This window comes from Gigantopelta aegis, chromosome 15 (genome assembly GCF_016097555.1).
Source record: "Gigantopelta aegis isolate Gae_Host chromosome 15, Gae_host_genome, whole genome shotgun sequence".
NCBI classification, from domain to species: domain Eukaryota; kingdom Metazoa; phylum Mollusca; class Gastropoda; order Neomphalida; family Peltospiridae; genus Gigantopelta; species Gigantopelta aegis.
The window spans coordinates 3847190-3982945 of NC_054713.1; the positions used below are offsets into that span (position 1 = coordinate 3847190).

Genomic DNA, 135756 nt, shown 5'->3' on the forward strand with positions numbered 1-135756 from the left:
CGCATATGTGTACGGGCTCCCATTTTTGTAGGGGGGATGGGGGGGGGGGGGGAAGGCTGATTTTTACCAGAATTACACAAAAGTGCGCGAATCTGGATTACAACATTTATTCATATGAGCATGACTGCTAAACATCCATATAGGGTTGCAAACGAATCGCCACGCATTTGTACTTTGATTACAACTAATATTGTGGGTAGAATTATAAAAATACAAGGTGAAAGGTGCAATTTCACGACCTACTGTTGTACAGCAGGGTGCAGGGCACTGCCGCCCCCACCCTTAGATCCACCACTGACTGCACAAAACATTTGACGTTGAAGCTGGGTCTGGCGAGAATAGTACCAGTCGGAAAAGAAACGCACTGAATCGAATGTGGCTCGATCGGCAAATCTGGCAAAAGACGACAAATACGAAAATGAAATTGCTCTTTCAAAATACTGCTATTTAGCTTTTGGAGTAAGAAAGTTAAAATTTGTTTTGTTTAACGACACTTGTTTGTTTTGTTTAATGGGCTAAACTTGTTGACATTGAAGACTTGTTTGTGGTAATTCTGGGTCATGCAAAAGTAGTGCTTTTTGTGTAAAATGGGCGTACTCCGGCCAGGTTTAGTGGGTGTGTTTGTTTAAACCAACATCCTGGGAGAAAGAGCTGGACAACAGGGGTTGTCGTTTTCGGGGTATGTGTCCCCCAGGCAAGCAAAGGTACATACAAAAATCCATGGGCCTGCTCAGTGGCGGATCCAGAATTTGGGGGGAAGGGGGTGCAATGACATGAGGCGGAATGCCAATGGAACTTTGGGGGAGGTTTGGAGGGGATGGTAAAAAAATTAAAATTAATATATAATAAAATTATAACTGTCGCAGTATTTGGGGGTTGGGGTGGGGGCGGGATCGACCTCTGCTGCTGATATTGATAAAAAAATGTTATAGCCACTAAGGCTATATAGAAACATATAGCGTAATTAATTGTGGTCTGTGGCCAGGATACAGGGACAGGGGCAGGGCTGGAGCAAAACGTCATATTCGGGCAAAAATTATACAAGATATTCAAGCAAAATGTGCTAACCCGAGACCTACCTTCAAAATTAGTTGTAATCCATGTAAGAATGAGTAATAACTCGTTTGTAGCCCTATATAGCTGTTTTACAGTAATGTTAAATATGAATAAATGTTGTTATTCAGATTCGGACATTTTCGTTTAATTCGGACAAAAGCCAGCCTGCCCCCCCCCCCCCCCCCCCCCCCCCCCCCCCCCCCCCCCCCCTTACAAAAGTGGTAGCCCGTACGCCTATGGCCCACTCGTAAAACTAAAAACAGAGACCGCACAACGGTATGTGACGCACAGGACGAAACGTCGTATGTGCTTCACAAATGTAAATAATTAATGTTAAACTTATGCAGCGCAGATCGTGACTGAAATAGTATTTAAAATTGGATATATATATATATATATATATATATATATATATATATATTTAAAGTGTGTTAGTCGTAATTGTGGGGTGTGTACTGCTTTGCACGGTCACGGTGAAGGACACAATTTAGAATTTGGCCAGGGTTGTTTAGATATTTGACAATGAGTATGCGTAAACAATTTTGCTAGTAAGGTTTAAAGAAACAAACTAAAACGCCAACCACTCCCTCAAAACCGTTTGGACCTACCACTATTTTAGAAATACTAGGAAGGAAAATGTTTTATTTGACGACGCACTAAACACATTTTATTTACGGTTATATGGCGTCGGACATATGGTAAAGGACCATACAGATATTGAAAGAGGAAACCCGCTGTCGTGACCTCATGAGCTATATGCACCATCTCACATACAGGGTAGCATATAACACAGTCTTTGATATACCAATCGTGGTGCACTGGCTGGAACGAAAAATAGCCCAATGGGCCCACCGAAGGGGATCGATCCTAGATCGACCGCGCATCAGGCGAGCGCTTTACTACTGGGCTACGTCCCGCCCCCTTACGTTGACATAGACATGATATCGGGGCGGGCCGTAGCTCTTTGGTAAAGCGTTCACTTGATGCGCGGTCGGTTTAGGATCGACATCCATTGGGCTATTTCTCGTTCCAGCCAGTGCACTACAACTGGTATATCAAAGGTCGTGGTATGTGCTATCCTGTCTGTAGGATGGTGCATATAAAAGATCTAATGTAGCAGGTTTCCTCTCTAAGACTATGTCAGAATTACGATATAAATAAAAATGATAAAAGAAAACAAGTGTACAGTATATATGTATTTAAAAATAATTATAAGAAATAATCTCCTTTTACATGTTTCAACTTATCGTCAGAAAGGAACTGCTAAATAACTGCTAAATATCAAATATATTTTTTTTAAAAACCAACATCGCTGCTGCTTCAAAGTGGAGGGGACACATGCCCCCCCCCCCCCCCCCCCTTATCCCCCGCTTCATACGCCAGTGTATATGGACGATCCTTAATGTCGTTATGGCAACGTAAAGAATTTTTGGTTTAATTGTCCTGGGATACTACTCCAGAATCAACACACCTTAACGACCATGACGAAACCACTACAGGATGGTTAACCTATGTATGTCACGAGGTGAGTATCTCTAAGCTAAGGCAGTGTCCTCTAACTAGGTCATGAGGTATCTTCATCCTACCTTTCTGTATTGTCTAGAGTCCTTTTTTGTTTCCCCACGTCAAAATGGAAACGATCAACGATCAATAATGTTAAAACCCATACACAAACATACAGCGGTAATAACTCCTTTAACAATTTTTAAACATTACATTTGAAGAATACACTCTATTTCACCTTTAGCTTATACTGTCTATGGTTATAATTAATTACTATAGAGACTATAGGCGAGATTTTATTTCTTTATTTCCTTGGTGAATGAATGCAGTGTCTTGATTTCCTCCATACGGTATTCATACGTCATGCATCTTAATTTTTCAGGAAGACATTAATCAATAGCATTTGAATAAAAATATATACTCTCCGCCATATATAATTGAGAAAATATGTTTCGCTTGCCCGCTAATGTAAACTGAATTATATAATAATAAATTATAGGGGAGACTTTATTGTCCACTATACTAGTGATTCTACTGATGTAGTGGCGTGTACTTACCTAATGTGATGATGTATATATACACACAGGGTGAGCTAGTTTCTTTCACTCTCCTGCTAGTGGCATAGTAGGGGGAGAGTTTGTTTGCTCCACCAGTCATATATTGGTCTAATATGATAGTGTATATAGCTCTCCGCCACATTGTCAAAATGTCCCAACCCAGACATAAATAATACCAAATTTATTTTCTTTTACAGGATATTTGCAAATTTGTAAGAACGTTATCAACAAACTGCACGTGTTTCCGCTGTACTAACCACAGTTATATGTATAATCAATATTTATTGTTGTATCAGGAGTTAAAGGTTCCTGAAGTTTTTCAGATTGACGAGACTCCTACATTCACGTCAAGAGAAGCAGACTTTGAAGAGACATTAAAACCCCGTACAATCGGAAGAAGAAACATGTCACCAACGATTGAGGTAAGCTTTCTGTTATATCAAATCTGAAAGACATAACCGTTATCCGTAATAAAGACCGTCTCTCTGCACAATTCAGAGTCGAATGGGAATTTGGCAAAATAGTGGTTGATTCCATGAATCTCTATCTAGTGCCTCGACTATAAAAGGACAGCCACTCCCGAGCAAATCCTATACTAGACAACACATCCTTCCTGCACCGCTTAAAGAGGAATGCCACTCCCATACTAGTTTACTAATTCAAAACTAGCCCAGGTCAAAGAAAGAAGGGGATTTGGTGCTAAGAAAGACTGGAAATCATGAGTCGCTATGTAATATATGCCAGAGAACAGTTTCAGTATGTAAGATAACAAGAACACCTTTTGGCTAGTCCGATACATACTACTGATGAACTGATGATACTCATATTATTTTGCCAGCTTACTGACATGGCTGATAATCCAATCCAGAAACAACAGTAGGATAGTCGTTTGGGGAAGACACAAATACTTAAAGGTAACAGTTGTGCCTGGCTAAGACTTAACAAAACACATAAATGAGCTTACATTATGAGAGAGATAGAGAGATAAAGAAATAAATAGTGAGAGAGAGAGAGAGAGAGAGAGAGAGAGAGAGAGAGAGAGAGAGAGAGAGAGAGAGAGAGAGAGAGAGAGAGAGAGTGTGTGTGTGTGTTTTAAATCTGAACGACAAGCCATAAATATGTTTTTTAAATCATCTCGGTATTAGAATGCTTTTACGATGTCGTGACTGCACCTTCCTACTTTACCATGATCAGACATAGTCTCCTTTGATGTAACACACTTTCCTAGTTCTTCCTACCATTCATATTAAATTTGTGGTGCAGCGAACAGGTGTGTTTTTTGTTACTGATAAGACAGGTAGTTTAGATATGGAGTACGAGCAAATTATTTAATATCAACATGTTGAAAAGACATAGACATGACTTTCGATGCACAGACACGTGTCGACATCATCGCCGTAGCCGTTATTGATGAGGAAAAAGATGACATCGGAGTCGTTGGAGAATGGCCTTCCATGTCATATTTTAACTAGATAGAGACGGAGTCGGGTGATGTACGGGTATATACAGATCGAACAGGTGACCAGCAACGAGAAGTTTAACTGATTCTATATTAGTCCATGGGCTAGGTGGGGCCACCGTCTACCCCTGCCACATCTTAACTTCTTTGGTATATTTTTATACCTATGGGTCTAGTAATTCAGAAAAATGATGTTAACAGGAAAACCATTGGTACTCAATAGGTGTACAGGCCATGAGTTTGGCTCCATGCTACAACAACGATATGCGGCTAAATTGGGGGTAGGGGAAACATTATTGTTAATATTAGCACTTTATATTCTTATAATATGCACATATTTGGTATCAATGGAACGGGAATGATCCACTCTACGCTTCGCCATTTGTTATGTAACTAGGGGCCAAAAGGTGGCGCTTTTTCAAGGAAAGTGAAAATTTTAGACTTTTTGCAATACAATCGCCACAGTGTGCATGAAAGGTGAATGAATCAGGTAATCTTAACTTAGAATATATAAAAAAGGAACCTGGAATAACTTTATATTAATCACACCTAACTGTTTTTATCTAATTATTATGTTTGTGCATGGACGATCTCAAGGCGATCCTTTAGATCTATCTAATGGTACAACTCAACTGGAAAGCAGTCTAGATGTCATCGTCACTAGCCGTGTTTGATTCATCAGCTGTGTTCTCATCATCGCTGTATTCCTCATCTTCAAAATCAGTTTCTGTGTCATCCTGATCAGTAGTCTCAAGGATGTCTACAAGTTCTACTGGGGGTACATCCTTCTCACTCCACTTTGGTTCCAGCATCCCATTATCATTTGTCCATCCATGTCCTTCGGTTGGGTCTAGTATGGGTGGTTGTGGGATATAAGAACGTTTCCATACCCCAACGTGGACGTTTACCCGTTTCAGGTGCTCCATCAGGGTGCTTTGGCATGGGGGCATGGAAGCAAAATCAATCTTCCTTGATTGACTCAGTGTCCCATCGTCTTTATACTGAATGCGTGCGTGCATGCGTGTGTGTGTGTGTGTGTTTGGGTGTTTGGATGTGTGGGTATGTGGGTGTGATTGTATTTTTCTAAATTTATTTATTACTATTCTTTTTTTTAAATATATAACATAATTCGGGAACCTACTGAATCACATGACGCATTCATCTGGCAACGCCATTAGTCCGTACGGAAGAATTGCACTTTATTCGCCTTACGATTAACACATGATGTCAGGAAACTTTGAATCGGTGAAAATAATAAAAAAAAAAAAAGATTTTGGAATTTAGCGAATTTTCAAGTTAAAATCACTCCATCTAACAAAAAAGAAAGAAACAAAATGTTTTATTTAACGACACCACTAAAGCACATTGATTAATTAATCATCGGCTATTGGATGTCAAACATTTGGTAATTCTGACACGTAGTCATCAGAGGAAATCTAACAAAGACAAAACATTTCAATATATATTAGTTACCAGTAATTTTAAATAACAAAAGACGTTTTTCATTATCTATTCGCCTTAAATGGCCTTATTTATATTGTTAAATAAAGAACACCCCACCCCACCCAGCCACCCACTTAAAAAACCCAAGAACAATAAAAAAAACACACCAACATTTTTAAATGTTTCAAACAAATAATAAAAATAAAATAAAATAATAAGAGAAAAAAAATGAAAGGAAAAGGGAAAAGAAAGAATACCCGTGGGCCTACAATGTAGTTCAACGTTAAAGCATGTTTACTTTTGGCTGGGCACCTTTTATTTGACCGATATGTTCAATTTAACAGTTTACACAACATCGTTTGACAAGAGCCTGTTCACCTTCAGCAGTGTGTGCTAATGCGCGGCTGAAGGTCAGTATTACAGACAGGTTTTGTATTGATCCGCTGGATCTGTAATGCGATGCTTCTTTCTTTGGTTGTGTTGAAGCGTCTATTTCCAGACACAGTGAACATATATGCCAGTACCCATCCAAGCCAGAAAGAGGACAATAATAGCGTTTATTTTTTAAATCAATGTCAACCTAAAACAATGTTAAATTTGAAGATTGCATGGTATAGGCCTACGATATATTCAAATATATATTAAATGTTCTTCAATTATAATATTATTGACAATTCATTAAAAAGAGAATTTGTAAGGTCTGAATAAAATTTGTGTTTCATGAAAGATGCCCCGCAAAACGATAGGTAGGGAAAGTTAAATATATATATATATATATATATATATATATATATATATATATATATATATATATTGCAAATATTAGTATAACAAGACACACATTGTATATACAGACACTGATATTTTAAGCAATAACATATACTTAAAATGTAATACAATGTTAGTCAAAAACATGTTGTAATGGCAGCAGTCTCTTTAATGCAGATTATTTTGTTTTAAATACCTTTGGTTTTACGGAGCAATACCTTTAAGAGGTAGAGAATGCAGACTAAGAAAGCTAGCCCAATTCACCAACTGATTCAGAGCTCTAGTAGGACAGTGTCATCCTGACTTATTTCACTACTGATGTGTTAAGCATTCATGGGATAAGTTTCATAACATTTCCATCAGGTAAAATTCAAATACGAATAACACAGCAACAATATAGGTAACGTTTTTGAGCTTGTTGTATAAAAATGAAAAATATTATGAATTTTGGCAACTATTATAAATTATCAACAGAAATAATTGTGTTTGCTATCCCACACTGTTAAGTTGATTTTTTTTACCCCCCCCCCCCCCCCCCCCCCCCCCAAATATATTTAGACATCGAAATCATCTTCATACGACAAGCAGAAGGTGATAAACACGTGTTTTGATAATGTACCAAGATATTTTAACCATATGGGTAATAATAATTAATAATTACTGGTGCTTCAAACAGTTGGGTTTTTTTAATTCAATTTTGTTTTATCTTTAAAACGTATTAAAAAAAACAATAACATGTAATTAATGTTTCCATCATATTTGGTTACAGAGATATAGCACTATGTTGATATTCACATTACGTGATAGCCATCTTGAATGCTATATTAATTAATTCTACTGTTTGCTTCAAATAATTACTTCATTGAATTCCTTGTCTTTTAAAAGGTATAAACATGTTTTTATCATATCTTGTTACACACATACAGCACTTTGTGATTTCCAGACCTTTAGTGGCCATCTTGAATATTTTAAATTCCTCAAGGGTAACAACTCCACATCCATCTGAATATCATTATATAAGCCCCAAACATAAATAAATAGCATTAAAAAAAACCCTGTATTGAAGAATTTTGGAATAAGTAAAGCACAAATTGCGTGTCTGCTGCCGAACTAATATGGCTGCCTCGGTGAATCTTATTTCTATGTAATGTTTTTTTTTTTTTTATTCCATTTATGATTTTAATTTTAAACCCATTTTACAGTAATAAATAGTAAACGCAAAAAATAAAATAAAAATGAAAAACAATCAATTGAAACTTTCGGTCTAACAATATTTTATATCAAATCTATTGGGTGTTTCCCATCCCAGCCACGACTGGTATATCAAAGGTCGTCGTATGTCTGCCCAGTCTGTTAGAAAGAGCATATAAAAGACAAGTAGAGGATTTCGTATGAAGACGCGTTTTACGTCCAGTGCTCTAATGGTGTCGTTGATCAAAACAAATTATTTTTCTTTTCTGAATTTTGGATGGATAGGTCCATTTTAAAGTGTGTGTGTGTGTGTGTGTGTGTGTGTGTGTGTGTGTGCGTGTGTGTGTGTGTATTTTGGTGTTTTTTTTGTTTTTTAATGAATTTTAAAAATATATAAATTTCTTTTTTCTGTTTTTTTTTTTTTTTAAAGGGAGTGGGTTGAAGTTAAGTAGTGGTTCCTACGGGACTGAAGCCTGCCTGGGGAGTTTAAAGATGTGTGCTATTCTAACACATTGCAGCTCTTTAGCTTAATCCTTGTCAAGGTTATTTGCTAAAGGTGATTTCTATTTGGCTAAGGTTGCTGCGCCATTTCACTAGAGAGATTTGTGTTGTCTTTGTTGATCGACACAGCGCAAACATAGCTTTCTATGTTTGGAGTAAAAGAACTTGCTTGTCTTCCAGTGTGTTGACATGTTTAATCTGGTTCGGAATTAGAAACATAAGAAAACAGTTTTGTTTGTCTTTTTTGCCCTAAATGTTTGTACTTTCCTGTTCCGGGTCCTCCCAGGAAGAGAGCAGCACTTGGCTCGCTTGCATTACCAAATCTGCTCTTGACCGTGAAGCAGTGCCCTGAATTCGCTAGACGAAAGTACAACAATACAATAATCTTGAGTTTAAGAAATCAAAGCAGAACACAGTGTTGAACAAAACTGATTCTATTAATTATCTGAAGAAAGGTTCTGGACAACAATTTAGCTGATTTAGTTCGAATGACAAATTATGTGCTTTTTCACCAGGAAAAAAGTTGGATATAATCAAGGGACTATACGACTGCTGTGAAATAACACTTCGTAGAATATAAAGGGTATATTCCATTGGAGTATAAGTGAAGTACACTTCATTGCAATCTGCAAAGTGTATTAATATGAATATTGGTAACTGTGCACATCTGCAATCTTTCTAGTAAAGATACGATTCCAGTTAATCGGGCAGTTTTGTGGCTATAATTTATTATTTTTTTAAAAAGGAGTATATAAAAGACATCTTTAATTCCAAAATGACGGTAAGGAACTATGTTTTAGTTTTTCTTAATGTATTGATCTAAGTGCTGGGTATATTTTATTCCATAAAACTGCTTAAAGGCGGATCTATGAAATATTTAGAGGGAGAGGGTGGGGCATTATAACGTTTTGGTTTGCTATACACCGGTCATTCTCGCACCCCCGTCTTATGTTGATATGTCAGGCATTTTGAAGCATATATAATATAACAGATCATCGGATCCATTTTGTTTTTATCTTCTTTAAGTCACCTTCATCAAACCAAGCATCTATACAGTAATTAAGTCCAAAACAAAATAAGTCAGAACTTAGAAGAGTGGGTGGGTGGGGTATATTCCGAGTTTTCAAATCATTGTAATATGTTTTTAAACTAATATATCTTTCTCGATGAATAAAATAACATGTTAATATTACACTTCTGATTTCGATTATCAATGTCTGTGTATACAACACGGTGTCTTTCTTATCGTTCTGTTTATAGTAGCTCAAATAGCATTTTATTTCTTAATATATATTTCTTACAGGGCGTTTAGAGCCAGGGAAATCGAAGATGACATTTGTCCCACCCCCACCTTCCTTTATGTTAAAAGTGTAATGTTTTGGTCCATTGCAGTGCCCCTTTTCTTAATCCGGCGGGACGTAGCCCAGTGGTAAAGCGCCCGCTTGATGCACGGTCTGTCTAGGGTCGGGCCCCGTCGGTGGGCCCACTTGACTATTTATTGCTCCACCCAGTGTACCACGACTGGTATATCAAAGGCCGTGGTATGTGCTATTCTGTCTATGGGATGGTGCATATAAAAGATCCCTTGCTACTAATGGAAAAATGTAGCGGGTTTCCTTTCTTAAACTATATGTCACAATTACTAAACTTTAACTAGTGTAACTAAAAATAAACAGGTAACTTAATGTGTTATTTATATACTACAGGGGTCAACCTATTTGTAATCATCAAAGAAACATACAAAAAAAAAGGCATTTTAGTATTTTTTAGTACTAGTATTTTGTTGTAATGTAAGAACTATTTCCTAAGCTAGACTATATTAAGAATGGAGTGTGATGATGAACTATTGTAACAGTTTGCTGTATATTTATTTGGAAAACCGTTGCTCTTTATTTTGGCTACTGCATCGAGAAATACAGTTATAGATATCACCTTTTGTCTATCGTTATGTAAAGTATGATTTAAAAGTGACATTTAATGCTGCATTGTAGAGTACATTTAATATATTTAAGCATTTAGAACAGATAGTTTAGTTTATATATTTTCGTGAAGTGCAATTTGCGATTTATTTTGTCTAGACTCTTTCTGACGTCAGTGCTGAGAGAGGCAGAGACAGGCAGACATAGATTCCTTATGTTGCGTTGTTTAGTTTTTGTAGAGATTTTCAAACCTATACATTGTTGGAAACTACATAAATAACCAGTCACAAAACAGATGTTGCCATTTGCCCAGATCCTACACTGCAGATAACCATCTTTAAATTCACAAACATAATGTTTTAAGGCCTTAAAAGTGCACTAAATACCAGCGGAACAATTCTTTTGTTATTAACGTTTTGTTATTCACAGAACTCCTGTTTACATTTGTACCCATTACAACTAAAACATATGAATTTATTATATTAATTAATCTTACATTTATCAAACTATATTATAACTTATTAAATCAAAATTTCAGAAATGGATACTCGACAGAGAGACAGAAATTGCAAATTGTAAACTAGGTGTAGGTAAATAGTAAGGAAAATGTATGAATGTAGTAGGTAATCTTGTATAAATGGAGTGCAGAAGCGTGAGTCATTAGTCTTCATGCCAAAAGATAAAAATACCATTTATCAGTTCCCCTAAACACCAGTATAATATCTGAAATATGTAGCTCAACGTAATCGTGGGTGGGCTCGTCATTTTGGCAGTCTATGCTGTACAGATACACGTTTGTACATGCTATGTCATTTTCGTTACATAAGCACCTGCGGCTTAAAAATATGTTTTACACTGGCATCTAATCATCTGCATTAGAACCTCTGGTGCTGAGAGAACATCATTGGTTACTAGTTTGAGGTATCCATCTTTGTCCTAGTGATGTCCATGGTTGCTGTTCATTTGGATGCCATTTGAATATATCCAAAGCTAGCTAAGATGGATATAAGATCCTCTATCAGTGACATGCGAAAGCATCTACAGGGCAGTAACCTGACCTGCTTTAAGGTACATCTGCAGCCAGGTTGCTTTGCCAATACGAGAGCATCTTCCGATGTCTGTTCCTGTGAATTCATGAACTACAAAGCCTTTGCTCGTGGTGCATCAAGAGCCAGCCATAGTGGCGCTACTTTGACTATTCCAGACACCGTAGAAATGATTATATTTCTCAGGAGAAGCTTATAGTTGGCTATGTCTAGCACTGGTACATCTGTGTCTGCTGAAAAGAAAATTAGTTCTCCATCAGGCTGGTTTGGTCTAGATGCCAGGATAACCTGGTGATTAGCCATATATCTAGTTCTTCGCTGAGACAAGGATAAGATTATGTCCAGTATGAAATCAAAGGTTAAACCAACATTAAAAACCCCCCACACCAATCAGCCGCTAAACTAAATATGATATGACCAAGTATTTTGTAGAAAAGACCCTCAAATATAACAAAGACTTAACCCAAATTCTGAAAAAACATGGCTGAGGCCGACACACTGACCAGGGTGTATCTCAGCACACGTAAAGAGAGTTTGATACATTGATCTTATAAACGTAAATGTGGATTTTGGAATCAGAATCTTAAGTCATACAGAATAATTATAAATGCAAATTTTTATTCTCCATACTTTCGAATTCAAAATGGCTGCCTTAAACTGTACCTTCTTCAAATTAGTACCATTGGATCCTTTGGTCCTCAAAAAGTTGGTTTAGCCATCAGAATTTTGACTCTTAATCTATCTTGAAGTAGCTATTTAAAAAAACAAATCCACGATGGCCGCCATATTGACATTTGGGGTAATGACAACATGTTTCCTCCTTGGTCATTCTGTGTAGTTTAAAATATATATAGGTTTATAAATATCTATAAAATTTGAATGCAAGCTAAAATCTGGACATAGTGAACTTAACTAAGATGGAGGGAGGGAGCGAGGGAGAGGGTTGGGGAGACGAGATCTTGGCAGCTGACGATGTCGTTTTATTGCGAAACACACCAGTTACGTAGACTTGCATTTGTATAGACATTTTATATTAGTAAAACGTGTTACAGGATGCGGATACTCGTTTTCCTTCACAATGTGTATGGAGTTTTACTACGGATATTAATTTAGATTTAGCCAAATAACACATACCACAGCATTTAATATATCAGTTGAAAGGCTCTAGCTGTTAAGAGGGATATACTGGTATCTAAAGATAGCTATGCGATTCAGAGCCGAGGAATATTTTAACAAAAGTTAAAAGTTTGTTTTGTTTAACGATACCACTAGAGCACACTAATTAATTAATTATCCGCTATTGGATGTCAACATTTAGTCATTCTGACATTAGAAACAAAGGGTCTTTTGTATGCACTTTCCCACAGACAGGACACCACATACCACGGACTTTGGTATATTGTAACATGTGGGACATTGTTTAGGACGAAAAAAACTTAATCTGAGAACGGGTCTATCAAGGAAATTCCATCCTCTGACGTAAGTACCTCAGGCGAGTGCTCCACGGTCAGTTATATCCAGCTCCCTGAATATCTTAACAAGGGTGTGTCTAGAATTATAAACCCGGCCAACTTGAACACGCCTGGTCCGTGTAATACTATTTCACTATAGTAATCTAAGACATCCCAATACTTACTTTCAAATAGGTCAGTGCTTTGATAAAAAGGACCCACAATTAGCCACATTTTATCCGATCCTGATGTAGGCATAAATACATTTATGGACTTGTTATTTGTAATTTTATTTGTATAACGTTTTCTCTTTGACTGGGACGATCTGTAATAGCATTAACATAACCTCCACCACCCACACCATTACCGCCATCACCAAATTCAACATCATCATCATCATCATCATTAGCACCACCACAACCACCACAATCTTCATCATCATCATAACTTCTACAACTATCACCACCACCACAATCATAACCATCATTATCATTATCATCATCTCATCATCATCATCATCAATATCATTAGCACCACCACCACCACTACCATCATAATTATTATTATTTATGTATGTATTATTTATATATTATTATTATTATTATTATTATTATTATTATTATTTAGGTCCGTAGGAACGATATATGGAGGCGAGGACACAACCTCTATAGGGAGTCACCGCCTCCAGGGGTGGATGGATGTGCACAAGGAATATGTTTACCTTTGTTTATATATAGTAGGACAAAAGACGTACAGTTATTACATAATTATTATGTCTTATTGTTGTGATCTTTATATTATTGTTATTGTGATTATTGTTAGTAGTTGTAACAGTGTTACTGTTATTGTTATTTAGATGACAGACACTGTTTGTCCTCAGTCTGCACCCATGAGTTCCCACCCAAGATATGATTCGCCCCCAAGCCTCTTTCGAGACCTCAAACTCAAGAGAAAGAGGGTCATGGATATCGTAAGTAACGACGGGGAATTGCGCGGCAAATCAACTTGCTGTTCCGACAGCGACCAGAAGAGCGACACAGACAGTGCATACATATCGGATCGATCTAGCAATTTGAGCGACAGCATCAGCACTGACGACCACCCGCTGAAGAAGAGGCCCCTGCGCGAAAACAGCAGCTCTCAGCGGTTTGACCAGTTCACCCATGAGATAAAGAGTTCTGTGAGACACCAGAAAATGACTCCCGGAAACGGCGGGTTTCCCACGGGAGTCGCTTTCTTCGGCTTGCCTCCCGGCTACGTGAACGTGATGCAGACCCACCCGGTCACATTGGACACTTCAGCGGGTTTTTTGCCGGGTGGAATGCGACTGATCCCCGTCATGGGACCAGCCCCGGGCTTGATACAAGGACACATGAGAGGCCCGCCAATGCTGATCGCAGCGCCCCCTGCAGGCTTCGTCTGCAACTCGAAGGGAGCTCCGATGGTGAAGAAGGAGGTGAACCCATTTGATTATCCTAAATGTTATGGACATGGCTACAGTAAGGAAAATGCGCATGTCCAGAGAGGCTCTCCAGATATACTTCAGGTATACAAGGCAAGTGACAAGCTCATGGACAGCTCGGAAAAAACAATTAGGGACCAACAGTTCATTGCGCATTACACGAACGGACAGTTCAACTATATGGGACACGTGGTGAACAAGCATGAAGAGTCGTGCGACAAAACTGCCCAAGCCTTCAGGGACGAGGACTCGGAGACGGACGATAACATGATGATGTGCGCCATATGCAACGACCGATCCACTGGACTCCACTATGGAATAGTAACATGCGAAGGGTAAGTCAACCTTTTGGGGGTTTTCTTTTTCAGGGACCGAGTGTTATAAAACATGTTTGCAAAGGCCAACATCAGTGCAACAGTAACTAAGTCAACATCGCTTTTAGAACTGGTTGGTGTAACGGGTTTGAATCTCAGTGGAAAGCTCAGAGGAGACGTGTCTATAAAAGGCAATATTTATTAACAAATGACAACGTATGATTCCTCAGATGGGAAAAAACTCAATAGTCTTAGCCCTTCAACATTCCAGGTAGCTTTTTCTGTGTGACCAATTCTAGATGACTCCTCACATGATACCAAGCCCAGTAGTCGCTGGCCTTCAGCCTTCCACGAAGTTTATTACGTCTAACCAATTCTAAATGAATCCTCACAAAGAACCAAACTCAGTAGTCTTTGGCCTTCAACCTTCCACGAAGTTTCTTCAGTCAGTAGTCTTTACCGTAGTCCAAACATTTTGTATGACGAAATAAGCTTAACAAACAATGCTGGATGTATTTTTAGTTGATTAGATAATACCTGTCGACAGAGAGGTTAACAGTAAATATAATATATTATTAAATAAATTCAATTTCTGTTCTGTTTAGCTGACAAATATTGTCATCCTAATACATAATAAATTCGTATGTGCAATTTTGTTGGCAAATCTCTTACTCGATTATCTTTAGTTGTTTCTATTAATGCATATCTACATAGGTATAAGAACTTTGGACCTGTTTCACACGGTAACAAGTTTCAGTTTTTGGTGTAGGTTAGGAGGTCACTTTGCAACACATCCATTCGCCGTAACTAGTTGATGTATTTTATGTCAGTAATTTTCATTTGGTATTTAATTACCTTACCGAAAGTGTATTTATTATTTTTATATCTACATGTATATGTAACAAAAACATATTTAACTTCCTAAATACTAATTGTGTTAATTCCTCATTTATTAATTGCAGGTGCAAAGGTTTCTTCAAAAGGACCGTCCAGAACAAACGCGTGTACGCATGTGTTGCAGAGGGAAACTGTATAATTAACAAGGCACAGCGGAATCGATGCCAGTACTGTCGCTTCAAGAAATGTCTGCTTATGGGAATGGTCTTAGCAGGTAAATATTGCTCTGTCATGTATTATTATACACATGTACATGTAATGGTAGTAATATTTAATGTGCTGTTATTTATGATAATGTAAAAAATACTTTATTATTTTTAATAAAAATAAATAATTCACTGGTCTCCTGTGGTATAGTGGTTAAGCCATCGGACATAACGCTGATAGGTACTGGGTTCGCATCCAAGTACCGGCTGCCACCCAGAACGAGTTTAACGACTCAGTGGGTAGGAGTAAGGTCACTACACCGAGTTATCTCTTAGTAACCACTGACTCAATGTCCCGAACAGACAGTCCAGATAGCTAAGGTGTGTGCCCAGCACCTTAATTGGATATAAGCACAACAGAAGAACTGTTATCATTTAGTATAATATAAATAAAAATATATTGTTATTTAGTATAATATAAATAATACACTAATATTTAGAATAAAATAATAAAAAGCTGTTTTATAATATAAGAAAAATATTTATTTAATATAATATCAGTGATAAATAATATCATTTGTCGTCAATCCTCCATACCATCTATCGTTGAGACGATGGCATTTGCCGTTAATAAATGTGTAGCACTTGTCAACGATCAAGAACTCTTTCACAAGTAACAAGAGAGTTCGTAATGTCATGCCTATGTAAATCGCAAACGGATATTGAAAAAAACCCCACCTTATCTTCACCCTACTCCACCAGGGGCCTAGCTTGGAATTTTCAGGTGGTACGCAGACTTTTTCGGCGATGGAATAAAACATAGAGCATACAAACATTTACATCATATATTTTAATAAAACATCATATTTGTAATCTCAGGTGGTACGCAGCTGCGTACCTGCGTATATGGAAGCTAGGCCCCTGACGATTCTTGAATTTGGCAATGACATTTAGAAAAATCGTTTGATGACAAAAATAGCGCTCGCATAGTTAGAGACGATTAGATGTGAAGGAAGCCATCGTTAGAACAACATAGCCCGTCTCTCTTATTGCCAAGTAGGAAATAAATAAATTCTGTTTGTGGTTTGTAAACAAGGGCGTTGTGTGATAGGCCATTGAACTTGTTGATACTGTAAAGAATTAGAATGTTCGATAAATTTTACAGAAGCTTTAAAATAACTACATTTTTATGTTTTAGTGCTTATAATTTAGGGGTTTTTGCGTTTCTTTTTCTCGTTTATTTGTGTTTGTTTGTTGTTTTGGGGTTGTTGTTTTTATTGTTTTGTGCTAAAAAAAACCCAGGAACAGATATTTTATTGATCATAGATTAAGCATTAAGATGTACAGTTATATGCAACCAACTATCACTGTCGATTGTTAGTGCCGTGGAACAGTCAGGCCACCTTTATTACTGGTGAGATAATATGAAGATGCCAGGCAGATACGAGGATGTAGGCCTACACCACACAGACTGCATCCAGAATCGCAGGTGCTTGACAACACAGGAGAAAAAGGAATTGTTACTATTTTGTATAAAACGGACATTCCTACCTTGAATGACCATTGTAACTGATTCTTGGTTACGTTGAGCAATTCTAGCGATTACAATTATATATGAATGGTATTAGTTTGCACAGAATACCAATATAATGTATACCTATATATCCAGTGGATTTCTGAATGGTTTACTCTTTATAGTAGCCCAAATAACATTTTACCTTTTAATAATTCCATAAATAACATTTTACCTTTTAATAATTCCATACTTAGGTAAATCAAACCAAGAACGAGTTATATCAAACATTGGAAACACGTTGGACATACTGATGTTGATAGTCTAAGTAGGAAATTAATACGTAATTGTAATCGTTAAAAAGCTCTGTCTCACCAATCACATGCCAGGAATTTCCTTTTGAGGTGATGAGGATGAAAGGCAAAGGGGAAAGATGAAAAGGACGAATGAAGGTGTGAGCTGACATGAATATCGTAGTTTTAAAATTTTAATTTAACTCTTTTGTTTTAATTTGATTTAATTTTCATTTAATAACCTTATTTGCATTATTTCGATTTCTCAGCGGTACGAGAGGACAGAATGCCAGGGGGACGAAACTCAGGAGCAGTCTACAACATGTACAAGGTAGGATACTCAAAGTGTTTTCATTTGTTAAAAGAGCGTAAAAGACATCCAGTTGAATGACGACAGAACCCAGATTCTATAATTATTTTTATAAGCTCACATAATAGACGTTTTCGTTAGGATTCACTTTCGTGGATTCGTTTAACCAGCGCTCCACAGCTAGTATATCAAAGGTATGTCATATCATATGGCGGTATCCAACATACGATGGAGATTGATTTAAAGATATCTGATTGGCTGCTCCAAGTCCAATGAAATTCACACTTCCGAAATTAATTACTCTGTATGTCTAAGTTAACCGTAAAAATGCAAGCACCTTAAAATGTTTTAGTTGGAAAGAGCTTTTAAATTTATTTTAATGAGAGAGAGAGAGAGAGAGAGAGAGAGAGAGAGAGAGAGAGAGAGAGAGAGAGAGAGAGAGAGAGAGAGAGAGAGAGAGCGCGGAGAGACAGATAGAAAAAGAAAATCGAAAAAAAATCAGACGCAGATATAGACTGAATACGATTAATAAAGATTGAGTCGATACATGGGTGTCTATCCGAGCTTGGTAAAAGTTAATATACAATATAGCTTCAAGCACGTCTGTTCTGTGCAAAAGCGTTGATACATTTACATGACGGGCGTTGATTCGGTGATGAAACAACATCATCAACAACCGTCATCATCATAAACAAAAGAATTGCAACGCAAGATAGTCGGATCGTAAAATGACTGTTATAAGAACTGGCCTAATGATTCTACATCTGTTCGCTCCTCCACAAGCCCATCCTCGTCAGATATCTCCGCTTAAAAACAAGTTACGGAGATTTTGAAGTTCGAAGATGACGTGAAGACAGGTACTGGTATTAGTGTTGTTGTGGATGTCGCCATGGTTACAAGATCACAGTTAGACGAATGATGGTGTCAGTATTGTAGTACCTAGCTGTTTCTGTGGCAACCATCGCTACTTGGCCGAGGACTTGAAACTTACGTAGGTCTGGACGGAAATGTTTAAAAGAAATTGATTTTAAGAATGGGATAGAGCTCTTCAAGGCTTGATCACATGGGGTTGGGTGGTGGGGGTGGTGAAGCAGTTTGTTTATTTGAACGCACCACTCACACAATAACATTATAATTAAACAAAATTCGCAGAGGAAAATAAAAATGCCCTTAATAAACCATTAATGTACATTTCCCACATGATTAAATTCTGAAACAGCTTAAATTATTCTTTATAGCTTAAATTATTCATTATTTTCTTAGCTTTAAAGAATTTTTCATACAGAATAACAAAACAAAAAAAATCCAAAGGGATACACGATTAGAGGATTTTCTTCATCTAGATGAAAAAAGGGGACACATCTTAACTAAACAAAATAACAAATTTCATATTTGTTTGAGTTTCAACTGCCCCCCCCCCCCCCCCCCACCATCCCTTATGCCAATCCGCCAAGTACGGCCATGCATTCATGTTCCACGACCACATCTCTATTCTTGCAGGTGAAGTACAAGAAACACAAGCGACGAGACGTGACGGTCAAGCTGTTCAAACAACGTATGGCGCAGATTAAAGCCGAGCAGCTGCTCCAGTCGATGGACGGACACCGCGATAGACAGAGCGACTGCTCGTCGTGGCATCCGGCTAAGGAATACAACAACTATATTCGCCTGGCATCTCCGTCCAGATCCTGTCAGCCTCCTGGATACCCACCAACACTGACATCAGCCTCCCCTGTCTCCCCTGTCTCCCCTGTCTCCCCAGTCTCCAGCCACGTGGCTCCCCGAATGCAGGTCCTCCAGGAGGTCGTTAGTGAGAATTCACAAGCCGAACTGCTCATCCACGAGTTGATCAAAGCGGATTCCTTGCTCGGGATCGCAGAGTCCTACAGGATCGACGAGATCTCTGGCACGGAGTCGTCCATAGCCCAGGTGCTGTGCAACATCGGCGATGACATAGTCCACCGGCTCGTGCAGTGGATCCGACAGCTGCCGTTCTGCGAGAAGATCCCCACCGACATCCAGTCGAACATCCTGACGAGCAAGTGGCACGAGTTGGTACTACTCATCATGACGTCATACACGGCGCTTCAGGGCGGCGCTCCAAGCTACGAAGAGCTGTACGATCGCAACATCAGGACACTGCAGAACTACCTGAGTAACACGTTCAACAAGGCTTTCAGCGCCGAGCAGCTCCACCTGGAGATGGGGAGCGTCCTCGAGAAGGTAACGCGGATCATGGCCGTCTTCTGCTTGATGAGGCTTTCCCGCCAAGAATACGTCTGCCTGCAGATAATTCTGCTAATGAATCACAGTAAGTCTCAGTGATACCCTTTGTGTCTGTCTGTCTATCTTTTCATCTAAGTCTATCTCTGTTTCTGTCTTTTTCTCTATTGGTTTTTTGTTCTTTTTCTTTTCTTGTTCTTTCTTCTTTTCTTTCTTTTTGATTTTTTTTTTTTTTGGGGGGGGGGGGGAGGGATATTATTATTTTCTTTACTTTGCACTTCCTTTCTTTTTGTTTTTAGCTATCCATTTTGCCTTTAATTTGTTTCTATCTATGCTAGTGTATATCATTATGAGGTATTTTCGTTTAAAAGGACATTTTATAGTTCTGAAATATAACATTACTCAAGACTTTTTCATATGAAATTCTGTATATACCCCCCCCCCCCCCCCCCCAAAAAAAAGAACTCTAAACGAACAAAAACCCACAAAAAACACCACCAACAACAACAACAATAAAACCCTCTCCCTATTAACTTCTAAAAAAAAAAGTAAAAAAAAAATCAAAGTAGAAAAAAGTTCTATATATTTCGCCTTAAAAATATGTTAGGGGTATCGCTAAGCAAACGCTGTTGTTGTTTCCTACAGGTGACATGCAGTGGAACCCAGTTGTCGAGCGAGTTCAGAAGTCTTACATGGCGGTTCTACAGCAGTACGTGAAGACCCACTACCCTCAGGAGCCGAAGAGATACGGAGAACTGCTGCTCAGTCTACATTACATCCAGTCGGCGTCCTCACTTCTGCTGAAGACGAAGATGATCTACATTCCTTTCCTTTTGAATTCTTCAGGTCAACCGACCGAGATGAAAAACTCTAATATAGAATAAAGTACTTAGCGTGCCTTTCACATCGAGCCCTTGTGGTTCACCAATAAAACTCTGACGTTTCGCCAGCTGGTGTGCTCAATTCAAAATGAGGAGTTGTATTTTGAGGTATACACATATTTGTTTTACTCTCTAGTCTCTGACAAAAACAATTATAAAGAGAATACACATTTTGTAGACTATATTCCTTTGTTGCAAGTCATCATCAGATGCATATGACACATATTTGTTTGGCCAATGTTCTTACACATTCATTCTGAGCATTCATTCTGAGCAGAGTCGTTGACAAAGGTTTCTTGTTTCTAGACATTTTTCAATAACAAGAAGAGAATTTAGTTGTTAAACAAAACACTTTTTTACAGTATAAGATGAAGTATTTTTGTACAGTATGTTATATTTGGAGAAGTCGAACTTTTTTGCCCAGAATTTAATCATGATGGACGTTGACACAAAAAACCGAAATTTGTTTTGTTTAATGGCATTACTAGAGAACGCTGACACATACTGCAAACAGAATTTATGTGGACACTTTTGGTGCGAAAATACTCGCTATTGAGAGTATTTATGACAAATGTCTTGGGGTACTAAAAGATACCCCTTCCTTATTTCTCAGTATTTATGATAAATGTCTTGGGGTGCAAAAGGATAATGCCCTTTCCAGTTTCCTTATTTCTCAATATTTGTAACAAAATGTCTTAAGGTGCTAAGGGATACCCCTTCCCTATTTCTCAGTATTTATGACAAACTGTCTTAGGGTATTGAAGAATATCCCTTCCCTATTTCTCAGTATTTATGACAAACTGTCTTAGGGTATTGAAAGATATCCCTTCCCTATTTTTCAGTATTTATGACAAACTGTCTTAGGGTATTATGATAAAATGCCGTAGGTTATTGAAGGATATCCCTTCCCTATTTCTCAGTATTTAGGACAAAATGCCGTAGGGTATTGAAGGATATCCCTTCCTTATTTCTCAGTATTTATGACAAACTGTCTTAGGATATTGAAGGATATCCCTTCCCTATTTCTCAGTATTTATGACAAACTGTCTTAGGGTATTGAAAGATATCCCTTCCCTATTTCTCAGTATTTATGACAAACTGTCTTAGGGTATTGAAGGATATCCCGTCCCTATTTCTCAGTATTTATGACAAACTGTCTTAGGGTATTGAAGGATATCCCGTCCCTATTTCTCAGTATTTATGACAAACTGTTAGAAAATAAAAGGGAAACAAATAAAAACAACATTACCTACAGAGCTTAGAATTAACTACAGAGCTGCATAAAAAACTAAATTAAGTATTAATTTCCTTTAAAACGTAGCACGTTCTGGTTTTAAAAAAGATACAAAAAAATGCGTTCCTCTTATACCACAGTTCTCACGTTTTCCTTTCTCTTTCTCTTTTCCTGTCAACCAAACATGTTTGGAATGTTTATTTGTCAAAGATAAAATAAGCTAATATTAGCTCTTTTTTAATGAATATTGACATATAAACAGTAAGCTATATATAAACAGTAGCAAATAACCCATTAATAAATGTTAAGCATACAAAATTATAGGCACTAATCGTTACTTATTTATTAGTGTATACGTTGTTTAACAAGTAAATTACACATTACTCAAAACTCCCTGCTTGAATTATATATTTTGATAAATCTTTCTGCTTGTCTAGCACCATATTCAGCGACAACGGGTGACGTTAATAGTTCGAGGACGATAGCGTTTCTTGCTATTGCCGAGCGCAAGGATGATTTTAAAGTAGCTCCAGATGCAATAGAAACAGTATCTACTACGGAAAGAAGGACATGTAACTTTAATGATTGTTTAAGGTATTTTATTAATTGAAAACAGCCATTCACACACCGTCATTTGCAGCAGTTGTATTCTGTGTAGTGTGTTTGTCTAAAATGGGCTATTTTGTTCACAAAACCAATTATAAAAAGAAATGACTGCACAATTTGTTTTGATATATTCATGTATTTCAGTAGGCCTATTTTATTTCCACAACATTTTATGTTTATGTATGTATTGAATGTATTGTCACCACTGTGTGAAATAAATGTGTATGAAATGGGTATCCCGTTGTATTTGTTTTATGTCGTGCTTCACTGCATAATTAAATATATGCCATTATAGAGGAAATAATAGAACGTTGTGAAATAAAATTGATCACCACTATAAATATCCACAAGAATTATGACTGCACATGTACTGATATATAACGCAGTTGTCCTCACCATTGATAATTACGGAGCCCCTTTGGGGACATGCTGATTTTTTTTTTCGTGCCCACGAGTTAATATCTCGTGCGCACGAGTTAATTATCTCTTGCCCACGAGTTAATATCTCGTGCGCACGAGTTAATATCTCGAGTTAATTATCTCGTGCGCACGAGTTAACTTTATCGTGTGCGCGCGCAATTAACTCGTGCGCATGAGATATTAACTCGTGCGCACGAAAAAAAAAAAAAATATCAGCATATCCCCAAAGGGGCTCCGTAATATCCGAATAATGTTTACGCCTATACAGTCCCATTCCATTCAGACACGTTTTTAAATGACGCATGGACATACGTATGCCATGCTTTGCTGAAAGAAAGTGCAATATTTCAGCATAAGCCATGCCAAACATAAAATATGCCTGAATAAGATGTTTTGTGAGTCTCCATGTTATTTATTCTAGCCGTATGCGCACGAGTTAATATCTCGTGCGCACGAAATAATTAACTCGTGCCCACGAAATAATTATCTCGTGTGCACGAGATATTAACTCGTGCGCACGAGATAAAAAAAAAATAGCATGTCCCCAAAGGGACTCCGTAGATAATACTGCAAGTGTTACAGTTCTAGATACAAGTGTTACGACTACCAAAGGCGTACTGGCTCCCTTTGTTGTAGGGGGTCAGACTGGCTTTTGCCCGAATTAAATGAAAATAGCCGAATCTGGATAAAACCATTTATTCCTATTAGCATTACTACCAAACAGCTATATAGGGTTGCAAACGAATCACTAAGGATTTTTACATAGAATACAATTTATTTTGAGGTACTAGAATGATGGAAGTACATGGTAAAAAGGTCTCAGGTTAGCACATTTTGCCCGAATATCTGTAGGCCTATAAATTTTGCTCGAATTTTATGTTTTGCTCTAGCACTGGGTGGGGGGGGGGGGGGGGGGGAGTTGACCCCAAGCCCCTGCCCTCTGTTTTATACGCTTATGATGACTACGTGTCACCAACTCGTTCTTGATATGGCTGGAGAGGTCATTAACTCAAAGATGACGGCGATGTCTAGACAGTGTGACGAGACACCAACAGGAAGCCACGTAACACCTACTTCTTGATATTTTACATAGACATTCAAACCGACGTTGGCATTCAGTCTAAGTTATAACACAAATAAGATGATTTCAGCTTTCCAGAAGCAATATGTCTTCTGCTTCACCTTTTGGAATTTACATATTACAATTTGTGAGGTATCTTAGGGCAAGCTCAATGTATGTCAGTTTCAGTATGTCATATTATTCTTGTACAGAAGTTGTTTCATCAGAGTTATAATAGGCAAGGACTCCTGAAAGCTTTCAAAACAGTTCATGGTTGACATGTAGAGGCTATATCAGATCACAATTATTTTCGCTATAGGCTATGTTTCTGTATAGCATTAGTGGCTATAACACTTTTATTAATACCAGTAGGCCCGTGGGGTTTTATGCACCTTTGCCGGCATGGAAACAAAACATCCTAAAAAGGACAGCTCTTCTCCGGAATGTTTTTTTTTTTTTTATCCCACTGCCCCCTTTCCTTTCTCTCCTTTGAATTCTATCTCATTTCTTCCCGATCTAGAAACTCCACCTATCTTCCAACTTCTTTCGCTGTCCACCTCCACTTCCCAGTCATTGTCTTTCCAACCACAACAGGTGCTTGTCTCTTGTGGCTATCTGTGCCACACACCTGCCATTCCCCAATCAGCTTTTAGCTGTGGGCTTAGTCTGACCACTTCGAGGAGTGTTCAGTAGCTACTTCTGGCATTGTTCTCAGGATATTGGTTTAAACAAACACACTCATTAAACCTGGCCAGCGTACACCCATTTTACAGTAATAGTATTACATTTGCATTGGTTGGAATTACCACCAAAAGTCTTCAATGTCAGCAAGTTACACATGTTTGCAAACTACATGCATTTCACTGTCAACTTCAGTCTAATAGTTGCCACTACAAAACTGTCTGCCATGAAATAGTCAAACACCAGACTATTGTGCGGATACATTTCTGGATTTTCGTCGATTATTTGGGAAGTGATCTGTGGCCAATAAGCCAATGTTTGTCTGCACATCCCATTCTGACTGTACATACCTCTTCATGTGTTTTAAATATTTTCTACAGAATTTTCATTGTTTAAATAAAAATAACTGACTACTGGCTCTGCTCATATTGGTTGCCACTTGCGTGGAAAGGTATGCTCGCTTTTTGCAAACACCTGATATCATTAGTTTTAACAGTGAATCATGAGAGCATGCCATTACAACTTTCTAAATATCTATTATTCTGTAGTCTGCGGTCTTCCTAAAAACAGCGTAGGAAGGATGTCTTGTCCAGGGAAATGGCAATCATGGAAACTGTCACAACCTTGCTAAAACACCATCTGAACTAATGCCTTGTGCAATATCATTTTGAAACTCTTATTGTCATTCAGATTTGGTTTGTTGGACAAGGGTATGATGTGGCAGTACCTGGAATGTGAAATGTGCAATGTTACACATAAACAGTATTAGATGGATATGGATCAGGTCCATCTATAAATGAAAATTCCCATATTTGTCAATCAGGTGGTATTGAGTCTACTTGACTAGGGAACAGAATTTGTTTTAAAAATGGATTTTGGAGGAGGCAAATTCTTCTGATCTGTTGAATTCTTCAAGCCTGCTTCAGGTGGATCAATTGTCTTTTACTATATATGCATGAAACTAATAATTTGCTGAATAAGTCAGAGTGTAAGGTATGGTAACTTTGTGATTGGATTCTCTACATTTGTGTTATTTTAGACTACATACAGACATTATGTGAAAATGGAGAAACTCATTTCAGGGCAAATGGGTTTCGCCCCATCATTGATGTGTAATTTCAAATGCCTATTGGAGCACTGGCAAAACAGACTATGAAACAGTGGTGCACATGGAAGGAAATTGGCAAAGACTGGATGGTTGCATGTAAGAAATAAAAATGAATTGCGCGCACAAATTTCGGTACTGTCTTCAGAAGATAGACCAACTCATTAACTGTAAGACCATGTTATATGTGAAACTCATTAATCTACGATGTGACATACTACGTTTTTAAACACAAATGATATGGATTACCGAGATCTCAGATCAGTATGGAGGAACTGTTATTTCAATGTTAATGTTGGCGGCCATCTTGAAAAAATTAAAGCCATCTTAAGATATAAATTAATGGAGGTATTTGTAAGTCATTATGTAGGCTATTACAAACAAAATACAATGCATTTAAAATAACATTTACTAAGTATATCTCGTTTCAGCACACATACATGTGTTCACTATTGAAAAAATATGCCATGTGGCGGCTATATTTAATGATCCTAATTAGTCACTTTTCCCCGGTTACATCAAATTACCTTTTTAATATGTTGTCTAGAATGGTATTGAGAGAACATTACAACAAAAATAAATTGTTGCAAGATTATCAATTCTCAGATCATTTTCGAATTTTAAGGAACTGGTATTTTAATGAGAATGTTGGCGCCCATCTTGAATAATGAAAACCTTAAATTATAAACAAAGAGAGGTATTTCTAAGTGATAAAGAGAGGTGATAAAGCTGGCCGAGGACAGGCAGAAGTACTGCGTCACTCTGTTTAATAGGTGAGTCAGTCTGGCCGAGGACAGGCAGAAGTACTGAGTCTCTCTTCTCTCTCTCTCTCTCTCTCTCTCTCTCTCTCTCTCTCTCTCTCTCTGAGAAGTGAGTCAGTCTGGCCGAGACAGGCAGAAGTACTGTCTCTCTCTCTCTCTCTCTCTCTCTCTCTCTCTCTCTCTCTCTCTCTCTCTCTCTCTCTCTCTCTGAGAAGTGAGTCAGTCTGGCCGAGGACAGGCAGAAGTACTGTCTCTCTCTCTCTCTCTCTCTCTCTCTCTCTCTCTCTCTCTCTCTCTCTCTCTCTCTCTCTCTCTCTCTCCTCTCTCTCTCTCTCTCTCTCTCTCTCTCTCTCTCTCTCTCTCTCTCTCTCTCTCTCTCTCTCTCTCTCTCTCTCTCTCTCTCTCTCAGTCTGGAATCTGGTGATGACGTCATACTTATAAAACGGCTAGAGGGTCCATATATTGGACAAACTTAACAAACTCCCTTCCATCCCATACAACATTTTGTAACGCATCTCGTGATTGCAAATCGCCCGATGATTACGTAATTGATGAACGGCGCTTTTCGTAAATTCGACCGGATCCCATATTGTTTGTGTACTTGCAGGTTTGACGCACTAGAGAAGGAAAAGTTGCGGATTAACTCCCTTCTCCGCCCGATGTTACCGAAACCCATGGCGGATTTGTTACTTCAGCACATGGACGTTCAACCCACGTGGCATCCTAGCGCCACGGTCTGCATCTCCGACATCCGGGGCATTATTGAGGTCTCTGCCAGCAGTTCTCCCGTTCAAACCTTTGACATTATCAACAAGTTGATCGCCTGCTTTGATGACGTCATTGCCGAGTACGATTTGTACAAGATTGAGACCATCGGAGACGCTAATATCATTGTGTCGAGTACGTATTATATATATAGTTTGTTGGGGGGGGGGGGGGGGGGGGGGGGGGGGGGGGGGGGGGGGGGGGCACATTTTTTTTTTTAAGTACAATATAATAATTAATATATATTAATCACTGGCGTAGGAAGCGGGGGGGGGGGGGACATATGCCCCCATCCGACTGTAGCAGCAGCGATGGTTTTTATATATTTATAAATGTATTTATGTGTGCGCGCTCCCCCTCCCCGACACACACACACACACACACACACACACACACACACACACACACACACACACACTTTTAGACACCTTCCTACGCCCGTGCTAATTAGTGTTGGAGATTTCATCATCGTTCATCATTATGACAATCGGTGTGCCCATGAAAACAAACACTAACTCCATATAATTAACATTTCCCCATACAATCGATTATGGGATTTTATAATTGAACACCGTGCATCGGTAGAGCGAACCCGATCAACTTTAGATTATAATCGATTATTGAAACAATACTAATTGCAATTAAACAATTCTGATCGTATTTAAAAGAGCACGGGCATAGAACTAATGGCCCCCGTGACATTCTTGTTAACTATCAGTTAAAATAATAATAATAATAATAATCATAATAATCATAAAATATTCATTCAAATAAAAATTAACATTCCAGAGACAGATCTAAGGGGCGGACCACGAGGCCCCCCCCCCCCCCCTCCTATTTTTTGTTCGCAATGTTTCTTGGTTGCCCTTTGCACGAGTTAATCCATGTCACCTTTTCCCCTTAGCCTTCCCCAATAGTTCCTGGCCCCGCCATGACACAGTGGTGTAGCCGGGGGGGGGGGGGGGGGTCCACAGGGGCCATTAGCTCGAGTCACCTCCAGCCCTCTCCCTTATTGATATTAATTTTGTTTTAAATTAAATTTTATAAAATCATACATACATACATATATATATATATATATATATATATATATATATATATATATATATATATATATATATATATTATATATACAGTGTGGGTTGACACAGCCACAGTCCACCAGCACACAACCCCCATACTCCATCCTAATATCAAAGCATGGCTACGTCAGTGCCTTAGCATTCGTTTTCTTACGCAGGTGTCTCCAAGCACGACAATGTACACGCGTCCGAGATTTGTTCTATGGCACTGGACTTCCTGGAAAAAAACGAGCAGATAACTCTGATTGACCAAACAAAAGCCAGGTTTAAACTGAGGATCGGCATACACACAGGTAACTTTAGTAACGTTTTGTGATCTAGATGTAGCCAAGTGGTAAAGCGCTCGCCTAATGCGTGGTTGGTCTTGGGTCGATCCCCATCGGTGCGCCCATTGGGCTATTTCTCGTTCCATCCAGTGCACCGCGACTGGTGTATCAAAGACCGTGGTATGTGTTATCCTATGTGGGATGGTGCATATACAAGATCCCTTGCTAGTAATGGAAAAGTGTAGCGCGTTTCATCTCTAAGACGATATGTCAAAATTGGTTAATGTTTGACATTCAGTAGCCGATGATTAATCAATCAATGTGCTTTAGTGGTTAACAACAAAAACAACGGTCGTTTCTGTGTCAGCATGTGCAGCTATGAATGGTGTGATGTCAAAACTCAAAAAAACCTTTATCACATAAGTGATATAATACGAGCTAGACTAAAGACAAAGTAAGAAAGACAAATCTGTTATATACCTCATCTATCCATAAGCAATTTTCACCTTTTGGAATTTACATATCACAATTTATGAGGTATTTTAGGACAAGCTCAGTGTATGCCAGATTCACTATGTCATATTATTCTTGTATAGATGTTGTTTCCTCAGAGTTTTAATAGTCAAGGACTCCTGAAAGCTTTCAAAACAATGCATAGTAGACATGTAGAGGCTATATCAGGGCATAGATCACAATTATTTACGCTTTAGGCTATGTTTTATATAGTATTAGTGGCTATAGCACTTTTATTCATAGCAGTAGGCCCGTAGGGGTTTTATGCGCCTTTGTCTGCCTGGGGGCAACATATTCTGAAATGGACATCTCTTTCCAAGATAATGGTTTAAACAAAGACTTCACTAAACCTGGCCGGCGTACACCTGTTTTACAGTAAAAGTTGGCTGGAATTACCACAAAAATAAAAAAGGTGTTTTCTGTGACAAGACGTTACACATGTTTGCAAACTATATTCAGTCCCCTGTTAACTTCAGTCTAATAGTTTCCATTACAAAGCTGTCTGCCATGAACTTTCGTCAACTAAATGGAAAACTAACTGCGATATGTGGTCAATAAGCTGATGTTTGTCTGCATATCCCATTCTGACTGTATATACATGTACTTCTTCATGATTTTAAAACATGTTTTACAGAATTTTCATTGTTTAAATAAAAATAACTGACTGTTAGCTCTGCTCATATTGGGTGTCACTTGTGTTGAAAGGTATGCTCACTTTTTGCAAACACCTGATATCATCATTGTTTTAACAGTGATTCGCGAGAGCATGCCTTCACAACTGTCTAAATATCTATTATTCTGTTATCTGCAGACCTTGTAGGAAGGCTGTCTTGTCCTGGGAAGTGGCAATCATGGGAACTGTCACAATATTTTTTAAACATCACCTGAACTAATGCCTTGAGCGATCTCACTTTTACTGTTATTGTCATTCAAATTTGGCTTGTTGGACAAGGGTATGATGAAGCAGTACCCCAGTAATGTGAAACGTTCAATGTTAGACATAAACAGTATTTGATGGATATGGATCAGGACCATCTATAAACTACAATTCCCATATTTGTCAAGCAAGAGTCTACTTGACTAGGGAACATAATTTGTTTTTAAAAATAATTGGTCTTGGAGGAGGCAAATTCTTCTGATATGTTGAATTATTCGAGTCTGCTTCTCGTGGATTAATTGCCTTTTACTATATATGCATGAAACTAATCATGATCCAGAGTGTAAGGTAGGGTAATTTGGTGATTGGATTCTTCACATTTGTGTTATCGTATGTTACAGATAGACATTATGTGAAAATCGAGAAACCCATTTTAGGGCAAATAGGTTTCGTCCCGTCGTTGATGTGTAATTTCAAATGCCTATCGGAGCACTGGCAAAAGTGACTATGACACAGTGGTGCACTTGGAAGGAAGTTGGCAAAGAATGGATAGTTACGTGTAAGAAATGTAAATGAATTGGGCACACACATTTCAGTTTTGTCTTCAGAAGATAGGCTAATTAACTATGTCATATGTGGAACTCATTAATCAATAATGTGACATACTACTTTACTTATGTTTTTAAACACAAATGATATAGATTACCGATCAAAGGTCAGTATGGAGGAACTGTTCTTTCAATGTTAATGTTGGCGGCCATCTTGAAAAATAAAAGCCATCTTAAGATATAAATTATTGGAAGTCTTTCTAAATCATTATGTAGGTTATTACAGACAAAATGCAATGAATTTAAAACTACATTTACTAAATGTATCTCGTTTCAGTACACTTACATGTGTTTACTACTGAAAAAATATGCCATGTGGTGGCCATATATTCTTATGCAAATTAGTGACTTTCCCCTGCTTACGTCATATTACCTTTTTGATATGTTGTCTAGGATGGTATTAAGAGTACATTACAACAAAAATAAATTGTTGCAAGACTACCAAATATCTGATCATTTTCGAATTTTAAGGAACTGTTATATCAATGAGAATGTTGGCTGCCATCTTAAAAAATGAAAACATTCTTTAATTTAAATAAAGATAGGTCTTTCTATGTAATCACGGAAGTTATTATGGACAAAATAAATCATTTCAAAACATCCTTTACTAAACATATCTTGTACTGGTACACATACACGTGTATACTATTGTAACATATGCCATATGGCGGCCATTTTAATTTATGTAAATTAGTCATTTTCCCAAACAAACATAAATGTACATTTTTTTTTATATGTTGTCTAGGATGGCTTTGAGAGTAAATTACATCAAAAATTATTGATGTTGCTAGATTATCAAGATCTAGGATCACTTTGAAATTTTAAGGAACTGTTATTTCAATGGGAATGTTGGCAGCCATCTTGAAAAATAAAAAATAAACATTTTAAATTATAAATTAAGGGAGGTATTTCTAAGTCATAAAGTATGTTATTACAGACACAATACAATGCAATTAACACACCATTTACTAAATATATTTTGTTTCAGCACACATACGTGTACACCAGTGTCAGAATGACCATATGTTTGATGTCCAATAGCCGATGATAAGATAAAAAATCAATGTGCTCTAGTGGAGTCGTTAAATAAAACAAACATACGTGTATACTGTTGAAAAATATTACTGTCGTAGCCATATTTAATTTATGCAAATTAAGTAACTTTCCACCACATACATCAATGTACATTTTTGATATGTTGTTTAGGATGGCTTTGAGGATCTAATACAACAAAAATAAATTCTGTTGTAATTTCTCCTAGGTTAGGCGTTTTTTAACCTTAGATTGACTGGACTATAATCGCATGGGTTGGATAAGACAGTAACACACACACATACACACACACACACAGACACAGACACACACACTCACACACACACACAGACAGACACACACACACAGACACACACACACACACACTCATCCATTGATCACACGTTTTATTTGCTTCCAGGACCCGTGATGGCGGCCGTGGTTGGAGCTAAAATTCCTAAATACTGCCTCATTGGTGAAACGATCACAGTGGTGACCAAACTGGCGTCTCTAGGAAAAGGTATGACGTTTTGTAAAGACTCGTTAGAAATAACGGTCTGAATTTATAAAGCCTGTTTATGTGGAACACGTGTGTAACAACATAGATTTACGATGCTTAAACACCTGTTTATGTGGAACACGTGTGTAACAACATAGACTTACGATGCTTAAACACCTAGTGTGTAACAACATAGATTTACGATGCTTAAACACCTGCGTTTATGAAAAAACATAGACCGGGAGCTAAGTGAGATTTAATTGTTGCGAGAATTCCAAAAGGTTTGAGGTGGTTGAGGTGTAGAGGGACCCCAATTGACTACAGAAACCCAATTCTTAAGTAAATATAATGCGGGAGTAAATAGGGGGTGCTACTGAAATTACCCCCAAAATGGGATTTAATTGTTGTGAAAGTTCCATCCAAAATTCCTTTGCTACTTATTAGAGGACATCTCACTGAGCACAAATCCACAGGAAAGGCTACTTAAGAAAGACTCTAATTAGTGCTAATTAGGAATTTAATTGTTGTGAAAGTTCCATCCTTGGAACCAAATGTAAAATGTAGAGTATGCTCACCCAATTCAGAATTACCAATTTAAGAAAAAAAATATTGCGGGAAAGTGCACTTAAGAAGAGGTAAAATGCTAGTTAGTGCTAATTAGGGATTTAATTGTGAAAGTTCCATCTTTGAAACCAAATGTAAAATGTAAAGTATGCTCACCTGATTCAGCACTTAGAGGGACACACCCTAGTTACAGCTATTTGTTAACCATTACGGCGTTGTTTTTCGCTATTAAACCCCATTTTTCACAAATAAAATTGAACTTTACTTACATTTTGTTATTTAGAATACACATTTCCATTCACCTGAAGTGCTTTTTGGTAATCCTGATGTATGTAAAACCACGAAATGCATTTTTTGCATTTTTTCACAAGACGTTCTGTCGAGAAAAAAACGTTAAGCAAGCGAGGTCCAATCTATTTTTAGAGGAGATATTTCCATTCAATGTCACAGACGTTGGTATATCACGTGACCGTTATCATTTTGGTTCGGTTTGTTTTCTCGTGCACGGTTCGCGCAATCAACATCCGATTTGTTGTTGTTCATTTGTGAGATTTTTCTTCACAGTTCGTGAACATTTTCAGTAACAATAAAGTTCAGACAAGTAAGTGTCTCAATACAAAACGTTACAAACCCTTAAAACCAATAATTTTGCTAAGTCTTACGATATCTGGAGAGGGGATACAACCATGACAGAACAGTTGGAACATGTCCAGGAGAGGTGAAACGAACGCACCCCAAGTCTGTGAAATTTGTCGTGACGTAGGCATTGTTGTGCTTCGAGCGACATCTACCGGTGACATCAGAATACTAACTTTCAAAATTATTTCAAGCAATTGGGACATGGGGATTCCCATTGTATTTATCGATATAAAACCTGCTTTTTCACTCCATTTGATAAAAACGTGATCTAAGTGTGTTACAGGTTTGTAGATTAACCAAATTATAATTTATTTTCGCTGGATGGAACTAGGGTGTGCGGCTTTAAGAAGAGGTCAAATGCTAATTAGTGCTAATTATGGATTTAATTGTTGTGAAAGTTCCATTCGAAATTCCGTTGCTATTTGGTAGAGGACATCTCACTGAGCCCAAATCCACTACTCATGAAAAAATATTTAATGGGAAAGGCTACTTAAGAAAGACTCTAATTAGTGCTAATTAGGGTTTTTAATGGTTGTGAAAGTTCCATCCTTGGAACCAAATGTGAAATGTAGAGTATGCTCACCCGATTCAGAATTACCAATTTAAGAAAAATATATTCCGGGAAAGACAAGATAATGACTTGTAGCATCAATGTGAAAGGTGGGTTTTTGTTTTTTCTTTAGATCATGGACGTGTAGTATATCAATGGATAGCTTTTGGTGAGTATTGTACAGATAAGCCAATATTATGTATGAATATGGTATACAGAGTCATAAAACATGTTAATAGCCATTTTTAATGAAATATAGTTTTAAAAAGTCTCTATTTTTCCTTCTAAAAACCTATGCGGATTTAGTTTATATTACCCGGTATACAATTTATATATTCCTAAATTATCTCTATTTCTTAGGTAAATTAAAAGAATATACGACATTTTGTATTATAGTGAGCATACTATATTACCTGCCCTTAAATATTATGTGTGCATTTCAACAAAAAGGTTTCACTCAATATTAACAGCATCATCCAATTCATCATCATCAAGGACAAACGTGTGTCTTTGATGATAGAAACATGCCATTTTGCATTTTAGGACATATCTTAGGAAATATTTTTGAAATAGCAACATTGGAGATTTATTCGGTGATTGTTGTGGCAGCCATTTTCAAAATGGTCATTTTGGCTGTCATGGAAGCCAGTGTAGGTGTTAGAATTGAGAGCTGTAACCAACAGTGTTTGAACACAGAAGAAGAAGAGAAGGGTTATGTCCACCATATCTCTTTGGGGAAAGTGACTTACATATTTAATTATGTTGCGAACATCACAGGATTCATATTACACTGGTTAGTACATATGCCCAATGTATACTACTCAAAAGAATTTAAGGGTCAAACATTTATAACCAAATAAGTTTCAGAGTGTATTAGATTGATGATGTAAAGTACACCAAAATGTTTATTTATTGTTCCATATTTACAAAAACCCAGAAATAAACGTCACTGTATACAAGAAAGTCACATGACATGCTGTCAAAGTTGAAGGTTGTCAAACATGGATTTTACACATTAGAACATTCGTTTAATAGTGTGTGAATCCACCCCTGGCGCGAATACACTCGACACATCGTTGCCTCATGCTGTTGATCAGACGTCTGAAGAACTCTTGGGGAATGGCCTGCCACTCTGCCATAAGAAGTTGACCCAGATCATGAAGGTTGGCCGGAGGGGCATGGTTATCCCGAACTCTCCTGCCTAATTCGTCCCAGGCGTGCTCTATTGGGGTCACGTCAGGCGAATATGCTGGCCAATCCATCCTGGCGATACCTTGTTGTCTGAGAAAGTCCGTTACCACCCTGGCGCGGTGGGGTCTGGCATTGTCATCCTGCAGAACTGCCCCGCCGCCAATCTGCTGAAGGCCTGGGAGAACCAACGGCCGGATAATCTCGTTCAGATAGCGGATTCCATTCAGATTGCCATCCACCACATAGAGGGGGGTCCTGTGGTGGATAGAGATGCCGCCCCACACCATGACGCTGCCACCACCGAACCGGTGACGTTGTCTAACGTTAACGTCAGCGAAGCGCTCCCCAGGACGTCTGTAAACACGAACCCGACCGTCGTTGAACTGGAGACTAAACCTGGACTCATCAGTGAACATCACTCGACCCCATTGAACACGTTGCCACCGCAGATGAAGCGTGCACCAGGGCCGTCTGGCCGTTCTGTGACGTGGTAGGAGTGGTGGTCGAACAGCCTGGCGACGGCAGCGTAGATTATTGGCTCTCAGACGATTGCGTATGGTTTGATCAGACACTCGAGTTCCAGTCGCAGTCCGCAGATTGTCACGTAATCGGCGTGCAGTGGTTGTGCGTTGACGTAGAGCCATATTGGTGATGTAGCAGTCCTCTCTATTTGTAGTGCTTCGGGGTCTTCCCGAACGTGGACGATTTCGAACAGAATTCGTTGCTTGGTACCGTTGCCACAGTCGGCCAACGACACTCTGACTGACACCAAGTCTCATAGCAACATTTCTTTGCGTATTGCCATCCTGAAGCCAAGCAATAGCCCTTCCTCGATCTTCGATAGTCAGTTGAAGTCGTACCATTGTCGAATTTGGAGTGTGCACCGTACACGCACGCAAGCTCCAATTATACGGAAATTCAGCATTGGGAACATGGAATACACGTGCAAAGCGTGCAAATGAAGCGCTTTGTGTAAAAGCAAGTTATGGGCACTTAGCAGACCTTTCGCTTTCGCCCTAATTTACGTGCAAATGTAAGCATGTTTTCACCATTAGAACTAGTCGACAGTGTCAATGACAGTGGATTTTAATTCATTTATGGGTTGCTTAGACCCACTTTCGTCAAAATGGAACAATACCATGCGTGACATTATGGTCTAGCTAATATAATTGACATTCAGAAAATAATGTCGAAAATATCGTCTGACCCTTAAATTCTTTTGAGTAGTATACATATTGCAGGCATGAACTTCGTAGGTCATACGAGTCAATGTACCATGAATAATTTTTGAACGGTATGGTTTTGACGAAGATGAGATTATTTCGTGGCTATATTCCACGATAACCATCAGCCAGGGAGTACCACCCCTGAGAGGAATCTTGCTATTATTTCTCTTGTATTCCTGTTTTTGTAACGTTGCCTATTTATCACTCAATGTGTGTAGTGAAAACGGAAGTTCGTATTCTGAATCCCAACCAAATATTCATAATTATCCTGGACCACCCTTTGTATGCCAATGACAAGCGTATTGAATGTATATGTCTATTAAGTCATAGTGAATATCACTTAATTGTGTTTCTTGGATGCCTTCATATGAAGATGGCAGCATTCAAAGTGGTAGCAGATCTATATTATTGATGGCAGTGAATTAGTGGATGTCCTAGTATATATAGGCTGGAGTTGCCTCTTCAGGATCGACAGATTCCTTTCCCAAAAGTCACTAATGTGACTCATCCCCACCCTCCTACAGTAGAAGACATGTATGATTTATACTTCATCAGTCAAAGACTGCTACAATCATAGAGCTGAATCATGAACCCTGTTCCAATTTTGTTTTTCAGTTCTACAGTTGGAAATAAAAGTAATGCTCTTTTTTTAAGCATTTGAAAAGCAAACTTCATTTTGCATACAAGTATTTTATCATTATTGGTTTCTTGAAACAACACAAACTAGGTGACTTTCGGTGCATTTGCAAGATTTGGCGACACTTAATGAATAAAATGTTGATGTATATGCTGAATTTTGGCAGGGTGCTTCGCAATAAAACAACAACAACATGATAACCATTCTTTGCTGTTACTATTGACCAGGAACATGAGGAGAATAATGCTTCTATGAAAGGTGGTAGCAGAGCTGGGGTCATCTATGAAGATTGGTCAAAAGTTGAAATATCTCGGACACCATGAATAGACCAAATACACACAGAAGACATTTCTGAGAAATATCAGATTGGGACATATGGAAAATATATTTAAAGAAAGCAGCAAATAGATGAGGCATTGAAGTCCAAGCTTTCAATGATATGATGAACAGACTTATTAAGATGGGCAATGACAAGTATGGTATATTTATGAAGGAATGGCTTGTTTCTTAGGTCGTTTCGAGATGAATAATCTTTTCTTCAAATGACTTCTAATTTATAATAAATCCAAAGAACAACAGGTTCAGTCTTGAAGGAAGACTGTTCCAGGTTTTATTACATTCCTTGTCAAATACAGACACATTTTGCTTCAAGTGGATAATGCTGTCAGTGAAGGACATTCTAAAATCCAAATATGACTGGCTAGTGGATGTCAAACATTTGGTCATATAATCTAAGAGGAAATCGCTATCAGTTTTCGTTTTGGGTACCAGGCGCGGGGCACTGGCAGAGGCAGGAAAAAACAATCAGAGCTTGGGTTCACCTAGGGGATTCAATCCTTCGACTCAAGCATTTCAGGTGAACGCTGTACTTACTGAGTTAGATCCTGCCCCCAAGGAGAGGTAGAAGTCAGTGTGGACAATTCTACTGTAGGCCATTAATACATGTCAAAAATTACATTTATGTCGCTGCAGTTGAAATATTTCAAGGCTTTTCTATTATGCAGAGACATGTCAGTGTTACACAAGCAGATCCTGGTGGTACAGGGGGTGTAACCACTTTTATGACATACTAGTATTTGCTGTATTGTGACAGGCTGCATGGTCGAAAACTATTTGTTATTAACTCTTTATAAGAAAATCTTTAATATGTTTTGCCTTGCAACAAGGGGCCATCTATGAAGTACATTTGCCCAGAAAGGGGAGGGGGGGGGGGGGGGGGTCGAGCATTACATGGGGAGGGGTGCATACGTCAAAATCAACAAGCGGGGGGGGGGGGGGGGGTGGAGACAGTAATGATCAAATATACAAAAGGTGTACACGGAGCAGGGGTGATAAAAAAAAAATGCCCGATTTAAAAATAAAACACTTTATGGATGGTCTCCAATTAGCAGTCTGAAAACCCCATTTTATAGTGACAAGATGGCGCACATCTCTCCGCAAACAAAATGGCTATTAACATGTTTTATGACTCTGTTTACCATATTCATACATAATATTGACTTATCTGTACAATACTCACCAAAAGCTATCCATTGATATACTACATGTCCATGTTCTAAAGAAAAAAACAAACACCTTTCACATTGATGCTAAGTCATTATCTTGTCTGAATCGGGTGCACATTTCACATTTGGTTCCAAGGATGGAACTTTCACAACAATTAAATCCCTAATTAGCCCTAATTAGAGTCTTTCTTAAGTAGCCTTTCCCGCAAAATATTTTTTCTTAAGCAGTGGATTTGGGCATGTGTCCTCTACCAAATAGCAAAGGAATTTCGGATGGAACTTTCACAACAATTAAATCCCTAATTAGCACTAATTAGCATTTGAGCTCTTCTTATGTGCACTTTCCCGCAATATTTTTTTTCTTAAATTGATAATTCTGAATCGGGTGAGCATACTCTACATTTTACATTTGGTTCCAAGGATGGAACTTTCACAACAATTAAATCCCTAATTAGCACTAATTAGAGTCTTTCTTAAGTAGCCTTTCCCGCAAAATATTTTTTCTTAAGTTGTGGATTTGGGCTCAGAGAGATGTCCTCTAATAAGTAGCAAAGGAATATTGGATGGAACTTTCACAACAATTAAATCCCATTTTGGGGGTAATTTCAGTAGCGCCCCTTATTTAATCCCGCACTATATTTACTTAAGAATTGGGTTTCTGTAGTCAGTTGGGGTCCCTCTACACCTCAGCCACCTCAAACCTTTTGGAACTCTCGCAACAATTAAATCTCACTTAGCTCCCGGTCTAACAGGCTTGGTACATTTGGCCTTTAATGGCTTCTCGGGTGTCTATATTTATGTGTGTCTGTGTCTTCTAAAGCACCAATTTTCATTAGACGTAATCCGTATGCGTTCACGCATGCGTAATTCATAATTGCATAGAGTGAACGGATACGTACATGTATACGGAATCTACAATTCAATTCAATTCATTTATTTTCTTTATGCCTTACGGCACATAAGAACAAAATAATACACATTTAAATCAGAAACAAGATTTTGGTAAGATGGTAAATACTATAACAATAACGGTAACTACAATACAGTACTATAATTATAAGACATAATAGTAAACACTTTTTGTACATACATGTAGAGATATACGTAAAGGACGATTGATTCTAGTGGGGGACACAGTAGAGTATAATTACAGTAAAGTTATACGCTTAGCTGTAGCAGCATAAAGACATTTACAGATGTTGTTAATAACTTTGACGCTAGGGTTGCGTAATAATTGGATAAGTTTGAAAACTGAAGGGTTAATGTAATAATATTTCTCAATGTATTTCACACGCAATTCAATAAACAACTGAAAAACGAATATGAAGTGGAATTCATCCTATAGCTCTCTTATATTAGATAATGAAGATATGCGATCACTCCTGTCCAGGCTAGAATATCTTCCGGTTTCAACATTTAAAGAGTGAGAGTGTGTTCGATATTTGGTTAGAATACATCTATATTTGACTAAAATAGGTTTCTGTAAATATGGCTGAAGCTGAAAGATATCCGTGATATGGTTTTATACGATATATTCGTATAGAAAGTGATTGCTACGGATTACAGATTATGTTTACGTATAGGCATACAGAATAATATCTATCAAATGCGTTCTTTTCCGTGCTTGTAAATGAAGGAAAGGAAAATAAAGCAAAGCATATGTCGTAATTAATTAATTAAATGTGCTATAAATGTTTAATGAAATTGCTGCTATATAACTTGTTTAAATACATTTTCTATAAATGTTTAATGAAATGACTGTTGTATTTGTTTCATTAAATATGCCATTAATGTTTAATAAAATAATTGCTGTATTGTTTAATTAAATATACTATAAATGTTTAATAAAAATAATTACAGTATTTAATTAAATGTGCTATAAAGGTTCAATAAATAATTGCTATATATGTTTCATTAAAATTAAATGTGCTATAAAAGTTCAATAAAATAATTGCTATACAGCTTTAAAGGGACATTCCCGAGTTTGCTGTAATTTTTAAGATGTTGTCGACTAACAGAGACTTTTCAACGATTGTAATTACATAACATATTAGTGGCTGTATATTGAACGTGTTTCTCATCGTTCTAGTATTTGTACTTTCCTAAAATATCTTTTTTCGTACGTACGAAATTATTTGTAGACAAAATCCAGTTTGGGCTTCTTACAAACATTAAGACGACCAGAAACACATTGAATATACAGACTCTGATATTCGAAACAAGAAAATATATTTAATATGTAAGTTTAATCGTAGAAATATTTTATTAGTCGGAAACATCTTACAATGCAGCAAACTCAGAAATGTCCCTTTAATTAAATATGCTATGAATATTTAATAAAGTGATTTTCTGTATTTATTTAAATATGTTATAAAAGTTTAATAAAAAAAAAAAAAATTGTCATGTGTTTAATTAAATATGCATTACAGCTGGAAGAATTCAAATCAGCCAATCAACATACGAAGCTCTGGCAGACTGCAAAGAGTTCGTGAAAGGAGAAGTCATTGACGAGGACATCGTGGTATGTTAACAAATACACCGGCCTCGGTGGCGCAGAGGTTAAGCCATCGGACTACAGGTTGGTAGGTACAGGGTTCGCAGCCCGATACCGGCTCCAACCCAGAGCGAGTTCTCAAGGGCTCAATGGGTTGGCGTAAGACCACTACACTCGCTTGTCTCTCACCAACCACTAACCAACTAACCATCTAACCCACTGTCCGGACCAGACAACCCAGATAGCTGAGGTGTGTGCCCGGGACAGCGTGCTTGAACCTTAATTGGATATAAGCACAGAAATAAGTTGAAATGAAACTAACAAATACTGTGAATTTACGAACACGCCATTCTTGCCAAATGGACAAAACTTTTGTTGGCCATAATAATGCAGGATTCTTTGCAGAGGGTAAAACGGGTATGGCGCCATACCCAAATTGTTTTGCAGATTTTATTTTTTTAAGTAAACTTTTTGACAAAATTAATTACTCTTATCATTACTGTATGATTTTCTTAACCCTAACCCTAAACGTAATCCATTTTCTTTCTTTGGGAACACACTCCCCCTCCACCTCCACCCCCACCCCTATACCCCATGTTGACTGTGGTTACATTCAATTCCATAGCGCCATACCCAAAGATTTCTTTCTGGCAGAAACACTGTACATGTGCTAGTGTCAGACTATCAACTGTTACAGCGAAGTTGTCCAACTTGGCGGTAGCGTTATAATTTTCCCAACTCCTAACTTACGATGGAAGCGCTCAGATTAACAACTAATCGGTCGTAGAAGTCGTATACGACGACAATCGAATTTTAAGAGCGCTCAGACAAGCAAATGGACAGTCGTAGAAGTCGTGAGAGCAGAAAGTTGGCCAATTCTGTCGTGTAAGTTGGTAGTCTAATGCCGGGCTCAGACTACCAACTGCCACGACGGAGTTGGCCAACTCACAGAGCTAAAGACTTCTACGACTTTTCAGTTGCAAGTCTGAGCGCTCTTACAACTCGATTCTAGTTTTATCCTACGACGCAGTTTTATCCGATTCCAAAAATGAATCGGGCCCAACTTTAGTTGGTAGTCTGAGCGCTAACTACAACTCAGCCCGACGGCCAGTTGGCAGTCTGAGCGTATTCCCAACTCAACTGGGACGTCGGCAATCAACCAACCAACCACAGCGCAGCACGTTGGCCATGTGACAACATCCACAAAAAGTAAATATGGCGGACAACTTAAAAGAAGAGGAAATGGTGGAAATGTGGCGTTCCTACCCTGTGTTATACAACACATTTTCGGCATTCTCAAAAAATTATTATACTGGATGGGGAGAAGGTTTTCAAAAGCACCTTGCTCCCCACGATCAACAATATGTGGCCTAGCCCACGGTCGACCATTCCTCCTTAGTCTCCGTTTTCTGCTAAGTCTGACAATGGCGACCGCGGCTAGACCATACATAATATCCATTCTCATCTATTTCATCTACATTGATCACGTGTGCATGCAACGTCATACAAATGACGTCACGATCGTGGTGGATTGCCGACGATTAGTTGTTAGTCTGAGCGCACCAGTCGTTAGTGGCGAGTTGGGCAAAATACAACGCAACGGTCGAGTTGGCCAACTCCGTCGTGGCAGTTGGTAGTCTGAGCCCGGCATAAGTCTAGCATAAGTCTAGCATAAGTCGGTTAAATCGATAACAAATAAAGTTTAAAAGTTTGTTTTGTTTAAAGGGACATACCCTAGTTTTTAAACACTAAGGCATATTTTTTACTATTAGAGCCGTTTTTGATAACTGAAATCATACTTTACTTAGATTTTATTGTTTAGATTATCCATTTCCGTATATTCGAAGTGTTTTTGATCATCCTGGTGTTTTTAATATCACAAAATGCATTTCTCATATTTTTAAAAACGCATGTGCGTCTGAGAAGTAACAGTTATGGAGTCGAGTTTTAGTCTATTTTTAGAGGGCATTTGACCATTTTAAAGTCACAGACTCATGTTTCACTCAATTGCAACTGTATCCAAATGTGTTACAGGTTTGTAGATTAACTAAACTTAGTGTGCATTTTCATGGGCTGAAACTAGGGTCTGTCCCTATAAGGACGTCATGCAATGAATATGACGAGCATAACGCGGCCATTAACCCGACAAAGCTATAATTGCAGAAGTTGGTCTTTTTGTAAGTACGGCTTCTATTTTAGGCTGGCTTCTGTTGTGGTTGTTTTTTCGAAACGCTTCGAGACCCGGCCTCTAATCGAGGCAGGCTTCTTTCTATTCAAAGTAGACTTAGATTTACGGGATTCATTCTACTGTCTTGTGGGTGGGGGCAACACTGGCGTATGAAGCGAGGGGGAATGTGCCCCCCCCCCCCCCCCCCCCCACACACACACACTTTGTAGCAGCAGCGATAGTTTTAATATATTTTTACACTTTTTTGCACCTTCCTACTCCCGTGGATAATTATAAGAAACTCTCAAGTATCTTGTGTTTACTCTCTGTATTTTAGGAAGAACTTGAATCGTTTGCGTCGATGACGGGTCGATCACGTACGTTCTACGTAACACGTCGAGAACGGACCACGCGATCTGCGGCGCCGTCGATCTTGTCACTGAATGATGACGAGTCAGTTCCTGTCAGATCGAGTACCAGTCAATGGAACCGGAAGTTGACCCGAACCGACACCAATAGAAACGATATGTGAAGGGGTGGGGGTGGGGGTGGGTCACAAGCAAAGCACATTTTGTTTATAAAATATAGTACATGCAGAACGAACAAAAGTAAATGTTTTGGGCAGCAGGTGAAGGGCGAAAGAAGAAGAAGAAGTTTGTTTTGTTTAAAGACACCACTAGAGCACATTGATGTATTAATCATCTGCTTTTGGATGTCAAACATTTGGTTGAAGGGCGAAAGAGTCACAGAGACCCAGGTACCTAAGGCCTATTATTATTTATTGTTATTATTATTATTAGTTTGTTTGTATTGAAATGTTTAAATTGTGCATATAATTAGGTGTATTAACTAAAATTAGAGTATTTTAGTTAAATAGTGAATTAGATGGTGAGAAATTGAAAATCCAACAAGTTATTGTAGACATCTGAAAATTGCTTAATTGGTGTGATTTTGTTTTTGTTTTGTTTTGTTTTTGTTTTTGGTTTTGTTGTTTTTATTTTTATTTTGTTTGCGAGTTGCTCGCACAATTCTAGTTTTGCGTAATCGATTTTTCGTTTTTGAACATTATGTAACTCTGAGAATGTCCCGTTTAACAAACAGTTAAAAAATATTGTTGAAGTATGTTTTAAGTGAACTTTTTTCTTAGTTTTAATTTTTTTTTTTTTTTAAACGCCACTTGTAGCATTTAACACAGAGACAAAGTATTTTCATTTCGGTATGGGACTACTTGACAGGGCCGTGCTTAACGCTTGCTACATCAGTTGACCTATCTCGGTATCACCCGAGTCCGGGGTACACGGAACCTGCAGTGCATGCCGAGTAATCATCCCCCATGTGGGGTCATACACTTGAGGGAGACACCCACAATTGCACCCGTGAAATGGGTGAAATTAGTGTATGTGGCCTTACACCTATCCATTGAGCCTAGCAGTGCATTCACTCTGGGTTGGAGCTGGTACTGGCATGAAAAATCCCCCATTGCATCAGAAAAAAAAGAGAGTAAAGTTTGTTTTATTTAACGACGCCACTAGAGCACATTGATTTTTAATCTTATCATCGGCTATTGGACGTCAAACATATGGTCATTCTGACACTGTTTTTAGAGGAAACCCGCTGTCGCCACATAGGCTACTCTTTTTAACGACAGGCAGCAAGGGATCTTTTATTTGCGCTTCCCACAGGCAGGATAACACAAACCATGGCCTTTGTTGAACCAGTTATGGATCACTGGTCGGTGCAAGTGGTTTACACCTACCCATCGAGCCCCGCGGAGCACTCACTCAGGGTTTGGAGTCGGTATTTGGATTAAAAATCCCATGCCTCGACTGGGATCCGAACCCAGTACCTACCAGCCTGTAGACCGATGGCCTGCCACGACGCCACCGAGGCCGGTCCATTGCATCAGGTGCGATACGAACCTAAACGACTGAGGCCGGTTGTAAGTAGGACCTGATTTAGACGTTGGGGGCCCCGGGACACTTCAGGTTCGGGGACCCCTCAACAGAAATTAAATTATATGACAAATAAAAAAAATGAACTAAGTTTATAATTATTACATTTTTTTTATAAAGAAAGTCCTTAGTCTGTGGTGGCCCCTCTGGCGGGGGGGGGGGGGGGGGGATTGCCCCCTTATAAATCCGGCACTGGTTGTAAGTGAACTATCGACGAGAGCTGTATTTGGTAATATTGTGTGAAGAGTAGGCCTAAAATAATTAGAACAAAGCTGTTGATTTTATTACTTTTATATTTTGTGTAAATGTATTAATCTGGAAATAATATATTTAACTGTTATTTGTATGTTTGATAGATAATTATTTGATCATTGAATACTAAAGTGATATTTGTTAAATGTTTGTGATTTATTGTCATAAATAAACGTTAATAAAACTGAGTGTTTGTTAATGTTATTGATCTTTTGCTTTCTTTTATATACTGAACAACAAAAAAACCGCAAAATTTTGTTTTAGTTTTCTTTAATTTCTTTATAATTATTCAGTCTGAATTTCATCAGTTGTTTGTGTTTATTAAAATTACCAATGTCTTGTGGGAGACATCATATACCCAATTGTAGTGCGCCCGAGGTATGATTCGTGAAATCAGCCGAGGAGTTCCGAGTTCCAATTACCTAAACAATTCGTAAAATACGTTTTGGTAATGTCGTCATTAAACTTATTTCAATACGTGTCTGTGTCTCAACCGTAGCTACAGTACATACTCATAGACGAATTGCAATTGACTGGCTGGCATTTTTTTTTGCAAAAATTCCAGAGCAGTGTCCTTTGTTACATTCCGAAGAATAAATATGGTATTTTAGTTCACAACGTAGGCCTAATCCAAAGATAACGCATGCATGCACGCACGCACGCACACAAATACCAGCACGACCACTACCGTCCCTTCATATGGCCTGCCCGTGAATGTTGGTAAGAAAAAAAAAAAGAGAAAAAAATGGGGAGAGAACAAAAACCCAAGTGTGTACTGCGCCTACCTGTATTTTTCAGGGTTTTTTTTAATCAATCTTACAACCTCATATTTCTCAGACTTATTTTTTCGTTCCAACCAGTGCACCACAAATGGTCAAAGGCTATGGTATGTGCTTTCTGTCTGTGGGAAAATGCATATAAAAGATCCCTTGCTGTATTACAAAAAAAAATGTAACGAGTTTCCTCTGATGACTACGTCTCGGAATTACCAAATGTTTGGACATCCAATAGCCGATGACTAATTACTCAATGTGCTCTAGTGGTGTCGTTAAACAAAACAAACTAACTGTACTCCTATATCTCAAATTTGTAAACGAGGACCAGTCCATTCTCGGGCTGACTACTACCTATACTCGTAAACATTCTCCAATTACACTCATATTGTTCAAAACCGGAAATGTCCTCATCACTGTTTCCACCTGTTTCCGTTTCTTGCCGCAGGGACGGGATTCGCCAAAGCTACAGATGTGAACGCCAGATTTCGTTGGACAGTTTTCCAGTGTTTTGCACTCACTCTCACTCCATTCGTGGTAAAGAACCGGTTTCGGTTTCTAATAATGTGTTGGTTTCGATTTATAACTGAGTTCTGGGATTGATTTCCAACTGTATTTTGGATTTGGTTTCCAACTGTGTTTTGGTTTCCATTTATAACCGTGTTCTGAAGTCGATTTCCAACCGTGTTTTGTATTCGGTTTTCAACTGTGTTTTGGTTTTGATTTATAACCCTGTTCTGAAGTCGATTTCCAACAGTGTTTTGAATTTGGTTTCTAATTGTATTTTGGTTTCGATTTATAACCGTGTTCTGAAGTCTGCTTCCAACCGTGTTCTGAATTCGGTTTCCAACTGTGTTTTGGTTTCGATTTATAACCGTGTTCTGGAGTCGATTTCCAACAGTGTTTTGGATTCGGTTACCAATAGTGTTTTGATTTCCATTTATAAACGTGTTTTGAAGTCGATTTCCAACAGTGTTCTGAATTCGGTTTCCAATTGTGTTTTGGTTTCGATTTATAACCGTGTTCTGAAGTCGATTTCCAACAGTGTTTTGGATTCGGTTTCCAATAGTGTTTTGATTTCCATTTATAAACGTGTTTTGAAGTCGATTTCCAACAGTGTTCTGAATTCGGTTTCCAACTGTGTTTTGGTTTCGATTTATAACCGTGTTCTGAAGTCGATTTCCAACAGTGTTTTGTATTCGGTTTCCAATAGTGTTTTGATTTCCATTTATAAACGTGTTCTGAAGTCGATTTCCAACAGTGTTCTGAATTCGGTTTCCAACTGTGTTTTTGTTTCGATTTATAACCGTGTTCTGAAGTCGATTTCCAACAGTGTTTTGAATTCGGTTTCCAATAGTGTTTTGATTTCGATTTATAAACGTGTTTTGGAGTCGATTTCCAACAGTGTTTTGGATTCGGTTTCCTACTCTATTTTGGTTTCGATTTATAACCGTGTTCTGAAGTCGATTTCCAACAGTGTTTTGGATTCGGTTTCCAAATGTGTTTTGATTTCCATTTATGAACGTGTTCTGGAGTCTATTTCCAATAGTGTTTTGGATTCGATTTCCTGCTGTGTTTCGGTTTCCATTTATAACCGTGTTCTGAAGTCGATTTCCAACAGTGTTTTGGATTCGGTTTCCAACTGTGTTTTGATTTCCATTTATAAACGTGTTATGAAGTCTATTTCCAACAGTGTTTTGGATTCGGTTTCCAGCTGTGTTTTGATTTCCATTTATAAACGTGTTCTGGAGTCTATTTCCAATAGTGTTTTGGATTCGGTTTCCTACTGTGTTTCGGTTTCCATTTATAACCGTGTTATGAAGTCGATTTCCAACAGTGTTTTGGATTCGGTTTCCAGCTGTGTTTTGATTTCCATTTATAAACGTGTTCTTAAGTCGATTTCCAACAGTGTTTTGGATTCGGTTTCCAACTGCGTTTTGGTTTCGATTTCTAACCGTGTTCTGTAGCCGATTTGCAACCGTGTTTTGGATTCGGTTTCCAACTGTATTTTGGATTCGGTTTCCAAATGTATTTTGGTTTTGATTTATAACCGTGTTCTGAAGTCTATTTCCAACTGTATTTTGGATTCGGTTTCCAATTGTGTTTCGGTTTCGATTTATAACTGTGTTCTGAAGTCTGTTTCCAACTGTATTTTGGATTCGGTTGCCAATTGTGTTTCGGTTTCGATTTATAACCGTGTTCTGTAGTCGATTTCCAACCGTGTTTTGGATTTGGTTTCCAAATGAATTTTGGTTTCGATTTATAACCATGTTCTGTTGTCGATTTCCAACCGTGTTTTGGATTCGGTTTCCAATTACGTTTTGGTTTTGATTTAAAACTGTGTTCTGAAGTCTGTTTCCAACTGTGTTTTGGAGTCGGTTGCTGGCCATGTTTTGTGGTATTCGGTTGACAAATGTTTGGATTCTGCCTGGTATGGTAACTGGGTTTGAATTGGTTCTACTAACTGCAACATTGTTTCCAAATTTAGTCTGAGGAATCCGGTTAGCTGTCGCCGCTTGTCTGACTTGATTACGAACGCCGGAATGACCTCTTCCATTTAACAGTCTGCTTCTGTAAAACAAGAAAGGAAGATACTCTTCAAAAAAAAGTAGGGGAACCTGAACTATTAATGTTAATATCAACTATTAGACCGAACATACGTTTTGACCACAGATATCGTAGTAAAGAACGTTCAGGTCTGTTTATCAAACATTCCATAGTTTGCACGTGCATCACGCAGTACACATGCGTGGGGTGTCATTCTCGATTTTCACAATTTCCAGGAAGGTCGATTAATCACTGTGGAACATTATTTCTGTCAATCTTTTTTATTCTGTTGATCATACAGTTGTTATTGTTTAGTTTTTAGTAATTTTTATTGTTTGAATTTGCGATTTACTGATAAAAAAAAATGCCAACTTTCAAATTTCACTACTGACCCCAATCGTCCTTCAAGATCTTTGGTGGTCATAAAACCTACTGTAATATTGAACTACCGGTTGAAATGTTTGTCCAATTAATTCACTATTATCATATAACCATTCCCCACAGCTAATATACCTTACAATTTTGGCAATTGTAAATTCTTATTAGAGTTCCCCTACTCTTTTTTAAGAATATGTATATATATATATATATATATATATATATATATATATATATATATATATATATACTGGTATATTAAAGTCACTTGTTTTATAGTCCGTCCCATTGTTTAATAAAAAAAAAATGTAAATAATTTGAGTTTGGTTTGAGGCAAGAAGCAAATTATTTTTAAAATGGTAGTTTTTTGTTTGTTCCAAAACACTTTTAATTTTCTTCTTGCGTAAAACCAAACTGACATATTAAAAAAAAAAAACACTGTCATGGGAGGATTGGACAGACTATAGTTAATAAGCAGTGTATAGTATTTTCAACTTTTTTCCTGATAAAAGGTAAAAAATGTCTTTGTACAACACATCTCTCTTTGTTGGCCGTATCTTGTCACCGACAGTCGAACTTACTAGATGTTGTGGTCACATGGTAAAACAGGAATCTAGTCATAAATGTCGCCCCCCCCCCCCCCCCCCCCCCCCCCCCCCCCCCCGAACTCTGAAAATAATGATTTGCCCCCAGATGAATACAATATATAGCTGACATTAGTGATTTCCCTAGAAATTAGGCAAGGCATGGTAGACCAAACACTTTTGGGGCATTTTCACCATTTTTGGGGCACTTGTTTTTCATTAAAAATACAAAAATAAAAATTAATTAAAATAAACATTAATGTAATTTATGTGCTTGCTTTAATAAATGAATGGCAAAAGATATAAAAGGCATATTTTATTAATTAATAATACCTTTTTGGGCGTTTTATAAAGGTAATTTTAGAATTAATTACTGAAAAAGGCTTGTTTAATCTCAGGGCAGCATGGTGCTGATTGAGACAAGATGGTGCTAGACTGTTGAGGCATGGTGCTGCACCATGCTAAAACAAGCTAGGAATACACTAGGCTGTAAATAAATCATATTATTTTACTTGCCTTTATTGGACACCCAATAGCTGATGTGTATTAGTGCTCTTGGGTGTCGGTAAACATTGAAATAACAGGTCCCGATGAAAGGTCACCTGGACATGAACTGACATTGCCTCATGTCAGATCAACTAAAGGGGAGATCGAAGGCTGTGTGCCTGTAAGATCCGAACGTCTCTGGGTGCTTGCTAGTCTGGTTTTTACATAAAAAATTAAATGAACATGACAAAATAGGATATAATTAGATATATAAATTGAAATTGTCCAGGGCCTCTCCTGAACGTACCAGTCTTTTCGATAAGGTTGCATATCAGATAATTTAAAAAGGTTTCGACCAAGAATAAATTCAGCATTGAAAAATAAATTCGACCAACTGCGTGTTTTAGCACATGACGTCATTATGTTCTCTTACCCAGGGTTCTGTACTTGGCTCTTCGTCATATTCAAGAAGCTTCTACAAAAGAAAATGTTTGTTTTACACGAGCACTGATTATGAATGAATGAACGAACGAATGAGTGAATGTATGAATGTATGAATGAATGAATGAATGTTTAACGACACCGAGCATAAAAATACACATCGGCTATTGGGTGAGCAATGATGATATATATATATATATATATATATATATATATATATATATATATATATATATATATCAGTTGCTAAGACGAGATTAGTGCAAGATGTTAATGCTATGGAGTCTCATTTCAAAACTGATATCAATGTTGTATTTTTCTGTGTAACAGATTGTTACTGTGTTTCTAGTAATTATTTATTTTTGTAATAGTTCATTTAAGTATCAATGGCATCACCATTACTAGGACCATCACCATTACTAGCAGAAGAAGAACAAATAGTAGCATTAAAGTATGTTGGAAGGAAGGAAATATTTTATTTAACGACGCACTCAACACATTTTATTTACGGTTATATGTCGTCAGAGATATGGTTACGGACCACACAGATAATGAGAGAGGAAACATGCTGTCGCCATTTCATGGGCTACTCCTTTCGATTAGCAGCAAGGGATCTTTTATATGTACCATCCCACAGACAGGATAGTACATACCACGACCTTTGTTATACCAGTCGTGGAACACTGGCTGGAATGAGAAATAGCCCAATGGGCCCACCGACGGGGATTGATCCTAGATAAATCGTGCAGCAGGCTAGTGCTGTACCACTGAGATACAATGTAAGATGTTATATAGTTAATGCTATGGAGTCTCATTTCAAAACTGTTACCACTGTTGTATTTTAGTATTTAGATTGTTACTGTGTTTCTAGTAATTATGTATTTTTGTAATAGTTCATTTTAGTATCAAAAGCATCACCATTACCATGATGATGATGATGATGAAGAAGAAGAAGAAGAAGAAAAGGAAGGAGTAGAAATAGGACACGATGAAGAGGAAGAGACGGAGAAGAAGAAGAAAAATATAAGGCACGAAACAGGAGAAAAAAGGAGGGGGATATTGATTCAGGTCATTCCATAAACAATTTTGACAAGTAAAAGCAGCAGAAGGCGTCCCTAAAGTTAACTATTTGTTGGAGAGGCTGTTTTTAATCATGTTTGTAACGCTAGGGTTCTACCTACATCGAGTTCCAGTCTATGGGTATTGCGTTCATTGCGACAGGAGATTTCGGAATCTTGTTTTTCACAGAAGTGGCGTGCTTCTTGTCTTTCACATGTCTGTTCTTGTTTAGCACGGCAGTCGAAGCAGAAGGCAGATTTCGTTGATGAGATTTCCAGTGTTTTGTGCCCGGCCTCGCTGCACTCGAGCTAATAACCTGGTTTCGGTTTCCAACCGTGTTTTGGGGTACCCGGTTGATAAGAACGGTCTTTCGTCTGCCAGACATCAAAATCGACTTCCGACTGATGCCGTTTGGAGGAATCTGATTGGTTATCACCACCTGTCTGGGTTGATTACGTACGAGTGAATGACCTTGGCGTTGTGATAACCTATTTCTGTAAAATGACAAAAAAGATAAACTAAAAATTAATATCTCTACTAGGCCATATCTAGCGAGGGCAATGGCAGTTGCCCTTATCAAAAAAGAAAAAAGAGACAAAAAAAGAAAAGAATCGTTTTTGATTAAAAGTTTTGTTTTTACTTACCGAGGTTTGTGCTCTGTGGTTTTGTTCGTTTTCAAGAAGGATCTACAAAAGAAAAATTAGTCAGGTCCCATTTTTAAAACAGCGCTTATTTATGGAAGAACAAGAAACGTAGAAGACGAAAAATCAAAAAACGAAATACTAATAGATGAAGTAGATGTAGAGGAGGAGAAGGAAGACGGTGAAGGAGAAGAAGAGGTACAAACAAAAGAAAAAGAGACGAAGAAAATGGAGAAAAGGAAAACGAATTAGGGGAGAAGAAAGGGATGTAGAAGAAGAAGAAAAGAATGAGAAGGAGAAGAAGGGGAAGTATAACAAAGAGGGTAAACAAAATTAGTAGTAGGATAATGAGGTTTATAAGGAGATGGAAAAAGAAGCTTAAAAAGGACGTATAAAATGGGAAGAAGAACTATTATTAGTGGCATGACAAAAGCGGCAACCATTACGACAGTAGGGGTGGGGATAATAGACACATTGGCGAGAACTGCGAGTTTGGCAAGGGCTTACATGCAAGTAATACCACTAGTTTCTACTTACACTGAGTTCCAATCCACTGGTACTACACTCGCTGAAACTGGAGAGCTTGGAGTCTGTTTTGGTGTCGGAGTCACGTGTGTCTTATCCTGCACATGTCTGTTGTTAATTCTAAACAATGGTGGAAAAAACACAAGAAATAATACATATGATAATAATATACAGAGACAGCCTCAAATTGTCCAGACGAGATGTCAATGGGACCACAATCCTCTTGAATATTCAAAAAAGGTTATTAATGACATAAAGGATCATATGCGTTCTTATTTTATTTGTGTATAACTATATTTTACAGGCCATTTAACAAATGTGCTTCTGATACTTGATTGTGATATTTCATGGATGGTGACATTTGTAGAAGTTCTGCGTTAAGAATTTAAATATTCGTATATCTTGAGTTTTCATCCCTAGCAAGACTTCCGTTTCAAACTCAGGATAGTCCCTTTAAAGTGTTAAAATATGAATACTTATTTTTCACTACAAATCCTCACAAAATATATATTTAATTTTAATTCAGGGTATGGCAAATTCAGGGTATGCCAAACTTGGCCTGAAATAAATAACTGAAAACAGAATGAGAGCAAAGCAATATTAGGTTTTCTTCAGCTGAAATATCACAGTTTTGTATTTTTGAGTATGTGCTCCAGGGCCAATTTCACGAAACATATAAGGCCGAATTTTCAAAGCCTGTTTATGTCTTGCACGCGCACTACATACATTTTGAATGCTTAAAAACCTGTTTATGTCTTGCACGCGCACTGCATACATTTTGAATGCTTAAACACCTGTTTATGTCTTGCACGCGCACTACATACATTTTGAATGCTTAAACACCTGTTTATGTCTTGCACGCGCACTACATACATTTTGAATGCTTAAACACCTGAGTTTAAGACAAACAGGGTTCGTTTATTCGGCCCCGTAAGTTTACGTTTGTGACTAGCAGTTATATCTGTCGTTCGTTTTCATGTGTTTAGCACCTATTTCTTGCAAAACATTACATCATTACAGAAAATGAAGCATATTAAGGACATAAATAAAATAAAATATGTATATTTCAAACTATATTTGATTTATTGTAAATAGTAATACGAACTGGGGTTTACTCGTAGATTTACGTTTACTTACAAAATTAAGTTTACGATGTTTTGTGAAATTTGGTAGCTGCCGATTTAGTATCCACTTACCTTCTGTTCTGTTTATTGGCGTTCTTCTTTTTCAAGAAACTTCTGTAAAAGAAATGTCCCATTTATACACGAATAATAATTTATTCAGTGAGGCTTAAACTATTAAAAACGCTACCATCTATTATGGAAACTGATTCTAACTACGCTATGATGTATGTGTAAACTTAAATAACCAAAGTAGTATATATGTTTTCAGTTGGAAAGAACGTTTACATTTGTTTTAAACCTGTTTTGTTTTGTTTTTATTATTATTGTTATGTTGTTGTTGTTGTTGTTGTTGTCGTTTTTGTTGCTGTTGTTGTTGTTTTTTTTAACGATATGTAGTCACCCCTGATTTAGAAATATATATATATATTAAAGTAATGTGAAATTTGATACTGGTCCTTAACTTGTTGTAACTAATATAGAATATTACACTCGTGTCCCTTAGATGCCATTTGTTACAACTTTTTTTTAAACATATCCAACTCATTTTCGCTCGTTAGGTACGTTTTAAAACAGCTCGGTGTAATATAAATAGTATCTAACAGCAACTCATGTAATTATTCTTTATTTAGTTTCATCCCAGAATCCTATCTGAAGCTGTACTTACACAGAGCTCCAGTTGGTTGGTATTACACCCATTGACAAAGGAGGTTTTTCTGTCGTCTGCGATACCGAAGACACGGGTTTCGTTTCATTCACCGTTTTCCTTTTCTCCGGCCAGTTTGTCGACACATGTCTTCGACTGAGCCATAAAAATAAACAAATACATAAATAAAAAAAGGCTTGCTCAAAATAGTTGGATGTACAGAAAGAATCAAGAGACTCAAAAGAGAAGGCTAGAGATTTTCGAAGCTAGTTTCAGGCACGGTGAATGTAAGTAGATATTTGGGGGTGAGGGGCTGACTGAGATCGAGGGTGCAAAGCAAAGTTTCTAGGTGGTTCCGGAGTATGCTCCCCCGTAAAAGTTTCAAAACTAGATGTCCTGAAATGCAATTTCATGCATTCTACAAATAAAATTCATCTCTGCCTTAAGATTTATTACCAATATTATTTTTGATTCAGAATTATTGGAGCTCAATGGAATATATATATATATAGATGTCATTAACAAGTAACTATTAACCCATATCCTGGATACAACTTACTAATCATTAACTCCTATCCCAAAATTCTGATGTGTGTGCCAGGTCTTCCCCCACCCCTGCTCCGCCGTCGTAAGCTGTGACGTTACCACGACACACGCAATAGCATACGACGATTTTATGATAACGTAGCGCTAACATAGCTGGGAAAATCTGGGTCCAATTGTTTACAACGCACTGATAATTAATTCGTTAAACAGAATTTACGTTCCGTTCTTAACAAACGTATATCCAATTAAAATGTAAGCAAACGGTTCAAGACCTGGGAACACACATAAGATAAGGAGTTGATGAGTAGTACGTTGTATCCAGGATATGGGTTAAAGGTTAGTTGTTAGTCACAGCTGTATATATCCTATTGAGCTCTATCCTGTCCAAGTTTGGGTTGTCTAAGCTAGTAGGCTATTTCTCGCTCCAGCCAGTGCACCACGACTGGTGTAACAAAGGCCGTGGTATGTGCTATCCTGTCTATGGGATGGTGCATAAAAAGATCGCTTGCTGTTAATCAAAAAGAGTAGCCCATGAAGTGGCGACAGCGGGCTTCCTCTCTCAATATCTGTGTGGTCCTTAACCATATGTCAGACGCCATATAACCGTAAATAAAATGTGTTGAGTGCGTCGTTAAATAATACATTTCCTTATTTGTAAGCTAGTCTTAGGAGTGGCAGTCCTCTTACAGGCGGCGCAGGAGGGTAGAACAGGCGGCGCAGGAGGGTAGAACAGGCAGTGCAGGAGGGTAGAACAGGCGGCGCAGGAGGGTAGAACAGGCGGCGCAGGAGGGTAGAACAGGCAGTGCAGGAGGGTAGAACAGGCGGCGCAGGAGGGTAGAACAGGCAGTGCAGGAGGGTAGAACAGGCGGCGCAGGAGGGTAGAACCACCCCGTTACGGATCTCCTAGCGGAGTGGACGAGCACCTCATAGTGGATCATGGAAACAAACACGAATTTCGACTGCATTGTGTAGATACGATTTTGATCTGAGACTACGGTATTTTCGTTTAGTTTAGATATCATAAGATAAAGGTCGGTGTAGTGGTATTAGATCTTCCTACTGAGCTGCTGTCAAAACTCACTCTGGGTGCGAACTCGGTGCATGCATATACACCAGTATTAATGTCAATTTATTCATTTACCTAGAGTTATTGGGGGGGGGGGGGATTTCATTCAAATTTGTGGACGATTTTGAGATGAATAATAATTGGATTTTGGTAGCTACTGAAACAAGATACACAAAATTATAATTCTGAAGCACATTTTAAACTAAGTAGAATCACGTTGGGTCGAACTCGAAAGGGTCGAATATACCACAACGCTCGAACCAAAAACGAAGTCCCGAGTTACACTTACATCTTGTTGACCGAATGGTTGGGTCGATGGGTCTAACACTTTCTTGAGAACCAAAGGGGTACGAGCCAACGGGATTCAACTGTGTGTGTGTGTGTGTGTGTGTGTGTGTGTGTGTGTGTGTGTGTGTGTATGTTTAAAAACGTTTGGTCAGTATCATCTTCATAAATCAAGGCTAATATTCGTTCCTCGTATTCAGCCTTGATACATGTAGTCAAGATTACTGATATCCACTACTAGCGCCCTCTATTGGAAGAAAATTTGTAACACTGTCACAGGGATTCTATAATACCCGTAACTGAATGAAACACGATTGTCCAAATATCTCTCCTAACTGTATATCTATTAGATCTCTCTGTAACGGGCGGTTATACCCTAATGTGGCTCGTCTAGGTATGATCAGAGATACGATCTTATATAAAGTATATATTATTATAGCACGTTTAGTTCACTAGAAAACACAACAAAACACAATACACTTTGGAATCTGTATTAACCTACGCTGACAAATGTACTGCCGCAGTAGTTAATTAATAACAACAATAATAACAACCCAGAACTGATCACTTAATTAGTTAATCTCTAGGTGTCTAGTTTACACAATATGCTAATCACTTCACCGTGACACAACACCCACACGTGTGATAATTGAGAAACGCTGCCAGGAGAACTTAATTAATAAAGGAATTACAACTCTATTCCTAACTGGTTAATGTTTAATTAACCCTTACTACTCGTTCAATAACGCGTGATAATTGAGAAACGCTTCCAGGGGAACTTAATTAATAAAGGAATTACAACTCTATTCCTAACTGGTTAATTTTTAATTAACCCTTAACTACTCATTCAGTAACCTTGTAACACAGAATTAATACTGGTACCTATCACAATAAAGACAATAACCTACAGTTTACCTAGGTCCTCTAGGATGACTGGTTAAGCTTTTTATAATTATTTAGGACAGTGAGCCTACAGATTACTGCGTCAGATGACCGGCAGCACCGTTTAAATAATATTGGTATAATACAGTATTAAAATATTTAAAGTCACATCAATCACATCAAGGTTATACAACAGAGCAGAAATGATATTTACCAAGTCCAAACGGACTAACGTTCCCTGGGGCCTTCCAATGTTTCTCCCCGATATCTCTAAAACCCTAGCTATTTATTCAAAACTCTCAGAGACAGCGAATATCGCCTGGGGGCACAAGGCGGTACCTCACGTATCATCTGAATTTCCACAGCGACCAAGACGGCATATCTTTCTCTTAGATCGCCAGACTCAATGACGCCAAGTCGCCAAATCACGGTTGTAAAAACCGCACTCGCGGAGGTATTACGTAACTACTGGCCACATGGCTCCGCACCTGGGCTGGGTGTGTATTAGAAGTACAGCTCGACGGTCGTCGCGCAAATGGAAACACGTAACAAGTTGCCCACCTGGGCTAAGTGCATTTGGAACTGCACACGGCCTTCTAAAACAATTAATATCGCCACAGGCGAAAAGAAATTAAGAACATGTACCGTCACAAACACCGATTATGTCCCTTACACGATGACATCGCTGACCAATCACAGCATCGGTAACATGTGACAATCTTAAAAGCAATATCAGTGTTCGCCCGCCAACATGGAGTTTATATAACAAGGGAATCTATAAGGAGCGTTGCGATTCGTTGCAATCAGATCTCATCGCATCCAATGAAATTTAAGCCAATTTAAGATTTTTTGACGACATTTATCAAGGCTGAATGCGAGGAACGAATATTAGTCTTGATTTATGAAGATAGGTCAGTATATGTATAGATTTTGGTCAGTATTTGTACAGGTTTTGGTCAGTATTTGCACAGGTTTTGGTTAGTATTTACACAGGTTTTTGTCAGTATCTGCACAGGTTTTGGTTAGTATCTGCACAGGTTTTGGTCAGTATTTGCACAGGTTTTGGTTAGTATTTACACAGGTTTTGGTTAGTATCTTGCACAGGTTTTGGTCAGTATTTGCACAGGTTTTGGTCAATAGTTGCACTAACAGTTACCAAGAGGGGTTTTTGTTACCGCCGTTGTACTGCCAACGTACCCTGAGTTCCAGTTAGTTGGCACAGCGTTCACTGAAGCTGGAGAAATCTCCGTCTTCACTGGTGGTGCGGACGTGACGCGTTTCTCTTCATTCGCGGGTTTCTGGTCCGTTAGCGCGGATGTCATTGGTTGTCTGGATCTTAGAAAGTAAAGAACAATAACATTATAATTATTTAAATTTTGTAAAAGTTAAAAGTTTGTTTTGTTTAACGACACCACTGGAGTACATGGATAAATTAATCATCGGCTATTGGATGTCAAACATTTGGTAATTCTGACTTGTAGTCATTAGAAGAAACCCGCTACATTTTTTTCTAATGCAGCAAGGGATCTTTTATATGCACTTTCCCACAGATAGGGAAGCACATACCACGGTCTTTGTCCAGTTGTGGTGCACTGATTAGAACGAGAAAAACCCAATCAGCCAAATGGATCCACTGAGGTGTTTCGATCCTGCAACGCAAGCACCTCAAGCGAGCACTCAACCGACTGAGCTAAATCCCGTCCCTTAAATTCTGTAAAGTTATTAGTAGGATTTCTTGTCATGTGTACTATTATCCTGTTCAGTTATTTACACCCAAAGTTTTTTGCAAATGTTACGTTTATTTCCTATTCGATATTTGTTTTCTTTGCATTTACATGAAAACAAACCCAAACCCCGACAGGTTTTATATACAAATCATCATATAAAATGCACGAAGTTGACTTAATTCCACTTTTTAAAAATCTCTGTGTCTTTTGAATGCACGTTATTTCTCCTATAAATAACTACGGTCATTTGCATATCAAAACATTGGGATCTGAGGCTACGTGAAGGCCATTATAGCTTGTTTCACTAAATCAAGGTTATTATTGTTTTGCAGTGTGTAACAGCATTGTCTAATCTTTCCGTTAAACATAGATGTAAACAAACAGAATATGTAACCCTTTCTTGTAGGTGCATTATATTTAATAAATTTAGCTAATGTATTATGTATTTTTATTTTATTATATCAATTATATATTAGCATACCATACCAAACCTAACACAACTGAGGTGTAGCACAGTAATAAACACAAATCACCTCACACACCGCAGGAATGTGCTTTCCAAATTTATAAATAAATTTAATGCAGGGCCGGACCCAGAAGACGGGGGGGGGGGGGGGGGGGGGATAAAATGTCAAAGGCCACCAACATCAAATAATAATAAAAATGTTATTTAATTTGCCTCTAAATTGGGAACTCATACGTATATATATATATATATATATATATATATATATATATATATATATATATATATATATATATATATATATATATATAGTATTTAGGGTGGTGCTAGGGGCTGGGGTTTGGGGGTTGGGTGTTACATTTGTAATGCGAAAAACCAAAGGGCTATTGTTCGGACTCGTATGGGTTCAACCACTTTTTCATCCCGCAGACACAGCCCTGAATGTTCAAAATACGATAGCATTGCTTGGTCAATAACATCATTATTTCGATCTATGACTGCACGTGCTATTGTAGCAATGTGTAAACCACGTAAAATACAAGTTAGGTAGGGTATATAAATTCATTGAAAATGTATTAGTCGACATTCTTGTTATTGTTATTTGAGGAAAAATATGGGTAAATCGAAAAACACTTCAGTTGATGTAAAATCGTGTATAAAGAACGTTTTTGATTATTTTGAAGATGAATATCAGCGCGGTAGACCTAGGTATGCTTCTTATCGAATTGTCGATCGAGTTGCCGCTGCACTTAAAGTTTCGGTTTCAACAGTAAAAAGAACTGTGAAAAATCTAAGCTCTATGAATCCAAGCGACCGAAAACTCATCGATTTATTTGATAAAGATGTTATTAGACGACGAGTATACAGATTTTATAGAGAGGGCGAATTACCTACATTACATAAGATTAACGTGGCTTTAAGGGAGGAATGTGGAATCAACATATCCATATCAACTTTACGAAGAACACTCCATGACCTCGATTTTAAATACCAACATATGTCTACAACCGGAAAAGTGATTTTTGAGGACGCCAATATATCAGACAGGAGACTGTCCTATCTCCATGAAATATCCAGTTTACGAGAACAGGGGTATTTAATAGTGTATCAAGATGAGACCTGGGTGAATGTCAACCACACAACATCCCACCACTGGACAGATGTCCACCCGGGCACAAGTACCGCCAATCACCTGCCGAAATCAGACGCTGCTAATCGAGTTCCTAAACTCTGTTCGGTGATTGGGAAGGGAAAAAGACTTATTATTTGTCATGCTGGCTGTGATAAATATGGATTGATAGATGGCTGTGAATTGATCTTTGAGGCTAAAAAAAACAGACGGAGACTATCATGGTGAGATGAATCATGAAAATTTCATCAAATAGTTTGAAGAACAACTTATGCCTTCTCTACCAGAACCTTCTGTTATCGTCATGGATAACGCAAGCTGCCACAACAAATGAACTGAGATTACACGATGTCCTGCACTAAACGCTAAAAAGGAAGAAATTCAGTCGTGGCTACGAAACAAAAATATACCTTTTGAGAGTAACATGACAAAGCCAGTTTTTTTATGAACTTGTGAAAAGTAACAAATGTGCAAAGCAATTTGTTACTGATGATATTGCTGAACGCCATGGGCACTTGTGTCTAAGACTGCCGCCAAGACATTCTGAACTCAACCCGATAGAACTGATCTGGAGTACGCAGTTAAACATGTCATAAAGATCGAAGAAGATTTTAGAAAACAAAATAGTTTTATAAGAAATAAAATACCCCCTGTGATAGTCCCCCTTAACGAAGATAGTGATGAAGAAATGAGTTCGTCGACTGACTAAGTTATTTCTCCATACCCATCAGGTGTATTACTTTAATGTATGCATGAACTCTTTAACACCAAAAACAATTTATTTCCATATCATTCACTATCAAACAACCTAACAACCTATAAACTAATCGACTAGAAATGCATATAGACTACACATACATACGAGAGAAATGTTTATTTAACGACACACTCAACGCATTTGATATACGTTTATGTGGCGTCAGACAAAACGGTTAAGGAGCATTATGACAGTGAGAAAGAAACTCGCTACCGCCACATGGGCCACTGTTTCCGATAAGCAATTTTGATAAGCAATAAGGGACGTTTTATATGCACCATCCAATAGACAGGATAGCACATACCACAGCCTTTATACATCAGTTGTGGTGCACAGGCTGGAACTAAACACAACCCAATGGGTCCACCATGTGGGATCGATCAGTCGACCTACCATGAGCGAACGCTTTACCTCTGAGCTACGTCCCGCTCCATATATAAAAAAAAAAGCCTTAAGTGGGGTTGGGGTTGTGCAGAGGGTCACACCTCCACCAATCGCATGCATACCATATTCTTCTCTCTCTCTCCCTATAACCATATAACCATAGATTAAAATATGTTGAGTGCGTCGTTACATAAATGACGTCTCTCTCTCTCTCTCTCTCTCTCTCTCTCTCTCTCTCTCTCTCTCTCTCTCTCTCTCTCTCTCTGTCTGTCTGTCTGTCTCTCCCTTCAGCGCGCGCGCTTGTGTATTCCACAATATAATTATAATATACTCTTCAAAAAAAGAAACGCAAACGGGTACAAATGGGTTATAACTCCGATTTTATGTTTCCTACCGGTTCATGCTTTGTGAATATAAGGTCATTGCATGTCCCAAACACATTCCCACGGTTACATTCGATAAAACGCAGCTACTGTACAATAAAGTTCCAAAATGTGAATATTCGCAAAAACGCAGCCACGTGCAAACCATGTCACCACTGCACGTGCGTTGTCTGCACGTGCAACATGAACACCGACAGTATAAAAGTGCAGGGTGTTCGCTTGCCTGGCCTCTGTATCTGGCCGACAGTTGACAATCCAGGACATGCCACGTCTCAGTGAACCGCAGAGAAACAATGCCATCGGCCGACTAGACGCAGGCGAATCCAGAACGGCCGTTGCCAGGGCATTCCATGTGTCCCCAAGCACCATCTCCAGACTGTGGGACCGTTACCAGCAACATGGATCAACACGTGACCTCCCTAGATCCGGTCGACCACGGGTCACTACCCCCGGGCAGGACCGCTACATCCGGGTACGCCACCTTCGGGAACGATTGACTACTGCCACCTCCACAGCCGCAGCAATACCAGGTTTGCGCAGGATATCCGACCAGACCGTACGGAACCGCCTACGTGAGGTAGGAATTCGTGCCAGACGTCCAGTTCGAGGTGTCATCTTAACACCACAACACCGTCGACTCCGACTGCAGTGGTGCCAGATTCATCGACAATGGCCTCAACTGCGATGGAGACAGGTGTGGTTCAGTGACGAGTCCCGATTTCTGCTCCGACGTCATGATGGAAGATGTCGCGTGTATAGGCGTCGTGGTGAACGTTATGCGGCAAACTGCGTGCAGGAAGTGGACAGATTCGGCGGGGGTAGTGTCATGGTGTGGGCAGCCATCTCACACACTGGCAGAACTGACCTGGTCCACGTGCAGGGCAACCTGAATGCACAGGGCTACATTGACCAGATCCTCCGGCCACACATCGTTCCAGTTATGGCCAACGCCAACGCAGTGTTCCAACATGACAACGCCAGGCCTCACACAGCACGTCTCACAACGGCTTTCCTACAGAACAACAACATTAATGTCCTTCCTTGGCCATCGATATCACCGGATTTGAACCCAATTGAGAATCTATGGGACGAGTTGGACCGACGCCTCCGACAGCGACAACCACAGCCCCAGACCCTGCCCGAGCTGGCAGCAGCCTTGCAGGCCGAGTGGGCCACCATCCCCCGGGACGTCATCCGTACTCTGGTTGCTTCAATGGGCAGGCGGTGCCAGGCAGTTGTCAACACACGCGGAGGCCACACCCGGTATTGACTCCAGATGACCTTGACCTTGGTGGTGTGTCCTATCACTTACTCACAATGGACTAGAGTGAATTGTGAACAATCCTGCAACATTTGGTAATTATCGGACTCGCCATTCAATAATGAAATCAATTCTCCAAATGTTACGACAATGTGGTTTTTGCGTTTCTTCTTTTGAAGAGTATATTTGATTTTAAAAAAAAAAAAAATTCAAACTGAGGTTTTGTCACCTGAATCCGCGCCTGCTTCATGTTTACAGATATTTTCTTAAATATAGGTCATACTACGATTTGTGCGGATAGGACGATAGAACCGAACATTAGTTTGAAACGCACTATAGAATGATGCTTTTGATATGTAAATGACCGTAGTTATTTATAGGAGAAATAACGTGCGTTCAAAAGACACAGAGATTTTTAAAAAGTGGAATTAAGTCAACTTCGTGCATTTTATATGATGATTTGTATATAACACCTGTCGGGATTTGGGTTTGTTTTCATGTAAATGCAAAGAAAACAAATATCGAATAGGAAATAAACGTAACATTTGCAAAAAACTTTGGGTCTAAATAATTGAACAGGATAATAGTATTTAATATACTGGGCTACTTTTCATCCCGCTGAATAGAAGAAAGAGATACAGAAGAAACAGAAGACGATAAAGCTAAGAATAAGGAGGAGGAACAAGCGGAGGAAGACGGGAGACGAAGAAGACAAAGAAGAAAAGACGAAGAGGAAGTGAGAAAGAAGAAGAAAGTTAATGTTAAAGTTTATTTTGTTTAAAGACACGACTAGAGAACATTGATGAATTAATCATCGGCTATTTGATATCGAATATTTTTCAATTCTGACAGGTAGTCTTCAATGGAAACCTAGCTACAACATTTCTCCATTGGACCATTAGTAGCAAGGGCCAAGAACTTGAAAAATACCAGTTGTGGCGCTGTGGTTCAGATGAGAAACACCAACAGGTCACCCAAGGAAGAAGAACGAAGAGAGGAATGGATACAATGGGAAGAGTAGGAATAGAAGTTACTCAAAGAGAAATAAGGGACAACCTGTAGTTAGAAAGAGCGAGATGCAAGAGGGAGAGTAGATAGATAGTGGATCAGGAATGCATTACAGGATTAAATTGGAGTGGGGCATGGATTCAGTGATACTAATTTCAACTGTACTGTTTTCTTATTTGCTCAATTCCATTACATATGTCTCGAATTCACTTACGGAGGGTTCTGTTCAGTTTGTGATTTCACCTCATTTTGGTTATCTCCCTTGGTGTCATTCTTCAAAAAGCTTCTGTAAAAGAAACGTTCTGCTGTATAATGTATGGGTCGTAAACTCGTACTCGGATTCAGAAGCGGATCGGGGAACCAGAACCAGGGAACCCGTAGCCTCTAAATATATTCAGGTGTCTGTTTTTTCTGGGAAATGTTCATTGGGTTGCTGTTTTCACGATGTGGTCAATGCGCCTTTTTCCCTTAGCCCCCTCACCCCCACCCCCACCACCAATATTTCCAGGATCCTCTTCTGATATTTATTACAGACTATGGGAGAGGAGCAGGATGGAAAGGAGGAAGGAAGGAAATGTTTTATTTAACGGCGCACTCAACACGTTTTATTTACGGTTATATGGCGTCAGACATATGGTTTAGGACCACACAGATATTGAGAGAGGAAACCCGCTGTCGCCACTTCATGGGCTACTCTTTTCGATTAGCAGCAAAGGATCTTTTATATACATCATCCCCCAGACAGGGTAGTACATACCACGGCCTTTGATATGCCAGTCGTGGTGCACTGGCTGGAACGAGAAATAGCCCAATGGGCCTACCGACAGGGGTCGATCCCAAACCGACCGCGCATCAAGCGGGCGCTGTACCACTGGGCTACGTCCCGCCCCCATAGAAAGACGGAGGAGGTGAAGCGTATTTTATTTACAAGGGGCATCTGAAATTTAAGTCGCCACTGTGGCACTTGTCACACCTGCAACCTGGCTAACTACAACCTTAAAATTAACGTTTGTTTTGTTAAACAACACCACTAGAGCACAGTGATGATTTATTTAGAGCTATTGGATGTCAAACATTTGGTAATTCTGACCCGCTACATTTTTCCATTAGCAGCAAGGGATTTTTTTATATGCACTTTCCCACAAACAGACTTTGACCAGTTGTTTGGCACTGGTTAGAACGATAAAAAAAAACCCCAATAAGTTGAATGGATCTGTCGAGGTGGTTCAATCGTGCAACGCAAGCACCTCAGGCGAGTATTTAACCGACTTAGCTGAAACCTGCCCCTTAACCATAGCTACAATGTTTTTCCTTTGTTAACGGCCATTTTTTAAAGGCAGTTCACCCACAAAATAATCTGAGCTATGGTTCTGTAAAGTACTTCCAGTTCGTTGCTTGCTCTATTGATGCACATGTGTGTACGTTCCTTTGTTTACAAAAACTGAAGAAAGGTTTTCTGGCGCCTGTACTGGCACACGCTATAAAGTGGCAGTCCTCTTATAGAGTTGAACCAAGACTCTCTGACATCCCTCCCCACATACAGCTTTGCAACACTAATCCTAGTCTCAAACTGTCAACTGTCACGACGAAGCTGACCAACTTGACGGTTGCGTTGTAATTTTCCCCAACCCCCGACTTACGGCGGGTGTGCTCATATTAACACCTAATCGGTCGTAGGAGTTGTAAGAGCGTTCAGACTAGCAACTGGACAGTCGTAGAAGTCGTGAGATCAGAAATTGGCCAACTCTGTCGTGGCAGTTGGTAGTCTGAGACTAGCATAAGGCTACACTGAGTACACTGGGTGCTGTAGTTTTTAGTGCACTGGTAGCTGTAATTTGTAACGATAGATTTCTACATACATTGAGTTCCAGTCAGTTGGTATTGCATTCTCAGATGCTGGCGAGCTCTCGGGCTTATTCGTGACGTCATTCTTGTCTGTCTCCGTTTTCTTTTCCTTTGTTGGGCTAGCCGACGGGAATGTGGTACTGAAAATTTTAAAAAGAAAAAAGAAAAGAAAAAGCATTCTGTGATAACTGCTAAAGTAATACATGTCCCCTGACGAGTCGCCAAGTTGAAGGGTCATAACTCTGTCAAACATAGATAAATTCCTTTTTTGACAGAGTTGTGACCCTTGAACAAATTACCATGAAAGTCAAACTTGATCGGGTTATAACTCTGTCAAAAAATGTGTAATTCTGTATGATAATAAAGCTATATATAAAATTTCATTTCATTACCTTGAGGTATTATAACAAAGTCCGGAAAACTATATGATGGACAATCGGACAGACGGATGGACAGACGGGGACGAAACCTAGGTTGAGTTCAGACAGACCGAGCAGAAAAAGGTCCGTTAGACTGGTTTATGCGCTTCACGTTAAACCAAATGGCCACGTCGAGAACCAATGAGATAGTTCGCGAGCGTTAACGAAACGTTCGCTTGTTGAATTTAGTCAGCTTCAGTTGGACGGGTAAAGCACTAAAAAGAGTAACAGAGAGAAGGAAGTCACAAGACGTTAGGGCAATTCCAGATTCGAGTAGTTAATAGTCTAAAACTCCTTCAACGGTTAAGAAGAGAATTTTCTTTAAATTTCTATAATTTTTCTCAGGATTGTTTTTTCGGTGGGGGGTGGGGGGAAGCTGCTAGCTAGCTACGGCGCTATGAACATTAGCGAAATGTTTGCTGGCTGAACTTGGGGGTGGGTATACGCTATTCTATTTATACGTGAGGACTACAGCACATATTGTTTGGGGGTTTTTACAGCCAAACGGTCGCCAAGTACCGTCTAAAATACACATATTTTCCTAAACCTTTCGTTTGATCCATTTTTTAATTTACTCAAAAATTAATTCCCTGACTTAATACTTACGGTGCGACCACGTTGCAGACTTCAAATTTCCACATTCGATCCCTAAAATGAAAAATTACAAATGCTATTCGTTAACGACTTTATAACATTATTTATTAAGAAATTACGTATAGTTGTCTTAATATATGTTAATAGCGAGAGTTGGTCTAAAAAATTAAACAAGATATCTGCTGGCGATTGACAAACGTTGAATTTAAAACAAAAGAACCATTGTCGTGACATCACATAAGCAATAACAGCAAAGAGAGACCGAAACTGAAATTCATATTCATAGTGTCGGGAAGTTATAACAATACTGTACTGGCGCCCAGTACCTTAATACTGACACTCAATCAACCGTTTGACACTGGCGCATTTATAAGTCAACTACATGCGCTAAGGCCGAAATACGTTTTAGTTGAAAAAGACATTTAAAATTATGTTTTGAAGATCCGTAAGAAATATAATATTACAATAGTGTTCGTTAGATACAATTTCTCTTACAACTTGTTTTTAAAAATGTTTCTTACACGACCGTGCGTTATTTTTGATAACACATACTTGCTTCAAGACATACGACTGGCTGCTCCTAGGTGATGACCAGGTCACCACTGCCATATATCCAATGAAAAACAACACGATGGAAATAGATTACACTGTGACGTATAGTTAACCTGACAATCATGTGTCTGTGACACGCAAGTCAGCTACAAGGAAGGAAATTATTTATTTAACGACGCACTCAACACATTTTACTTACGGTTATATGGCGTCGGGTCAGCTACAAGTGCAAAGGGTTGTAAATATCTTTCATTAAAAAAAGATGTTAAAATTTGCTTAGAACCTGGTGTTTGAGGATATGTAAGAAATAGAATGATACATTCGTGTCCGTTATATACAATTTATCTCACAACTCGTTGTTTAAAAACATATCAAACTCGCTTTCGCTCGTTAGATACATTTTAAAACAACTCGTTGTGAGATAAACGGTATCTAACGGCCACGCATGTATTATTCTTTATATCCATCTTGCTTTCGCTCGTCAAATACGTTTTAAAACAACTCTGTGTAAGATAAATGGTATTTAACCATGTTAACGGTCACTCGTGTAGTATTCTCTATATACCTACTCGACGTCGTTGTTATGCCAACTGAAGATGCCTCTTACAAGTTTCCCGTTGGGCACATCAAAGAGGAGGTCTCCCCTGAACTCGTTCGCGTATTGTTCTGTGAATCGACAACCACTTAACCTAGCCGTTCCTACACAAGATACAGAAAATAAACTTAATATAAAGTCATTCGCGTATTCTTCAGTAAACCCACCCGTTCCTACACAAGATAAAGAAAATAAACATAAATAGCCATATTATTATTCCAAAAAAAGTGTGTTTGTTTGTTTGTTTTGTTTTAACGACATCACTAGAGCACATTGATTTATTAATCATCGGCTATTGGATGTCAAACATTTGGTATTTTTGACATATAGTTTTATAAAGGAAATCCGTTACATTTTTTGTTTTCATTAGTAGCAAGGTATCTTTTATATGCACCTCCCCACAGACAGGATAACACATACCACGGCCCTTGATATATCAGTCGTGGTACACTGGCTAGAACAAGAAATAGCCCAATGTGCCCACAGACGAGGGTCGATACCAAACCGACCGCGCACCAAGCTGGGCTACGTCTCTCCCCTCCAAGAAAAGAGTCGTGACGACAACGGATCAAAAGTTGATGGTCTTTTCTAAATGGTTACAGATTTAAAAAAAATTCTCGAAAAGGCATCTTCAAATGTTCATGTATAGTCCGTCTCGTTCTCCTACAAAATGTTTTGTTGCAAATAATTTCAGTTTGATTTGACGTAAGAAGAAAAGTAAAAGTGTTTTGGAAATAACTTTTTTATTTTATTTAGAAAACAATCGGCTCTGAAATACATAACTTGTAGTAAATACCATAGAATGAAAAAAGGCGTTCCCTGTGAGAAGGACTATAGTTTTAGAATCAATTATTTTATTTGTTAAAGCCATAATATCAAAAATGTTATGACAAAGATAAATAACAAAAAACATTTGTACTGTTTTAACAAAATTGTATTTAAAAAAATAATAATGTAATAATCATAATAATTTTCTTTATTATTATTATTATTATTATTATTATTATTATTATTATTATTATTATCATCATTACCCATGAGACTACAACACTGGAAGCTGAAACGTCTGTCTTCGTTTTCGTTACTATGGTAACTCGAGATGCCGGAAATGACATGATTGTCTGGACATTGAAACATCACCGGGCTATCGAAATCGTTCACATTATCTGTAACATAAAGTATACAAAACAGAATGTCATTCTTCAAAATCAACACGGAATGAACATGCTAATAAAGCTAATATATTGTGACGTATTGAAAATTACGGAGCAGAAGGAATATGTTTCGAATTATTTGAATTTTGCATTAGAAAACTGCGCTATTAGCACATAATAGGACTTCGTGGTAACAGTCACCACCTTCACTACACATCCATTTAGTCACCGGCCTCGGTGGTGTTGTGTTTAAACCATCGGACATAAGGCTGGTAGATACAGGGTTCGCAACCCGGTACCGGCTCCAACCCAGAGCGAGTTCTGACGACCACTACATCCCCCCCCCCCCCTCTCTCTCTCTCTCTCTCTCTCTCTCTCTCTCTCTCTCTCTCTCTCTCTCTCTCTCTCTCTCTCTCTCTCTCTCTCTAACCACTAACAACTAACCCACTGTCCTGGGCAGACAGCCCAGATAGCTTAGGTGTCTATGTTCAGGACAGCGTGCTTGAACCTGAATTGGATATAAGCACGAAAATATGTTGAAATAAAATTATTGCAGTCTTAATATTTATGTAGAGATTAAGGTATGGAACTGGTGTCGTTTGAGAAACATTCCAGTTTATTCAACAATATGGTTACTCCATACCTATATCCAGTTTTAGTTAGTTTTGTTCGATACGGAAAGGGGCGGGGGGACCAGCTCTGTGCCTCTAAACAAGATAACGATGGTTTTTCTAGGATCCACTGACGTGGATCGCTGAAGCTTTTCACAGTAAGATATGAATCACGTTCAAGAGATCAAACGCTCGTGTTGACTCATCAAATTGTTTTTTGCGTCTAACGTTAAATGAATGTGATATAATATGATAGGATACGATAGGATACGTTAGGATATGATAGGATAAGTTAGAATAGCGTAGGATACGATGAAAACCAGTGTAATTGTCCGCCAGCGCTCGCTGTCATGAACATGGCACTAATCTGAGCCAGACTGTTACGAAAATAGACTGAAATGAGGCGGTTATTTAACTTACGGTTCCAGACACACTGTCCCACGGGAATCCTCGCGGCGCAGTCAAAGAACCACAGTCTGTCCTTGTCCGCCAAACTGTACGCGCTCCGGGCCGAACTGATTGCCGAGCCGGGAATACAAATAAAGGTGAAGGGCATATCCGGGTGATTCAGCCATGCACGCGCGACTGACGTCACCACAGCTAGCGTGGCGAACCAGACGAATACCTGTGTCAAAAAGACCACTATTTTATTTCGAATTTATATTACGTCATTAATAGAATATTTTAAAAATATATTAATAATAGTATCTTTTGACTCTCAAGTATAAATATCCACTGGGTGTTACATGGTTTGTTTGGTGGTGGGGTTTTTATGTTTTCAATGGAATCAAGGTCTGATGATTGTGCTGCAGTTTACATTAGTAGTATCGCCATTAATGGGTGTCAGAAACATAGGATACCTTTTTTAATTATACACTCAGAAGCTAATTATAGTAACATGTTTTTTGGTGGGTTTTTTATTATTTTTTTTTTTTTTTTTTTATAAACGACTTTGGATAATATTCAGGTTTACTACATAACTCGCTTAATCTGCGCATGATTGGTATATCAAAGGCCGTAATATGTGCTATCCTGCCTGTGGGAAAGTGCATATAAAACATCCATTTCTGTATTCGGAAAGATGTAGTGGGTTTCCTCTGACGACTACGAGTCAGAATTACCAAACGTTTGATATCCAACAGCCGATGATTGATTAATCAATGTGCTCTAGTGGTGTCGTTAAATAAAACAAACTTCTTCTTAATCTGCGACACGACGCCACGAAGCATCTAAAGTGTAGATAATGCCATACGTATCTGAGCCATATGAATTTGGAGCCAAACCCCAAAAAGGCGTTTTTAATGGAGTCGGCGAGACGCAAGCTTCAAATTAATAAACGTTAGTTTGATTTGTTTAACGACACCACTAGAACATATTGATTAGTGATCGGCTATTGGATGTCAAAACCTTTTTTTAATTCTGACACGAACTCGTCAGAGGAAGCCAATAACCAATAATAAAATGAATAATGTGCCAGAATAGTGTTTTGAACAATATAAAAACTGTGTATCTATACTATAATTGTTGTATACTTAATAATGTAGGACTCTCACCTCCATCTTCTGCTTCTGCCGTGTCTCGGCTTCCTCTATCTAACTGAATCAGTTTTCTTGTCACTGCTAGTTTGACGGCTAGACTCCAGGGACCACAGAAGATAAATTACAGCTCCGGGCAAAACGGAACTGCAATCAAATTTCACCACACATAATGTGTACATACAAATTTTAATTAATTCAGTTGTACTTATTCTGCTGCTTATGTCCACTAAGGGACGTGACGTAGCCCCGTGGTAAAGCCCTCGCTCGATGTGCGGTCGGTCTGGGATCGATCACCGTCGGTGGACCCAGTGGGCTATTTCTCGTTCCAGCCGTCCTCAGATTCTCACTTGTTAACTTTTTTTTTACTCCAGAAAATAACATACACATCTCAGGGTTTAATTTGTATAATGTTCATTTTTTTATAAAAAGTAGTGCCACCCCACCCCACCCCACCCCCCTAAATTTTGATCAGGATACGGCCCTGACATTTAAGTCGTTAAAGTCGCTGTGGATTGGAGCCAGTACGAGGATACGAACCCATTACCTACCAGCTTTAAGTCTAGTAGCATAACCACTACACCCCGAGACCGGTTCAGGCCTTAGTAGCCAAGATAAGACGGAATGGGGAGGGATCGAACCACCTCGGTGGATCCATTCAACTGACTTGGGGTTTTCTCATGACAACCAGTAAACTACAACTGGTCAAAGGCCGTGGTATGTGCATTCCTGTCTATGGGAAAGTGCATATAAAAGATCGCTTGCTACTGATGGAAACAATGTAGCGGGTATACTCGCTAGGACTATGTCAGAATTACCCAAATTTAATGTTTGACATCTAATATATCTAATGATTAATAAATCAATGTGTTCTAGTGGTGTCGTTAAACAAAACAAACTTACTTCTTTTTCTGAAACGAGTGTCTGTTTGCTACTTCTCCATTACATGCATCGTAACCTACCGGACGCGGTCAAAATTTATTAACCCCCACTTTCCTATTTATTCTTTTTGGCGTTAAATTTTCAAAATTTCCAAATTGGCCTTAGTAGTTACGTGATCCATGTCCCGAGTCGGACCCCCGATCTTATCGGATGGAAGGAAATGTTTTTGTTTAACGACGCACTCAACACATTTTATTTACGGTTATATGGCGTCGGGCATATGGTTAAGGACCATACAGATATTGACGGACGAAACCCGCTGTTGCCACTTCATGAGCTAATCTTTTCGATTAGCAGCAAAGGATCTTTTATATGCACTATCCCATAGACAGGATACCATATACCACGGCCTTTGATGTACCAGTCGTGGTGCACTGGCTGGAGCGAGAAATAGCTCAATGGGCCCACTGACGGGGATCGATCCCAAACCGACCGCCCATCAAGCAAGCGCTTTACCACTGGGCTACATCTCGGACTCGGGATAGGCGTGTTCGAAACCATAGAGGTATATGGACACGTCAAACTCCTAGTCAAGTCAAGTCGTAACCTACCGGATATAGCTAGGTCCGCTGTTATGACATCACAGCCTAGAGTCAAAGTTATTACCAAATATATTACGACACATAACACGTCAAGACAAGGTCACAGATTTTCACTGGGCCAGAGTATACCCTGGCTCACTTGGTGGTTACGGCGTCTCATCACATTTATTTAATGTATTTATTGGAGTGAGGCGTGGTTTATCTCAGTCAGTTGAGTGTTCGCTTGAAGTGCTTGCGTTGCAGGATCGAACCACCTCGGTAGATCCATTCAACTGATTTGGGAATTTTCTCATTCCAACCACTGCACAATTGGTCAAAGGTTTGTTTGGTTTAACGACACCACTAGAGCACATTAATTTATTAATCGTCGGCTGTTGACATGTAGTTTTAGAGAGGAAACCTGCTACGTTTCCATTAGTTTCAAGGGATCTTTCATATGCATATCACAGATCTTTCATATACACCATCCCAAAAAGGATAGCACATACCACTGTCTTTGATATATCAGTCGTGGTGCACTGGTTATAACGAGAAATAGACCAATGGGCTCACCGACGTGGATCGATCCTAAACAGACCGCTTTACCAGCAGGCTACATCCCGCCCTCGAACAGCTTGTAATAGCTTGTAATCTAGGCAATCTCCACTAGTATAGATACCATATCGCAAATACCTCTCAGGTACCTATACGGTTCTAGGATAGATGTTGGTGACGGAAAATTTTGCATTTTCAAAAAATGAGAACTGACCCCGTACCCCTATCCGATGACACAATGCCCATTCTATTGTAAAATCTGACCGACAAAACAGTTGTAAATCACAGCTAAGAATCGTTTATCTGCATGGTTTTTGGCGCCGCGCAGACGCGGAACCGGACGCAACAAAAATTAAATCGATTCTACAGTTACCAATAGCAGTGTTTCCTATCCACATAGGGTGCGCAGTTTTGTTAACCGCGTTAATGTATAATGTAGTCAAACAGACTTTTGGTCAAGTCGTGATTGCATGCACTGAACCATCACAGTCCTAAGTCTTCATGAACATGTGCCTACCCTCAGGGCCGTACCCCCCCCCCCCCCCCCCCGAAAAAATCGCTTCTTTTTTTCCTCCAGAAAATAGCATACACATCTCAGGGTTTAATTTGTTTATAAAAAGTAGTGCCTCCCACCCACCTAACCGGCCTCGGTGGCGTCGTGGCAGGTCATCGGTCTACAGGCTGGTAGGTACTGGGTTCGGATCCCAGTCGAGGCATGGGATTTTTAATCCAGATACCGACTCCAAACCCTGAGTGAGTGCTCCGCAAGGCTCAATGGGGAAGGTGTAAACCACTTGCACCGACCAGTGATCCATAACTGGTTCAACAAAGGCCATGGTTTGTGCTATCTTGCCTGTGGGAAGCGCAAATAAAAGATCCCTTGATGCTAATCGGAAAAGTAGCCCATGTAGTGGCGACAGCGGGTTTCCTCTCAAAATCTGTGTGGTCCGTAACCATATGTCTGACGCCATATAACCGTAAATAAAATGTGTTGAGTGCGTCGTTAAATAAAACATTTCTTTCTTTCCCACCCACCTAGGATTTTGATCAGGCTACGGCCCTGCCCTTGCCCCAACGGTGGTAACATCAGGCTACAAAGTGACGAAAATGTATACATGAAAATAGATATAGCAGAAGACATAACATCAGTCAGTGGTTTGTCATATCGCGAAATGGCTACAAAATGCAGGCAAGTACTGGGTGTTTTGACGATCAGTTACTGGTTGTACTATACTGAATAAAATGTTAACATTTGTGTTTAAAAACACTATATGCAATATATCAACCAAACAACGACCCATAGATATCAGTACTACAATCCCTACCTCAAAGTATTAACTGAAGAAAATGGTACCTTTCATGGTTCATTTTCGGTATAAACAGATGCACAAAATTTGATACTTTTTTCCCCAGGTACCCCATACACGTTTCAAGCACAAGGCTACTTGTCACAGTGGTACTAGATGAAATAAATTTGCATACATTTTTAGCCCAGATGAAACTCATTTTCTTTACAACCAACACACATTTATAACCAATCATAGGACTTGTGGTGTTATCTTCTCTATCAAAAGTTCAGTGCACCTCAAACTTTGACCCAGCCGGAAGTTATTTGGTTTAGTGCTACCTATACACCTTTTCTCTACCTGGAGTGGATTTCAAGTTAGAATCGCGATATTACCAGCCTTAGGACGATTGTAACACTGATGATCAAAGTTAACATAACAACCAACACAGGGGATGATGTGAATTATGCATGTATATTATATATGTATATGTGTGTGTATGTATGTATATATATATATATATATGTATCTATATATATATATATGTATGTATCTATATATATATATATATATGTATCTATATATATATATATATATATATATATATATATATATATATATATGTATGTATGTTATATATATACGTGTGTGTGTGTGTATATATATATATCCATATCTATGTATATATCTATATCTATATATATAATTTAAAAATCGCTTAAATGCCTTACTACAATGGTACGATGAGCTGATTGATGGCGGCCATTTTGAAGTTTAAAGGAGCCGATAATGCAGAGTGGAGAGGCATAATTGCAGCTTTAATATCTTAGGGTCATTTAGCCGAGTACTCTGACGGACGTTTGGACAAGAACGAGAGCGTCACAACTGTCCCGACTTGCTCTCTTACGGTCAGAGTACTCGGGATAAACGTCCGTATCCATTATTTACAGTAACAACGTCACACAGGTTTTTGGGGTGAATTCTTTACTGCATAATACGAAATTGAATATCAACAAGTAAACTGAAACATTTATTCTCATCAGCAAATTGTTTATCCACACGTTTCAAAATTGTGTTCATATTGTTAAACACATCCACAAACATACAAACACATTTATTCTCAATTTACAAAATCATTTTTTTCCGCAAGGCCATTCATTCACGTCAATAATATGTCAATATACATGGCACACTGTCATTCGTAACGCATCAATTCTGTCAATATGACCAAATATAATACACATACATGTATATGCTTCCTCTTACAATAACCAAGGTTTCTTTCACACTGGTCAGTTTCATAAATATTCACATTTAAAAAAATAACACACCAACTCGCGTATTTTACAAGGCGTCCACTCTTACATTCGCACATGCACACACCATACTATTATAACATAAATTTGTTTCTCATTAATGAAGGATTTTTAAAAAAGCACTTTGTAACAACTACATTAAATTAGTTCAAAAGCAGAGTATTCAACATATATAAATAGAACATTAATGATTGCAAATGGTTACCTTTTGCTATAGGAACCAATATTCGTAGTATCGTTTATTTATTTTAAAAAAACAGAAGAAAAAAAAGTGTAATTCACAATCTAATTACAATTAGCTCCACTGGTACCAGTAGAGCTAATTTTAATCAAATTGTGTAATTCACGGATAAAAATTAAACTGGGGGGAGAGGGGGGGGGGGGGGGATAAATAAATATACAAAGTATCTAAAAAGCTTTACGGGATCTTGAATAATAGTGCGTCACCATGGTTAAAGACTGGAATTCTGGAAGATTCCAGAGTTTGTTAATCTCTGATAACCGCCGCTTGGATATTGGCCTAGTTTACAATGTTTACGAAAACCCTATTGGCAATTTGTCCCAATAAACCACGAAACACAAGATATTACCACTGGGCTACGTCGCGTGTTTCTGCCGCCTCCTCACATTTAAAGGGACAGACCCTAGTTTTAACCTGTGAAAATCAACACTAAGTTTAGTTAAAGGGACAGACCCTAGTTTTAACCCGTGAAAATCAACACTAAGTTTAGTTAAAGGGACAGACCCTAGTTTCAACCCGTGAAAATCAACACTAAGTTTAGTTAAAGGGACAGACCCTAGTTTTAACCCGTGAAAATCAACACTAAGTTTAGTTAATCTACAAACCTGTAACACATTTGGATAGAGTTACAATTGAGTGAAACATGAGTCTGTGACTTTGAAATGGTGAAATACCCTCTAAACATAGACTAAAACTCGACTCCATAACTATTACTTCTCAGACGCACGTGCGTTTTTTAAAATATGACTAATGCATTTTGTGATATTAAAAACATCAGGATGACCAGAAACAATTCGAATGTGCGGAAATTAATAATCTAAACAATACAATCTAAGTAAAGTATGATTTAAGTTATTCAAAAACGGCTATAATAGTCAAAAATATGCGTTAGTGTTTAAAAACTAGGGTATGTCCCTTTAACGCAGAGTAAGTCAGCGCCAACACGAGATCATACCTGCATGATGTGACACAGTATCTACAAAATGACATGCTATTGATTACTAGCAAGGATCTAAGTATTCACTTTCTTAAAAACAGGATAACACATACCATGACCAGTATTTTCCAAAGATCACTGGTTGGAATTAAAACCAGAGAAAAAAATGGGTCCACTCGAATGAATCAATCTTGAGTAGGTTATAGAGATGCATCCAATTCAAGAACTCGAATGTTAGTCCAGATTTTATCTCCATTACCAAATCCAGATTTTCAAACAAGAATCCAGACTTTCAAACAAGAATCTAAAAGTTTAATCCCAGGTTTACACGATCCATAGGCATTATAATTGGGAGGTATAGGTGCCCCCTCCCAAACTGGGAAAGTTAAATTGATATATAGCTGATCCCTCCAGTTGCTTATAACGTCCTCCACATGTGTGTGCTACTTTCGTAAATAACAAAACAAAATAATAATTAAATTCAAAATTTAAAAAAAAGACACAAACCTAAAATTGCACTGTTCCTGTTAAAATTGATTAAATAACAGATCTAGATGACATTTGTTTAGGGTTTAGATACCACCGGCCACTTAATAAATATATCTCCATAGATGCACTACAGGTTCTACTAGAATTTCACCATCAATTATAACAGCAGCATCTTGGCTGGAAGACTATCATCATCATGGGAGACAAATGAAGTCGAGCACCACTGGACTGACACGAAAAAGGAGTTTAATTACTTCTAGAGCACATTGATCAATCATCGGCTTTTAGGATGTCAAACATTTGCTGGGATGTGATACTCACTTAGAAATACAAAGTTGAACTGATCTTTAAAAAACTGAAAATCTCTATACTATGACTAAATAAAGATAATTTTTCTACATTTTAGATCAAATCAAATCTACTTCGTGAAAATTATTTGACACTAAAAAGCAAGAAAATAAAAAGTTGAAATCAGACAAGAAGCTAAAAGAACAAATCTGTGCATTTGGTAATTTGATCAGTAGGCCCATTGGGCTAGTGCACCACAACTGGTATATCAAAGGCAGTGGTATGTGCTATCTTGTCTGTGGGATGGTGCATAAAAAAAAAAGATCCCTTGCCACTAATGCCACAATTTCCTCTCTAAGACTATATGTATACATTACTAAGGACCGAAGTTACGAAGCCTACGTTTATTACACAGGTGTATAAGCATTGTAAATGTTTGTAGTTACACGCGTACACGATAAACGTGCTTTGTAAATTTGGCCTTTTGTTTACCATCCAATAGCCGATTAATAAATCTAGTGATGTCATTAAACAAGGCAAACATTTTTGTGTGCAATTTGACATTTTCAGAAAAATCTATTACAGCAAAGGATCTTTTATATATATATATATTCCAACAAATAGGACAGCACATACCAAAGCCTTTGATATACCAGTTGCAGGGAACTAGTTGGGATCAGAGAGAACTCATCCATTGAGGTGGTTCGATATTTCAGCCAAAGCACCTCAAGCGAGCACTCTTCAGACTTGGATAAATTCCACCTCCAGAAAGCAGTGTTAAGAATATATTATATCACAAACAAGCTTCCGTGTTTGCTCACATGGCAAGAACTGTCAGACAGGGTGAATGAACAAGTGAGGAATTAACGGTTGGATTTATATTTACAGGGATGTGATTATGAGCTGAAATCATCTTTAAAAAGCTGAAACTCTTTACCATACTCAAAGGTAATTTTTTTTAGCATTTCAGATAAAATTAAACTTGCTGTGAACATTATTTTGTGTCCCCCCCCCCCCTCAATTTTTTTTAAAGAAATTAAGAAATTTAATTACATGAAGATAAAAAGGTAGAAAATAACATTTAAATTTAATAAATAGGAAGACATTTTTAAGACAGGTAAGAATCTACTTAATTAATCATGAATGGACTTGATATAGTAATAAACGGTATGATCAATCAGCAATGGACTGACCATCCATGAACATGCTATTTATATTGTGAACACTGAAGACATGCTATTTATATTGTGAACCCTTGAGTATTCTCAGTGGATTTCCTGTGAATTTAAGACTGATCTAATAAACATCATGTGTCACATACATGTACATGCCACATGCACAACAGCATACTGACCAAGCAAGCATTACCTATGGACCATCCAAAGAGATGTTTTAAGATATGGTGACATGAGAGGGCAGGGGTGGCACACAGTGCCCCCACCCCCCACTGTAACATTTTAGTAATTCATTTAATGCGTAATGCATGTAGGTGAACTACCTTATTCAAGTATAAAGTCAGTCCATTTTTGTTATACCCAGTTGGTGTTTAAACACAAATACATTAATATCATTTTGTAGTTGTATAATAAAAATAATTTAAAAAAAATAAAAATAAACAAAGGAAGAAAAAACCAAATAACCTTTGCACAACCACCCAAGTGATAAATAAGTTTAAATGGAATTCCTATCATTTGATCCTGAATCTTTCAAATAACTGTTCTAAAGTTAACAAAAACAGAATTATACATAAATGTATAAATGTCACATTATTGCATGAGCACTCGAGAAAGTATTAACATTCATTTGGCAGTACTTAAATATGAACTCATCAACTATGTACACCAATTACATATAATAATAATAATATGTATGTTAAATATTTCCTAGCATTTTGTTTGTTAGCTTGTCCTTGAGATGGAGGTGCATATGGCGTATGAGATCGGTGGAGGTAGGAAACTTTTCGTCGCACACATCACAGTCAAAGTTGTTGTACGGCTTCCTGGCGTGAAGCTCGCGGTGTCTGTTGAAGCTCTGCTTGAAGTTGAAGCCCTTGTAACAGACCTCGCAGTGGTACGGGTAGTCGGGCTGGTGAATGATCTTGTGTTTGTGGACGTCCCTCGAATATTTGAACTTTCTTCCGCAGATGTCGCAGGTGAAGGGTCGGGCGTCACTGTGGACCTGCGGCGTGGGCCCGCAGACTGCTCATGTGCTTGAAGATCATTCCGCAGATATCGCACTCCTTCTTCGGAGGAATGTACGGTTCATACTCCAGATCCTCGGGCTCCTGTTTGATCATGGTCGTCTGCTCGTTCTCCTGCTGGTTCTCGTGACGTTTCATGTGCTTCTCGAGGTTCTCCATCTTGTAGAACGCCTTCAGACACTGCGGACATTTGTGCGGCTTCTCCTTCTTCTTTTTCTTCTTCTTCGGAGGCTCAACGGATTCCTCCTCTGTGCCGTTCTCGACCTGCAGTCCCGGCTCCACCTTGATGTTGACGATATCGACGGGCAGGTCTGTGGAGTCCGTATCCTTGGTGATCTCCGTCGAAGGCGGCAGCTCCATGGGCATCTCATTCTTATCCACCATCTCAACATCATAATCATCTTCATCATCCTCCTCTTCGATCACTTCCGTAGCGTGTTTCTTGATGATGATCTCCCCAATAGACTTGACCGACTCATCGCCTATCAGAACTGTGAACCCGTCCCCGATGTAGATCGTCTTCAGCTTTGCCAGATTAACGGACTCGACATTCTCGACGAGTTCGTAACTGTCCAGGTCGTCTAGGCTGGTGATTCCCTCCCCCGATTCCAGCTTGCTGAGGTCGAGTTTACTGTCGGGCTGGATCGTGCTCTCGCTGATGAACACAGTTGTTTGTTTGGGAAGATCGTTCAGGTTGAATACTCCTTCGTCATCCTCGGCCTGAGTGGCTTCGGGTTTTGCGTCGCCTTCCTTCACGGTGGGGACCCGGCTAGCGCGGCTGCTGAAACCCTGCCTCTTCTGTTTGCGTGTGGGTTTTGTCGGCAAGCCAGACTTCCCTTCGTGGTGTCGCCGGTTGTGATTGGTCAGATCGAGCGGGGTGGGAAATGCCTTCTGGCATTGGTAGCACTTATAGTTACGCTCCCCGGTGTGGCGCATCATATGGATTTTCAAAGCACTGGATTCCTGGAAGAATAAGATACAAATTATTTGTGGAAGACATGGTATCATCTATCAAGTGATTAAGTAAATGTTGCTCAAATCAAACAAGAGAAGCACTACTCATGTAGCTTATAAAAGCAGATTCCAGTGAACACAGCTGTTTATTTTTAAAAACAAACTGTGTACTGTATATACATATAGATACAAAAATTAGAATTACAGGGAATCACCAACTACATGTATGAAACTCAAACACACAAATTGAAAACTGAAGAAAAAGCCTATACAATTTGTAACATATTTAACCATTTATCACCCTGTCTACAGCCAAATTAGCCACTTCCTAATTTTTAATCAAAGTGACAAACATTTAGTCTTTAGCACGGAACATTTTGTTCAGTATTGCGTCGCAATCGCAATTTCAAGATTTTAAAACATTAAATGAAAGTGACTAATCAATTATCAGTTGATTAAAAAGATTGCTCATTAGACCTGCTTAACACTTAAGTTGACGACTGAAATGTTTACCTTGAAAGCTCGGTCACACATTGTACACTTGAACGGCCGTTCCCCGGTGTGCGTACGAACATGTCTTCTCAAGTTGCTCGACTCCACGAACCCTTTCCCACAGAACCGGCACTTAAATGACGTCTGTCCCAGGTGTCGCCTGGCGTGGACAGCCATGTGGTAGGCCGTCGTGAAGCCGCGACCGCAGTAGCCACAGTTGTACAGTCTGTTCTCCACATCGTTCGTGGCACGCTTCCTGTTGGGCAGCTTCACCTTCCTCACCTCGGACGTCTTCTTCCCGACCACGACCTCGCCACCTTCGTCCATCGCCACCGACACAGTCTGGACCACGTCGTCGGGGAGCGGGTCCGTGTGCTCTATGATCTCCTCGATAACCGCGTTTGACGCGACTTCCACCATCTGTTCGCTCGTCGAGTCGCCAAGGGCGGACAACCCCTCAGCAGCGACCAGCGTGCTGCTGTCGAGAATGCCCTCCGCCCGGACGTAGCGTGTGCGTGTGAAGTTGAGACTGCAGTCGATCTCATCGCCGGCCTGTTCGAGGTCCTGGTCGGGTTCGATGTGGATTTTCTCGTAATGCGTCTGCACGTCCTCAGGAGTGTAGAAGGTCTTATCGCAGATGGTGCACTGGTAGCACTTCTCGTGGCAGCGCATGTGCGTGGTGAGGCTGTCAACATTCTTGTACTCCTTGCAGCACACCTGGCACTTGCAGCGCTCCCCGTTGTGAGTGCGCAGGTGGCGCTTCATGTTGCTCGAGTCGGTGAAGCCTTTATTGCAGATGGCGCACGTGTAGGGTTTGTCACCTGTGTGCGTTCGCATGTGCAGCTTGAGGTGCGTGGGCCGGCGGAAGCTCTTGTCGCACACGGTGCACTTGACCTGGTTTGAGGTTGAGGTGAATCCAGGCGTGACGGTTGAGCACTGTCTCCTTCTCGAAGCCGCGTCCGCACACACGACATGTGAACAGCATGTCCTGGTGGTTGTGGGAGATGTGCAGACGAAGCAGGCGTAGGATGGAAAAACACTTGCCGCATGCCCCACACCTAGGAAACAAGGGAAAATAGGAATTAATGGATGGATGGATGGATGGACGGACGAACGAACATGAATGAATGGATGAATGGACGGACAGACAGACGGATGAATGGATGGATGGATGGATATATGAATGGATGGATGGACGGACGGATAGACAAACGAATGAATGAATGAATGGATGGAATGATTGGAAAAATGAATGAATGGATGGATGGATGTATGGATGGATGAATGAATGAATGAAAGAAGTGTTTTATTTAACGACGCACTCAACACATTTTATTTACGGTTTACGGTGTATATGGTTAAGGACCATACAGATTTTAAGAGGAAACCCGCTGTCGCCACTACATGGGCTACTCTTTCCGATTAGCAGCAAGGGATCTTTTATTTTCGCTTCCCACAGGCAGGATAGCACAAACCATGGCCTTTGTTGAACCAGTTATGGATCACTGGTCGGTGCAAGTGGTTTACACCTAACCACTGAGCTTTGCGGAGCACTCACTCAGGGTTTGGAGTCGGTATATGGATTACAAATCCCATGCCTCGACTGGGATCCGAACCCAGTACCTACCAGCCTGTAGACTGATGGCCTAACCACGATGCCACCGAGGTCGGTAAATGAATGAATGAATGAATGAATGCAGCATCCCAACTGACTTCAACAATGTTGATATAAAACCTAAGTAAAATAGATTATCAGCATTTCTTATCACTAAGAAATATTTCTGTGAAAAGAGATAGTCAAACTGGCTCTTACGGTCACTTGTGCTATACCTTTTAAAAGTGAATCATAGCAATAAACATTTATAACAGATGGTCCTTTGGTGACTGTTAATTTGACATCAACATCACAAATGAACAAGTCAAATTTAAATATTGATAGATCTTTTCGACAGAAACACTTGACAAGACCAACCACATTTCTAATAAGACAAATAAAAGAGAAAGGCCAAGTTGATATTGATAATTAATGTAAAATGCTAAGTAGGAGATCCCTTAATAACAATACTAGATTTGAACTTTATGGTTAACAATACACATTTTGTTTCTGATCTCATAAAATAGCCTATTGGCTATGCACAAAACCTATTATATTAGATTTAATATATATTTTAAAACCAAAATCATCAAAAATATATAATATAAATTTTACAATTACCTGAAAGGTTCTTTTTTATTTGACCCAAACAAGCTGGCCGGTTTTTCCCGCACTCTCTTTACGTTTCCGTTTTGCGTCGACTCATTCAAATCATCGTTATCAACGTCCCCTCCATCATCCCCGGCATCATTGTTCATGCGGTGCGCTGCCTTTCGAATCTGAGCTCTCGATGGCTTCCTGGGTTTCAACTCTGGTGGATTGAGCAGGCGCTCCGTGTGCACCTGGTAATGTTTCGACACATCGTCGGGCGTGTAGAACGTCCGGTTACACAGCGCACACTTGAAACACTTGTCGTGACTCCTCATGTGCGTCGTCAAGCTGTTTAAGTTCTTGTAGTCCTTGCCACACACCTTGCACGACGCCCTCTGCTCGTCGTGCGTCATCTCGTGGCGACGCAGGTTGCTCGTGTCGGAGAACATCTTTCCACAGGTGTTGCAGGGATAGGGCTTGTAGCCCGTGTGGCTGCGGTTGTGGATGACCAGGTGACCAGGGCTGCTAAACGTCTTTCCGCAGATCTCACACTTAAACGGCTTACTCTCCTGGTGCGAGTACAGGTGGCGCTGGTACGTCGACTGTTTGTCGAAACCCATCCCGCACACGTTGCAGTTAAAGATCCACATGTCGTGGTGAATCCTCATGTGCAGGTTCAGCAGCTTGTACGAGCCGAACGTCTTCCCACACTCTCTACATGGCATCAGCTGCCGCTTCCTCCGGCCCCGGCCGATTCCCAGGCCCGACTTCTGCGACAGTGTCTTCAGCGGCCGCTGCACGATGTTCTCCGGAGTGAGGTCGTCGACCATCAGTGTCTTTCTCTCACTACTTCCGCCGTGGCGTATCTGTACGATCTGATGAGGGGTTCCCAGATTGGACAGCAGGCTGATGGCATGGCTCGAAAGACTGCTCGTGTTTTCTTTATTGTCTTCCAGCTTAATCTGCAGGTCAGTCTGCTGGCCAAACGAGCGGACCTGGTTGTCAGGAATGAAGCCCTCGATGGTTTCGCCGTCCATATTTAAGGTGATCGTAGCCGGTTCCTGTCCACCGTTGACGATGGTCGCACCATCGCCAGAGCCGTCTTCCGGCATGACGCAGTAGACGACGTACACCTCCTGGCCGTTGGCGTCCGTGATGCTGGAGAGGTCAAAGGTCGAAGCGATGTCCTCCACGCTTTCAATAGTCTGAGAATCTCCATGTTCCACGAGACTTTCGGTGATGATTTCAGTGTTGGAGTCGAAGATCTGGGTTTCCTGGGTGACAATCCTTCCTACCTGGTCCTCTGTCACCTCCTCTACAATACACTCGGACTGTACTTCACCATCTGCTGGAAGTCAGAAAGGAAAGAAATGTGTCATTAACTTGTTTTATTTTGACCAAATTGTACACATGACATGCTAGCTAGTGTTTTCCTTAGCTTGTTTCAGCATGATGTGGCACCATGTCTCAATAGTCTAGTGCCATCTTGCCTTAATCAGTGCCATGCTGGCCTGAGATTAAACAAGCCTTTTTCAATAATTAATTCTATAATTGCCTTTATAAACACTCATAAAATGTATTATTAATTAATAAACCATGCCTGTTATATATTTTGCCATTCATTTATTTTAGAAAGCACATTAATTACATTTATTTTTATTTCAATTAATTTTTAAAGTAACAAAAGTGACCTGAAAATGGTGAAAATACCCTAAAATTATTATTGTTATTTAGTCTACCATGCCGTGCCACGTTTCTATGGAAAACACTACTTGCACATATGGGCCATTCCATGGTAATAATTTAAGCCAGGATGTGACATTCTGAGTCTTATGATCTCCTTCACTAAAAATCCTTTTTAAATGGAAATGCAGTTTTATCATTTATAGACTCAATACATATAGTAGTATAAGCATGTCAGGCCTAATTTTGTTGTTGTAAAAAACAAAATGACTTAAAAAGTGAAAAGTAACATGTGTCAGGACGTGACGAAAATGGACATCACTTTTTTAACACTGCAGTAAATTCCAAAACTCTGCTCTCCTGATAGAATGTTTGCTTATTGAAATACACTGTTGAACACAATATCCAGTCTCATTTCTAAATGCTGTATAGCAATTTACTAAAAAAGTATTCTTTATGACGTGACTTTTTGTCTAGTTCACTTATACAACTAATAAATGATATGTATATCAAATACTACTAATGAAACACTTTTAGTTTATGAAATCAATGATATTTACTTGTGTTTAGTGTTTTTATCATCAAAATAAGTGAATAAAATCCTAATTAATTGAACTGTCATTGTGCAAAAAAACTTTCTAATACAATATTCATATAATATACTTTTATAACCAGTGACCATACTGTCAACAACATTGTTTATCCTGGTGTTGCTAAGTCTGGTGATTTTTGTCTTACCTTTACAATACATGCACAAATTAAAAAGATGAAGTATAGGTATAACTTTTTCATTGGCTATGGCATCAACATTGATTTTACAAATGTAGCTACATTTCTCATAAATCACATGTCCTGCATCATTTACAGTTCTATCTATGAATGTTCACCTCAGTGCACGTCAAAATTTGTTTTTCAACTTCATTATTTTAAAATTTTAATTTACTTTTTTTAAGTTTAATTTTTTTTAATGTTTAAAAAACATTTTTAACATGCACTGAGATAGATATCTACAGATGCACTATCAATGACACTGAATAGGTTTATGGTAGGCTAGGCAATTAATTCTGTAGAATTCTTAATTACCATATATTTTAGAATTAATATATTATTATATTTTGCCTTTTGTTGGTATTTTTATGATCATCTGATTTAACTGGAATTCAAAATATGAACCCAAGTCAGTACAGAAATTATAATTTTTGGACAGTTTCTTCTTTCTGTTCTTCATTACTTGATAGACCAAACAATCAACAATGTATATAAACTGTTGATGATTGACAATAGCAAACATCTCAACGACACAATTGATTTGAATTCCCCCAACCCAAGTTTATCTTCCACATGTATCTTTATCAATTACATCCTTCACTGGAGAAATGTTGGTTTATATATTCCAATTCATGTTTGGATGCCTGTATCTGCCGAGGAATAAGCTTAAGATTTTAGCAGCATATTCAGGGCTCACCCTGGATCAAAAATACCTGTAGCCAAAATATTAGCCAAATGGAATTTTTATTAGCCATATTGAAAATTCTTTAGCCAAATTTGTTTTACGCAGTACTGTATAGAGTATTTATATATGAATATGAAAATGTATCTTTTTCAGCTAATTGTGTACAAACTGGAATAAATAGGAATAACAAAACCTCAATGGGGGTAGGGGCAGTTAATATATTACTTCGATTTTTCAGCAGGGAGTGGAGTGCGGTGGGGATGGGGTTATGCATTATCTTCAGTTTGAAGCCAGTACCCCATACACCCACCCCCACTTCTAAGGCCTATGACATTAAATTAACAACCATACAGAAATATGGGGGTGGGTAGATGTTTATTGTGGGTAGTTGTTTTTTCTTTCTTCCTTTTTTCCCAAATAAAAATGTGAGAGCTTTTTTTATATAGAGCTCATTATTTCTTTAAATAGCAATCTTTATGTTAATTTGAAATGTTTTGTTTCTTTTTTTCTTTTTTTTAAGTGACCCATCAATTCCCCACCACGAACAATTTCATAATTTGTGCCATGTTGTTGCTGTTGATTTCAGCATCGTCTTAAATGCTTGTTGTGATTTCTGCTTGCAAAATACTTCGGCTAAGAATGCCAACTTCACTCCATTTATTTATTTTTTTAAAAAGAAGAAAGTTAATAAAATTAAAATTTACGGTCTTTAAAATCCTGCTAACTTATTAAATGTCACCTCACAGTCTTACAAATTTATAGCTAAAATTATCTAACAAATATGATTATTGTAAACTACTTTTATTCAGTGTACATTTAACTGCAATTTGTATAAATACTGCATGTTCATTTCCCGCGATAGCGATCTGCATGCGTGCTCTCGACCATGGGTACGAAATTAACAAAGACAGTGGAATAAACAAAAACTGCAGTTAGGTATTCATTGATGCGAACAACTATTGTTTTTCTACAAATTTAAAATTAATTACTGTGATTATTAAAATAAGCAAACATTATAAGGTCTACGCTGAATTATGCATGACACAATTTTTTTGTTACCGGTCGCGAGATCGCTATTAAGCTAACTGAATATTTGGTATTACTATTATGTTTGAGGTATCGGATAGATTATGTAACCGTTTGTTCACATCAGAAGACAGAAAATGGCTTAGCCAAAATTTTAGCCACTTGCAAATTTTATTAGCCATTTTTTGTAAAAATTAGCCAATGGCTAATTTGGCTACCGACAGCGCGAGGCCTGCATATTGTATTAAATTGAACAATTCTTCGACACAATATTTATTGTGTGTATACACCAGTTTGGAACATTTGGTATAAATACAATATTATTAAAATTGGTGGATTATCAATAATTCATTGTTTGGTCAAAACATAGAAGCATAGAATTAATTGATAATAGTATTTTTGTATCTACATAAATCCATGTTAAATATTCAAACATGCTCCCCCGAAGATGGTGAGAGCAAAAATGTTGAAAATAAAAGTAATTACTTTTAGGTGCATGTGCATTATCTAGTCAGTTTTGCCAATTTCTCTATATAGAGAGAGATAATACATTTTTAATCTTTACTCAATTTAACATGCCATCTTGAATGTCACATCCTGGCTCAATATCACGTTCTGGCTCAATGTCACATCTTGGCTCAAAGTTTGAGGTGGTTATTTTAATCATTTAATACAACCAGTCATCATTATACCTTTTATTTATACTTGGAACATTGAGAAGAAGGAGAATTAAAAAGGATTTTTATTTCTGAAAAATAGTTTTAAAATAAAACTAACTTTTATATAATAATTTAATATACTAATTATGATATGAAAGAAGGAAAAGTAGTATTTTCATATGCAGTATATTTTAGATATGATACCAACTTTTAAAATTTGACATAACAGTAATGAAATATTACCAAAAGACAAATGTCACGTCCTGGCTTACAAAAAATATTTTTTTCAAATAAAACCATCATTAAAACCCATAAAATAAAAGCAAATTGGCAATAAAAGTATATTTGTATGTGCTTAAGGGTGTTAACTTTAAACTATAATAAAAACTTAGTTTAACCGATCATTTTGAAATTTCCACACCCATGGACCAAATGCCCATATACAGACTGGATATATAGCTGCATTAGTAACGAAAAATGAGATGAACATATATAGGAGTACATACAATAAGTACAACTTGATAGCTGCTGAAACAAAATCTATCGAAAAAAACCTAGTGGCTAACGGCGAGGTGATAAATCCCAGTTCATTTGAAAAAAACCCACTGTGTGTGGAAGATCATTCAAATGTAACAAGACAAATGAGCAGGAGAAGTTGTGTTTATGTAACCTATGTGCTTCGACGATCAAGATTGAATGTGCTCGTCAGGAAAAACAGGTGGTACCAAAACATACTGACCATAGCATCTGACTGTCTGTGACCAGGTCTGATGTCACTGAACTAATGCACTGTCAGCTCACTAGGTGGCATTGGTGATTAAAGGGGGACGAGACGTAGCCCAGTGGTAAAGTGCTCGTTTGATGTACGGTTGGTTTGGGATCGATCCCTATCAGTGGGCCCATTGGGCTATTTCTCATTCCAGACAGTGCATCACGACTGGTATATCAAAGGTTGTGTGCTGTGGTATGTGCTATTTTGTCTGTGCATATAAAAGATCCCCTTGCTACTAATGGAAAAATGTAGCGGGTTTCCTCTCTATAATTACATGTCAAAATTACCAAATGTTTGACATCCAATAGCCGATAATTAATAAATCTGTGTGCTCTATAGTGTTGTTTAACAAAACAGACTTTTTGTGGTTAAAGGCTAAAACAATGGTTGCATCTACCAAATAGGGAAAGTGTTTGCATCTTTACCATTATTTAATCAAATGTGCTATTTTTTTATATTGTTATAACAAAATCAAACGTCTTAATACATACTCAGGCATTGAATTTGGGGATTACTGTTTTTTAGGATTCCGCTAGAAATAGTAAACACAATGTAATATGAATATTTGGGGATTACAAATTCTAATCTTATGCTTCCGACACAAAATCTGGGATTCAATGAAGCAAGCTAAATTTGCAGCCTGACTGTGATCGAATTAAACGCGATAATGACCTTGATTAGGATCCACTGTCTCGATCTTGATGAACTGGGCTGGGCCCACCGAGTTAGCTGCAATATGGATAGTTTCACCAACCTGTACTTCCGCATTTCCATCAGCTATAAATAAATAAATAAATAAAATTTAAACACAATCAGGGAACATTTTGTTTTCAAAAATTTCATTAGAAATATTTCTAGTCAATTGAAAATTGATTAGCAACTGATGTTTAATGTTTTAAAATTGTGTAGCAATCTCTGAAACTTGCCCAGCGAATCACAACATGATACTGAACAAAATGTTCCCATTAATACATTGTATATATGATAAATATTGGGCACATATACACAAAACATATATTTTAAATAAATACATGGAAAGAAACGAAATATGATACCCATTTAATGATAAAAGTTGAAATAATAGAAAGCTGTACACTTATATTTCTAAAAATTTTGTGGAATCAATTGTTGTCATTTCATGTTGAATCATAGTTTTAAAAACAAATTAACATTTTCAACTTTATAATTACACACGTAGTAAAGTTGTTACATATCCGAGTCCTTCTTTGAAAGCGGTACCTTTTTAACCCCTAGACACTTTAAACAGTTTAATACACAAGTACTTAGATAGTAATTTGATTTCAATTCCAATTTTGAGGGAATTTTCAGTTGTTATCTTTCTTTTTCTTTGACATTTTATTTTAATTTCACTCTAGAATTTGTATTTATATTTAAAACAACATACTAAGCTTCTGTCTTAGTAAAGTCACAGACCCTAGTTTCAACCCGTGAAAATGGACACTATGTTTGGTGGACACTATGTTTGGTTAACACATTTGAATAAAGTTACAACGGAGTATATAAAACAAGAGTCTGTATTGTTGAAACAGGTTAATATACTTTTAAAAAGTAGACTAGAGCTTGTCTCTATAACTGTTACCATACTGCAGGGTTTCCGCCAGAAAAAAAATTGGGGGGGGGGGGGGGGGGGGGGTGGGGGGGGGGGGGGGGGGGGGGGGGGGGGGGGGGGGGGGGTCGGACTGGCGGAGATGCGATTTCCTGGCATCTCGGAACACAATCCAGCAGCCAAAACAGTCGGCAAAATGTATCTGTTCTGATGCACTAACCGTGAAAATAGTCACAAATTAGGACAAAATAAATTATGTATTATATCTTATGATTTCAGGTGGCAGAGAAGTAAATAATAATACACTGTCGACTATATTAACATAAAAGCAAAAAGTTGTTGTCAACATATGCAGGTGAATTATTGTCAAAAATCTTAATTTCTTACTCAATTGCAAACCACATTGGTATTTTTTTTCCAAATGAGCTGAATTAACAGCATCCTACATTCGTATACAACCTTTCATTGGTTGATTTACTTCTCTGCCTCCTTCAGTTTCTCTACGTACAATCACAAATTATCGTTACTGTTCATGTATCTTGTGAAATGAAATCAAATCAGTTGTATACAATTATCGTGTTTTTGTTTCCTTGTCATCTCAAATATTTAGTACACAAATATAACCTTCTATACAAATACTTCAATATGAATCGGCGGCACGTTCTGTGATGTGTAGCAGCTTTCATCTGCCTATTGGCTGTTGTTCCCAAGCCAAAAACATGCAAAACAGCTAGATAATTAACATTTGCTAATTAACATTCTCTCTGCCTAGCATTTTCTTAGAAAATGTTATGCTAAGAGCTAAAAATTACTTTAACCCCCCCCCCCAATGTCAAAATCTGTATGAAACCCTGTATTGTGCATTTTAAAACATATTAGAAACAAAAAGATGACAAGTAACACTCCAGATGTACGGAAAAGAATAATCTAAACAATAAAATCTAAGTAATGTCTGATTTAAACTATTAAAAGCTTCCGTAATAGTAAAAAATATGCCATAGTGTTTAAAAAATAGGATCGCTCAATGTACTACAACCGTAAAGATGTGAATACAATATCCATATTTACCTGAAATCTGAGCATTCTGATTAAGGATTTTCTGCGATATCTGGAGGATTTCTTCATTGACGTCCGTGCCGTCTGCAGACAGCAGGATCTCTTCACAGACCAGGCTGTCTGCAGTTATCTCCCCTTCACTCATGCCGTCAGCAAGGAGAAATCCTCACCTCGTCGTTGAAAACAAATTGTCTTCCGACACAAACCTACAAATATAATTACCCCAGTGAGAATACATACATGTGCATAAACACACCAGCTTGGTCACAATCAACCTGTACCTGGGGCAGCCACCGACATAAAATGTTTAAGTCTTCTGAATCAAACTGTTATATAGTTACCAACATTTCATGCGAACCGTTGTTCTGTTCGCATGTCAGTCACGCAACATTAAAATCACAAGAACCACCAATCGGTTATGTGGTGCACAATTACATTCTAAAATTAAAAGTATCATATATCAGTAATGAAAATGAAAATCAGTTTTATATTTTTGAACCACCAATGTATCACAGAACCATAGTTCAAGTGTTTTAGGATTAGGTAGGCCTAACTCATCGGTTACGAGAACTATATTCACGTAACTGAACAATCGGTTACCTAAGTAAAACTCATGTGAATGGACTTCCAGTTACCTAAGATTTTAAAATATTGTCCCCTAGAATGCCCATCATCTTCCAAATCTTTGAGCCAAATATTGTTGAGCATTCCATTTTTATTTTAAAACCAATCAATTGTGCAATAAAATTGAATATTTCCCACAACAATATGGCCAGAACATGCATGATTTCCTTCATTAAGAAATACATTGTGGTAAACTTTGCTCAAGGGGTTCAGTGTTTATGAAAGATCACACATTTTTCTCAAATTAATATTTGACTTCCAAGTATTTAATTATTATTTTTAGCCATTGTCATAAAAAAGAGTTTGTTTTAAAGTTTGGTTTGTTTAATAAATCGGCTATTGGATGTCAAACATTTGGTAATTCTGAAGTCACATGATTGTAATGACGTGTACTACAAAAATATTTTCACAAATACTTGCCAAAAATAAAGTCCCTGCATGTTTTTTTCTGGGAGTTTGTTTATATATTTATTAAAAGTCTGAATGCATCTTATAAGTTATATTTTTTTAACCAAACAAATTTAGCAATTCACCATTATAATCATTAATTTATAAGACAACTTATATTTATATATAAGACAGCAAAACAGTTATATTTATGTTCCAAACATGTTCTCTTTTAATAACTGGTTGCTGAGGATTCCATTTTTCCATTTGACTTTACTTAAGTGTAAGCATTTTTTTTTTTTTTTACTTTGACACAGTGCATTCCCCAATTCATATTTCTTGCTGTTTTGCACATGGCACTCACTGGAAATAACAATAGACCAACAGGATATACATTAATTAAGAGTATGGTAACTTTCATTTTTTGTTTTTCAATGGAAAATACCTGGGAATTTTGAGTTGGAAAAGTGGTTTTCAGCAAATATTTTTGGTTGACAACAATGGTGGCACGTCACGGTAATTTTCAGGAATCGATAGTTGATTGTAACAACTAATTTGATAATAAATTTGATAGTTTTACCAACAAAAATCACAAAATATTGGGATATGAATCATAGTTGGTCTCCCAAAAACAAATACTGGACATCTGACCACAAATGCCCATAAGTAAATACAACTTTTTCAAATTTTTGCCTAATTTTAATGAATTATATTTTATAACTGGTATAAAATATTATATAAATCAACAAAAATAAGACTTACTGATTCAAATATAAACTTTATTTTATGTATTTATAAAAAATAGAAGGGAAAATATGCATGGCTCGAAACAGCTTGTGGTCAGGTCACCAAATGCGACCGACCAAAGTCCTGTTTGGACGACTTAAACATTTAAGTATAATGGCGTTAGTCGTGCAAATATTTCTATAATATATGAGCCACTATTAATAATTGTATGACATATATTTATTCCACATTAAAATCCTGCCTGTGGTTCGCAAAACTGAATGCAGTTATAAAATAAAGACATTCTAATAAAGTTCATTAACCATTTGGAACATATCGGCCAAATATGCGATCAAATCCGAACATTCCCGAATGCTGTCCTATAGTTTTTGTGATCTGCTTCGTGGTGTTACGATTTCTTTTTTTTAAATCTCGTTTTAATTAGGGTTTTTTAATAGGCCAGTTAATTTGGTGCCTAACGAATTGACTAATGAAATGAATTGTTACTATTTTCGGAGTAAAACCATGATCATGACTTCCTCTGCCAAGTGCAGTTTTCTTAAATGCACAGCAAGAAAGCAAAGTAAAAAAAACAAGCATGCCAAGGAAGTTGACTTTGCTTTTCAGTTGTGAATGAAGTTACGATAAGGGGAACTAATCCAGGACAACTAAATTAATCCAGTACCGTAGTCTGAAGGTTAAATAAGGACAACAGACAGACAAACAAAAACATATATATTTTTATACCACACTGAACAGTGTTGTTTTGAAAAGTTCTGGCTGTCAGCTACTGAAACAGGTGACTTTGTTAATATATGTACGATTGATGCTGTAGTTCTTGATGCCCTAGCCCGAGTACTCTGACTGTAAGAGAGCTAGACGGACATTTGGACATAAACACGCTCTCATTACAGTCAGAGACCAACCTATGTCTTTTTTTGGCAATTCCTGACTACCAAACGGTAGGCAACGAGTCCCGCTCTAATACACAACAATCCTATGTTTGACGTCAAATACCTTTACATCAATCATTTTCGAGTTAAGTGATACCAAAAAATCCACATATTAATCACTAATACACTTACTACAGAAAGAAACCCGACAGCACCCACATTCAGCTACGCTTCGTGACACTCCGTCGCAACAATTGCAAAGCTCGGCGATCTATTTCGAGACGTAGACCACGTGATCGCGCACTGGGCGATTCCGCCTTGTGCAGCAGTTACAGGGGCCGTCTCATATCAAGCGAAGTTACAACATGGAAGAGTTGGCTAATGCCGTTTTGGATGAATTTGGATTTCATTACGTCATTAAACCAAAACAATTACACATTATTGATTCCATTTTGAATTTGAAGGATACATTTGGGGTGTTATCGACAGGATATGGCAAAAGTATGTGCTACGTACTGCCTCCTCTTATGAGCCGACCCCTGTAACTGCTGCACAAGGCGGAATCGCCCAGTCTCGAAATAAGATTGCCGAGCTTTGTAATTGTTGCGACGGAGTGTCACGGAGCGTAGCTGAATGTGAGTGCTGTCGGGTTTCTTTCTGTAGTATGTGTATTAGTGATTAATATGTGGATTTTTTGGTATCACTTAACTCGAAAATGATTGATGTAAAGGTATTTGACGTCAAACATAGGACTGTTGTGGTATTAGAGCGGGACTCGTTACCTACCGTTTGGTAGTCAGGAATTGCCAAAAAAAGACATAGGTTGGTCTCCGACTGTAATGAGAGCGTGTTTATGTCCAAATGTCCGTCTAGCTCTCTTACAGTCAGAGTACTCGGGCTATTGATGCCCATGCAGGAAACTTTGATACATAATAGCATGTTTAGTGCTCATTTGAAAGGTAGAAACCGTAAAAAAAAAAAAGCTCGCTTTATAAACACTGATATTCTTAATTTAGAACCGAATGATTATGCCCATTGAAACTGGTCGTCTACACTACACCAAATACAATACTCATCAATAAAATGTAGGCACACAAAAATTGCAAGGGCATGTTAAAAGTAAAAAAAAAAACCAAATATCCAATTTTATATATTTATTACCTCAATTTAAACAATCAAATGACTATGAGAAAGACCAATTTGGACATTATCCGATACTTGAGTGGGGAAAATGGCTACCTTCTGGGTCTGCTCCATTGGATGATTGAGCAATATGGAACATTGCTGTAACTGAATGAGCACTGATTACTCTAATTTACTAAGTAACTTAAAGTGTGGTTTTCGTATTTAAAGTTATAACACCCTTAGCAGGCCTTTCTTATAATCGGGCATTATTTCTTTTAACTGGTACTCTTTAACCATGTTGTAGAAACCCAGCCAAGCAAACTACGCGGATACCAGTGTGTCAACATGGCCAAAGAAAGAATCGGTCGCTATCGAAATTGGTCAGAAAAATAAATCCATTTGTCAAAATTAGTGCTAACCAAATCGACAATATAAATATTTAATTTTACAAAACACAAACAAAATTTATTAAGCTGTTTCCTTGATAGGAAAAAATGTTTTTTTCATTTTATACTTTTGACCAGTAACTGTATCAAGTGCGAGCGCCGCGGCAAGCATCGACTGGTTCAGCACGCCATTTCATGGCGTACTTGGTTGTGCGAAATGCGGAATATCTACTGTAAATGAGTAAATAACATCATTCAAAATACAGTTTATATGTGATATATGATATATACGTAATATAAATAACGATATTTTACAAAAACTTACGTGTAATTTTTAAATTATTGGCGAACAAAAATGTCTGAGCTTAGTCGATGACCCACAATGCAATGGGAAAAAGAACGGAAGTGACGTGCGAGTTTTTGAGGCGTGTGTTTGGGGGCCCTCAACCGGTAAAATCTGTTTGCCCAAACACAAATATTCTGTATCATTAAAATAAAGTATCACTTAAATTCTTTCTCTTATTAGATTTTTTTTTAATGACATTTAAATGTAATATTAACTAGGTAAAACCTAACAGCGAGCGCAAGTTAAATAAATTAAAAATAGCACCTCCAGGGACGGGGGAAGGCACTGTATATACGGTCTGGGATCCTTTACACGTATTATCTATATGGCACGGGCGTAGGAAGGTGCCAAAAAGTGTGTGTGTGTGGGGGGGGGGGGGGGGGGGGGCACACATAAATACAAGTAAAAGAAAGAAATGTTTTATTTAACGACGCACTCAACGAATCCGGGTCGTTTCGCCCTTATTCCTATTCGCCCTTATTCCCGTTCGCCCCGAGTCATTTCGCCCTTAGAATGAGTCGTTTCGTCCTCCATTATGAGTCGTTTCGCCTCTATGTATTGGGGTGGTCCGAAACAAAATGTGGACAACTACAATAAATTTACTTTTCGTTAGATTTTACCCACATTTTGTCCAGACAGAAATCTTGAAAAAAACCCAATGGCATGGATTCCACATACTAGATGATAACCATGTCACCTGTATCGACTTCGCTGAGATCGCATAGGGCAAAAAGCATGTCATTTTGTGCCGGCTTCCATTTTGACTTTTTTATGGAATATTCTACAAGAGGGGTGAAAGTATATGACTTAATCTAACAACCGTTGAATGTAATAACATGTTATGATATAAATGCAAATGTGATGACGTCATATTATTTTAATATTATTAATATTATTTGATTGTTTAAAGATACCACTAGAGATCATTGATTTTATATTAATATTTTAGAGTCTTTCACCCTTCTTGAAGAGTATTCCATAAAATTCCAAAATGGCAGACAGCAGAAAACTGCATGTATTTTGCCCTAAACTGGCTGTAACGAGAACAGACATCGATATGTTATGTTAAAACCTGTTTAAAAAAGCACAAAACACGCATTATTTTAAAACATTTTAATAATAAAATACGCATTATTTTAATAACAAGGACAACAACAATGCCATACATAGCATACAACAAGCATTTTTTAAATGTAAACTGAAGCAAATGGACCTTTTAATATTTCATCAGCATAGATGTAAACATGACACGTCAATGGATATTACAGAGGCCAATTTCGCAAATTTGCAAAAAATCGCCCCCCCCCCCCCCCCCCCCCCCCCCCCCCCCCACACACACACCAAAGCACTTTATAACTAATATGTCCTATCGACAATATCATTGTGTAGGCTAGTCTTTGTACTTATTAATATAAAATACATCAGGCCCGTAGGAACTGGGATGGTGTGAGGGGAGGGATTCTTTAAAATATTGCACATAATAACATGTACATATAAATGGTGTTTATGGTTGATAAAGGGTTACAACTTGATAATCTATATCTGATTTGCAACTAGAGTCACGTAAACAAATTTATTCATCATTCACAAACATAAACATGAGGGCGAAACGACCCTGTATAGAGGGCGAAACGACACGGGGCGATCGGGAATAAGGTCGAAACGACCTGATACCCACTCAACACATTTTATTTACGGTTATATGGCGTCAGACATGTTTACGGACCACACAGATTTTGAGAGGAAACCCGCTGTCGCCACTATATGGGCTACTCTTTCCGATTAGCAGCAAGTAAAAATAGGCCTATATTTAAAAAAAAAACATCGCTGCACTGCTAGTGTGTGAGGCACATGCCCCTCCCCACTCCGCCACCCGCTTCCTACGCCAGTGATATGGTAATCTTCCATAGAAATATCAAGATGAGCAAGATATTATATGTTCCTCACTAAAATCAATAAATGCATTGCATCCACTTGCTATGCACCGTTTTTGTTGTCTGTGTTAAAGAGCCCCCATAAGCATGAATGAATGAATGAATGTTTGTTTAACGACACCCCAGCACAAACATACATATCGGCTATTGGGTGTCAGAAATGGTAAGTATATGGAAATATTATTTATATATATTCATGTAAAACCAGTGTAAGGAGCTGTGGGAAAAAAGTATAATACAATACATAAAATCAAGGTAAGTACATTTTAAAACTTTGTATAGAAGTCAAAGTGTTTTAAAAACTTTACAATTAATTCTGGGTGGAATTTAAAAGATTCAAAAACATTTCTGTTGCCAAATATATCATTTCTCGTCGGCTTGAGATGATCACATTCCACCAAAATGTGACGCACAGTCAGTGTACACTGACAATGTTCACACAGAGGGGGAGGGTCCTTCTTTAAAATAAATGAATGCGTCAAATATGTATGACCGATGCGGGCACGGCACAAGACTACTTCATCCTTCCTGCATCGCCTGTAGGATGACTGACACTCTCCCAGGATTGCTTTGACAGAATGAAGCTTGTTCGCAACCGCACCGTCCCAGTAGTCTTGCCAAGTCGAAAAGATATATTGCTTTATATGAAATTTAAATTCACTGTAGGGGACACCAACACGGACACGGGGCAAGTTCAAAGCAGACTTGGCAGCAACATCTGCCTTTTCGTTACCCCTAATGCCGACATGGCTGGGTACCCAACAAAATATAACATCTTTATTGGCAATTGATAAAAAGACACACTTTCGTATCACCATTCCAACTAAGGGGTGCTCCAAATACATGTACTGTAGAGCTTGGAGTCACGAAAGTGAGTCTGTAAAAATAATATATTTGGATGCACATGAATCCTTAATCTGTTCCAGGGCTTTAATCATTGCCCAAATTTCAGCAGTAAAGATTGATGCTGAATCGGGCAATCTCATGGAAATTATTGCGTCTGATGGAAAAACTGTAGCACAAGCCACAGAATTCCCATCCCGTGATCCGTCTGTGTAAACAGGAATGTAATCACAGTACCTCTCTTGGATTTCCATGAAATGTTGTTTATAAATAATAGCATCTGTGCGATCTTTTTTTAGATGCACAAGATCGAATACAATTTTTGGTAGTTTGATACACCAAGGCATTTCCAAAATGTCTGTTAAATCAATGTTGGAAACTGATAAAAACTGCCTAATGCGAAGACCAAATGTCCGAATCGCATTCGGTTTCGCATCAAATAATTTCATATATTTATTATCAAACACCGCATTGTGTGCAGGATGTTTTGGCATTGATTTAATCTTTGTAGCATACTGCAGAGAAAGCTTTGAACGTCTAGCACCCAAACTAGTTCGTGTGCATCGACGTACAAGCTCTCCACAGATGTTTTGAAAGCACCAAGACAAAGCCCAAGTCCCTGGTTGTGTATAGGATCTAGCATTTGCAAGTAAGACTTACGTGCTGACCCATACACAATGCACCCATAATCAAGTTTAGACCGAACTAAAGATCTGTAAAGTCGGAGCATAACCTTTCGGTCTGCCCCCCATTCAGTCTTGCCAATAACCTTTAAGATATTGAGGGCCTTCAAGCCCTTCTTTTCACATACTGTAAATGAGGAACAAAAGATAGCCTCCTGTCAAAAATAACCCCCAGAAATTTGGTCTCCTCCACAACTGGAACCAGAGTTTTGTCCAGAAACAGCCGAGGATCTAAATGGTGACCGCTTTTCTGGCAGCCCCCATAAGCGTACGGGGCGGGGCAACAGGGGAGCAACGACAACTGATCCTGATCAGCGCCTGAACCTTTTTAGCTGTTTGACAATAATGTTAATATGAATAAATATTGTCATCAAAATTCGGGAATTTCCGTTTAATTCGAGCAAAAAATAGAAGCCCGAATGTCTTTGTGAGCACCCCAGCACCTAGCCAGAGTACTTTGACAGTGAGAGCTAGACGGACATTTGGAAAGTTATACTCTCTCATTACAGCGTAATATATATATACAGTGTTCACCCTGTCCATTGCCATGTTAGCCAATTGCCCATTTTTATACAAAGTGGCTACAGCATTTAGTCTTTGGCTATTAACTTTTTCTTTAGACATAGGGGTGGAGGGGGGTCTGACTAAAAATCGAGTGCATAAAGCAAAGTTTTTAGAGGGCTCGGGGTTATGCTCTCCCGTAAAATTTTGAAAACTAGATGTTCTGAAATGCAATTTCCTGCATTCTACAAAGTAAAATTAATCTCTGCCTTAAGATTTACTTCCAATAATATTTTTTATTCAGAATTATTGCTCCGCCGTGCCTGCCTTACGCTCACCTCCATACTCCAGGAACCGAGGACCGAGGTGGCATAGCCCCCTCCCCAACTCAAGTTTTTGGAAAGTGACAAATTGATTGCCTTGCAATAAAATGTTTGACAAATTTTTATTTTAAACTTCGTGTGATTGCTCGCCTGGCATCATTTAAGGAGAGTGATCTTCAGCTCGCCTTGATTCTGGTCATGAATGGTGATTTCAAGGCTGAATTTTATGGAATGTCTTCTTTTCCCACAAAAAGGAATACTGTGACAACTAGGATTTTCCCAGTACTTGGTCCCCCCCCCCCCCCCCCCCCCCCTCTCTCTCTCTCTCTGTCACTCAGGCTGCAATATTTATCTCAGTAGGTTGAGTGCTCGCCTAAGATGCTTGCGTCGCAGGATCAAACCACCTCAGTGGATCCCCCCTTCCCTAGCTGTATTCCAACCAGTGCCCTATAACTGATCAAAGGCCTTGGTATGTGTTTTCCTGACTGTGGGGGAAGTGCTTATAAAAGATCCCTTGCTGCATTAGGAAAAATGTAGCGGATTTCCTGTGTGACTATATGTCAGAATTGCCAAATGTTTGACATACAATAGCCGATGATTAATTAATCAATGTGCTCTAGTGATGTCGTTAAACAAATCAAAACACATTCAGTCTATTTTCGTCCCTCCCTCACCATATCTGTCGGGTGTAAAGTTTACTTTTTTTTATTATTATTTTTTTTAAATATATTTATTGCCCCAGATATTTATATATTGATAATGTCAGGGTTGGGGCCCTGAAATCATTATCTTACAATAGATACATAAATATAAAGTGCATTCAATAAAATTACTAGTTAATTGAAACAGTCAAATTTGGAGCACAAAATTAATGACAGACTAAATATATAATAAAAGAGAAATTAAACAGATAGACAGAGAGAAAAGAAGAAAAGAAAAATCCATATTTCCAAATATAGAAAACAAACGTTATTGGCTTTTAGGTTACAAAAACTCCCACAAAAACCCCACCACCAACAGTATGTGTCTTATATTGGAGTTATTTTTAACTATTAAGGCTAAATTTAATTTTCTAGACATCTTTGCCAAGGTGCCCAGTTTTCATCAAACTCTTTATGTGAACAGTTTTTATACAGTATGTATTTCCCCATTTGTAATTTATCTGTAATTACATTTTTAATTCCAGTTATATGAAGTATATTTTTTTGAAGTTTTGTTCTATATATATATAATGCGTTACATTGACAATAAGCCAATTCACAAATTTATGATTTGTATGTATGCTGCCGAATAGAACCATACTTTTATCAAGCTGAATATATTCGTCTTTTTGCTGTAACAATTGTTCTATAGTTTTCCAAAGTTCACTGACTTTAGGGAAATCATAAAACAAGTGTTGCAATGTTTCTGGTTGCTGATTACAAAAGTTACAAGTACTGGAAGCAATATACTTTATTTTATATAAAAACGAATTTGTTGGTATAATCCTATGTAAAATTTGGTACTGAAACCATAGTAGAGTTGGGTCTTTCAAAATCATAAATGGCAGACTATAATACTTTGCCCATTTTGAAGTAGGAAAACAGCATCCTTCACGAGAATATTTCAATTGTGATGTAGGAACTACAGTAGCATTATTCAGTACTTTATATATTTCTCTACTTCCCGATTAGTTTTTCGCAAGAAGCTTTATTTTCGAAGGAAATACTGGATGTTTAGGCACTTCGTATGTTTATTTATTTTAATTTGTTTTGTTTCGTATAAATAATTTGATTGCACATATTAAAGACGCATATTCTAAAAAATTTGATCGTATATTATATTTTGCATTAAAAGTGTTATAATCCATAAACTGCCCTTGGCTATCTAGTAAATCATATAAAAATATAACACCTTTTTCAGTGAAATTCTTATATAATATAGGTTTTCTGTCTATTAGTATATTACTATTATTCCAAATGTTCAAACTTAGAATTTCTTCTTCATTTTGAAATGTTAATTTTTGTTGAAATAAAATCCAACTATTTAATACATCCTTCCAAAACATATTTTTAATTTTCTTTATCCTAAGCTGAATTAAAAATTCACCATGTATAACTAAGTCTCTGGTTGTTAAACCTGTTATAGACTGAAAAATATTTGCCAATTTAGAATTTGACCCAAACAGTCTTTTTATCCAAGTCAGTTTTAATGATGTAGAGAAATGTATAATATCTAACATTTTAAGCCCACCTTTTTCATCATCTTGCACTAACTAGTATTGTTCTTTTTATCCGGTCAGGTTTGTTTTGCCATACAAAATTAAAAAGTAATTTATTTATTTGTTTTAATATTCTTTCCAGTGGATTTGGTAAAGAAATAAGTAAATGCGTTATTTTGGGTATTACAAGCGATTTTACCACAATAATTCTACCCAAAACAGTTAATTTTCTTGTTGACCACTGTTTCATAGATTTCTTCATTTCCAATATTTTATATTTATAATTTTCATCAATCATTTGTTGCATATTTAGAGAAAAGTTTATTCCTAATAGACTAAAAGATTCAGCTCCCCATTCTAGCTTCCATTTTGATGGATGAAAGACTTCTTTTGAGAATATTTTACTTCCTATCCATATAATTTTCGATTTCAAGAAATTTATTTAAAACCACAATTTAATAGGGCTGTTTATCCTTATCTTCTGATATAATACACCCTTAATTATTTATGTCTTATTTTATAACTAAAAAATGCACCAACAAGACGAGGTGTCAGATCTGAAGGAGTTTAATATAATCCAAATTTAATGGTGCAAACTTCTGAAGTTTCTCATTTTCCTTATAGTCTCTAGTAGCCTAGTGTTGTACCGTATTTTCAAACTGTGCTAACGCCAGCATCGTCACGGCGTATGTATACGTGTCAGACGACCAGAAGGGGAAGACACTCTTGCCAGCATTGTAGCCGTAGAATTTCGTTGGCGTCTTCATTCCAAAATGCGATTGGTTGAAATTTGCTTCATACTGGGCTTCCGGAATAACGCCCTCGACACCGAGCATGAAAAGCCCGTGAGGGAAGTGTATATGGTCGTGGATTTCCGTGCCGTTCAAATACTGCAGTCGGTTTATTGGATACCAAAATGGCAGACTCTGGAACAGATTGACAAGATGTGTTGTAATATATATGACACCATATTTGTTTAATATCAGTCGGCAAGCATCATATTTCATCGTTTACTGTAATGAATGCATTGGCTGTTTTACAATAATTAAAAAACAATAATAAACAAAACAAAACAAAAAAAACCCTTAAGTTTCGATGTACATTATATCCTCTAGTTACGAACAGATATTAAACCAGGAGCCCAGAGAGGTTTAATTAGCATTGCGAGTACAAAAGGTTTGAGACCTGGAATATGTAGGTGTGGGCTATGGGACCCCCAAACAGCCATTCTTAAGTGTCATCTCCTGTACCAATCCGAGGGACCACCCCTCAAAATACCCCAAAGTTTAAGTTTAATTAGCATGGTTGAGTACACCAATCAAACCTACACCAAAATGTTCTCTGCTGGTGTACTAATTAAAATCCACCATTCTTAAGTGTCAACTCCTGTACTTAGTCCACTTAAGAATGCCCCTAATTAGCACTAATTAGAAGTTTAATTAGCATGGTTGAGTACATCAACGAAACTGATGCCAAAATATCCTTAGGGTACCCTTAAGAAAATTTTGGCATCACTTTCGTTGATATACTCAACCATGCTAATTAAACATCAGTTTCACTGAGGTACTCAACCATGCAAATTAAATTTCTAATTAGTGCTAATTAGGGGCATTCTTAAGTGGACTATGTACAGGAGTTGACACTTAAGAATGGTAGATCTTAATTAGTACATCAACAGAGAAAATGTTAACGTTAGTTTCATTGATGTACTCGATCGTGCTAATTTAACCTGAAATTGGGTGGATTTTGACCTTTGACCCATTCTTAAGTGGATTCGGTACAGGTGTTGACACTTAAGAATCACTGATCATTAGTTAGGGTACCCTAAAGAATATTTTGGCATCAGTTTCGTTGATGTACTCAACCATGCTAATTAAACATCAGTTTTGTTGATGTACTCAACCATGCGAATTAAATTTCTAATTAGTGCAAATTAGGGGCGTTCTTAAGTGGACTAAGTACAGGAGATGACTGGTGGATCTTAATTAGTACATCAACAGAACAGTTTGGTGTAGGTTTGATTGGTGTACTCAAACATGCTAATTAAACTTAAACTTTGGGGTATTTTGAGGGGCGGCCCCTCAGATTGGTACAGGATGGTCGTTTGGTGGTCCCACAGCCCACACCTACATATTCCAGGCCTCAAACCTTTTGTACTCACAATGCTAATTAAACCTCTCTGGGCTCCCGGACTATATGTGTTGTCATATAAAAGTCTGTTATTATCATAATTTCAAAATTCCATATTTCAATCTTTTTATGTGCATTTGTGATAAACAGCTAAAAATAATCTTGCATAATTAAGTCAGGAATATCAAAAGTGGTTTCGCTATATAGCTATGGATGTTTGGCTAAAAAATAGACAAAATCACCGTCTATAAATTTTTCAATAAAACTGGGGGCTTTTTGCTAGTAAATTAATTTTTGTCATTACATAAATTTAAATACTTCTGGCTAGTATCTTAACTTTGATGGAACCCTTTCATGAATGTGTGAAGTACATACATCATAACTTTTACGGGAACCAGAAAAAAATGTGTTCCAAGGTTTATAGTCGCCAGACAGAGTAAAAGCAGTCAGCCATTTGGTCGCTTTGGATGCAGTTTCTATTACTTTTGATGGTGTTTCTGAAAAAAACCCAGAGAAAAATGCCTTCAATAAAAATGGTTAAAATCCCTTATTCTAATTCAACAAATTAGCAATTAAAGAAATCTTAAAGGTACCTTTAAAAATGTCAACGTGTGATGAGTAAACGACGGGATATGGGTTGGGGCTGGTGTTGGAATTGTGTTATTTAATTTGGCGTAACCAGAATTTTATATTGGGGGATTCAGATTGGCGAGGGGAGGGGGTGTAACCATACTCTGTTAGTTATGTGTTGGAAACATACTTTCAGGTTATCAATTCAAACACTCTCTGTCTCTCTGTTCAATTCTCTCTCCCACTTCCAACACCTCTTCCTCACCCATCCTCTCTCTCCCCTCAACATTCTCTTTCTCAATCTCACTCACTGTTTTTTCCTATCTCACTCCCTCCCACTCTCTCTCGCACACACTCACTCACTCACGCTCGCACACACACACACACACACACACACACACTCTCTCTCTCTCTCTCTCTCTCTCTCTCTCTCTCTCTTTCTCACATTTGACATCCAATAGGCGATGATTAATAAATCAATGTCCTCTTATATTCAATAACATTTATTACATTTATTTTAATCAAACTTGGTCTGAGGCTGTGACTTGAGTGGATATTATACAAGCCGATCCTCATGCTGTTGCCACCCACCTTTCATCCACACAAGTTTTCCTGTTATATCGTCAAACACTGTCCACGTTCGAATGAGACAGTTCACAGCCATAGCTGTCGTGAATATCCTGTCTTCTGCTCGTATCTGGGCAAAGAAAGTGTTTTACAAAAATGGAAGAAAAAAATGGCATAGCAATCCTAAACATTTACTTTTTGTTTTATTTTACATTTTGCTATATATATATAAACTAAAACAACAGGTGCTCCGCTCCTCTATAGCATCCTCGGTAACACCCCCCCCCACACACACGAACATACTCTGGCTTTGATAACGTTACTTTATTCATATTTGCATTTTATTGACGGCTATATGGTGTCAGATATATGGTTACGGACCACACAGGATATGCGAGAGGAAACCCACTGTCACCACTTCATGGGCTACTCTTTTTTCGATTGGCAGCAAGGGATCTTTTGTATGCACCATCCCATAGACAGGATAGCACATACCACGGCCTTTGATGTACCAGTCGTGGTGCACTGGCTGGAGCGAGAAATAGCCCAATGAGCCCAAATAGCCATATAGAGTACCAAAACATTCACAACATTATTTGTTATGAATGGATTACAATTAATACTGCGAGTAGAATTATGGAAGTGTGTGTGTCAGTGAACCCTCTTGGCACCCAGTCTCGTACGCTTATGCACACATATACTTCACATAATACTATTGTTCCTACGAGCCTATGGTCTTTACTGGTAGTGTTCGCATATGGGCTCCCATTTTTGTGGAGGGTCGATTTTTGCCCGAATTAAACGGAAATGCCCGAATCTGGATAACAACATTTATTCATATTAGTATTACTGTCAAACGGCTGTTTTGGGTTGCAAACGAATCACTACGCATATTTACATGGAGTACAGCTAATACTGTTGGTAGATTGATGGAAATATGTGCTGAAAAGGTTTCGGGCAAGCTCATTTAGCCTGAATATCTCTATAATTTTTGCCCGAATAAGAAGATTTTCTCCGGCCCTTTGACCCCCCCAGTCTCGTTCGCTTATGAAAGGAAAGGAAAGCAAATGTTTTATTTAACGACGTACTCAACACATTTTATTTTACAGTTGTATGGCATCGGACATATGGTTGTGGACCAGACAGATATTGAGAGAGGAAACCCGCAGTCGCCACTTCATGGGCTACTCTTTCCGATTAGCAGCAAGGGATCTTCTATATGCACCACCCCACAGATAGGATAGTACATACCACAGCCTTTGTTACACATTTGATACAAGAGCATTTGATACGAACGATTGTTTTGTTGTCTCGTGTGTAGTCTCCGTCCCCCAGAAAGTCATCAAAGAAAACCATGTCGTCTCCTAATGGCTTGGCCTGGTCCAAGATCACGTGTGTGACTTTACCCTTCAAGACTGGAGCCAGAATCGACATAACTTCTACAAGTGCCTGAAAACAATATATGGATGGTATACATTAGTGCTCTCTTAAATATTAATTAAAGGAATAAACGGTAATAAAATGAGTTAGGCCCTACTAATTAAGTGTTACAATAGGGAGAGTTCAAATGAACCTCATTAAAGGGACACACCCTAGTTACGGCTAGTTGTTAATCATTACGGCGTTGTTTTTCGCTATTAAACCCATTTTTTCACAAATAAAATTGCACTTTACTTACCGTTTATTATTTAGAATATACATTTCCATTCACCTGAAGTGTTTTTTGGTAATCCTGGTAATCCTGGTTTTTGTAATACCACAAAATTTATTTTTCTTATTGCTTAAAAACGCACGCATGTTTGAGAAAAAAACATTGAGCAGACAAGGTCTAACAGGCATCGAAATAAAAATTGTGTCTGGTAACCCATTTACAGGTTACCACAAAATATAGTCTGGTAACCTATAGGTTTCCACAACTATATGAAAGTTAGAATTGAATTCCTGTTACTACTACGCGGTCGTTCTGAAATTGTAACGGTGCGCGCGAACATCGGTACGAGAAACGAAATCCGGAAGTAAATTTATCTAGTGGGCGCTGCTTAAACGCGGATTGCCAGAATTGCTTTGCAATTGCACAAGTGCGTACGAACATCGGTGCAATTTTGTACGAGAAAACAAAACGCGGACATAAATTCATCTAGTGGACGCTGCTTAAACGCGGAGTGACTTGCGCGCGAACATCGATGCAATTCCTGACGAGATAATGAAATGCAGAAGTCCTGAATGCATTGCCTGGTTTACGTTCGGAAACGAAACTACCGTTAACGTTGAAATTTTTGTCGAGAACGAAACACTGTTCTCGACTTTTCTAACATGTGGTAACCTCCCGGTAACCTGAACGACCGTTCTCGACTTATTTCGATGCCAGGTCTAATCTATTTTTAGACGGGATATTTCCATTTCAATGTCACAGACGTTGGCATACCACGTGACCGTTATCATTTTGGTTCGGTTTGTTTTCTCGTGCACGGTTCGCGCAATCAACATCCGATTTTTTGTTGTTCATTTGTGAGATTTTTCTTCACAGTTCGTGAACATTTTCAGTAACAATAAAGTTCAGACAAGTAAGTGTCTCAATACAAAACATTACAAACCCTTAAAACCAATAATTTTGCTAAGTCTTACGATATCTGGAGAGGGGATACAACCAGGACAGAACAGTTGTCCAGGAGAGGTGAAAAGAACGCACCCCAAGTCTGTGTGCACTCTGTGTAATTTGTCGTGACGTAGGCATTGTTGTGCTTCAAGCGACATCTACCGGTGACATCAGAATACTAACTTTCAAAATTATTTCAAGCAATTGGGACATGGGGATTCCCATGGTATTTATCGATATAAAACCTGCTTTTTCACTCCATTTGATAAAAACGTGATCTAAGTGTGTTACAGGTTTGTAGATTAACCAAATTATAATTTATTTTCGCTGGATGGAACTAGGGTGTGCGGCTTTAAAGCAGATTTGGGATTTTTTTTTTACGTTTCTTCATCGAAAGGTTCAGAGAGAGAGAGAGAGAGACCCCGTTTCGTAATGTCTATTTGGCGGAAGCTATAGGTGTATGATTAGGAGGTCCAGGCTTCAGGGGTATGGAGGGGTTTGAGGGGTTTGATGGTTGCTGTTTCAGGGCAAAGGCTGAACTGTTTAGGGCAGATCCTTCTCATTAGCCTGAGTACATTGACTGTAAGAGAACTATACGGACATTAGGGCTAATAACTGTCGACATGTCCATCTAGCTCGCTTACAGTCAGAGTACTCGGGCTACTTCTGATATACGTTGTAATCATTGTTTGCAGGGTATTAGGTGCTACTTTGCATCCACCCTTGATAAACCTAGCTAAAGTATTAAATAGCCGAAGAAAATTCCTTTATTATTTTTTCTTACTGGGTGTGGTAACTTGCTGTACTTTGCAGTCCTTTCAAGTAGAGCATATGTCCTTGCTACGAAGAAGTACAATTCGAATAGTGACGGATAGTATACAAGGGCAAGGTCGCGTCGACCAATGAACTCTGCGTTGATTTCGTATGCAATCAGTAAAGTCGTATTCAGAAAGATTTGCTGAAATATATGATGTATATACAAAATGTAATATAGCAAAATTTTGCAAATATAGTCACATATTAATTAACCTTTTATCAAATTTAGGCAAAAATCAGTTACATAAATTGAAATGTAATCGTGTTTTTTTTCATTTCAACTTATTTTCGTTCCAATAAGGTTCAAGCACGATGTCCTGGGCGCACACCACAGCTATCTGGGATGCCTGTCCAGGACAGTGGGTTAGTTGTTAATTGTCAGTGGTTAGTGAGAAGAAGGTGTAGTGGTCTTACACCAATCTAATTAAAATTAGCTCCCCTATTACATGTGGATCTAACAGCAGCCCGTTGGAGCTCATGTCCAGTTGACCTTTCATTCGACCAATCAAAACCTTACTTGCAAAATCATGCCGTGATTTGAAAAGAATTTGAAAACATTCGGGATTATGCCGAAGGTATACGAAATAATTCGGGTGAATTACGAAGTATGCCGGAAACTAATTTAAATATAAATTTTTATATAAAATTCATTTCAAGACGGAAAAAAAAAACTGTGATGGTATAGCCATAAAATCTGTTTATACTAGTATACAATCCAGAGTTTATTACTGCATTTTTCCCCCTGTTTTTTCAATGTTGAAATAGACCAACAAGTTTGCCTATTGCATAAATAGTCTCGACCAATATTTTTTGAATTTGTATGGCTCCCGAATAACGTTATAAAAGGCGAAGTGTAATTGGTCGATTTTTAAATTGTTATTTATAGATGAAATGTCACCTGGACATGGGAGTTCACGCAATGCTGTTAGATCTACTGGTGAGACCAGTAGAGCTAATTTTAATCAGATTGGGTCTTACACCTACCCACTGAGTTGTTGAAACTCGCTCTAGGTGGGAGTCGGTACCGGGCTGCGAACCCTGTACCTACCAGTCTTATGTCCAATGGCTTATTATAACGACGCCACCAAGGATGGTAATTGTTTTCAATATAGGCCTACATAGATGCAAAAGTAGATAGGCTAACTATTACGAATATGAACTGAATTCATAGTTTCATACGCATAATTGCAGCCTAAGAGTTATTTTTAAACATTAAGTTTATTTTGTTTATTTATTTATTTATTTATTGCTATAGAATAATAGTAATTTATAATCTGTTTTTTTAATTTTATTCTTGTTTTATTTGTTTTTTTGTAGTGGGTTTTTGTTTGCTTTTTATCATGTCATGATTACAGAAACCACACCAAGCAAGTACAACCGATTCACAAGTCGACATTTCATATGCAGCACAATATTATTATATTATCTATGTACAAATACTTAAGGTTACACACCACCATTAATTACTCCATGCAGGTCAATACAAATTACAACACTGTCGAGAGGGTCATGTGACTACTAATTTTAGGGAGTGCTCTCAACTGACAAACAGGAAGAAGGAAATGTTTTATTTAACGACGCACTCAACACATTTTATTTACGGTTATATGGCGTCGGACATATGGTTAAGGACCACACCGATATTGAGAGAGCAAACCCACTGTCGCCATTTCATGGGCTACTCTTTTCAATTAGCAGCAAAGGATCTTTTATATGCACCATCCCACAGACAAGATATACCAGTCTTGGTGCACTGGCTGGTGGGAGAAATTGCCCAATGGGCCCACCGACGGGAATTGATCCCAGATTGACCGTGCCTCAACTGATAAGTACCGTGTAAAAAAAATCAACATAGGTCGACCACGAAAATGTTCAGTTAACAGCCCTCATGCCTGATCATCGCCTCGTGTTTCTGTTATTAAAATGACACTATACCAGTTGTACAGTTGTTATGAGTTAGTACTACATATAACAAGTAACTTCAAACAAATGGGTTATTTAAATATTACAGAGGTCAACCTACATGTAATCATCAAAGAAGGATTTCAAAAAGCATATCAGAATTTTGTAGTATTTTGTTTTTATGAGGAAATATTTCCTAAACCGGACTATATTAAGCTGCTACAACAAGTAACGCCACATATCACGGCTAAATACTACTCCACCTGTATTTGTTTGTCGTCTAGAATATTAGTTGGCTGAAGTCCACACAACACTGATGACGTCACACCATACAGGAAGTTGGCTGACACTGTGACATCAACATTGTTTATACCAAACGGCATGGCAACGCCTTTTTTGTACGTCGCCATCACCTCCTCGATGTCCTGAATCTAAATAAAGGAATTTTGAACATATATTAAAGCATTTTATTTTGACTGTATGACATTTAATTGGGATTTTGTATTGGGGGGGAGATGGGGATTTTGTATGTGTCATATTATTGGGCGATGGGAAAATATAAAGATGGTGGGTCCCAATGCCCCCTCCCTACCTCAAAAAGGAGGAAGGAATGGGAACCAATGACTCTAGCCTACTTGTAAACCCGCTTTTAAACAGTCATTAAGAGCCGTCAGTATGCTTATTAAACTGTTAGAGTCCAGACTCAATCTATAATGACGTCACACGCATACAATTTGTGAGGGGGGCCGCCTGCAGTGGCAGGTGCAAGGGAGCACCAGCAGCCCGTCAGGGGTTGGTAACAGGTGGAGGGTGGTCATGGGTGCTATGCTAGAGTTTCAAGTCTAGACTGAGTTTTATAAGTAGCGATGCGTATTAATATTTCTATGACGTCATACTGTGACATCACAATTTAACATTGTGTTAACATTAGTATTTCATAGGTTTGTAACATAAAAGTACGCTACATCTCTCATTAACGTTTTATAATACTACAATGAAAACAAATTACAGAAAAGTCCGGGTTTTATATAAATAATTCCTCACCCATGTGGTAACTAGCGCAACATCTTGTGATTTGTCATGCGCATCGAGAAGAAAATGTCGGATGTAGAAATAGGTCCTCGGATCTATGGTATTGATGTTTTTATTGGCCGAGAATGGTCGGTAGGCGTATCTCTTCAAAGCGTCAAACACTGACGTCACATTCGTGTTGCTTTCTTTCCACAATGACAGTTCAGTGGGGAAATCGGCTTTCATCTCCAACAGCAAGCTTCCGAGGCCTAGGTTCAAGAAACTGTCGTCAAAGTCCGGAGGTATTTGGAAAGCACTGCCGGCGGAGTATCTAGATAGCCAAATAGAAAGTACTCGGTATGTTTTATATCTTTTGATTTTAAAGAGACATACCCTGGTTTTTAAACACTAAGGCATGTTTTTCACTGGGAGCCATTTAAGATCACTGAAATCAAACATTACTTATATTTTACTGTTTAGATTATCCATTTCCATACAACCGAAGTGTTTCTGGTCATCCTGGGGTTTCTAATATCACAAAATGCATTTTTTATAGTTTTAAAAATGCACATGCGTCTGAGAAGTAACTGTTATGGAGTCGCGTTTTAGTCTATTTTTTAAGGGTATTTCAAAGTCACAGACTCTTGTTTCACTCTGTTGTATAAAAATTTGTTACAGGTTTGTAAATGAACCAAACTTAGTGTCCAGTTTTATGGGTTGAAACTATAGTCTAGGTGAAACATATGCCTTAGTGTTTAAAAACTTATAGGGTCTGTCCCTTTAATAGCTGATGCAACTGATGTATATGCCTTAAAGGTGCTATGTCTAAGTTGCAATAATGGCGGTTCCCGACATTTTATTATTATTTTTCTTTATTTATTAATGTTTGCTTTGAAACATAAAGTTTATACCTTCAACTATATGCCTATAAAAATTACACCCAAATAATTCCATTTACCAGTAGAACACAATTTATATTTTAAGAAAGAAATCTTGAGGGTTTGTTACGTCATTGTTTTCTTCGTACAAATTCAGCACACTACGTTTACATAGAGAATTATTTGCGGTTAGGTCTCCACTATAGTTCCTGATTGTGACACATGTTATGGTTCACATATTCACTTCCGGGAAATGGTGAAGAATTAAAACAATATGTATGTTTAATGGTATGCTTTCTGGCTGTATTTTGTCCATGTTATTTTGTAATATTGTGCATTGACCTTTTGGGACATTGGTGTATAGCGCAAGAGACAGCTTGAGTGAATTGGTTAATGAAACACCTGTCCGGACCAATACTACAGCCAGATGCGGTCATATAGCATATAGCAAAAACAATGAGACGGAAATGATCTGTTTTGGAGTGAAAATAAATGCTTATATAATGTACATGTATGTTCGCAATGGTGTATGTTGTTTGTGCCAACGAGAACCCGTTCTATTGGCAATTTTCATTTGAAGTCGGACAATTTAACATGGGTTTCAATGGCAGTTGACAAAAGAAAGATGGTGGCCACACTATATTTAGTCAAAAATTATCCGGGGAAAAAACTTTTTAAAATTATTATTCTAGAGTTAATTATGAAAATATTATGCGCGGGGTCGATTAATATGTAGGTATTTATTACAAAATGATTTTTGCAAACAACGACACATTGTAGTTTTATCTCTGACATAGGACCTTTAAAGATGCTCTATTTATATGGTTGTATTAAAGGGAGGGACAATTAGGCATTTGGCCTGGTATGCATATTCAACGATATATAACGCACATTATTGTTTAATATTAACAAGTATAATCGTATAGTTAATTAATAAAACGCTTAAATATGACGGCTATTATATATAACGGGCGCAGTCATTTTGTACCATCCCAGTGAATACGCCCTCTGGTGAGCTGGTGGTTATGTAATACCTAACGTGTCACGTCAGGAATTAGTTTTCGAATTGAAGAAACAAAACATACCTGATTTTTTGCAGATGCATCGCAATGTTCTGTAATAATATCCATCCCAGTAAGCTGGCAACATAATACAGTTATTTCAACACTTTGACAATGGTGGCTTATTTTGTATTGAAAAATAATACATACTTGTTTTGTACATAAATTAACCCATGTACTGAAACAATAATCGGAGTGTGTTCTTGGTTAATTGGTCTTTTCTTTCCATGGCCTGTACCTGTGGTTCCTGATTGGCAGGTGTATATTTAGACAGTCCCCAGACATCTTTTATTAAGATCACAAGGTATTGTCTATTAGCCGCGCGGACGCCCCTCAAATCGTAATGGACATTATCACTTTATTACAGTAAGTAATTCTGTAAAACCCTTGATTAAGTAGACTTTCCCATCTAAAATCACAAAACTGACCAATTACGTAGTCCCAAAGAAAAGAAAATTATCACTTGGGTATCGTGAGTGGTCGTTTTTGCCTAATAATAAGCATTTTTTCTTTGGATTTTTTGTAAAGAGAAAAATACTATAACTCCATTTCATTCTGTTGATGCAAATTGAAATATATTTAGTTAAATAGTTTATTATACTATCAAGTCATTTATGTTGTTTTACAAGTCAGGTTGATGAAAGCCAAGCGCCTTGTCATAAATTAGAGCGTTTGTTTACACTGTGCTTAAGAGAGGTTGGACGGAGCTGGCGTCACTTCGCCCCAAGCTATACCACCGGACGTCACAAAAACAAAACAAAATGGCTGCCCCCAGTTAGAAGGAATAATCCTGTTTTTTTATTAATTCTAAAATCACACGTTTTCATTTGTTAAAGTGTCAGTGGTTCGGGTATGCATCTTTCCAACACATAAGGCTCTTATTTGAGTTTACCCTCCCTTTAAGCCCCAATTCAGGCGCGTATGTAGGGAGTTGTACGGGGTGGTATCTAGTCTGTGGCGAGCGAAGTTTGGGGGGGGGGGGGGGGTTCGAATCATGCAGTTCCAGAAAACTGTCCGCACACTCATTCTCTGGCTATATTTTGTTGGTCTATTCAGTAGGTCAATTATGGGTTTATAGCCCAGTACCGGTTAAAACCAAGAGTAAAATACAAAAATTGTTTTGTTTACCGATACCATTAGAGCACTTGGTTTATTAACCATTGGCTATTTGATGTCAAACTTTAACATTTGATCAATCTGACATACAGTTTTAGAGGAGACCCGCTACAATCTTCTATTAGTACTGTACCAAGGGATCTTTTATATGAATTGTACAGCACAGGACAGCACATACGCCTATGATGCACTTGGTTGGGACTAGAAAAAACCCAGAGGGTCCGCGGAGAACGTTTGATCCTACGACACAAGCATCTCAGGCCAGTGATGTACTGACTGAGCTAAATCATTTAATAGCAAGAGATCTTTTACATCCACTTCCCCAGACAGAGAGAGAGAGAGAGAGAGAGAGAGAGAGAGAGAGAGAGAGAGAGAGAGAGAGAGAGACAGACAGACAGACAGACAGACAGACAAAGAGATACACAGAGAGAGAGAGAGACAGAGACAGAGACAGTGAGGGAGGGAGGAGAGGTCGAAAAAGGAAGAGAGAGTTGATAAAAAGAGAGGGAAACAAAAAGAAATAAATGTTTTATTTAACGATGCACTCAACACATTTTATTTACGGTTATATGGCGTCAGATATATGGTCAAGGACCACACAGATTTTGAGAGGAAACCCGCTGTTGCCACTACATGTGCTACTCTTTCCGATTAGCAGCAAGGGATCTTTTATTTGCACTTCCCACAGGCAGGATAGCACAAACCATGGCCTTTGCTGAACCAGCTATGGATCACTGGTCGGTGCAAGTGGTTTACACCTACCCATTGAGCCTTGCAGAGTACTCACTCAGGGTTTGGAGTCGGTATCTGGATTAAAAATCCCATGCCTCGACTGGGATCAGAACCCAGTACCTACCAGCCTGTAGACCGATGGCCTAACCACGACGCCACCGAGGCCGGTAAAAAAAAAAAGAGAGGGAGACGGACAGATGGAGGGAGAGAGAGGGAGTACCCTTAACATGCCCCTATACCACTAAGGTTTCGGGCATCGCCAGACAGAACAACACATACCACAACCTTTTGATAGATCAGTCATGGGGCACTGGTGAGGACGGGGGAAAACAACCAGAGAATGAGTTCACGGAGGAGGTTCGATCCTTCGACCAAAGCACCTCAGGCAAACACTACTTTTTGAGCTAGATCCCTTGAAAATCACAGTGAATGCAAAGATCAGTGTTTTGTCACAAACAATCTATAATTAAAGGGACACACCCTAGTTTTAAACACTAAGCCTTAAAGGTATATTTTTGACTATTATAGCCATTTTTGATAAATGAAATCATACTATGGTTTAGATTATCAATTTCCGTACATTCGAAGTGTCTTTGGTCATTCTGGTGAGTTTTAGTCCGTTTTCAAAGGGTATTTCATCATTTCAAAGTTACAGGTTCATGTTTCACTCAATTGTAACTTTATCCAAATGTGTTTCAGGTTTGTAGATTAACTGAACTTAGTGTTAATTTTCATGGGTTGAAACTAGGGTCTGTCCCTTTAAGATCAGGTCAGGTCATGGGGCTTAACGTGCACATTCAGAGCAAGCTGCTGTATCACACCCGTCATGGGAGCAGGAGTCGAGCCATGCCGGCTCCTCAGTCCAGGACAGGACTATAATTAAGATACTTACACCATGTTATAGAGTTTATCTACGAACTTTTCCACATCTTTAAGGCCCAACCAGTCGAGAAGTTTCTCTATATCCTTTATTGGCAGACTGCGGATAATATCCAGTACGTGGTAGAGATTATCGGGAGAGCTCTGCCAGAAGTCCACCGACTCGTTGTACCTCTGTTGCCAGAAATTCATGATGGACGAATTGTAGTGACGGTTCTTGTCATGGTAACTGCTGATGGAATCTAGAGCTAGAACAATCTGCTTTGATGACGGTTTTGGACCATCTCCATACAGATAGGCTTCCATCAGAACTATAGTGATCCATGACGTCCCGAACATATTACTGTCATACACGCCCTGCATGTCACGGATAAAAGCTAGTAATGGTGGTCCATGTGTGTTGACCTTTACCTCGCTGCCATAGCCTCCCTTTTCCTTCCTCCATTGTTGAAAAGGTTTGTATTTGGTATCTTTCTTCTCTTGCAGATCTGATATCTTCTTGTATAATTCCTTAATTACAGAGTCGGTGTTAGACTGCACAGTAAGTAGACAGACTGTTATAACAATACCAAAAACGCATACCAGTTTTGTCTGAAAAATCATTTTTGATTTAGGTCTCAGTGTTTGAGTTATTAAGACCTCTCCCGAGTTAAAACAGAAAAAGAAAAAGTCAGTGAAGGTATGTACGCATTTGGCACTTCAGCCGTATCAGAATGACCGAGGTTATTGAACGATTTATGCGACGTACAATACTAGGATCTTGCAAACTAACCACGTCTATTTTCACAGGAAACAAAATAGTGTTTTAAAAAAACATAACTTTGTTAGGCGACCGATTTGGTTTATAGTCGACTCTCAACTCCAAGCCGTCTCCAAAGTCCAATACATACATACACCGGAAATACTTAATCGTAGCCTGCAGGGACCGGTTATTCGAAACCTGGGTTAACTTAATCACTGATTAACACTAACTTTGAGTTAAATTCCATAACCAGGGTTGGCCAATCACTCGTTAAAAAAACGTTGCTGAAAAACACTTTTGACTCTGGGTTAGCAAACTCAGGGTTAGTTTTCATTAACCCAGGGTTAGTTTTCATGCAATAACTTTGGGTTAGTTTTCAATAAGTTTGGGTTAAGTGCAATTGACCCCTCCGTATGACGAGTTAACCACGCCCTCCGTCACATGTGATGCAAGGTTAGACAAACTTTCAATAATGGCTGCCGATTCGCATAGGTCGATAGCAAAATCAACCGATCTGCCGATTAAGTTTTCGCCTTAATGTATTTAGAAATATCGTTGTTTAATTAAAAAGCCGACAAGAGGAGACATTCAAGTGTTTCATTACAGGGTACATTTACGATGACAACGTGATTTAAATCGACGAAACCATTTTTACTTCAGTCAATCGAAGAACAAGAAAACGGAAGTGACGAACGTCGAATGCAAGCAAAAGATGATTTAAAACATCCTATGCTAACTTTTGTCAGAACTGACAAATTAAAATGTCTTGTTTGTTTCGTTTTTCTTTTTCATTTTCATCTTAATTTTTGTTGTTGTTCGACTTTTATATTTATGGAATCCCAATATGCCGAGGAACAATTAAGTGAATAGAAAGAAAGAAATGTTTTATTTAACGACGCACTCAACACATTTTATTTACGGTCATATCGCGTCAGACATATGGTTAAGGACCACACAGATTTTGAGAGAAATCCCGCTGTCGTCACTACATGGGCTACTCTTCCGATTAGCAGTAAGGGATCTTTTATTTGCGCTTCCCACAGGCAGGATAGCACAAACCATGGCCTTTGTTGAACCAGTTATGGATCACTGGTCGGTGCAAGTGGTTTACACCTACCCATTGAGCCTTGCGGAGCACTCACTCAGGGTTTGGAGTCAGTATCTGGATTAAAAATCCCATGCCTCGACTGGGATCAGAACCCAGTACCTACCAGCCTGTAGACCGATGGCCTAACCACGACGCCACCGAGGCCGGTAAAAAAAAAAAAAAGAGAGGGAGACAGACAGATGGAGAGAGAGAGAGGGATCTTTATTTTCGGTCGGGTTGCGTTAAATGTTTTGTTGGGGGGGGGGGGGGGGGGGGGCGTGAGCAGTAACATTAAAATACAAGGCGTGGGGGAATGCTATCAGTGTATTATAATTTTATGCACAAAAGGTTACAAAATTATAGCAGGATACAGTCGCATGTGCAAAAATTATGCAAGCAGTGGTTTAGATTGTGGGATTGCGAAGTTTGTGGGTGTATTCTTACATAGCTGCACTGCTTGAACCAACCGATATACTATTTATGAAACCAAAGCCATATACGAAATTAAAAAACAACAACAACAAACAAACACAACTGGCATAGCTGGGCCTCCAGTTATGTATACTAACATATTGGCCCGTCTTCGTTCTGACAAGACATATTAGGGCTGTTTACGTTTGGGTGCCTCATCCCCTCTTTATAAAAGCAGGCTGTCCAGCACACCCTTTTGAAAAATTGGACACAATTAGGTTTGAAAATATAGAAAATGTAGGACAAAAGTAGGAAGACGTAGAACAAAAGTAGGACTGAAACATTACGTAGCGACATTATTCATGCTCAAAACACTTTTATGTGGTGCTCAGTTTGTACATGTATTTTGTGTTCTATCAAAAATAATGTGATCTTATGTAACGGTCACGTTATACAGTTATTTCAAATTACTGAACACTATATTAATCAGTATACATATTTACATGCATAGGAATGCTGATGCACAGTAAAACAGAGTTACCATGATTAATTTAAGTTTTCCATAATGTATTATAGATTCTGAAGTCATACGTACACATTGTACATTATAATCATGTTATTCATTGGAAAATATGTTGGCTTTGAGGGTATAATTTTAATATGTTGAGATTATATGGTGCCACAAATTGGGAGATATATCTTGCTGCTAAGAAAATTAAAATAATTCCCATAACTGATGACTTTTATAATAACACAAGGAATATGCACACTTTAACAGCAATTCGTGGCATTTTCAAACAAAAAAGTAAGAAAACTAAGTATTCTGAAGAAAAAGTACGAAAAAGTAGGATCGCTGGACATTCTGTAAAATATTTGTCAATTAAGCCAGTACAACACAGTGTGTGGCAACAACTGTTGGGAATCAAACTTGAAGCTTCTGGCCCCCACAACCCAATCTCACCCCCCCCCCCCCCCCCCCCATTTCTTTCGGGTTTTTTTTTTATCTGTTTGCTGACACCAGTTTGTTTGGTAATTTGCAATAAATTGAATTGAATTGAAATTGAATTGTGAAGATTACCTAAAAAAACCCCACTATGTCCCATTTTTCACACGTGTTTTTAATTTCAATGACGTTGGTATTCGAATGACATCACTTTACACCTTCCTACAATAATAATAAACTAATCTAGATAATTCCATTTTAGAAGGCTGAAAATATTACAGTGTAAAAGCTTGCTTTTTGTATGTGTGTGTAATAGGCCTAATTATGAATGGCCGTGTTTAAAAAGCTACAATAATTTTGGAAATTATACCGTTTGCTAAAAATAGACCTAAAGTGAAATTATGGTAAGATATTTAATAATATGTAAAAAAAAAAAAAAGAGAAAAAAAAGAGGCTGACCTTGAGCTAGGAATGTCTGACGTTTCACCCCCAAGTTAGTTCGCCCCACCACATTCGTTAATCTCACTTGTAAGGAAAAGGCATAGAAATACAAATAAACGGCCACATATTATGTGTGATTTAAAGCACTGTTAGGGGTTAGCCCATATCATAACTGGCCTCAGGTAAGTGGGCGAAGTGACCCACAACTTCGCTTTGATCAACTTGACTTCACCTTGTTCAAAACCGTGACCGCTTACATTGTACACAGTGGCGAATGAATGGTGAAGAACTGTGCTCGAAACCATAGAGGTATATGAGCACGTTAAAAACATATCTAAGTTCTAAGTGAAGAACTTGAGGAATACCTATTCATAGATACTAATTAAGTATGTAACTTTTAAGCGTTCAAAGTGACATTGGTGCCACAAAATCAGGTTTATCTAGCCCGGACAACACCCGTGTTTGGTGCTAAAAGTAAAATGTGCTACTGAATGTTGAAGCGTATAACTGCCAGAAAGAAATTTTTGGGTATGGCGCTATGGAATAGAATGCAACCACAGTCAAAAGGTTCTATGGGGGTGCTCCCAACAGAAAGAAAATAGGTTAAGTTTAGGGTTAGGGTTAGGGTTAAGAAAGTCATACATTAAAATGATAAGAGTATAAATGATTTTGACATTAAAATAGACTTTATAGATTTAGAGCATGTTATTTGTACACTAACCTGTTCATCAAAATATAAGCCTTTGGTCGTGACATAATCATTCGAATGGTAGACGGGCAGATTTCCTATAATCTTTTGAGTGCTTACCTTTTTTTCATTTTAATGTGTATTTCTTGGATTACACGTTATTTGTTGGAGACTGGTTTTACACCCTTTGTCATGATGAATAAATTCAGCATATAAAGATGTAGAAATTATAAAATAATATTGGGTTATTTTGTTATTATTTTTAAATGAAAAATAAAACAAGTTTCCCTCCTCTTAAAAACTTCGCCCTCTCAAAATGTGAGAAAAGTGACTGCTCTATTTGGACCTCGCGTGAGGCCTGCATAATAGTCTTATCACCAAAGCAGCAACCCGGTATGTTTTTGTTCCAATTTACCTTTGAGGTACGAGTTGGGTCTACTTCCAGCAGTAAAGTATAACCAAACATGCAAATGGTGTTTTTAATTATTCAATTATGTAATGGGGAATTTAATAATAAGAGATCGATACAGATCGATGTGTTTCCCCGATATTAACCACCCTTAACCCTCCCATTGTCCCAATCCGAAAATAAAATCAGTGAGCCAGCTATTCTTCGTCATTCAACATTTTTTTTCGCGGGTCATTCAACATTTTTTTTCGCGGGAATTTGACGTCATTGTAATTTATGCAGATATTCTATTTCAGCACAATTTTAAATTACAAACGCATCTAAACATACAAATGGAATCAAATTCGCCATTCTTAATCACTGGTTAGACATTTAGCCGCGGGAGAGACTAATGCCCGGCGCAGACGAGTTTTTTTAACGCATGCGTCTGCGTTAAAAAATCGCAGACGGATGCGTCTCGTAGGCGCCTGCATGATGCGTTCCTGCGATCTACTAACGATTTGTTTTATTAATTAATTTATTTATAATTTACTCTAGGAAAAATAACAAAGATTAAATGTAATTTATTAATACATTTTAAAACATAATAAACTTTATTTAAAACATTATGTACAATATACTATTACAATATAAATCTTTCTTATTTCGCAATTGTTTTAATTATTATTATTAGGCATAGTACAATGAATGCAATAATTTATATTTTTTAATTTCATCTATTTAGAAATGTCATTAATTACACATGCCTAGTGTTTGTGTCAAAGATGAGCAGTTGGAAATTATTTGTGTTGAAACATTTACAAGTTAGTCATTCGTATAAAGCCATGTATCATTTGTGGTGTAGTTGGGTATATGGGCCATGTGGATATTGATGAATATGATGTTAATGACAGTAATATATAAACATAAATTTTTACAGGTCATATCCAATTGTAATGCAATTTCATTAATTGCAGCCGATTTAAAAGCCCTGTCAGCATATTCTGGAGAGTTTGTTTCATACAAACACGGCCTCTCTTGGTACAATTCTATTAACATGTCTTCTCGTTGTTGAGTCCACAAACTGTCAGTTGGAGAGGCCATTTCGAAAGGCATAGCTCAATATAAAAATGTGAACGCAACGCAGACGCAAGTAGGCGCACACGTGCGTTTTTAGACGGATGCGTTTGTGCGTCTACAATCAAACATGTTTGATATTTGAAAAATCGACGCAGCGCTAAAAAACGCAACGCAGAGGGGGTCGCACACGATGCGTTTTTACTGTGTTCGTACGGATGCGTTTTTTAACGCAAGACACATGCGTTAAAAAACGCTCGTCTGCGCCGGGCATAAATCGTAGACACTGAGAGTCGTCTACTGAATATTCATGAGCAAACGGTTGATCGACATTTAGATTTTACGACATCGAGTAATGTCCCAGCAGGTGTATATATAAAAATTATTCCAACTGTAGATATTAATTTAACAAGTATTTAATAATATACAGAGTGGTTAATAAATTGTGTAATTGAATGTTACATAGCGTATATCAATGTCGTTGTTTGTTGTTTTCCTACTCTCTTCTTCTGTGGGCCCCTGCGTGTGCTGTAACCTCACCGTGGTGCAGGGGTGTAACATTCTCTTTGAGAATGGCCAATACAGCACAAATTGAAGTTTGGAGTAAAATTCGGTGTCCGTAAAATTCTGTGATATTTGTATTTGTATTTTTGCACAGTTCTTTACACTGTTTTTGTTTAAACCTTGAATTTTTATATTGATGTTGGTCATCACTTTATTTATTTGCATTACCATAGTTTGACACCCAATAGCCGATGTATTTTTCGTGCTGGGGTGTCGTTAAACATTCATTCATTCATTCATTCTTCTGTGGGATAATCCCGCCGATATTTTGATGAATCTTACACCAGCGGTTACGGTTATCTAAACGAGACAAAATTGTAATGCACGTCTGTACAACTTAATTTCATAAACAAATAAACAACAATAAAAAATCATCCAAACAACAACAGAATATATAATTTAAAATAATTACTGTATAAATGAGTACAGGTCAAACTACCCCGAGTACTCTGACTGTAAGAGAGCTAGACGGACATTTGGACATAAATACGCTCTCATTACAGTCAGCATCTTCATAAATCAAGGCTAATATTCGTTCCTCGTATTCAGGAACGAATATTACCTTGATTTATGAAGATGTACAGTCAGAAAGAAAGAAAGAAAGAAGTGTTTTATTTAACGACGCACTCAACACATTATATTTACGGTTATATGGCGTCAGACATATGGTTAAGGACCACACAGATTTTGAGAGGAAACCCGCTGTCGCCACTACATGGGCTACTCTTCCGATTGGCAGCAAGGGATCTTTTATTTGCGCTTCCCACAGGCAGGATAGCACAAACCATGGCCTTTGTTGAACCAGTTATGGATCACTGGTCGGTGCAAGTGGTTTACACCTACCCATTGAGCCTGGCGGAGCACTCACTTTTTTTTAGTAGAGGTGAATAATCTTACTGTATGTTTACTACCGATGTCAGTGGTAGTTTTCAGAAAAACAGACACGTAACATTTCAAAAGGGTGGATTTGACAGTACAGTACCTAACTACCGAGGGTACCTTTCCTTTAACATGGTATATTACATTACATATATGTTGGCTAATGTATATTTCAGCTAAATAAACACCTTCTAATGTAGACATGACAATTAAATATGTATGTGATGGATTAATCCATTATCTAAATGATCAGAGTACATTTCCAAATTAAAAGAAATTATTATTATTATTAAAAAATATATGTGAATTTGACCGAAAATATAGAGATTTATCTAGTCATCATATCTTTCCAATGTATATAGTAACTGCTGGATAAAAGGATATATCTTGCTATTCAGTTTATTATGGGTGGGGTTTTATTTTGGGTGGTGGTGGGGTTTTTCACTTTGTAAAATATTGAATTTTCAAAACCTGTCCCAAAAAAGAAGACTTCAGTGCCCATTTTATTTTTTACATGAAAGGCTTTTTTTTACCAGTTACCACACCATTATTTGTCGTGTCTTACTAGAAGCTTAATATGGTCTGGTTTAAGAAATGGTTCCTCACTAAATCAATAATAAAAAATTGTGAAATGCATTTTGTAATCTTTTTTTGACAAGTAGGTTGGCCTCTAGCTGTACTATTTAAATAGTAAATAGGTTTGAAGTTACTTGTTATATGTAGTACTAACTGATAACAACTGTGGTATGCTGCCACTTGTACTCGAGCAGCATGGGGCGGTTCTCTGACATGAGACTGGCCACATGTACATTTTCATGGTTGACCTATGTTGATTTTTTGCACGGTAGTTGTCAAGGGAGAGTTATCACTAAAACTAGTAGTCACGTGACCCTCTCAAAAAAATATTTTTCACAGAAAATAATGTGACATGGAAATTGTATTGAATTGCATGGAATAATTAATGGTGGTATACACTTTTAACCCTTATTTAGCTAACTGGGGGCTGTGAGACCCAGGGATTATTTTATTTATAGAATGCTTGGTTTTAAAAAAGAAAGAAAGAAATGTTTTATTTAACGGCGCACTCAACACATTTTATTTACGGTTATATGGCGTCAGACATATGGTTAAGGACCACACAGATTTTGAGAGGAACCCGCTGTCGCCATTTCTTGGGCTACTTTTTCCGATTAGCAGCAAGGGACCTTTTATTTGCGCTTCCCACAGGCAGGATAGCACAAACCATGGCCTTTGTTGAACCAGTTATGGATCACTGGTCGGTACAAGTGGTTTACACCTACCCATTGAGCCTGGCGGAGCACTCACTCAGGGTTTGGAGTCGGTATCTGGATTAAAAATCCCATGCTTCGACTGGGATCCGAACCCAGTACCTACCAGCCTGTTGACCGATGGCCTAACCACGATGCCACCGAGGCCGGTCTTGGTTTTAAAAAGACAGAATTGTTTTTATTACCCATATGGGGGCGGGAAATAGTCCAGTGGTAAAGCGCTAGCTCGATGTGAGGTCGGTCTGGGATTGATCCCTGTCGGTGGGCCCTTTGGGCTATTTATCATTCCAGCCAGTGCACCACGACTGGCATATCAAAGGCCATGTATGTACTATCCTGTCTGTGGGATGGTGCATATAAAGGATCCCGTGCACAGCATCTAAACATTTACCAGTACAAACTGCTTTTTGATCCCCATGCAGTGTCACTAAGCCATGGGAAATAATATTACTTGGAGGTATTATATTTATAATGTTCTTTTATTTTTGTGTGGTTAAATTATCGTGTAATTTGTGGTAAAAAAAAATTCATATCAAAAGTATTTCAGAGTCTGAGTGGAGTATAGCTATTTGTAGACTAAATACTTGCCTGTCAGCTGCCAATGTCAAGTACTATGCTCTTACTAATGTTGTTACATAGTCTACCCTGATCAGTTAAATAATAGATTAAAGGGACATTCCTGAGGTTGCTGCGATTTTTAAGATGTTGTCAACTAACAGAGACTTTTTAACGACTGTAATTACACATCAAATATATTTTTCTGCATCAAATATTACTGGCTATATATTAAACGTGTTTCTGATCGTTCTAATATTTGTACTAGGTTACATTTAATTTTATTTCCTAAAATATAGTTTTTTCGTACGTACAAAATTATTTGAAGACAAAATCCAGTTTGGGCTTCTTATAAATATTAAGACGACCAGAAATACATTGAATATACAAACACTGATATTCTAAACAAGAAAATATATTTAATATAGAAGTTTAATCATAGAAATATTTATTCTTTTTTACTCGGAAACATCTTACAATGCAGCAAACTCAGGAATGTCCCTTTAAGCCATCACATTCATGTTGAATTGTCATGTCTACATTAGAAGGTGTTTATGTTGCCGAAATATACATTAGCCAACATATGTGTATTGTAATATAACATATTAAAGGAAAACTACCCTTGGTGGATGATATCCATGTACTCTTGGTATAGTTAGGTATGGTAAAATCCACGCTTTTGAAATTTTAAGAGTCTCCTTTTCTGAAAACTACTCCTTACATGGATAGTAAATATGCAGTAACATTATTGGCATCTTATTACAAAAAACCAACAAAAATTAAACTTTCACGTTTTTGAAATTTCAAGAGTCTCCTTTTCTGAAAACCACTCCTGACATGGATAGTAAATATGCAGTAAGATTACTGACATATTGTTAAAAAAAAAAAACTTTAACTTTCACACGTGGAAAGAAAATCTACCCTGATCAGTTAAATAATAGATTAATCCATTACATTCATATTGAATTGTCATGTCTACATTACAAGGTGATTACATAGCCGAAATATACATTAGCCAACATATGTGTAATGTAATATAACATATTAAAGGAAAACTACCCTCGGTGGGTGATATCCATGTACCCTCGGTACTTAGGTACCGTAACATCCACCCTTTTGAAATGTTATTATATGAAAACTAATTTTTCTGTAAAACTACCATTCTGCACATCGGATTTATTTGTAAACATTTACGTGAACTTTTACAGAAAATTATACAGAACGATTTAAACAATACCACTGTTGGAATCCCCGTAAAAGTTAGCTTAATTCACGGAATCATGGACATTAAAAAATCAATTACAATAAAATATTAATATAACTTAATCATAGAATCTGTATTCTTCTTTCTGTCATAACATCTTACTTCTCTCTCAGAAAAGGGAACACTGGACATACTTTGGGATCTGGTCCCAGTACATCTCTTTCTTTCGGCAAACTATACATTAGAGGGCTATCTGTCATTGTATATGAAACCTCTTTTTCCCCCCTCTGGATCTCTCCATCTCTTTCTCCTCTCCTCAGTCCCTCTTGGTTCTCTCCTCTCTCTAAGAGTCTCTCTCTCTCTCCTCCCCCGTCTCTAGGCAGTCCTTTAGATGGCATCTGTATTACAAAAAAAAACAACCTAAATTCCTCATGCGCTCCACCCGCCGAGGAGTTCTCCTCTCTCTTTTCCTTGGCCAAACGGGGTCTCTCTTTTCTATCTTTCCTCACTCTGTCTCTCTCTCCATGTGTGTGGAAAAACTCTAACTTCCGGCGTGGAGCTCCAAAATCTCCTCGGGGCATCTCTCCCCCATATTCTTGTCCCCCCTCTAGGGGGATTCTCCCCCCTCCTTCCTCTGTTCTCGCCCTTACCAAAATAAAGGGGAAAACTCCCTCTCGTGGGTGCTCCAATTCCATCTACCTCTAACCTCCCTCGTCCATCCACGTCCTTCTGTCTCTCCCTGTCCTGTATCGTTGATTTCGGTCTATTCCACTACTCTCTTCATCTGCGGAAATCCTCCTCTTCTCGCAAACTATCTCCCTTTACATGTTTTTCCCCCTGAAAAGGGACCTCATCCTCTCTCTAGGACTTCCACTCTTTCTTCCCCTGTCTCATTCCGCTCCTCTCTCTGCTCCCCCTCTCATCGATTTGACTATCCCTCTCTCCTCGGTCCCTCTCTCTCTCTCTCTCTCTCTCTCTCGCCAGTCCTGTCCTCTCGTATCCTCTCCTCTCTCTCTGTCTCTCTCTCTCTCGTCCTCCAGTCTCGCCAATCCTCTCTATCTCTCTTATCTCTCTCTCTCGCCGAGTCTCCCCCCTCTACCCTCGAAATAGTCCCTCTCTCCCGCCAAGGTGCTCCCTCTCCTTCGCTCTCTCTCTCTCATCTGGCCTCTCTCGGTCCTCCAGGGGCAGGAATTAGCTCAGTCGGTTGAGTGCTCGCCAAAGGTGCTTGTGTCGCAGGATCGAACCACCTCGGTGGATCCATAAAACTGATTGGGTTTTTTTCAGTTCCCTGTATTCCAACCAGTGCACCACAACTGATCAAAGGCCTTGGTATGTGTTTTCCTGTCTGTGGGGAAGTGCATATAAAAGATCCCTTGCTGCATTAGGAAAAATGTAGCGGGTTTCCTGTGATGACTATAAGTCAGAATTGCCAAATGTTTGACGTCCAATAGCCGATGATTAATTAATCAATGTGCTCTAGTGATGTCGTTAAAAAAAATAAACAAATAAACTCATTCAATATATTTTCGTCCCTCCCTCCCCACGATCTCTCTCAGGTGTAAAGTTTTTTTTTAAAAAAAAACTATTTAATAGGGCCTTTTATCCTCATCCTCTGTTATAATATATCCTTAAAGGGACACACCCTAGTTACGGCTAGTTGTTAACCATTACGGCGTTGTTTTTCGCTATTAAACCCATTTTTTCACAAATAGAATTGCACTTTACTTACCGTTTATTATTTAGAATATACATTTCCATTCACCTGAAGTGTTTTTTGGTAATCCTGGTAATCCTGGTGTTTGTAATACCACAAAATGCATTTTTCGTATTTCTGAAAAACGGACGCACGTTTGAGAAAAAACCTTTGAGCAGACAAGGTCTAATCTATTTTTAGACGGGATATTTCCATTTCAATGTCACAGACGTTGGTATACCACGTGATCGTTATCATTTTGGTTCAGTTTGTTTTCTCGTACACGGTTCGCGCAATCAACATCCGATTTGTTGTTGTTTATTTTGAGATTTCATTTTGAGATTTTTCTTCACAGTTCGTGAACATTTTCAGTAACAATAAAGTTCAGACAAGTAAGTATCTCAATACAAAACGTTACAAACCCAAGTCCTACGATATCTGGAGAGGGGATACAACCAGGACAGAACAGTTGGAACATGTCCAGGAGAGGTGAAAAGAACGCACCCCAAGTCTGTGAAATTTGTCGTGACGTAGGCATTGTTGTGCTTCGAGCGACATCTACCGGTGACATCAGAATACAAACTTTCAAAATTATTTCAAGCAATTGGGACATGGGGATTCCCATGGTATTTATCGATATAAAACCTGCTTTTTCACTCCATTTGATAAAAACGTGATCCAAGTGTGTTACAGGTTTGTAGATTAACCAAATTATAATTTATTTTCGCTGGATGGAACTAGGGTGTGCGGCTTTAATTATTTATGTCTAGCTTATTTTATAACTTTAAAATACACAAACAAGACGGGGTTTCGGATCTGAAGGAGTTTAATATAATCCAAATTTAATGGTGCAAACTTCTGAAGTTTCTCATTTTCCTTATAGTCTCTAGTAGCCTATTGCTGTACCGTATTTTCAAACTGTGCTAACGCCAGCATCGTCACGGCGTACGTGTACGCGTCAGACGACCAGAAGGGGAAGAAACTCTTGCCGGCGTTGTAGCCCAAGAATTTCGTTGGCGTCTTCATTCCAAAATGCGATTGGTTGAAATTTGCTTCATACTGGGCTTCCGGAATAACGCCCTCGACACCGAGCATGAAAAGCCCGTGAGGGAAGTGTATATGGTCGTGGATTTCCGTGCCGTTCAAATACTGCAGTCGGTTTATTGGATACCAAAATGGCTGACTCTGGAACAGATTGACAAGACGTGTTGTAATATACATGACACCATCTTTGTTTAATATCAGTCGGCAAACATCATATTTTATCGTTTACTGTAATGAATGCGTCGGCTGTTTTACAATAATTAAAAAACAACAAAAAGAAAAAAACAACAACAAAAAAACCACCTTAAGTTTCGATATGCATCATATCCCCTAATTACTAACACAAATATGTGTTATCTAAAAAAAAAATGTCTGTTGTTATCATAAAAATTCCATAGTTCGATCTTTTTATATGCATTTGTGATAAACAGCTAAAAATAATATTGCATAATTAATTCAGGAATACCAAACTTATAATGTGCTGCAATTTGTGCACAAACAGTGGTTTCGCTATATATAGCTATGGATGTTTGGCTAAAAATTATTATATAGATTTTTTCAATAAAAGGGGTTTTCTTTTGCTAGTAAATTAATTTTTGTCGTTACATAAATTTAAATACTTCTGGTTAGTATCTAACTTTGATGGAACCCTTTTGTGAATGTGTGAAGTACATACATCATAACTTTTACCGGAACCAGAGAAAAATGTGTTCCAAGGTTTATAGTCGCCAGACAGAGTAAAAGCAGTAAGCCATTTGGTCGCTTTGGATGCAGATTCTATTACTTTTGATGGTGTTTCTGAAAAATGAAAATGGGCTTAAATAAAAATGGTTAAAATCCCTTATTCTAATTCCGCAAATTTGCAATTAGGAAAATCTTAAAGGCACATTTAAAAACTGTGTACGTGTGACGAGTAAACGATGGGATATGGGTTGGGGCGGGTATTGGAATTGTGTTATTTAATTTGACGTAACCAGGATTTTATACTGGGGGATTCAAATTGGCGAGGGGAGGGGGCGTAACCATACTCTGTTAGATGTTGGATGCATGCTGTCATGTTATCAATTCAAACATTCTCTCTCTCTCTCTCTCTCTCTCTCTCTCTCTCTCTCTCTCTCTCTCTCTCTCTCTCTCTCTCTCTCACTCACTCTGTTTTTTTCTGTCTCACTCCCTCTGTCTGTCTCCCTCTCTCTTTTTCTCAACTCTTCTTCCTCTCTCTCTCTCTCTCTCTCTCTCTCTCTCTCTCTCTCTCTCTCTCTCTCTCTCTCTCTCTCTCTCTCTCTCTCTCTCTCTTCCTCTCATTTCTTAGATTCAGTAACATTTATTATTTATTAGTTAATCAAACTTGGGGTGAGGCTGTGACTTTGACTTTGACTGGGTATTATACAAACCGATCCCCATCCTGTTGCCACCCACCTTTCATCCACACGAGTTTTCCTGTCATGTCGTTAAACACGGTCCACGTTCGAATGAGACAGTTCACAGCCATAGCAGTCGTGAATATCCGGTCTTCTGCACGTATCTGGGCAAGGGATTTTTGTATATGGATTACAAATAATATTGTGAGTAGACTGATGGAAATGAGGGGTGGGGTGGGAGCAGTTAACCCTCTTGACCTCCTCCCCCATCTCGTACGCTTATGCACACATATACTTCACATAATATATACTATTGTTCCAACGGTCGATTTTTGCCCGAATTAAACGAAAATGTCCGAATCTGGATAGCAACATTTCTTCATATTAGCATTACTGCCAAACGGCTTTTTAGGATTGCAAATGAATCACTACTAATTTTCATATGGATTACAACTAATATTGTTGGTAGAATGGTGGAAATAGGTATCCCACAGACAGGATAGTACATACCACGGCCTTTGTTACACAACTTGTGGAGCACTGGCTGGAACAAGAAATAGCCCAATGGGCCCACAGACGGTGATCGATCCTAGATCAATCGCGCATCAGGCTACGTCCCCCCCCCCCCCCCCCCCCCCCATGTACGCTTATGAGTGTTCGGACAGGAGAGAGAGAGAGAGAGAGAGAGAGAGAGAGAGAGAGACAGAGAGAGAGAGACAGAGAGAGAGAGAGAGCATTTGATACGAACGATTGTTTTGTTGTCTCGAGTGTAGTCTCCGTCCCCCAGAAAGTCATCAAAGAAAACCATGTCGTCTCCTAATGGCTTGGCCTGGTCCAAGATCACGTGTGTGGCTTTACCCTTCAAGACTGGAGCCAGAATCGACATAACTTCTACAAGTGCCTGAAAACAATATATGGATGGTATACATTAGTGCTCTCTTAAATATTAATTAAAGGAATAAACGGTAATAACATGAGTTAGGCCCTACTAATTAAATAGGGAGAGTTCAAATGAACCTCGTTAAAGCAGAGTGGATATTTGTTTACGTTTCTTCATCGAGAGGTTGAGAGAGAGAGAGAGAGAGAGAGAGAGAGAGAGAGAGAGAGAGAGAGAGAGAGAGAGAGAGGGGGGAGGGAGAGGAGAGAGGGAGAGAGGGAGAGAGAGAAAGAGGGGTACCCCGTTTCGTAATGTCTATTTGGCGGAAGCCATAGGTGTATGATTAGGAGGTCCAGGCTTCAGGGGTATGGAGGGGTTTGATGGTTGCTGTTTCAGGGCAAAGGCTGAACTGTTTAGGGCAGATCCTTCTCATTAGCCTGAGTACACTGACTGTATGAGAGCTATATGGACATTAGGGCTAATAACTGTCCACATGTCCATCTAGCTCGCTTACAGTCAGAGTACTCGGGCTACTTCTGATATACGTTGTAATCATTGTTTGCAGTGTATTAGGGGCTACTTTGCATCCACCCTTGATAAACCTAGCTAAGGTATCAAATAGCCGAAGAAAATTTCGTTATTCTTTTTTCTTACTGGGTGTGGTAACTTGCTGTACTTTGCGGTCCTTTCAAGTAGAGCATACGTCCTTGCTACGAAGAAGTAGAATTCGAATAGTGACGGATAGTATACAAGGGCAAGGTCGCGTCGACCAATGAACTCTGCGTTGATTTCGTACGCAATCAGCGAAGTCGTGTTCAGAAAGATTTGCTGAAATATATACATGTATATACAAAATGTATGTGTACTATAGCAAAATTTTGCATATGTAGTCATGTAGTCACCTTTTATCAAATTTTGTTAAAAATCAGTTACGTAAATTGAAATGTATCTATGAAATTTATTGCTAAAGAATAATAAAACTATATAATCTGTACATTACCCAAACATAGTTTTCGTTTGTTTTTGTTTTGTTTTGTTGTTGTTATTGTTTTATTTGTTTGTTGTGGCTATTAAAAACATTTTTTTTAATTTTACGTTTTTGTTTGCTTTTTATCGTGTCATGATTACAAAAGCCACATCAAGCAAGCACAACCGATTCACAAGTCGACATTTCATATGCAGCACAACATTATTATATTATCTATGTACAAATACTTACGGTTACACACCACCATTAATTACCCCATGCAGGTCAATACAATTTACAACACTGTCGAGAGGGTCATGTGACTACTCATTTTAGGGAGTGCTCTTAAATGACAAACAGGAAGAAGGAAATGTTTTATTTAACGACGCACTCAACACATTTTATTTACGGTTATATGGCGTCAGACATATGGTTAAGGACCACACAGATATTGAGAAAGGAAACCCGCTGTCGCCATTTCATGGGCTACTCTTTTCAATTAGCAGCAAAGGATCTTTTATACGCACCATCCCACAGACAGGATATAACAATTTTGGAGCACTGGCTGGAGCGAGAAATAGCCCAATGGGCTCACCATTTGGGATTAATCCCAGACCGACCGCGCCTCAACTGATAAGTACCGTGTAAAAAAAAAAAAAAACGTAAGTCGACCACGAAAATGTTCAGTTAACAGCTCTCATGCCTGATTATCGCCTCGTGTTTCTGTGATACAAGTGGCACTATAGGCTACCAGTTGCACAGTTGTTATCAGTTAGTACTACATATAACAAGTAACTTCAAACTAATGGGTTATTTAAATACTACAGAGGTCAACCTACGTGTAATCATCAAAGAAGGATTTCAAAAAGCATATCAGAATTTTGTAGTATTTAGTTTTTATGAGGAAATATTTCCTAAAGCGGACTATATTAAGCTGCTACAAGTAACGACACATATCACGGCTAAATACTACTCCACCTGTATTTGTTTGTCGTCTAGAATATTAGTTGGCTGAAGTCCACGCAACACTGATGACGTCACACCATACAGGAAGTTGGCTGACACCGTGACATCAACATTGTTTATACCAAACGGCATGGCAACGCCTTTCTTGTACATCGCCATCACCTCCCCGATATCCTGAATCTAAATAAAGGAATTTTGAACAAATATTAAAGCATTTTATTATGACTGTATGACATTTAATTGGCATTTTGTATTGGGGAGTGGGGGGGAGGGAGGGGGGGGGATTTTTTATGAGTCCTATTATTGGGCGATGGGAAAATATAAAGATGGTGGCCCCAGTGCCCCCTCCCTACCTCAGAAATGTGGTAGAATGAATGAGGACCAATAACTATAGCCTACTTGTAAACCTACTGTTAGAAGTATTAGTACATAGTACCCATTTTAAACAGTCATTAAGAGCCGTCAATATGCTTATTAAACTGTCCAGACTCAATCTATAATGACGTCACACGCATACAATTTGTGAGGGGAACCGCCTGCAGTGGCAGGTGCAAGAGAGCACCAGCAGCCCGTCCGGGGTCGGTAACAGGCGGAGGGTGGTCATGGGTGCTATGCTAAAGTCTCGAGTCTAGACTGAGTTTTATAAATAGCGATGCGTATTAATATTTCTATGACGTCATACTGTGACGTCACAATTTAACATTGTGCTAACA

General features: G+C 38.3%; 5 protein-coding genes across 7 annotated transcripts in view; 1 reads left to right on the forward strand and 4 right to left on the reverse strand.

Annotated features, from left to right (window-relative positions):
• The first annotated feature begins 27279 nt into the window (after positions 1 to 27279).
• Positions 27280 to 44928, forward strand: LOC121390740 (atrial natriuretic peptide receptor 2-like). Its single transcript, XM_041522643.1, has 5 exons — positions 27280 to 27700; positions 28806 to 28940; positions 32365 to 32463; positions 41184 to 41275; positions 43753 to 44928. The coding sequence occupies exons 1-5, from the start codon at positions 27352 to 27354 to the stop codon at positions 43945 to 43947; spliced, it is 870 nt and encodes a 289-aa protein (XP_041378577.1). The 5' UTR covers positions 27280 to 27351; the 3' UTR covers positions 43948 to 44928.
• Positions 44929 to 46805: 1877 nt separating this feature from the next.
• Positions 46806 to 72043, reverse strand: LOC121390276 (putative uncharacterized protein DDB_G0282133). Its single transcript, XM_041522057.1, has 11 exons — positions 72038 to 72043; positions 70905 to 71109; positions 69754 to 69885; positions 68694 to 68823; positions 66574 to 66699; positions 58797 to 58934; positions 54842 to 54976; positions 54250 to 54291; positions 53066 to 53173; positions 52010 to 52381; positions 46806 to 48963 (listed from the first exon to the last, which is right to left on the reverse strand). The coding sequence occupies exons 1-11, from the start codon at positions 72041 to 72043 to the stop codon at positions 46806 to 46808; spliced, it is 3552 nt and encodes a 1183-aa protein (XP_041377991.1).
• A 5633-nt stretch (positions 72044 to 77676) lies between these two features.
• On the reverse strand, positions 77677 to 97161 carry LOC121390077 (zinc finger protein 107-like). Its single transcript, XM_041521788.1, is given in 7 exon segments — positions 77677 to 81757; positions 82262 to 83087; positions 83089 to 83298; positions 84456 to 85773; positions 90691 to 90795; positions 92654 to 92847; positions 97108 to 97161. Coding segments are annotated over 6 exon segments (3588 nt in total). The 5' UTR covers positions 92787 to 92847; positions 97108 to 97161; the 3' UTR covers positions 77677 to 80761.
• Positions 97162 to 104163: 7002 nt separating this feature from the next.
• On the reverse strand, positions 104164 to 119270 carry LOC121390166. Of its 3 annotated transcripts, XM_041521914.1 has the most exons (8): positions 117884 to 119267; positions 113238 to 113535; positions 112457 to 112624; positions 110260 to 110433; positions 108176 to 108328; positions 106904 to 107009; positions 106118 to 106239; positions 104164 to 104538 (listed from the first exon to the last, which is right to left on the reverse strand). In XM_041521914.1, exons 1-8 carry the CDS (start codon positions 118471 to 118473, stop codon positions 104248 to 104250), a joined length of 1902 nt encoding a protein of 633 aa, XP_041377848.1. In that variant the 5' UTR covers positions 118474 to 119267; the 3' UTR covers positions 104164 to 104247. The 3 variants fall into 3 exon arrangements, with proteins under 3 accessions (XP_041377848.1, XP_041377849.1, XP_041377850.1); XM_041521916.1 differs by lacking the exon at positions 106118 to 106239 and having other exon boundaries at positions 104258 to 104538; positions 117884 to 119270; XM_041521915.1 differs by lacking the exons at positions 106118 to 106239; positions 106904 to 107009 and having other exon boundaries at positions 117884 to 119268.
• Positions 119271 to 130639: 11369 nt separating this feature from the next.
• Positions 130640 to 135756, reverse strand: part of LOC121390277 — a 5452-nt gene continuing 335 nt past the window's right edge. Inside the window, exons 2-7 of the mRNA XM_041522059.1 lie at positions 135056 to 135223; positions 133765 to 133938; positions 132982 to 133134; positions 132292 to 132397; positions 131552 to 131673; positions 130640 to 131016 (exon numbers count right to left, since the gene is read on the reverse strand). Coding sequence (XP_041377993.1) covers positions 130726 to 131016; positions 131552 to 131673; positions 132292 to 132397; positions 132982 to 133134; positions 133765 to 133938; positions 135056 to 135223 — 1014 coding nt within the window. The 3' untranslated portion in view covers positions 130640 to 130725. The remainder of the gene's footprint in view (positions 131017 to 131551; positions 131674 to 132291; positions 132398 to 132981; positions 133135 to 133764; positions 133939 to 135055; positions 135224 to 135756) is intronic.

Excerpts from the sequence above, each read along its gene's own strand:
- LOC121390740 (XM_041522643.1), top strand. The coding sequence starts at position 27,352 with ATGAACGGCGCTTTTCGTAAATTCGACCGGATCCCATATTGTTTGTGT. Across the intron at positions 28,941-32,364 it reads GAGGATCGGCATACACACAG|GACCCGTGATGGCGGCCGTG; the intron begins GTAACTTTAGTA and ends ATTTGCTTCCAG. Across the intron at positions 32,464-41,183 it reads ACTGGCGTCTCTAGGAAAAG|CTGGAAGAATTCAAATCAGC; the intron begins GTATGACGTTTT and ends TATGCATTACAG.
- LOC121390166 (XM_041521914.1), bottom strand. The coding sequence starts at position 118,473 with ATGATTTTTCAGACAAAACTGGTATGCGTTTTTGGTATTGTTATAACA. Across the intron at positions 112,625-113,237 it reads TTGCGCTAGTTACCACATGG|ATTCAGGACATCGAGGAGGT; the intron begins GTGAGGAATTAT and ends TCCTTTATTTAG. Across the intron at positions 110,434-112,456 it reads TAGACGACAAACAAATACAG|CAAATCTTTCTGAATACGAC; the intron begins GTGGAGTAGTAT and ends CATATATTTCAG.
- LOC121390276 (XM_041522057.1), bottom strand. Across the intron at positions 68,824-69,753 it reads CCAGTGTTGTAGTCTCATGG|GAACGGCTAGGTTAAGTGGT; the intron begins GTAATGATGATA and ends TATCTTGTGTAG. Across the intron at positions 58,935-66,573 it reads CCAACTGACTGGAACTCAAT|ATCCAGACAACCAATGACAT; the intron begins GTATGTAGAAAT and ends TTACTTTCTAAG.